This window comes from Helianthus annuus, chromosome 8 (genome assembly GCF_002127325.2).
Source record: "Helianthus annuus cultivar XRQ/B chromosome 8, HanXRQr2.0-SUNRISE, whole genome shotgun sequence".
Classification (NCBI taxonomy): Eukaryota; Viridiplantae; Streptophyta; class Magnoliopsida; order Asterales; family Asteraceae; genus Helianthus; species Helianthus annuus.
The window spans coordinates 20,509,931-20,654,109 of NC_035440.2; the positions used below are offsets into that span (position 1 = coordinate 20,509,931).

Consider the following 144,179-nt stretch of genomic DNA (forward strand, 5'->3'; position numbering starts at 1 on the left):
GGATATACATGGCATCGAGAGTCCCAGAACTCTTTAAAAAAAAAAAAAAAAATAGCGGTGATGAATCGAGTCGACATAATACGGGGCGACCTTCGAAAAGGAAAAGTAGCGGGAACCAAATCAACATTTGTTATAAATGTGGGATGTCAAATCATTGGTCCTGCACATGTCACACCCTTAAACACCTCATTGAGGCATCTCAACATATAATGAAAGAAAAAAAGGAAAGAATGCTGAAACTAATTTGATTGAGGATAATGTACCTTTTATGTTTTACTTTTCATTTGAAACTCTTGCAATGTTTCATTTTACTTCTTTGAATTAACATTTGTTTATTTTTATTTCCTGAAGAAATATGTATACTAGCTCTAGTAGAGCTTTTATTGGTGATGAATGTCTGGTAGACAGCGGTAGTACTAACACTATTCTCAAAGATATGAAATTTTTCTTTGAGTTGTCTCCGGCAGAGACACCGATTAGTACTATATCTGGTGTCAGTAACCTTATCGAAGGCTCCGGCAGAGCACACATAATATTATCTTCGGGTACCCAACTAACTATTGATAATGCATTATATTCAAGTAAATCCAGAAGAAATTTACTTAGCTTTAAAGATATTCGAAAAAACGGTTACCACCTAAAAACAATATCTGAACAAAATATTGAATATCTTCAAATTACTTCAAACAAAAATGGCAAAGAAACAATTGTTGAACAATTAGAAGCCTTATCCTCTGGATTATATTGTACTAATATCAATCCTATCGAATCATACATGGTGAGTAACCAAAAGCTGTTAGATAAAGACACATTCAATATATGGCATGACCGTCTAGGTCACCCTGGTAGCATAATGATGAGACGAATAATCAAAAGTGCAACCGGGCACCCTCTCAAAAACTTAAAAGTTTTGCTACCACAAGACTTATCATGTGTAGCATGCTCTCTGGGCAAACTTATAATTCGGCCCTCACAAACTAAATTGATACATGAAACCCCATCATTTTTGGACAGAATCCAAGGGGATATTTGTGGGCCCATTCATCCTCCGTGTGGACCATTCCGCTATTTCTTGGTCTTAATTGACGCATCCTCAAGGTGGTCACACGTGAGCCTTTTAGCTACTCGAAATGTAGCATTTGCCCGACTTTTAGCTCAAATCATACAATTGAGAGCCAATTTCCCCGATAATCAAATTAAAAACATCCGAATGGATAATGCGGGAGAGTTTACATCTCAAGCTTTTAATGACTATTGTATGTCAATTGGGATCAATGTTGAACATTCAGTACCTCATGTTCACACACAAAACGGTTTAGCTGAATCTCTGATTAAACGATTACAAATAATCGCTAGACCACTCTTAATGAGATGTAAATTACCATCTTCTGCATGGGGTCATGCTATTTTGCATGCCGCTGCACTAATTAGATTGAGACCAACTGCTGATCATGAATACTCCCCATTGCAACAGGTCTCCGGACGAGAACCAAATTTGTCCCATCTTAGAATTTTTGGTTGTGCGGTATATGTACCAATACCGCCACCACAACGTACTACAATGGGACCCCAAAGAAGACTGGGTATTTATATTGGCTTTAACTCTCCGTCCATAATTAAATATTTAGAACCAATGACGGGAGACATGTTTACAGCACGGTATGCTGACTGTCATTTTGATGAAACAATGTTCCCAGTCTTAGGGGGAGATAAGGACAAAGAAAGACTGGTAACACAAGAAATAATGTGGAATGCATCATCGCTATCAAATCTCGACCCCCGAAGTGGTCAATGTGAATATGAAGTCCAAAAGATTATACATTTGCAAAGAATAGCGAATGAATTATCAGATGCATTCACAGACACGAATAGAGTGACAAAGTCACATGTACCAGCATCAAATGCACCTGCTCGAATTGAAGTAATCCCAGAAGCGATTACTATACAACGAAAGCGTGGGAGACCAATCGGTTCCAAAGACAAAAACCCACGGAAACGAAAAGAGCAAAGTAACGCAGTTGGTGAAAACTCACAAAAGAGTATAAGTGAAACCCCGGTAGACGTAAATGTCCCAGAAGAGACAACTATGAATCCAGAGGAAAATGAAGTTTCAGAAGAAACACCGGTACCGAACGAAAATGAGATCTCTATCAATTATGTACAAGATAGTACAATGTGGAACCGGAATAAAACACGTGTTGATGATATATTCGCATATGCTATAGCAACGGATGTAATCAATGAAAATGATTACGTACCAAAAACTTTAGAAGAGTGCATGCACAGAAATGATTGGCCAAGATGGCAAGAAGCCATAAATGCCGAATTAAATTCGCTCGAAAAGCGACATGTTTTCGGACCTGTAGTCCGAACGCCCATAGACGTCAAACCAGTAGGTTATAAATGGGTGTTTGCAATAAAGAGAAATGAAAAGAATGAGATTGTACGATATAAGGCTCGACTTGTAGCACAAGGGTTTTCCCAAATCCCAGGAGTTGATTATGAGGAAACGTATTCCCCTGTAGTGGATGCGATAACCCTTAGGTTCCTAATCGGCCTCACAATCTCTGAAGGACTTCATATGAGACTAATGGATGTCGTCACCGCATACTTATACGGGACACTTGAAAATGACATCTACATGAAAATCCCAAAAGGATTAAAATTGCCTGAAGCATTAAAATCAACACCTCGAGATATGTGTTCTATAAAGCTCCAAAGATCTTTATATGGTCTCAAACAATCTGGTCGTATGTGGTACAATCGACTTAGTGAATATCTCGGAAAAGAAGGATACAAGTCTGATGTAATCAGTCCATGTGTTTTTATAAAAAGATCACTCTCAAATTTCACTATAATAGCAGTCTATGTTGATGATATCAACATCATCGGATCTCCTGAAGAGATAGAGAAAGCTGCTCAATTGTTAAAGAAGGAATTTGAGATGAAAGATCTTGGTATGACAAAATTATGTATCGGACTACAATTTGAATATCTGTGCAATGGCACATTTGTCCATCAATCAAACTACATCCAGAAGATGTTAATACGTTTCAATATGGACAAAGCACATCCGTTTAGCGTACCTATGGTTGTCCGACCGCTAGATCCACACAAGGATCCTTATCGCCCTCAAGAAGAAGGTGAAGAAGTACTTGGTCCAGAAGTACCGTACTTAAGCGCGATCGGTGCCCTTATGTATCTCGCAAATAACACAAGACCTGACATTGCATTTGCAGTACATGTACTAGCGAGATACAGTTCGAATCCAACACGTAGACACTGGAATGGTGTAAAACATATATTCCGGTATATTTGCGGGACACAAGACTTAGGTCTTTTCTATCAGAAAGATCAAAAGTCCCAGCTTATTGGGTATGCTGATGCCGGATATCTATCAGATCCTCACAAAGCAAAATCTCAGACAGGTTACGTATTCACATACGGTGGCACAGCAATTTCTTGGAAGTCAACTAAGCAAACACTTACAGCAACATCATCAAATCATGCCGAATTAATAGCACTATATGATGCTGGTCGAGAATGCGTGTGGTTGAGATCAATGATTAATCACATAAAAGAAGCATGCGGATTAGAACAGATCAAGAAGGAGCCGACAATTATTTATGAAGACAATGCTGCTTGCATAGCTCAGATCAGAGAAGGTTATATCAAGGGTGATCGAACAAAGCACATCTCACCAAAGTTCTTCTCAACATATGACTTGCAGAAAGAAGGGGAAATCGATGTTCGTCAGATCAAGTCAAGTGAAAATCTAGCAGATCTGTTCACGAAATCTTTACCTAGAAGCAGTTTCGAGCAGCTATCACACAAGATCGGTCTCCGTAGATTGAAAGATGTTTGTTGAATTCAGGGGGAGAATTATACACGCTGTACTCTTTTTCCCTTAACTAAGTTTTGTCCCACTGGGTTTTCTTAGTAAGGTTTTTAATGAGGCAGCATAGCTGATCCAGTAGTATCAGTTTATTTATTCAGGTCCTGAAGTACCTATTTAACATCATCCTGAAGTATGTCATTAAATTGTGTATAATTCTAAATGTCTGAGGGGGAGTGTTATAAACCAGACATTTTAGGCCCAACCCATTACTTATGGGCTTTAGGGTTTATGGTTTTATTTATATATATATTGTATTGTTGAAGAGAATGAATGAGTAGAATTCAGTTTTATCCCTAATTCTCTCTGGTTTTTATCAAGATGTTATATCATGTATCTTGTGTTTGGTTTATTAAGGAAATCTTTAATCGTTTTAAAAGTATACAACAAATAAATTTATATAAAAGAGAAAATCACCTAAATAGTTATTAAATTTAAGATTTGAAAAAACAGACATTTATGATTACAGCCAATTACTTTCCGTCAAATAAGTTTCATCGATTATGACAGATAAGGCTTAACTCACACATCTGGTGGCTTATCCTGTACTTTTGACAGCTAAGTTCGCACTTTTAGATGTCGGCTGCAATATAACCCATACTTTTGCTACTGGTTAAATTCAATGACTATTTAAAAATACAAATGATTTGTTGTACTATTTTTGATATTGTTTTTCTTTTTCCTTGGTACTTACCTTATTACCCCACCCAAAACCTTAAACATATTTAAACATTCGCCTATAAAAACTCAACCCACTATCAGATTTGTAAATCCCTAAACCCCAATAATTTTACTTTGTTCTTGCCGTTCTCGACTGTTGGTTGAAAGAAAGTGGGATAGATGGAAAGGGAGACAAGGTTCGGGGAATGTGATGGAATGTGTGGCTTCCAACAAAATAATTTATCCTCATTTGTTGTTTTGTTCCGAGACCACCCATTCCAATATCTTCCTCTAACTATCTCCCCATCCCTTCTTGTCCTTAAATGACTGGTGCTGGTTTGTTGAAGAAGAAAACAATGATCGATTTTATTTTATATATTTTATTTTTTAATAAATCATCACATATAGAACACGATGAGATTGAAAAAGTATTTAGTATTTGTTATGTTTTTTGTGTTTTTTGTGTTTTTTTATTTTAATTTTCTTTCAGTAGTGTTTAATTTTTTTTTCAGTTCCATGAAAGGTGGTTCTCAGTCGTTATCTCTGATCTGTTTAGATTCTGGCAGACATCTAGTTGAGCTCCGGTAGCTAGATATGATTATATGAACAATAATAGATTTTGCGCTGTGTAGGTCGTAAAACCGTGTTAGGTAGTAAGCAAAGAGCAAAGAACAAAGAACCACCAAAACCGGGAAAATCGTAAAAAAATGTGAATTTATACCGCCATGTTACATCAAATGTAGGCAAAGACAAAAGCTAACTTATGCCGTGAAATGACGTAAAACATAGACAAACTCGAATTGCATTTATAGCGAAAAACTTTAATTTAATGACAAAACTTACACAAGAAAAAAATTAAACAAAGAAATGGAAATCTGATAGGACTAATGATGTAAACCACATTAAAATAAATCACTACAAGAAAATAAAACAAAATAAAAAACAACCCTCCACCAGTCGATTCTCTGTGGTGTAAAAAGACTCAAAGAAAAGAAGTAAAAACTAAGGGATGCCATTATAGTAATTAAGTCATAAAGAACGCTTTATTTATGTACCGTAGATAAGAGATACATAAAATGTTATATATAGTATTATAGAGTTTGTGTACTTTTAATCTTTCTTTCAAAATATCCGGTCTTTTGATGTCTACTTATCATGCTTACCCTTTTATTATGTGACTAAAGTGTGATTTGGTATAAACTCGAAACTCTTTGAAGATTGTTAAAAAAATGGTTCAAAATCAGATTGTATAATTTTCGAGCCAATCCAAGCTGCTTAGTATAAATTTTGAGTTCGCACCAAGATGAGCTCGCTTGTTTGCGGCACCCACTAGCTACTTTTTTTGGTATACTAGTTTTATGCCCCGCCCATGTTGCGGGGCACTAAACCAAATATTTCTCATTTTCATAACATGGACGTATGTGTTTTGGTTACTTGTATGTACTATTTATAACACGATCTGAATAAAAATTATATTGAGTTAACCAATTAAAAAAAACACTACCATACTTTTACTAAAAAAAACTAAAACGATGGCCAGACTATAATTTTAAGTGTTATTGGATTGTAATAATCATAAGTTTCGCCTGTTGGCCAATAATAATCCCATCTTTTAAAATTCTCTCCAACGATCTCAACTTGTAAGAATTTGGCCCCTATGGATCCTTTTCTAACTACAGTGCACTTTAATCTATTAAGGAGGTTGTAGGTGTATGTGAATCTATTGAGGAGATCAAATTCTTATATGTTAGAAAAGGATCGATGGGAGCCAAATTCTTACAAGTTGAGATTGTTAGAGAGAATATCTAAAGTTGGGATTATTATCGGTCAACAGGTGAACCTTATAATTACTAAAATCCATAATCATCATCATGATCATCCTACTCAGTAAATCCCACCAATAGTAAAGTTAAGGTAGGGTAAGATGTAAACAACCTTACCTCTACCCCGTAGGAATAGAGAGGATGCTTCCAGTGAGACCCCCAACTCGATAGTAGTTTTGCATCAAGCCTTGGACCTAAGGCACATAACACTCAGCAAGGCCGATTAGTGCATGTACCCCCTTGTCTTTCAGCTATCAACGCCACTGCATGATTCATGATTGACGTGTTGCGAGCGTGTTATAATTTTTAGTATATTTTTAGCACTTTTTTACTCGTTGATCAAGCTTTAAATTTATAAAACATGATACAATACAATCACTCTCTACAACATGTTAGTGCAAATGCACCCATCGTTGGCGTAGTATAGTGATGGTAAGATTCCGATGTCGTCCAAGGACACAAGAGCTTTTAATACTGGAATATCGTCAACATCTAATCTAACCAAATTTTTGAGAAAAGATGTGATGTAGTGAGTAGTATGATAATGAAGATCAAACACGTTGATTCTGTGAATGCCCGTGTCGTTCTTCCCCAACCCCAAAATTCAACCCAAAGGGCTCGGAATTTGAAGTGAAAAACTGTTTTTCTCAAAATTCAATTCTGATCTTTCATTTCACTAGGGCAATACATAAATAGAGACAGAAATTCGAAACGGGCCTAAAAAGACAACGGGCCAAACACAAGCCCAAAAACAAAATGCCCAAAGTACTTGAAAAAACATAAAAATGGAAAAAACTAATAGAAATAAGCGTTTTTTCGGCACGGACGATGACCCAAACGCACTTTCAGTGAAGCCCCAAACGGACCTCCGTAGCCCAAGTTAGAGCCATTTCAGTGAAGCCCCTTTTGTGACGCGATCTTGGGCCTCCAAGTACCGGATGACCCGCTCTTCTACGCTTGGGCCCGCATCAAGATGTTAGTAAGTAAAAAATGAAATGAAAATAAAATATTAAAAGAAACAATAAACAAGACAGGATCATTTGGTTCTGACTCCTCTTTTACGTATCCTTTGATGATTTCCGCACTTTTGGCTTTTTAAGAGATTATATTAGTTGTTGTGGCATGTCCCTCTTTTGGAGGCAACACTACCATCAGCCATATTGGTCCGAGTCAACAGGGATACAGTCCCGCAAGGCCGGATTATTGAAAGATAATTAAGTAAGTTATTAATGCAAAATGTGGCATGTCCCTCTTTTGCAGTCAACACTACCCTAGGCCATATTAGTCTGAGTTAGCAGGGATACAGTCCCGCAAGGCTGGGTTAAAGTTTTAACAGTAGTTTATTTGTAAGGGATTCAAGCTGTTCTTACTTCTCTCGATTTGATGTTATCTGCCTAAAGAGAAGTCATAATAAGCTTGAATCAAGTACTCGCAGAATCTATACACTGAACGGGTCAAGAACTTTACCCAAACCACCATTCTAACCCTCTTCTAGGCAGTTAACGCGTTTTATATAGTCCGTAAAGACACGAATGAGTGAATCAACAAAACATGAAGAAGTGATAGAGTAAAGTTCACTTTCAATATAAAAAACTATTTCTTAAAGTCATTAATACATACCCAAATTAAAAGTAGCAAAACCTTGGAAATCAAAAGTAATACATAATGCAAAATTTCTTAAAAAACAATTTCTTAAAGTCTTCACCAAGTGATGTAAGAGATTAGCCAAGCATGGCCTTTGTTTAATAAGAATTCTTACGATCAATCTTGGATCTCAAGACTACTACACACACTCTAAAGATGGATAATGGAGGAATGTGATGGATGATGGTGTTGTAGTGGTGGTGGAATGGTGGCAGGTGAGAAAGAAGTGGCTTGCCAAGGGATGAGTTAGAAGTGAACCAAGCACCTTTATTTATAGCTGGAAACAGTCTCCTCACACGGCCCAGTGTCCTTCTTTCTCTGTCTTCATTAATTAACCAATGTCAATCCGTATGCACACACGAGCCCGTTTGTTAGTAGGCACGACCCCGTGGTCAGATTTGTGGGGTCCATTAGGAGATTCTGCATATCTAGGAGTTGACCATGGCCCTGTGTCCATGGGACATGACCCCGTGTCTCTTGTCTGCTTTGTTTGTCTTGTTCTGCATGGACTCTGGAGTGTAACACGGCCCCATGCCTTGTGGCATGGCCCCGTACTTGTCTTCTGGTTTGTTGTTTTGGTCTTGGGGTGTAGCTTGGAGGGTAGATATGGTGTGTCAACTCTTCTTTCTTGTATTTATGTTTGTTTTTACTGTTAATTTGTTCTTTTTATGCGTTTAAGCTCAATTAGTCCTGAAAATCAAAAGTATACAAAGAAACACATTTTTCCAACATTAATATATAATAGGGGTTGATTTTATGTTTTGTTTGATATAATTTATACAATGTATTTTGCGCATATCAATGATTAACCGTCCCCTGATTTTTAACGTTATCTTCACGAAATTAGTAAAATAATGTTAAAATTAGTGCACTTTCACTTTTGCCACCCGAGAGCCACATATATTATTAAAATCCAATAACCCTAATTTTAAACTAGGACAAAATTGTAATTTTTCAGGACAAATTAGCAAGTCGCAGGGAGCTGCCTGACACGAATAAAAATCACACCAAGTCAACATATTAAAACAAAACACTACCATAGTTTTGTAAAAAAAATGACATGACTATAATTTTACACTAGGAGCAAAATCGTAAATTGAGAGCAAATAAAAACAAAATCAATGGCAAAGCTGTAAATTTGAACTGAGGGCAAAAAAGTAATTTAGTAGGTAAAAAAACAAAAAAAGAAAACGATGGTAAATTTCATAATATAATATCTATATTTAAGAAATATATACATTTTTTTCATTGAAACCCATATGTGCAAGAAGTACAAAATCTTTAAAACTTTTAAAATATGCAAGCTAGCTTGAGATTTATCCGAGCCAAGTTTGAGCTCAAATTTCAGCTCGTTAAGAGTTTTCTTTCAAGCTAGCCTAGCAGACCCCTTTAACTTCAAGCCTGAACTCGAGTTAAATCTAGCATGGATAGTTAAGAAGCCCTAATTACATCACTTGATAATCTCCTCTCTCATTCATACATGATAATCTCTTGGGACCGGACCAGACTATCCCCGTTAATGTTTGATGAACAAATTGTGAAAAAGACATCTATTGATTGAAACATAGCTATACTTAAGGACAATGCTAATAATAAGTTGCCAAAAACACTAAATGCTTCCAATCAAAGCACCCGAGTAACTTCATAGCCCGTTTTCTTCTGCCGGAAAATCAAACCTAAATTCTGGTAGCAGATTGACCTCCTCACCATGATGTTGAGCATAATCGGTCACTATATCCGAAAACTTTACATTCTTTTGTTGACCACAACGTAAATTAAAGAATTCTTCGATTCAACCTGCCATCTAGAAGTTTATACATTAGTAAAATATTAGAGGTGACAATATCGAACCGTTTACTATGTTTTATCTGGCTGTTAGAGAGAATATTTAAAGTTGGGATTATTATCGGTCAACAGGTGAACCTTATAATTATTAAAATCCATCGTCATCATCATGATCATCCTACTCAGTAAATCCCACCAATAGTAAAGTTAAGGTAGGGTAAGATGTAAACAACCTTACCTCTACCCTGTAGGAATAGAGAGGTTGCTTCTAGTGAGACCCCCAACTCGATAGTAGTTTTGCATCAAGCCTTGGACATAAGGCACATAACACTCAGCAAAGGCCGATTAGTGCATGTACCCCCTTGTCTTTCAGTTATCAACGCCACTGCATGATTCATGATTGACGTGTTGCGAGCGTGTTATAATTTTTAGTATATTTTTAGCACTTTTTTACTCGTTGATCAAGCTTTAAATTTATAAAACATGATACAATACAATCACTCTCTACAATATGTTAGTGCAAATGCACCCATCGTTGGCGTAGTATAGTGATGGTAAGATTCCGATGTTGTCCAAGGACACAAGAGCTTTTAATACTGGAATACCGTCAACATCTAATCTAACCAAATTTTTGAGAAAAGATGTTAGTAAGTAAAAAATGAAATGAAAATAAAATATTAAAAGAAACAATAAACAAGACAGGATCATTTGGTTCCGACTCCTCTTTTACGTATCCTTTGATGATTTCCGCACTTTGGGCTTTTTAAGAGATTATATTAGTTGTTGTGGCATGTCCCTCTTTTGGAGGCAACACTACCATCAGCCATATTGGTCCGAGTCAGCAGGGATACAGTCCCGCAAGGCCGGATTATTGAAAGATAATTAAGTAAGTTATTAATGCAAAATGTGGCATGTCCCTCTTTTGCAGTCAACACTACCCTAGGCCATATTAGTCTAAGTCAGCAGGGATACAGTCCCGCAAGGCTGGGTTAAAGTTTTAACAGTAGTTTATTTGTAAGGGATTCAAGCTGTTCTTACTTCTCCCGATTTGATGTTATCTGCCTAAAGAGAAGTCATAATAAGCTTGAATCAAGTACTCGCAGAATCTATACACTGAACGGGTCAAGAACTTTACCCAAACCACCATTCTAACCCTCTTCTAGGCAGTTAACGCGTTTTATATAGTCCGTAAAGACACGAATGAGTGAATCAACAAAACATGAAGAAGTGATAGAGTAAAGTTCACTTTCAATATAAAAAACTATTTCTTAAAGTCATTAATACATACCCAAATTAAAAGTAGCAAAACCTTGGAAATCAAAAGTAATACATAATGCAAAATTTCTTAAAAAACTATTTCTTAAAGTCTTCACCAAGTGATGTAAGAGATTAGCCAAGCATGGCCTTTGTTTAATAAGAATTCTTACGATCAATCTTGGATCTCAAGACTACTACACACACTCTAAAGGTGGATAATGGAGGAATGTGATGGATGATGGTGTTGTAGTGGTGGTGGAATGGTGGCAGGTGAGAAAGAAGTGGTTTGCCAAGGGATGAGTTAGAAGTGAGCCAATCTCCTTTATTTATAGTTGGAAACAGTCTCCTCACACGGCCCAGTGTCCTTCTTTCTCTGTCTTCATTAATTAACCAATGTCAGTCCGTATTTACACACGAGCCCATTTGTTAGTAGGCACGACCCCGTGGTCAGATTTGTGGGGTCCATTAGGAGATTCTGCATATCTAGGAGTTGACCATGGCCCCGTGTCCATGGGACACGACCCCGTGTCTCTTGTCTGCTTTGTTTGTCTTGTTCTGCATGGACTCTGGAGTGTAACACGGCCCCATGCCTTGTGGCATGGCCCCGTACTTGTCTTCTGGTTTGTTGTTTTGGTCTTGGGGTGTAGCTTGGAGGGTAGACATGGTGTGTCAACTCTTCTTTCTTGTATTTATGTTTGTTTTTACTGTTAATTTGTTCTTTTTATGCGTTTAAACTCAATTAGTCCTGAAAATCAAAAGTACACAAATAAACACATTTTTTCCAACATTAGTATATAATAGTGGTTGATTTTATGTTTTGTTTGATATAATTTATACAATGTATTTTGCGCATATCAATGATTAATCGTCCCCTGATTTTTAACGTTATCTTCACGAAATTAGTAAAATAATGTTAAAATTAGCGCACTTTCACTTTTGCCACCCGAGAGCCACATATATTATTAAAATCCAATAACCCTAATTTTAAATTAGGACAAAAATGTAATTTTTCAGGACAAATTAGCAAGTCGCAGGGAGCTGCCTGACACGAATAAAAATCACACCAAGTCAACATATTAAAACAAAACACTACCATAGTTTTGTAAAAAAAAATGACATGACTATAATTTTACACTAGGAGCAAAATCGTAAATTGAGAGCAAATAAAAACAAAATCAATGGCAAAGCTGTAAATTTGAACTGAGGGCAAAAAAGTAATTTAGCAGGTAAAAAAACAAAAAAAGAAAACGATGGTAAATTTCATAATATAATATCTATGTTTAAAATATATACATTTTTTTCATTGAAACCCATATGTGCAAGAAGTACAAAATCTTTAAAACTTTTAAAATATGCAAGCTAGCTTGAGATTTATCCGAGCCAAGTTTGAGCTCAAATTTCAGCTCGTTAAGAGTTTTCTTTCAAGCTAGCCTAGCAGACCCCTTTAACTTCAAGCCTGAACTCGAGTTAAATCTAGCATGGATAGTTAAGAAGCCCTAATTACATCACTTGATAATCTCCTCTCTCATTCATACATGATAATCTCTTGGGACCGGACCAGACTATCCCCGTTAATGTTTGATGAACAAATTGTGAAAAAGACATCTATTGATTGAAACATAGCTATACTTAAGGACAATGCTAATAATAAGTTGCCAAAAACACTAAATGCTTCCAATCAAAGCACCCGAGTAACTTCATAGCCCGTTTTCTTCTGCCGGAAAATCAAACCTAAATTCTGGTAGCAGATTGACCTCCTCACCATGATGTTGAGCATAATCGGTCACTATATCCGAAAACTTTACATTCTTTTGTTGACCACAACGTAAATTAAAGAATTCTTCGATTCAACCTGCCATCTAGAAGTTTATACATTAGTAAAAATAGGGTCAAGTTATTCTACAAAGGCTTCTAATTGTAAGAAGTGTAAGAAGGATTTATAGAGTGACAAGTGTCCAATAACCTAAAACTAAACCCACTACATCACCACCAAAAACCTAAACACCCACCCCCACCCCACCCCACCCCCACCCAAAAACCTAACCCCCCCCCCCCCCAACCCAAAAACCTAACCCCCCCACCCCCCAAAAACCTAAAAAAAACCTAACCCCCACCCCCCCCCCCCCCCCACATAGAAACTGTTCCAGTCATCGATGACTGACTAAAACACAAAGTCCAACATATATTCGATGCAGATTATTTTAGAGCTTAAGTTTATGTTTTTATAATGTTCCAAGAAATGTGCATAGTTTTTACAGCAATGTGTTGATTTCTACGTACAAATGCACTTTAAAGGGTAAAAAAAACTAAACCCACTACATCACCACCAAAAACCTAAACACCCACCCCCACCCAAAAACCTAACCCCCCCCCCCACCCCCCAAAAACCTAAAAAAACCTAACCCCCCCCCCCCCCCCACCCCACCCCCCAAAAACCTAACCCCCCCCACCCCACCCCCCAAAAACCTAAAAAAACCTAACCCCCCCCCCCCCCACCCCCAAAAACCTAAAAAAAACCTAACCCCCCCCCCCACCCCACAAAAACCTAAAAAAACCTAACCCCCCCCCCCCACCCACCCACCCCCCAAAAACCTAAAAAAAATCTTAAAAAAACTAAACACCCACCCCCCACCCCTCACCCCCTCGGCAAAAAAAAAAAAAAAAAAATTAGGGTGGGTGATGTGTGTGGGGGTGGGGGGGGGGGGGGTTAGGTTTTTGGTGGTGGTGGATGTTTAAGGTTTTTTTTTTTTTTTTTTTTGTGGTGGGGTTTTTTTTTTGTGTAGTGGGTTTTTTTAGGTTATTGGACACTTGTCACTCTATAAATCCTTCTTACACTTCTTACAATTAGGATCCTTTTGTATTTGATCCTAATCCAGTAAAAATATTAGAGGTGACAATATCGAACCGTTTACTATGTTTTATCTACTAAAGGGTCAAGGGGTTCCTAAAAAAAATCTTAAAAAAACTAAACACCCACCCCTAGGGCTGTAAACGAACCGAACGTTCAGCGAACAGTTCGTGAACCGTTCGGCGGGAAGTTCGTTTATGTTCGTTCGTTTAATAAACGAACGAACATGAACAAGAAATTCCGTTCGATTAGTTAAATGAACAAACATGAACAAAGGTCTCGTTCGTTCAGTTGTGTTCGTGAACGTTCGGTAAGATGTTCGTGAACATTCGGTAATTAAAGATTTTTATACTTTCATATATTTTATCTATACTTTTTTATACTATTAAACTTTTATTTATATCATTACCCTAACAATTAAACTAGGAAACCCTCTTTCACCTTGTTTATGCACCATTTCCCTTTCTTTTCTCATTATTTACATCGACGAATATGATCTACCTCCGTTCCACAATAAGGGATTCAAGTTCTAGAGCTACTCTCTGGGCCATCCACCTTTATCCTTCACCGCGTTCGACAAATTTATTTGTGTTCGCTTGTGTTCATGAACCGTTCGTGAACACGCTCATTTCCTTAATGAACGAACACGAACATAAAATCTCGTTCGGTAAGTGTTCATGAACCGTTCGTGAACACATTTATTTCTTTAACGAACGAACACGAACAAGGCCTCGTTCGTGTTCGTTCGGTTCGTTTACAGCCCTACCCACCCCCCACCCCTCACCCCCTCGGCAAAAAAAAAAAAAAAAAAAAAAAAAAAAAATTAGGGTGGGTGATGTGTGTGTGTGTGTGTGTGTGGGGGGGGGGGGTTTAGGTTTTTGGTGGTGGTGGATGTTTATGTTTTTTTTTTTTTTTTTGTAGTGGGGTTTTTTTTTTGTGTAGTGGGTTTTTTTAGGTTATTGGACACTTGTCACTCTATAAATCCTTCTTACACTTCTTACAATTAGGATCCTTTTGTATTTGATCCTAATCCAGTAAAAATATTAGAGGTGACAATATCGAACCATTTACTATGTTTTATCTACTAAAGGGTCAAGGGGTGGGTTATCATACAATAGCACCAAATTCGAAATTACGCACGTTACAAAAAATCAAAACCCGCACGCCACCAAACATGAAAATTACGCATGTTAAACTCAAAATTACGCACATTATTTTGGTGGTTGCGTACTGTCGCAAGTTAAGGGACTTTTGTATTTTAAACTTTCTCAATGGGTCAAATGGGTAAATATAAAATTAAGCTAAAAAAGAAACGAGTCAAGTTTGGTCAAACAGACCGAAAGCCAATCAAAGTGTACTTTTAAAGCATAAAACATCCTAAAACCATTTTATTCAAAAATAGATTATCACTAAAATAAGGAGTACTCCACCAGTGTGTAACTTACTTTTACGGTTTTACCTTTTATCTCAATGTATGTAAGAAATTTTTTGTAAAACTTAGAATACATTACTAAAAAAATACCTTAATAAGCCGCTTCGCAATTGTAACTCAAAAGGGTGCCTCGAAAGATTCATCCCACACGTCTGCACTACCATTAGAGGCATCATCAGCATCTTCTTCCATTGACAGCCGAATATACTCCCGATGTGCAAACCGATCCCACTCTGTTAATGTTGGATTCTCACGTTCCTGTATCATGAAATTGTTTATATATATTTTGCCAACGTATATAAATTTGTAAAAAGTTATCCGACAACTGGTGATTGTATATGTACCTGACGTATGAGAAACGGATCACGAGTTTCAAAGGCCATGAATTTATTAAGGTTAAAAAGGATATTGAAAACACTTCCGGAAAGTTTGCTTCCTTTCAAATCACGGAGGGTAAAATATCCCTCATCCTGCAGGTAATAAAATGTGAAAAAATATATTGATATAGAGAATAAAAGAAATAAAGACATTATTAATGTAAAAAGAGGGTGTCTCAACCAGTGGCGGACCCAGGAATTTTTCCATGGGGGTGCGAAACATTTTTAAAAATTTTAGGCCCCTAGGTATATAAGTAAAAAAATCGGTTCGTATCGGGTCGGGTCATGTAAAACAAAAGTAATTACGCCATAACGTCCCTACTCATGGTTCCTATCACAAACAAATTGATGCATAAGTTCATCGCTCCATAACATAATGTTTCAATTTTAATTTTCAACCCTAGAAATTGTGTGTAATCACCCTAAAAATCATCTAAACAACATAATCACCCTAAAAATCATCTAAACAACCATAAACAACGTCAAAACACATGAAATTTCAAACCTATTTAAGAATTTTGTTACCCTTTGGTGTCGGACGGCGGTGGTTCGCGGCTGCTGATGACGTGCTGTTGTGGTTGCTGTTGTGTTCGATGATCGCTGGTAGGAGACGACCAAAGAGAGGGAGGGCGGGAGGAATTCTGAGGGACTGTTGCGCTTATTTTAATTATTATAGTTTGAACTTAGGTTGAGCTTGGTTAATGGGCTAGTAATTAGTGGGCTAATTATGTTTAATGAAATAGTGGGTTAAGGTATTGGGTATTTGGGTTAAGTTGGGTAGTATAAGTTTATATAATTTAGGTAGTTTTTTTAGTTAGAGTTTACTAAAAAAATTTAAAATATAAATCGAAAACATTTTTTACCTAATGTGTGTGGACGAAAAATTCCAAGGGGTGCGGATGAAAAAATTCAAGGGGTGCGGACGAAAAAATCCAAGGGGTGCAGACGGGATTTTCAACGGAAAATAGCACTAAATTTTTTTTTTCCCGGGGGTGCGCCCACCCACCTTGGGCTACATGTAAGTCCGCCCCTGGTCTCAACCTCTATTTTTTATTGTTTTTATTTGCCAAATTTACAACAATGCCATCAAACCCATGGTTTTTCCTTTTTGTATATTCAACCCTTCAACTTTTAGCATTGCCACTTACACCCCATCAACTTTCTAAAAACTTTGTAAAATGTCATTTTGACCCTTTCGAGTTTTACGTGCTTCTTTTTATGTATGCGTGTCAAATATAATACGTTTTCGTGCTTATTTTTATGTACGTTTTTGGTTGGTCTACGATTTGTTCGGAAATGAGTCGGGTCAAATATGATACGTTTTCACTAGGCGGTATGAATTCGAGTTAGTGAAGTCACTTTATGTTTCGACTCCGCCGCAACGCGTGGAACCATTCTTTGAACTAAAAAAACACTATTTTCTTACCTACTTATTTTTAAGTACGTTTCATTAAAAATCCAAGTTGGTTTACGTTTCGACGTAAATTTTCTCGGTAATGAGTCAAGTCAACTATAATACGTTTTCGTGCTTATTTACATGTGCAATTTCAGTTCGTCTACATTTGGCGTAACTTTTGTTCGAAAATGAGTCGTGTCAAATATTTGACGGTATAAGTTCGAGTAACTTTAAGTTTCAACACCGCTGCAACGCGCGGCAGATCAAAATACTAGTTATCAATATATAATATAGTTAGGTTATAGTTATTACCTTTGGGCCAATCATGTCAACGATCTGACACAATATATCCTCAAAAAGTACGGGCTCTTGGGCCATGCATTCCATCCGATGCAATTGTTCTTCATAAAAGAATTGCATTTCGTTTCTAGTAATCACCCCATTCCCATCCAAGTCTACGCACTTGAACCTGATAAGACATTATAAAAAAGTAAAGTACACGTATGGTCCCCGTGGTTTACCAAAATTTTGGATTTAGTCCCTGGCTTTCCAAAAGTACATGGATGGTCCTTGTGGTTTGCACTTTGTAACGCATTTAGTCCCTAACTTGGACATGCTAAAACCTTTAGAATTGTAGGCTAGGGACTAAACGCGTTACAAAGTGCAAACCACAGGGACCATCCGTGTACTTTACTTTTATAAAAAAGTGATAAAAACGGGCAAAGGAAAGATTGATTAGAACTTCATGAAAGAAGACAACATTTAAGACAATTTCGAAGTTAAGTCAAAGAGAACACGAGAAGTCAAAACAACTATATCGAACTCCATGTTACGTCCATCATACCAGTATTCTAAACTCGGCTCGGATGATTTGTCCTCTTCAGACAAAATAAAATAAACAAAATCTTCATATCCCATTTTCCCATCAACATTACTGGTGAATTTTCTTGGTACCTAAGCTCAAAAAAAAAAAAAAAAAAAAACAAAGGTAATTATTCGACCATGTAAATGTTGAACAAACAGAAAACACTCAGTAAGAAAATAAAATGTTGGTGATATTACAAACCTGGGAAAATATTCGGTCAACGATTCTGTATGTGAGTGCATGGTTACCGTATCGTATAAGATTCTCTTTATCAATCAAGAAATCATGATCGGTGTCAAGCTCCCAAAACTTGCAGTAGATAACATAAAAATGCTCGTACGAGAAATACCTGCCATAAATTAAGTAATAATATATGCTTTAATAAACCGAGTGCATATCAATTCATACATTATATATACATTAATTCGCCCTCCCAAATTGTCAAAATATTACCTCAAAACTTTGTTTATGTCCTCTTCGTCATCTGCGTGTTGCATTGCAGCAATTAAATTTCCACGTTTTAGCTCTCTTAGGGTAAGACAAGAATCACCGGCTCTATTCATGTAGTAATATATTCTGTATATTACCGTTTCAGCTGACCACAAACATAACGTAAAATTTAAATCACGGAACTCCAATATTTGAAGAAAAGATTAAAGCAAGCAAACAACTGCGGATCAACATATATGTTGAAATATCTAAAAACAATGACATCACAATCATAAATAAAAAAACAATGGAACAATGCTAATTGCATAGTTGTTAAAGCCATCGCCTCTTGCGCCTAGGCCCATTTTTCAGGCGAGGCGAGGCAGTTGCGCTTTAAATCGAGGAATTTGCGCTTTAATTCTCGAGTTGATGGTTCAAGCACACATTCCGGCCAAATTCTCTAAATTCCGACAAGATTCTAGCCAGATTTCTACTTTTATCCAAGGAAAACTACTTGTCGACACTAATACACTAATATTTTAGAACTTTTGGTACTAAATAGATGATATAAAGTGTTATATAACAGATTTCGTTTATTTTATTTGAAGAATAGTATTCTTTTTCTAATACATAATGTATTTTTAATTTTTTTTTTCATTATGCGCTTTATTTTTCTCAGGTCCTCGCTTTTTTTGCGCTTTGCGCCTAAGCCCCAGGCGAGGCCTGTGCGCCTTGAGTGCGCCTAGCGCCTTTAATAACTATGGCTAATTGTATATAAAAAAGTGACTTACATGTTCAAACACAATCGCACTCAAATTAAAGCGAACGTATAAACAAATATAAGTCAGGATAAGAAAAACGAATGAATCAAACATACCATATCTCTCCTGAAATTCAGGTGTGCCCTGTAAGAACTCCAAACCAGGATGAGTTGCCAATAGTTCCCGGAGTATGGGTTTAAAATCCTCCTGTTGCAGAGATTAACGTAGAAAAATATCATATTTGATGGTACATCTAATATATGACCGTTATGATCAAAACAAAACAGTATTATGATAAATAGGAAAAATTACAAGTTTTGTCCTTTATCTTTATACCACTTTTCAGGCGGTGTCCTTTTTAACGGATGTTGACAGGCGGTGTCCTTTACTAGGTATTTTGTTGCAAGTTTAGTCCTTTACACCCAACCCAGTTAAAAAACCCTGTTAATTGTTGGGTGTAAAGGACTAAACTTGCAACAAAATACCTAGGTAAAGGACTAAACTTGCAACAAAATACCTAGTAAAGGACACCGCCTGTCAACAATTAACAGGGTTTTTTAACTGGGTTGGGTGTAAAGGACTAAATTTGCAACAAAATACCTAGTAAAGGACACCGCCTGTCAACATTCGTTAAAAAGGACACCGCCTGAAAAATGGTATAAAGATAAAGGACAAAACTTGTAATTTTTCCTGATAAATATAATAAAAGTACCTGAGTTAAATATCTCAAATCTGGCTGTTTTAATAGTGTAAATATCTGGGTAGCAGCGTCTTTAACCAACATGCTACCATTGATCCAGTAATCGACAAAAGTATCCCTATAAACAAAAAAAATTAGCCAATCTTTCAGACATAAGTTTCTCTAATAAAAACATAAGACTATACAAAAATACCTGGTCACAACGCCAGTGCCTGCAACGTCAATCTTTTTAAAAAGAACAGCCGAAAAGAAAGACGGTAGTTTGCAAATTTCCTTGGTAAGCGGTTTAAATTCTACAAATTTTAATAAATATAGCCTGGTCAAACTACAAATATTGACCGTTCACAATGTGGTAAATGTTGAAGAATTTATATCTCACCGTGCAATTGTAGGCCATCAGGATGACCATAGAAAAACTGATTACATCTAAACAAACATCGTTCTTTTAATTCGTTAGGGGGTGGGCGGCCATTTTGAAAGTAAAACTGCAACCATTGCACATTCAGTAATTACAAAAAATATAAAAAAAAAGAGTAAAATGCCATTCTCGTCCCTGAGGTTCGGCCAGTTTTGCTACTTTCGTCCAAATGTTTGTTTTTCCGCATCTGGATAGAAAAGGTTTGAAATCTTGTCATTTTCATCCGGCTCATTAACTCTATCCATTTTTCTCCATTAAGTCAGAGGTATTTCCGTCTTTTTTGCTAACTTAAGGGGCAATTCGGTCTTTTTCACTTTATGTAAAAAGACTGAATACCCCTGAAAAAGACCGAATTGCTCTTTAAGTTAGCAAAAAAGACAGAAATACCTCCGACTTAACGGAAAAAATGGATGGAGTTAATGAGCCGGATGAAAATGGCAAGATTTCAAACCCTTTGGATCCAGATGCGGAAAAAACAAACCTTTGGACAAAAGTCTCAAAACTGGCCAAACCTCGGGGACGAAAATGGCATTTTACTCAATTAAAATAATAACTCGATTCTTTTGATAGAGAAACAAAATCATTAATTTGACCTGAGGTATTAACTCTTTGACGGGCTCGCTTAGTACTTTTAATGGAGAACCTAATACAGATGGGCCCACCCTCGGTTTTGTGATTCGAGGAGAACCCGATGATGAACTTCTTGGTGAAAGTGGAGGTACTGAATTTCCGGAAGATGCTTTTGGGCTGGAAACTGATCCAGTTATATTTAACGGAACGCCCGTTTTAGCCTTGTTAAATAAAGATTTCACCTATATATATATACAAACATAAAATACCATGAACGATTTGATCTTGCTATTAATATCAGTGCTTTATTATAAAAGCATGTGAATAACCCAAAATTACCAGATTTAACCCTTTGAATCAATTTGAACAAAAAGCTATCTTATAAATGCTCTAATGGTCTTATCACATCAAGCCGAAAGATTTTTGCATTCTCACCAAATAAACTAACACTACGTTTAAGGCTGGCAAATCATGTCTTAACAGGTTTAACAGGTTTCTGACGGCGCACACAACATAAGTTTCAAACATGATTACGACTCGTTTAACTACTTTCTACCTCATGTTTATAAAACAGTTTTATGTTTTATGTACAAAGATGAATAAATGATAGATCCTAACATTGTAATTTTAATTATTTTAAAAATTAAAAAAGTCAAAGAGTGTATTTTTCAGTCAAACAGGTCTAATCGTGTCTTAACAGGTACCCAATTGCCAGCGGTTCATAATCAACATGATCAATCCAACTCAAAACACTAAAAAAGTCAATGGAAAGAACCCTTTTTTTTCTTGAAATGGTGTGTGCGTAATTGATAAAGTAACAATTCCCAAATATACTTAACCAAAGTGAATATTGGAATATAAACAAAAAGACCTCACTAATTGCGATTTTGATCATACGTAACGTTATGCAATACGCCAATAATACGTATATTACAAAGTAACAAATTCAACAATAAAAGGATTGTGCCTTTAGAATTGTGATTTCAAATTCAATCATACGCACATATTTAACAATAAAAAGATTGCAACTTTAGTGTAGCAAAACACGATATGTCCAAGTTGGATGTCCAAACTTCACATAGTACACTAATAGATTGCTAGAACATATGGTAAAGCTAGACCATGTTCATTCTTGAGACAATACTTTAACATAGGACCCACAAAAGGTACCTCTAACATTTCTTGGCAATCCCCCCACTTGTAGCCTAGTGGTAGGAGACTTGGGTTTTCCAATGGAGACTCAAGTTCAATTTCCACTTGGATCATATTGGGGTGGATATTGGGCAATGATGGTGTCAAACCCACGAGGGGGGTTTGATCCTGAGCCGCACCCCGGTTTTCATCCGGCTGTTACTTCAACGAGGCTTCTCGTGTTGAGGCAGTACGGTTTCGGGGAACGACGTAACCAAGTCTGACCAACCCAGCGCGGGCCCGGTTAAGACAACGTAGTCTGGGCAGATCTTGGCTAGGGCCGCCGTTTAGGCGGTGTGACATTGGGTCACTCAAAAAGAAAGTCACCATTCAAAAAAAAAAATTTCTAGGCAATCCCATATAACAAAAGGATATATCTATATATATATAGCAATAGTGAAGGTGAAATTGGCAAGTAAGATCCTCATCATTCCTCCATTAATAGCAAGTAAAAACAACAAAATTTTGTACTAACTTATAAACTGTCACTTTCCTACCAATTCCATATGTCTTCCTTTCAACATCCTATTATTCTACAATGTATCTGTGTTACTACTACAAATGTCAACAACATATAATTCTTTTACCAGACAAGGTAATAAATCTTGAAATCACTATCTTATTGTAGCTATTATACATAACACAGAAAGCAACATAATATAATAATAAAGTAAAAAATGAAAATAAAAGAAGATGGTTTTGGACAATATTACCAAAAGGGTGGTTTCAGGAAGTGAAAGCCATTGGTCGAACAGCTTGTGGGCAACATAAGGGTTGGACTTAATAGCCAAACAAGACACTTCATTCAGCTGTAACAATTCCGGGTCAAGAAAACCCGAATCCCCATTATAATCCAAATCCATCTTTCCCAAATCTTAATAAATGAAAACCAGCAACGATCAGTTAACCCTAAGACAACAAACAGAACAAACCCTCTTCACATCGAACGGATCCTAAAAATCTTGAATTGGGGTTGTTCTTGAATTGTGTTAGAAAGATCGGTGGGTTGAGTGAATCGTAGAATGATGCAAGATTCTTGTGGGTGTGTGAATGTTTATAAACTATATTTTATGGGTGTGTATAATTAGGCTTCTTGTGGGTGTGTGAATGTTTATAAAATATACTAGTTTAAGAACCCGCGAGGTTCGCGGGTGGACTAAAACACAAATGAATAAGTTTAATTTATTGAACTAATCGTTTGAATTAAATGACCGTTCAAGTAATAATAAATTAGTAAACTAAAATGAGACAAATAATTTAATCTCTAATAATTTTTTAATTTGTGAGGACAACATTTCAACTCGTAAAGATAAATGAGTCGAGGCGGTTATGCTCACTTTAGCCAGACATAGCTCGTCTCGTTTCCAGCCCTAACAATCCATGGGTGGCCTGTTAAATCAAGCAAACGTAAATTAGTAAAATAAATTAAATCATTTTTATAACTTTATTAGCAATTCTTGTGACCCAAAGTTGCTTACATAGAACGTCATGAGCAGTAAGCCTTTTCTTAGGATTTATATCAAGCATTTTTCTTATAAGATCTTTCGCACTGTCGGTTTCGCGGGTGGCTTAAAACAAATATATAACTTAAAATTGTTGAAATAATGGGTAAAATAATGTTGTTGATTCAAGTACAAAAATATTGACTAAAAAAGATTTAAGTACATAAGTACAATTTACGTTCCTATGTCTTGAGAAATAATATGTTTTTTTTATTTTTTGAAAAAGTAATGCAAATAAAGTGATATTACATAAAATAGTAACAAAGTTTTCTTTGTTAAAATGTGGATATATTGTGGGTGATAACCTCCTATCCATATATATGGATATATTGTGGGTGAAAACATACATTTTAATCATTCTACTTATGTTGGTTAAAATGTAAATTGTTTGTTTTCATATTGTGGGTGATAACCAAGTATCTTTTGTCTCTATAAAACGAATAATTATAAGATTTATAACGGAAGTCCATTTCGAACACAAGTTTTTATCCATACCCGTTATGTTTAGAACCCTTTTGACCTAAACCCACCCTACCATTTTTCAAAGCTTATATACCATAAACAATATCAAAATTTGATTAGCGTTAATAACATAAAGAGGCGTAATCAGTTCTATACAAATCATTTGTACATCCAGACTTACATCCTCATTTTCAAGGGCACATGCCCAAAACAAAACCCAGTGGCCCAAAAATACTCAGAAACATCAATCATGGATTCATGGTTCATCTTCATGAATCATGACCATGCCCACCATAATGCACAGTTCCATGTTACATAAGTTTTCACAATAACATCACAACAAAGTCATGGTACATATAAACTAAAAAACAAAATCCCCCACGCATCAATTGCTGACTTCTTCTCATCTAAAGTTATATCCTGGTACATATAAACCAATAATATATCGTCCATTTGCATAAGGTGGATATACTGCTTCTGGCCATTCCTGCAACATTAATGTGTAAAGAACCATTTCAAACCAGACAATACTATAACTAATTATATCATTTGCCATATAGTTATGATTAATTGTTATCGGACCTCAAAACCGACAGCCCATTTGCCACGTCTAAGAGGCCGGTGATAGAGATTAAGATTTCCCATGTAAAGGGATCGTTGTTGCGGGACCCTCTTTAGTTCTTTCAAGACGGTATCCACCCTTGTAAAAGTGTCATCATCACATATGAAGCACTCACAATTTGAACCTGCAATTGCAAGTGGCAAGACTGTAAATAAAATGATGGGTTATATGAATGTAATTGGTTGAATAAGCAATATTATGAAATTGGATTAACATAATGTACGATACGGGAAGGAGGTGACGTGGCGGCCTCCAACATTTATAGCACGTATGGTAAGCACAAATAATTTACCTTCCACAAAAGGAAATGGCCAAGTCATTTCGTGTTTCTGCGCCCGTGCTATAAACCTTTTGAACCATGATGATGTTCGTGACTCTTTTGAATCCACCACATCGTTACGCATCCATTTTTCGCATCTCGGAAATCCATCAACTGCAAAATATAGTACATCAAATACCAAGAAAAAATCAAGCTTTATATTCTCTTCCTATTTTAATAAGTTGATAATTATAGCAATATGCTTACCAAGCATGTCGTCATCGCCTTTTGATGGTAAACCATCACACCTTTGAGCCGCCCCCATTGCATTCTATAGCACGTATTGTGTTCAATAACCGGTTGATGGCTCCAATCACCTCTCAACCGAGGATTCAGAAGCAAAATTTTCGGCGGATCCTCCGCAACCACATATTTTAGCCCCTGCAACTCAACTTTAAACTGCGAAACCAAAACCATCGGATCACATCCCTTTATTCTCGCAAGCTGAGGAACATACTCTTTATGAGCATAATTAGGAGTTCCCACCACTGTTATAGATGACCCTGCTGATGTGCGTGAAGTGTGTTATATTTTTAGATGTTTATTTAAGCCCTTTTTACACTTTTAGCCAAGTTTTAAATTTATAAAACACGATATTTACTAACACTAAACACACATATGGGCAAGTGCACCCATCGTGGACGTAGTATAGTGTTGGTAAGATACCGAGGTCGTCCAAGGACACAAGAGCTTTTAATACCGGTTTATCCTCAACGTCTAACCAAATCAAAAAGTTAGAAAAATGTTTTAAACTAAAAAAAATAAAAACTAACTAAATGCTGAAAAATAAAATAAAATAAAAAACATATAGACAAGATGAATCACTTGGATCCGACACGTATATTAGTATAACCTTTGATTATTTTCGCACTTTTGCACTTGTTTAAGAGATTATCTTAGTTATTGTAGTAGGCCCCTTTTTCGGAGGTGACGTTACCCTCAACCCAGTAGTTTGAGTCAGCAAGGATACAATCCTAAAGGGTTGGATTATTGAAAGATAATGAATTAAGTTATTAATGCAAATTATGGTAGGCCCCGCTTTTGGCGGTGACGTTACCCTCGGCTAAGTAGTCTGAGTCAGCAAGGATACAGTCCTAAATAGCCGGGTTATAGTATTAATAGTAGTTAGCTTATGAGGGGGTCAAAGAGTTTGGATCCCCGCCATCCAATACCTATGGGCATTGAAGGAGATCCTACTAAATTTGACCCAGGTCCCAAGCAGGACCTCTAAACGCTGAACAAGGGCAAGACCTTTACCAAACCGTTCCCTTAACCCCCGACCAGGTAGCCAACATACCTCCATATAGACCGTGGAGATATGAATGGTGAAAATCTTTTATTTTATATAGACAGTAAAATAATGCCAAGACACCACGGACAAACGATAAGGAAAGATCACCTTCAACATAAGTAACTAGTTATTAAAGTCATTAATACAAAACCAAATAAAAAGTGCAAAAGATTAAAAATAAAAAGTATTATACTAAACACTTGTCTTCACCAAGTGATGTAAGAGACTTAGGCAAACATGGCCTTGATTGTCAAGAACTCTTACGATCAATCTTGGATCCCGAGACGACTCACACACTCTATGATGGACAATGGATGATGGTGGTGGATGATGGTGTTATGGTGGTGGTGGGTGGTGGATGAAGTGTGAGAGAGGTGGTGTGCCAAGGGATGAGAGAGAATGAAGCCAAGCTCCTCTATTTATAGGCTGAACAGAACGCTGGACACGGCCCCGTGTTCGCTGAACACGGCCCCGTGCCCGTCTGACATTCTCTCTCTTCATTAATTGTAATTGCGAATTACAATTAATGCGCCTGCTGTACTTTCAACACGCCCCCGTGTCCGCTGGGCACGGCCCCGTGGTGAGCAATGGAAGCTTCTACTGGTTTGTCTTTTCTGCTGCTTCCTGAGCACGCCCCCGTGTTCACTGGACACGGGGCGTGTTCAGGCTCTGTTTCTCTTCTCTTTGTCTTGGGAGGTGCCGTTGAGGGTCCGGGCAGTTCACTTTTGTTCCTTTTCTTGTATTTATGGTAGATTTAGTAGTCTTTTTGCTTCTTTTGTGATTTTGAGCTCATTTCATCCTGAAAATACAAAAAGGAAGACAAAAACACTCTTTTTCCAACATTAGTACTTAAAAAGGGTTAGTTTTATGCCTTAATTGATGTGTTTTATATGTTGCATTTTACACACATCAAATACCCCCACACTTGAACTTTTGCTTGTCCTCAAGCAAAACTCTTTTAATGTGGCTTACACTCCCAAATGGAATAGGTAGAAGAGAAGTTTTTCAACTTGTCCTAGAGTGTCGGGAATCCAAGGTTTGTATAGGTTCTATTTTTATTTTATTTACAATCTTATTCGTCATGGTTTATTTTGAACTTTTCATAAGATAAACTACTTAATTTGGCATAGCATGCCTTATTAAAATTCCATTTATATACAAGTTCACATACCTCACGGGAGATCACTCAATCACTCGGCCGAAGGTGGTATATTTAAGTGAATCGCTCGAGAGGCGGCACCGGAATTTTTTAGAGTTTTTTTTTTTTTTATGGAGATAAAGGAAGAGAAGAGCAGAGAAAGGGAGGGGTTTTTAGGTTCATTCATCCTTCTAAATTGGAAAGAAATTGAGAGAAAGGAAAGGAAAGGAAAGGAAGGGACAGAAGAAGAAAAAGGGAGGGATTCTCTTCTCTCCTTAAATGCAACTCAGGAACACATCATTAGGGGTCCATTTTTCTAGTCACATAGGGCTCCCGAATTCTAAGGACGGCCATGGCTTGATGCTAACCCTACAACACCTTTGAGTATTGAAGATCCAAAATCTAAGGCCGGAACCTGAGATCTAAGTTGGAATCCTAGTGGAGAATCGAGGATCTGAACCTGCAAAAGGACAAACCGTTAGGCTCGCCGCAGAGCTGGGAGGGCCCCTCTACGACCACCCTCCGGCGTGATGATAAGTATTTGATAGAGAGAGAAAGTAGGATGAAGATTCAGGAAATCGTACTTGGCTTGTACTTGAGGGGGTATTTATATTGGTCAACTGAGATGACGCCATTCGGCTAGACGCACTTATTGATGGTCCGTCCGTAGGAGTCTGAGGAACGGAGGTCTCCAGGACGTTCGTCCAGCTGTGATCCGGTCCGACCTTTGTCCTTTATGAGGAAGGTCCGTCTTCGGATATGTATCTTCAAGTCCCCCAGTTTATCAAGTCCAGGTATGGACTTGGTAAAATGTTGCATTGGGTTCTGGACGGACGACGTGTCGCATAAGTGCGGAGCTGACGTGGCGTTAGTGAGGTAAAAAGAACTTGTCAATTAGTCACCCACTGGTGACCGTATAGTTCCATGTCTCGGGAACCGTAAGCGGCGCACGACATGATGGCCTGATTGGACTAGTCAGTTGTCGCCGCCTTAACTTCTTCTATAAAAGGTATCTTCAAATTTTCATTTTTTACTTTTACTCCACAGATCTTCTCTCTCGTGCTACCCTCTTTGAATCGCCTTCCCTAATCTTCTTCTACAAAGGTGCGTCCTTTTTTACTGTCTAGATATGGCTCCGGGAAAAGATAATCTTTCCGAGAGCGTTAGCGTTCTGACCCAAAGACAGCTAGATAAGTTTGTCCGGGATTATCGTATCACTACCGATCTTCATCCGGTTCTTCCGGCTAAAGATAATACAATATATCCCTATCTTCCGGGGAAGTTTCCTTTGTATACTCGTGTTTGTAATTTCGCGAACTACAGGGTTCCCTTCACAAAATATTTAATCAAAGTCTTTCAGTTCTTTCGGGTTTATCTCTGTCAAGTGAACCCGTTCGGACTGAGTCGGGTCAATCACTTTGAAATATCATGTAGGGCTTTGAATTAGAAGCCAGACTTAAATGTTTTTAGATATTTCTGCAAATTTATCACCGCCGGTGACTGGTACACTTTTGCCCATCGGAAAGGTATCCCGAGCCCGGCCAGAGACGAGAAGTCCAACTTAAAGAATTGGAAGGATAATTTCTTCTGGTTGGACGACCGTTGTCTCCCGGCCGATATATCCTGGAGATTTAAAGATCAGTCCATGCGCTTCGACCTTGGCGAAGATTTCGTTTTTAATCAGCAATTAGCTCAAGGTTTGATAGATACCCGATCCCCTATCCGTCCCCTTCCTGAACATTTGTTATTGTTGGGACGGGTCTGTCATGTCTGGGGCCGAGGGGACAGAGAATGGCCGGTGATCCGTAAGAGCGGTGAAATTAAGTGAACCGGCCCTTTTCCACCCTATGTTTTTTAAGTTGCTAACTCTTTCTTTCTTGGTTTGTAGGAGATGAAATGTCGCTCAGGGACGCATTAAAGGTACCGAATTTTTCCACCCTGGATTTCGACTATGATGAACTTGTCGCAGACGAAGAGCCTTTTCTGAAGTAAATATCTTCAGTGGCATAGGAGTTCCGTCCTGCCGTTGACCCAAAATCCTCCGAGGCTCCTACTGCTGATCCGGAATCTAAAAAGGAAGCTGCTGGTTTGTCCGAGGCCCAGGTTAGGGCAGAGCTTTTGTCAGTGGAGGAAGATAGTGATCCGGAAGTTCGAGAATGGATCATGCCTTGTATATTCTTTCCTCGTCGGGTGGCTGCAAAAGGTAAGGGAAGTTTCCTCTTCTTCTAAAACCGAAGGGGTTTATTCGTAAAGCGGAAGATCGAGGTCCTCAAGTCAGATCTGCAATTTCCCTACCTATGCACCGAAGGCGGGGAAGAAGGCAAAGAAAGCACTTCCTACTCTAGGGACAATGTTTTAACCGATCTTACAGAACACTTATCAGGCGGTAAGTCGTCCAGGGAGGAGGCTGCTAAAGCCACGATCCGCTTCCTTCGGCCATATTCTCAAGTGGCTTTCTTCCGGTTGATGAAACCGAGGCGATGGAGACAGAAAGAACCAACGGTTGGAGTGAAGGTGTAGGGAAGGGTCCAGGGTGAGGCGAAGGTGGTGACTTTTCAGGTACGATTTTTGGTTCCTCTTTGGGGTCCGGACTGTTTCCTTGATGATGATGATGATGAGGACCAAGTGTCCTCTCTTTCTTCATCTTGGTTCGGACCCGAAGTGATGGCCTTCTTTCGATATGCAGATGTTTTTTCTGATGAGATAGAAGTGGATCCGGCCACGGCTGAAGAAAAGTTTATTCCCGATTGGGATATCAAGTATAAAGACTCAGTGATGGATGATCTCATGGCTAGGATGTTTTTGTTCAGAATCAACACTCCATTAGATCATTCTAGGAGCCGAAGGATGAAAAGTCAAGATCGGGGAGCTGCGGTGCTAGCCAACCAAGCCCAGTCAAACGTATATGTGGTTGAGCTGTACCGTAGGTGGGTGGAAGCGGAATCAGTTAACGAGAACTTGGAGAAGGAGATTATTTCTCTGAAACGTAAAATGCAAAGAACTCCAGACACCGAGAAAAAACTTGCCCAGCTTACCCAAGATCTGGCTACTCAGAAGGAGAGAGTGAAATCACTATCGGCTCTTAACAAATCTTCTCAAGCCGCGACTGCTTTTGCCTCTGAAGAGAGGGATAAAGCGTGCCGAGCTTGCTGATTTTGTGGCATCCTCAAAAGAAAATGACGAAGAGCATAAGGGGGTGCCGGCTAAGATTGAGGAGTCCTTGTCCCACGCTCGTGCGGCTTACGAGCGAATGTTGGAAGGTTTGGCTCCATTCCTTGTTTGTTTTGAGTTTTTTCCTTTGTATTTTTCTAACATGTCTCTTAGAGCGGGATGCTCATAAAACTATGTTTTAGACTGCTGAATTTTGAAGATAGAAAGGGTCAATGATATATATCCATACCTTGGTTTTATTCTAAAACTCTATATTCCCCGTTATGGAAACTCTCTAATCACTCACTCTCACTCTGTACTCTACAAATATTTCCCCAGCCCATTCTTTTCTTAAATCCACAAGCCTACTAATCAAACTACACAGCACCAGCACATTCACCACCGCCACCATTGTCTTCAGCAACTCTATCCAATCAAAACTCATTGGTCGGCTGGTCGCATCATTCTTGGCCACTTTACACGTTCCCACAGGCAGTTGTAAAGAGTCCACCTATGAGAATGGTGTAGACGATCAAGGTTGTTTCGCGGCTCATCTGATGTTGCCGCTGAATTTGGCCTTTGATTTCAAGTAAGACACGTCTTAGACCGCCACACTCAACTCCAAAGACGCACCATGCATTGTCGTCTAGTTCTATTGAGTTGACTCGCCGATCAAACTCATTGCTTTTGTCTTCTTCCCTAGTTTGTATCCATGTTTCTTTATCTTATTAGTGCATACTCACACACCTAACCTCTAGAAAAATGTAATTCACCTAAATTCGATAATTCACAAATGGTTGGATATCAGTGAATCCATTGAGATCACTTTCTTAATATATTTTGATGGTACTTCAAAAATTAAGTCGGGTTATTCAAAGGGAAATACAAGAACGAACATGTAACTTATGTTATGAAAACATGTGTACCTTAGGCCATAGGGTGTACTCTAACATTTAGAATGTTAACAATGACATGGCATGTTAACTAACATTGCAAACCACTCCCTCCCTTATGTTAAAGTGTATTAAATGAGTTACGTGTTAACATATTAACCCAATGTTAAGAGATTGAATTAATTATTATTATTTTCTTTTTAGACAAAAACTCAATGTTAAAGTGCATTAAATGAGTTATGTTAACATGTTAAACCATTTCCTTAGAGTGAGACAAAGTGAAATGAGTAAAAAAGTTGATGTGTCAGTTAGGTTAGGTGGAGTTAAGTTAGGTTAAAGTATACCCAAAGGCCTTAGTTAAACCAAAGACTATCCATTTATAATTCGGAACCATCACAACATTTCAGTCAATGGTAAGGCGGTTGTAACCATCAACAATTATTCAGTTACATTAGCTACAAAATCCTTTTGAAGAAACTTCCTTAGTAGTAATCATGTTATTACTAGCCACAATTAGTGCTTCAAGTTACTATTTAATTATAAGTGGTAACTTTCCATTAACTACGAAATTACTACCGATTAATAGTAACTTATCACTATCTCACTTGTCCGTATTGGACTAAGTTGTTGATACTAGTTATCATCACTCATCATTAATGGTCATTACATGCAACTTATTATTAATTTCCATGCAAGTTTTCATCAATAATGCAAATCCAAAGTAACTTCCAATGGTACTTCAATAAATTAAAAAATCTCCATTAGGAGCTCTCCTCTTGGACCACACATGGTTGTTTCCCTAGACCCCACTAGGGCACTACCCCCTTGGAACTCTCATGAGGGTTTGACCCCTAGAACCTTTGAGGTTTCTAGGTGCGTGAAATTAGTACAATCTTGAACGAGTGTCTATTTCACACCTCTTAACTCATATACATAATTTATCATAAATTTTCTTTGGTGTTAAGTAACTCTTAATTAATCATATAAAATGACTTTATGGCAGCAACAACAATTCAAACCGCAAAACCTATCAATCACATACATGAACTCAAGCAAAAGAGACAAGTGAATAAAAGATTTTGCTACAAGAATCTTGTGGATGATGCAAAGGCCTCATGGTGGTGCTTGAGTTTACTCCTTGAGCACGTGAACGATTAGGCTTACCACAAGGACAAGGATGAAGGGGAGATTGTCACACCCAACCAATGGCGGAAACATCGGAGTGAGATGAAAACTAGATTGCAAGAGACTTCATAACGCTATTTGTGTCAAGTATTTAATAATTACTTTTCACATTGGTTGAAGTAGAATATAACAAGTTTGAATAACAACAAGCATAAAAGAACTAAAATTTCATTTCATTAAATAACAGTTTAATACAAGATTTGGAAAAAAAAAATACAACAAGCTTGAAAATAAAATACGATACAACAAGTATTAAGGTTTAAATGTGTTTCTAGGCAGTCCTACTAGATTCCGTACATCATCAGAATCCTGCAACATGTATTAAAAGCATAGATCAATACAAAAAGTATATGTATAAAAGTTCATTTCAATCCAACGTGGCAATTTACATTCCAGTTAAATCTAGCATACATAAAATAACCTAAGCGTAACCAAACACCATGGATAAAACAAGTTGAAACTAACATGTATTAACAACCTAAGCAATACAATTAGCGTGATATACAAGGTTGGAAACTAACGTAACATAAACAACCTAAGCAATAACAATAACGTGCTCGATGGATTGAGTTGGTCGAATAATGGTTGAATTGTAATAAAGTGGATTTTGTTAGTTGATACATGATGCGTTCGGTGTGTATATATTTTAGATATATTTTTAAGCCCTTTTTACACTTTTAGCCAAGTTTTAAATTATAAAACACGATATTTACTAACACTAAAACACACATGATGGCAAGTGCACCCATCGTGGACGTAGTATAGTGTTGGTTAAGATACCGAGGTCGTCCAAGGACACAAGAGCTTTTAATACCGGTTTATCCTCAACGTCTAACCAAATCAAAAAGTAGAAAAATGTTTTAAAACTAAAAAAAAATAAAAACTAACTAAATGCTGAAAAATAAAATAAAATAAAAACATATAGACAAGATGAATCACTTGGATCCGACACGTATATTAGTATAACCTTTGATTATTTTCGCACTTTTGCACTTGTTTAAGAGATTATCTTAGTTATTGTAGTAGGCCCCTTTTTCGGAGGTGACGTTACCCTCAACCCAGTAGTTTGAGTCAGCAAGGATACAATCCTAAAGGGTTGGATTATTGAAAGATAATGAATTAAGTTATTAATGCAAATTATGGTAGGCCCCGCTTTTGGCGGTGACGTTACCCTCGGCTAAGTAGTCTGAGTCAGCAAGGATACAGTCCTAAATAGCCGGGTTATAGTATTAATAGTAGTTAGCTTATGAGGGGGTCAAAGAGTTTGGATCCCCGCCATCCAATACCTATGGGCATTGAAGGAGATCCTACTAAATTTGACCCAGGTCCCAAGCAGGACCTCTAAACGCTGAACAAGGGCAAGACCTTTACCAAACCGTTCCCTTAACCCCCGACCAGGTAGCCAACATACCTCCATATAGACCGTGGAGATATGAATGGTGAAAATCTTTTATTTTATATAGACAGTAAAATAATGCCAAGACACCACGGACAAACGATAAGGAAAGATCACCTTCAACATAAGTAACTAGTTATTAAAGTCATTAATACAAAACCAAATAAAAAGTGCAAAAGATTAAAATAAAAAGTATTATACTAAACACTTGTCTTCACCAAGTGATGTAAGAGACTTAGGCAAACATGGCCTTGATTGTCAAGAACTCTTACGATCAATCTTGGATCCCGAGACGACTCACACACTCTATGATGGACAATGGATGATGGTGGTGGATGATGGTGTTATGGTGGTGGTGGGTGGTGGATGAAGTGTGAGAGAGGTGGTGTGCCAAGGGATGAGAGAGAATGAAGCCAAGCTCCTCTATTTATAGGCTGAACAGAACGCTGGACACGGCCCCGTGTTCGCTGAACACGGCCCCGTGCCCGTCTGACATTCTCTCTCTTCATTAATTGTAATTGCGAATTACAATTAATGCGCCTGCTGTACTTTCAACACGCCCCCGTGTCCGCTGGGCACGGCCCCGTGGTGAGCAATGGAAGCTTCTACTGGTTTGTCTTTTCTGCTGCTTCCTGAGCACGCCCCCGTGTTCACTGGACACGGGGCGTGTTCAGGCTCTGTTTCTCTTCTCTTTGTCTTGGGAGGTGCCGTTGAGGGTCCGGGCAGTTCACTTTTGTTCCTTTTCTTGTATTTATGGTAGATTTAGTAGTCTTTTTGCTTCTTTTGTGATTTTGAGCTCATTTCATCCTGAAAATACAAAAAGGAAGACAAAAACACTCTTTTTCCAACATTAGTACTTAAAAAGGGTTAGTTTTATGCCTTAATTGATGTGTTTTATATGTTGCATTTTACACACATCAAATACCCCCACACTTGAACTTTTGCTTGTCCTCAAGCAAAACTCTTTTAATGTGGCTTACACTCCCAAATGGAATAGGTAGAAGAGAAGTTTTTTCAACTTGTCCTAGAGTGTCGGGAATCCAAGGTTTGTATAGGTTCTATTTTTATTTTATTTACAATCTTATTCGTCATGGTTTATTTTGAACTTTTCATAAGATAAACTACTTAATTTGGCATAGCATGCCTTATTAAAATTCCATTTATATACAAGTTCACATACCTCACGGGAGATCACTCAATCACTCGGCCGAAGGTGTATATTTAAGTGAATCGCTCGAGAGCGGCACGGATTTACATTTTCCATATGCTTGCCAAGCGATCAATCCTCCTCCTTTTTAACTTTTACCTTTGTAAATATCAAGAGGTCTTTTTGGGGTGAAGGCTTGGGTTTAAAGGTGGGTGGTTGGTTAGTGGTTAGTAAAAAAAAAAACGAAAATTGTAACAAGTGTCGGTTTTTCGTGAAATACCTTATTTTTGGTGACATTTATTTTTGAAGTATTTCTCCAAACAAGCTTTTTGTAGCTTATGTTTGTTTTTTACTTCAACTTTTTTTTTTTTTTTTTTTTTTTTTTTTTTTCGTCGTCACGTAAAGGGTATGTTTATGAAAAACCGAGTATGTTACTAAAATAAAGGTGAAAAAAATGAAAAAGGTTTTTGGTGGGTAGAAAATTGTTTTGGGGGTAATGAAATGAAAGGTTTAGGCTCAAAGGGGTTTTCTAGGGGGATTTTGGGTAAAAAAAAAAAAAAAAATGAAAAATAATGGTTTTGAAAGAAAAATAGTTAGTCCTAATGCCTCCATCATTTACTTACTTGGGTTTAAGTTGGTAAGGACCGGGAATGTATCGTCGTGGCAAGTTCTAGATTTGTAAAGACCGAGCGGCTATTCACACAAGAAACGAAAAATGAGCATTTAATCTAAATATGTGTATTTTTATGCTCAATAAAGGCTCAAAACTCACTTTTTGTGGGAATGGGTTTTTTAATGTGACCAAGCATATATAATCGAATTTTAGCTAGACTTGTTATACCTTTTCATAATTTTCTTATGTTAGTTCTTTTTATCACGACGCTATCGGTTGTAAGTTTGTAAAAATATAACCCTTTTATAACTTGTTATTCCCAACTTAAACTAAGACAAGTAAATAAAAAAATGAAAAAGTTTTTGAAAAATTTGGGGTGTTTAGCGGTTCCAATAGAGTTTTGTGTAAGGCTTGTTTTAGGATTTTGCAAAAATTTCAAGGTTTTAGCATCCCCCCCACACTTAAATTACACATTGTCCTCAATGTGTCCAAAAATAAAGTTTTTGGTTGATTAGAATATGTAAAAGTGTGTTTAAAAACAAAGATTTGTGTTACTGGCACTCTGGACACGGCCCCGTGTTCATTGAACACGGCCCCGTGTAGAACTGCCAGTAACGAAAAACTTACAGAGGGTGAACACGGGGGCGTGTTGGGTGAACACGGCCACGTGTTGGACAAAAATCTGCAGGTCAGTAGCCAAACAGCAGATCTGGGAGATGGACACGGGGGCGTGTCGGCTGAACACGTCCCCGTGTGGACAGTCTGTTAGCCAGAAAAATATGGTTTTCTCCCGGTTTCTTCCTCCTAGGGCTGCGAGTGCTAATGTTTAGCATTCTAACCCTTGCATTGCACCTGTTCAAGCATTCAATACCATCCAACCAAGCACCAAACATCCTAATCTTACCATAGTTAAACATTATCCAACACAAAGTAAAAACAAAGTAAAAATAAAAAGAAAAGAGTTAAGGAAAGTAAATTGTCTTGACAAATGGCACGCAGGCCATGAATTGTTCGATAGGAAGGGTAATCAAACCTGTGGGCTCATAACCAGCTAGCCCTTTGCTCCTCCCGGCCTCCTACTCCATATCTTCATCACTGTCTTCACCTCCGCCTCCCTGCCTCGCCATGTACTCCCGGATGCTACCGATGTCATCTTGTATGTCGTTGACGCTTCGTTCGATAGCTCCCATCCGGAGATGTGTGTTGTTGGCAAGGTTGTAGGTGTTCCGGGTGCACATGAGGTTTTCCTGCAAAAGATCATGCAAACTTTGGAAATTAGGAAAACCGCCTCCTTGAGAGGAGGATTGACCCTGATCGCCTTGGGGAGGGTATTGGTAATGTGGAGGTGGTGCGTGAAGAACTAGAGCCTCTTGCGGGTTCCATGCGTAGCCTTGCGTCCTCTGAAAGCTCACCGTCCCGTCCTCCGCTTCATAGAGCAAGTTCATGGCCCGGCAGATATGGTAATCAACCCGTCCCGACCATGGGCTCCTTTCGAAGGACTTCGGGATGTTCGCGAAGTGCTTGAAAAGACGGTACACCCATCCCCCGAAGAAGATTGGTGTAGGAGCAGTGGCAAGGCGGTTCAAGTGCATGTTCCGCAGTAGGAGGTAAGGAACATCGAGAGGCTTCCGGTTATGGATGCAGTGGAGGACAACCAAATCTCTAACCCCAACAACGCCACTACTGTCATGGCGTTGGTTCAACGAGTACGTGAGGAGCCTGTGGATGTAACGGTATAGCGGGTCCCTTAGTTTGGTACTCTTTGTGCTGCTGGAGTTATAGATCCCTTCACCGATTTGTGCCCATGCTGCTTGACGTTCACTTGCGTCCAGGTCTCGCAATCCCCCGGTATTCTCCTCGTTTCCCGCTTCTTCGTCTGTGTACAGCCCAATGATTGATCCGAACTGCGCCATGGATGTTCTATAGGTCACACCCCCACATCGAAACTCGACCGCCTCGTGATCAAACGGTTCGCGTCTCGAGTTGAAGATAAACGTGCTATAGAATTCCAATGTGCACTGATGGACCGACCGGAGTCGGGCAGTCAATGCAACGTGCAGTGGACCAGTCACTATGTTGTTGAAGCGGTCCAGTTGGTTTACCATTGTCAGCAGATCGGTGCATGCCCGCCTTGGATATTCTTCGGGCCTTGTTTGTAGGACCTCATAGCGAGCCCTGGCATCCAGTTCGTTGGCATTGAACCGTGTGAATTTGGACATCTGAAAAGAATACAACAAAAGTTAGTGCGAAACATGGAAATTCGGGTTGAAAACTGCAAACAGTGGGCTGGACACGGCCCCGTGTTCAGCGAACACGGCCCCGTGTTCAGGCGTCTGTAACACCTAATTTTCATTTTTTCGTCCCGGTTTCGAAAATCTGAAAATTTTTAGCCTAATAGCAGCGGTTTCCCCCGAAAATGAAACCCTAAGTGTCATTTTTCCAAAATCAAACCATTTACCCTTTCAATTTTGAGTTTTTCGGTTCAAGAACAAGGGTTTGTGTTTTTAGTTGGAAATCGGACAAATCTATCAACAATACATGGCTATTTACTTCCTATTACTCTACTCTAAACTACTACTAACAATTTTTATCAAAAATTTTGAGTTCGATCCGGATGAACATGAAGAACCCTAGATTTCCCCCAATTTTTGATGTTTTAACTACATGCAAGTAACTAATCTAACTACTAAGAAGGATAGAATCATACCTTGACGTTGTTAGGCTTGGTGGTAACGTTCGAAATTGGCAGAAAATCGCTCTAAACCAGAGAGTTCTCGGCGAAACGGGGCGTGTGGAATGGTGTAACTGATAGAACAAATGGGTTTTATCCCGACAGTTGCCTCGACACGGCCCCGTGTTCAGTGAACACGGCCCCGTGCCGGGTGAAATTTTAAAATTTTTTTTTTTTTTTTTTTTTTTTTTTACGTGCTTGTGTGCATGCCCCTTATCTCCGAATAATGGTTAGATGATTTTACCAGTTTCGAATGTATGCTTACCTGTAACATGTCGGGTATGAGTTTATTCGTTGACTGTTTGAAGTGCGATTTCCTCTTCCTCATCCTCAATGGATCCTCTGTAGAGTTTCAGCCGTTGGCCATTGACTTTAAATGGTGTTCCATTTCGAGTTTTAATTTCTACTGCACCGTGTGGAAAAACATGGGTGACTGAAAAAGGTCCCGACCACCTAGATTTTAACTTACCAGGAAACAATCGAAGTCGCGAATTGAACAGTAGAACTTGGTCTCCAACCCGAAATTCATTAGATTTAATATATTTATCATGCAAATTTTTCATTCTTTCTTTATAAATTTCGGAGTTAGAATATGCATAATTCCTAAGTTCTTCTAATTCATTTATTTGATAAAATCGATTCTTACCGGCAACTTCTAAATCTAAGTTTACGTTTTTTATTGCCCAGTAGGCTTTGTGAGCGATTTCTACTGGCAAGTGACAACTTTTTCCATAGACTAGTTTATATGGGGTTGTGCCTATAGTGGTTTTATAAGCGGTTCGAAAAGCCCATAAAGCGTCGTCTAGTTTGTCAGCCCATTCTTTTTTATTTATCCCTACGGTTTTCTCAAGTATTCGTTTTAAACCTCGATTAGTCACTTCGGCTTGCCCATTTGTTTGAGGATGATATGCTGTTGAGACCCGGTGATAGACCCCATATCTTGTTAAGATTTTTTCGAGTTGATGATTACAAAAATGGGTACCTCTATCACTTATTAATGCCTTTGGTGTGCCAAAACGAGAGAACAATTTTTTTAGGAATTTTACCACTACTCTTCCATCATTTATTGGAAGAGCTTCGGCCTCTGCCCATTTAGACAAGTAATCGACCGCCACAAGTATATATTTGTTTCCTTTTGAAGGTGGGAAAGGTCCCATGAAATCGAGTCCCCACACATCAAAGATTTCACAAACGAGAATGCCATTTTGAGGCATTTCGTTTTTGGAAGAAATATTACCCGATCTTTGGCAGGCATCACATGTCTTTACAAGGTTTTGTGCATCCTTGTAAATGGTTGGCCAGTAAAATCCAGAATCAAATACCTTTCTTGCGGTACTTGAGGCACCATGATGTCCTCCGTATGGACCTTCATGACAATGACGGAGTATTCTTTGTGCTTCATTACCATGGACACACCTTCGGACGAGTTGATCAGCACACATTTTGAAAAGATAGGGGTCTTCCCAAAAGTAATGCTTTACATCAGCAAAGAATTTCTTTCTTTGATGATGTGGCCATCCTTTGGTGACTATACCGCTGGCTAAGAAATTAGCGTAGTCGGCATACCATGGTTCTTGTCTGCTTTCCATCATTTCCAGGGACTCCGTGGGAAATTTTTCGTTGATTTGCTCGTCCCTGGTTGTCTCCAAAGCTGGGTCTTCTAAGCGTGAGAGGTGATCTGCAGCAGTGTTTTCTGCTCCTCTTTTGTCCTTGATTTCGATGTCGAATTCCTGGAGGAGTAGAATCCACCTTATCAAACGGGGTTTTGCGTCTTGCTTCTTGAAGAGGTACCTGATGGCTGCATGGTCTGTATAAACTATTGTTTTAGAAAGAACAAGATAAGAACGAAATTTATCAAAAGCAAATACCACCGCTAGTAACTCTTTTTCCGTAGTTGTATAATTTTCTTGTGCATCATTTAGAGTTTTACTAGCATAATAGATTGGGTGGAAATGTTTTTCTTTCCTTTGTCCCAAGACTGCTCCAACAGCAAAGTCGCTTGCATCGCACATGATTTCGAAAGGAAATTTCCAATCTGGCGCTATCATGATAGGTGCATTGACTAGCATTTCCTTGAGGGTCAGAAATGCTTGATTGCATTCCTTGTCAAAGATGAAGGGTGCATCTTTTTCAAGCAATTTTGTTAGAGGTCTTGAAATTTTCGAAAAGTCCTTGATAAATCTTCTATAGAATCCGGCATGCCCTAGGAAACTTCTGATTGCTCGCACGGAGGATGGAGGAGGTAATCGAGATATGGTCTCGATTTTTGCTCGATCAACTTCCATTCCTTCGCTTGAGATTTTATGTCCGAGTACTATTCCCTCTGTTACCATGAAATGGCATTTTTCCCAGTTAAGGGCGAGGTTAGTTTCCTCACATCGGGATAGCATTCGTTCAAGATTATCGAGGCATTGATCATATGAGTCTCCAAAGATGGAAAAGTCATCCATGAAGACTTCCATGGTTTTTTCAATCATATCATGGAAAATGGCGACCATACAACGTTGGAATGTTGCAGGCGCATTACATAGACCGAATGGCATGCGTCGATATGCAAAAGTTCCGTAGGGGCATGTGAAAGTTGTTTTCTCTTGGTCTTCTGGTGCTATCGGTATTTGAAAGTAACCTGAAAAACCATCTAAGAAACAATAAAATTTATGACCGGATAATCTTTCTAACATTTGATCAATGAAGGGCAAAGGAAAGTGGTCTTTCCTTGTTGCTTCATTCAGTCTCCTATAGTCTATACAGACTCTCCATCCTGTGACGGTTCTTGTGGGTATTAATTCATTTTTCTCGTTAGTTATTACCGTCATACCTCCTTTCTTTGGGACTACTTGGACGGGACTTACCCACGGGCTATCGGAGATAGGGTAGATTAGTCCGGCGTCAAGCAGTTTGATGACTTCATTTTTAACCACTTCTTGAACATTGGGGTTCACTCTTCGTTGTGGTTGAATCACCGTTTTGTAGTCATCATTCATTAAAATTTTGTGCGTGCACATGGAAGGACTTATTCCCTTAATATCTACAAGCTTCCAAGCGATCGCATTTTTGTGTTTTTTAAGTAGGTTAACTAATTTTTTCTTTTTCTAAGCTAGTTAATTTAGACGAAATAATTACAGGTAGACTACCATCTTTGCCTAGAAAAGCATATTCCAAACCTTTAGGGAGTTCTTTGAGCTCGATGGGTGGGTCTTTAGGAGACACCTTATTTTGTGGCTCATCTAGATCAAGAACTTTAAAAGTTTGTTCTATGGCTACCTCTTCGTCGACAAAGTGGTCTTCCTCGTGGTTTGTATCAGGTGGTTCAGCTTCATCTTCAATTAGGGGGTCATTGTTGCCAAAAGGATATTTCATTGAACGCTCAAGATCTATGCTCCTTTTGAATGCCCCTAATTGAAGAGTTAGACTGTTAAATTTCCGGTTTTTCAAAGCTTTGTGAGTTTGTACAAAAGGTTTTCCCAAGACTAGGGGGGCATCATCTAAGATGACGAAGTCGGTTGGGATTACCATTTGATTTGTTTGAACCAAAATATCTTCGACTACACCGATTGATTTTTTTACTTTTCGGTCGGATAGAAAAATGGGTATTTGAAGTGGAGTAAAATCACTAATACTTAACTTTTCAAAAATGTAGTTGGGCATTATGTTAACACAAAGATCTTTATCAATAGTGACATTACTAATAAACGAATTTTGAAAGAAACATGGAACCGGTGTGATGTTAATTTCAAAAGGATCTTCTTTTATTAGCGAGGTTTGATCATTAGTTAACTTAACACTTACCATTTCTTTGATTTTAGCACTAGTGTTTAACTCTTTTAAAAACTTAGCATGAGGGGTTATTAAACAATGGTTTTCGAAAGTAGGTGATAAGAGAATAATTTCCTCTAAATTAGACTCTTCTTGAATTTTAACGTTATCGGACTCACCATTTTCGTTGTTTAACTCATGTGTCTGTTTTTCACTTTCTTGTTCTTCCATTTTTACATTTTCAACTACCTCTACGTTATTATTACTTTTTAACTCTTCTCTCGCGCGGGATTCCTCTTCCTTTGCACGAGATTCTTTTATGCAACGTTCGATAGTTTTAATGTGTTCTAATATCCTGTTGGTCACTTCGGTGAGATTGAAAGAATTTGGATCCTCTAAGCTTGAATCCGGTTGTTCGATCCTTGGTTCCTCATAGTACTCATATGAAGTAGATGGTTCACACCATTGTTCTTCATTGTAAGTATATGATGGATAAGGGTCGAAACTTTGCTCTTCATAGTACTCATATGAGGTGGGTTGTTCACGCCATGGTTCCTCATAATAAGAGTATGAAGGTGGTGGCTCATATGTTGAATCTTCAAAGTATGAGTATGAAGGCTCATACCTTGGTTCATCAAAATACGAGTATGAGGGAGGAGGTTCATACCTTTGGTCTTCATAGGATGTGTATGAAGTTGATGGCTCGTACCTGGGCTCCTCATAATGGTTGTATGAATTGGATGGTTGATATGAAGTATTATATTGAACCGAGCGTGCATTACGACAATTAGTGCAATAATTACCTCTATAATCATCCTCATCATAGGTGTAGTTGTAATCTCTTGAGTATTGATCCATAGGAATCACTCAACAGACTACAACTGAGTCTCGGGACCAGAAAACAAAAATAAGACGGAAACAGAAGCTGGACACGGCCCCGTGTTGAGTGAACACGGCCCCGTGTTCAGGGACTGTATCTGGGCGTTTTAATTAAATTTACTGGTCACTTTGAACACGGGGGCGTGTTGAGTAAACACGGCCCCGTGGTCAGACTCTGTATCTGGGTATCTACTCTAAAATATGCAGCACGGGGGCGTGTTCAGCGAGCACGACCCCGTGTTCAGGCTACTGTAAATGCAAAAACTAAACTAAAATGCAGAAAAATGCGCGCGTTTTAAAAATGTTTTTTTTAAAAACTGATTAGGCCGTCGATTTTAAGCTTTCTTAAAATCCTTGTGTCCCCGGCAGCGGCGCCAAAAACTTGATGTGCGTGAAGTGTGTTATATTTTTAGATGTTTATTTAAGCCCTTTTTACACTTTTAGCCAAGTTTTAAATTTATAAAACACGATATTTACTAACACTAAACACACATATGGGCAAGTGCACCCATCGTGGACGTAGTATAGTGTTGGTAAGATACCGAGGTCGTCCAAGGACACAAGAGCTTTTAATACCGGTTTATCCTCAACGTCTAACCAAATCAAAAAGTTAGAAAAATGTTTTAAACTAAAAAAAATAAAAACTAACTAAATGCTGAAAAATAAAATAAAATAAAAAACAGATAGACAAGATGAATCACTTGGATCCGACACGTATATTAGTATAACCTTTGATTATTTTCGCACTTTTGCACTTGTTTAAGAGATTATCTTAGTTATTGTAGTAGGCCCCTTTTTCGGAGGTGACGTTACCCTCAACCCAGTAGTTTGAGTCAGCAAGGATACAATCCTAAAGGGTTGGATTATTGAAAGATAATGAATTAAGTTATTAATGCAAATTATGGTAGGCCCCGCTTTTGGCGGTGACGTTACCCTCGGCTAAGTAGTCTGAGTCAGCAAGGATACAGTCCTAAATAGCCGGGTTATAGTATTAATAGTAGTTAGCTTATGAGGGGGTCAAAGAGTTTGGATCCCCGCCATCCAATACCTATGGGCATTGAAGGAGATCCTACTAAATTTGACCCAGGTCCCAAGCAGGACCTCTAAACGCTGAACAAGGGCAAGACCTTTACCAAACCGTTCCCTTAACCCCCGACCAGGTAGCCAACATACCTCCATATAGACCGTGGAGATATGAATGGTGAAAATCTTTTATTTTATATAGACAGTAAAATAATGCCAAGACACCACGGACAAACGATAAGGAAAGATCACCTTCAACATAAGTAACTAGTTATTAAAGTCATTAATACAAAACCAAATAAAAAGTGCAAAAGATTAAAAATAAAAAGTATTATACTAAACACTTGTCTTCACCAAGTGATGTAAGAGACTTAGGCAAACATGGCCTTGATTGTCAAGAACTCTTACGATCAATCTTGGATCCCGAGACGACTCACACACTCTATGATGGACAATGGATGATGGTGGTGGATGATGGTGTTATGGTGGTGGTGGGTGGTGGATGAAGTGTGAGAGAGGTGGTGTGCCAAGGGATGAGAGAGAATGAAGCCAAGCTCCTCTATTTATAGGCTGAACAGAACGCTGGACACGGCCCCGTGTTCGCTGAACACGGCCCCGTGCCCGTCTGACATTCTCTCTCTTCATTAATTGTAATTGCGAATTACAATTAATGCGCCTGCTGTACTTTCAACACGCCCCCGTGTCCGCTGGGCACGGCCCCGTGGTGAGCAATGGAAGCTTCTACTGGTTTGTCTTTTCTGCTGCTTCCTGGGCACGCCCCCGTGTTCACTGGACACGGGGCGTGTTCAGGCTCTGTTTCTCTTCTCTTTGTCTTGGGAGGTGCCGTTGAGGGTCCGGGCAGTTCACTTTTGTTCCTTTTCTTGTATTTATGGTAGATTTAGTAGTTGTTTTGCTTCTTTTGTGATTTTGAGCTCATTTCATCCTGAAAATACAAAAAGGAAGACAAAAACACTCTTTTTCCAACATTAGTACTTAAAAAGGGTTAGTTTTATGCCTTAATTGATGTGTTTTATATGTTGCACTTGTTTAAGAGATTATCTGTGACAACTCGAACTTTAGACTTACTTTGATGTAACGTTTGTGCACGATATGTGATTTTATAAACCCGAATGATTAATTGATTTCATGATATATGTTATGTTATATGCATTATGTGTGTATGTATGTCGTATGTTTGTGAACCGGCCACACAAAGCCCTTTGGGCCACTCCTTGTTCTCGGGTCCATTAGACAACCGAGTGGGCTCGGCCCACTCCCCACTCGCAACACAAAACCGGAACAAGGGACTTGTTTTACCACTTTTGCAAATCACAAACACACACATAACCCTAGCTCCTCTATCTCGTCTCTCTCTCTCTCGGCTTGTTTAGGAACCGACGGCACAAGGCCATCCGATCACCCTCTTGTTCGGATCACATCTCGTTAATTGTAACCGGTTAGTATGTTTGTTTGAATTCATGTTCGATTATATGTGATGCCATGATTGCTATCATTCTGTTATACGATGTAACTAGGGTGTATGCTAGTAAAATTGATTGGTTGTTGATGTTGGATGCGAGTACTTATTATAGTGGTGTTTGTTAATCGACCGGACAGGTTATATAATCGGATTTGTTGTTGATATTGTTAATGATAATGTCTTGTTGATTGGCTTTGAAGTTATGCAATTCGGGTTTAGTGTTCATGAAATCGGATCATAATATGATTGAGTGTTATGATTATTGTTATTGTTCATAAGTGTGATTATTAGGGTTCATAAGAATTGATGATTTATTTTCCCTGTTTGATCGATGAATTCTTGAATGACAAACTGTTAGTTGATAATTGATTTTTGGAAACTGTCAACGATGATTGAATTGCCTAAATGAATTGCATGAAATCAGGAAAGTCGTTACACACGCGGTTGCGACTCGGCATCGCTTGTTGCGAGTCGGAACCCCACTCGAGACCAAACCGCACGAACCGCAACCACGGTTGCGAGTCAGATTGCGACTCGTAACCAGACGGGATGAACCGAGACCGCTTGTTACGACTCGAGACCCCCGTTACGACTCGAGATCCTCGTTGCGACTCGTAACCCCGTTGCGAGTCGAGACCACCGTTGCACATTCACTGTCTTGGGCCTTCACTGTCACGGGCCCAATCTATTGAGCCCAACGATTTGAATTGTGAACTGTTTATTAATGGACTTGTATGCGTTTGCCATTTGGGCCGATTGAGAATCTGGACTGTTTTGTTATTGGGCTGCTTATGTCATTGGGCCGGGTGTTGTTGGACTTAGACAATTGGATCACGCATGCTATGTCTTATCTGCTTACGTGCGCACATGTTTGCCATGACTATACGTGATTACTATATACGTGCTATATACGAACCTGACTCGTATAATAACCATGATAGGACGTGAGTGACCATTTACTTGCTACTTATATTCCTTGTGTATCTGCCGAGCAAACCAAGGTGAGTTCACACAGCCAAGGCATGGGATTCCCGGGTTGGGAATTGGGTTGGATATGATGAAATGGAATGATTACTCGTACTTACGCATATACCAGACTATAGACCATCGTCCTCAGGTTAGTCAGGACACGTTACGTAAAGCCTACGTAACCCAGTATACTTGCCATATGTCTCTCGGGTCGGGAGGACACGTTACGTAAAGCCTACGTAACCCAATACCATCTACTGGCTTCCAGGTCGGAAGGCCACGCTGCGTAAAGCCTACGTAGCCCCCACGCGTACCACTGTCCTCGGGGAAGGGCACGTCACGTAAAGCCTACGTGACCCTGTACGTTTTCCTGTTCTCGGTAAAGAAGAACACATGGTCGGAAGTTAGTCTAGTAAGTACCGTTAATGAGAAGCCCTCATTAGCCAGGATAACCATGGGAAGCCCCCACCAGTATTATGAACACTAGTATGGGAAGCCCCCACTAGCTATACTTATGCATGTTATGAACTTACTTCCTGTGAACTCGCTCAACTAGTTTGTTGATTATTTGCTGCATGCCTTGCAGGACCTTAGGTACATTATGGAGCTTGCACAGGGAGGAGCAGGTCGTTGTGGGATTTGGATTCATAAACATTACTCGAACTTATATTTATTTTGAGATTACATACTATGCTTCCGCTACTTGAACGATGTTGGTTTTTGAAGCATCAATCATGTCATGGTGATTTACATTATTTACTTTTATATTAAATGCTATGTTTGATATGATTGATGGCTTGATCCTGGTCAGTCACGCTCCCAAGCGGTGGTACTCCGCGGGTGGATTTTGGGGGTGTGACAGATTGGTATCAGAGCCATTGGTTATAGAGAACTTGGTTTTAATATGGGAAAATGTTTTTATTAAAACCGGACTATAACCAGAACAGTGCTCTCAACGATCCACAACGACGCTTCGCTCCACGTGCAAGACTCGACATTCTAGGTAATAAGGTTTATGTTTATTGCCTGTTTGCTAGAACTGTTTAGAACTTTGCTCGCATTACGCTTAGATACACATGCCTTGATTACATGAGAACACCTATATGCCTACGCTTTTCTGTCATCGCCCTACTCGCAAACCATTCTTACGTATGCTACTTGTTACTATGAAGATCATGTCTGGACGAATCAACATGACACAAGCCCAGCTAGAGGCTCTTGTTCAAGCTCAAGTTGCTGCGGCAGTTGCAGCAGCTCAAGCAGGTAGTATATCCTGCAGTATAGGCACACACTAGGATCTTTAGATCCTACATTAACTCTCGTATTTAACTCTCGTCCTATTCGTACACAATAGGTCAACACGCGCAGCAGCCTGTCTGCACGTTCAAGAACTTTATGGACTGTCGTCCAAACTCTTTCAGCGGCACAGAGGGGGCAGTGGGACTCCTCCATTGGTTTGAAAAGTTAGAATCGGTATTCGAAATGTGCGAGTGCCCTGAGGCTCGCAAGGTCAAGTTTGCCACCGGTACTTTGGAAGGGATAGCATTGACTTGGTGGAACGCCCAAGTCCAGATCTTAGGGTTGGCAGCTGCTAACGCCACCCCATGGAACGACTTTAAGGAACTCATCAAGCGTGAGTATTGCACGCGGGAAGATATTCACAAGCTGGAAGACGAGCTGTATAACTTGAAAATGGTTGGATCGGAAATCGAAGCGTATACCAAACGGTCGAACGAGCTGGCCGTTCTGTGTCCTACTATGGTGGACCCTCCATACAAGCGCATTGAGTTGTATCTCAAGGGATTGGCGCCAGAAATTCAGAGCCACGTGACGTCGGCTAATCTCGAAAACATCCAGGAAATCCAACGCCTAGCTCACCGTATCACTGATCAGGCAGTGGATCAGAATAGACTGCCCAAGCGTGTTAACGCTACTACTAATGTCACCACCTCAGTTACTCCTGCTACATCTGGTGACAGTAAAAGAAAATGGGATGGAGATTCTAGTAAAGGTTCAGCGATTGTTCAGCCACAAGCTCAGCAGCAGAAGATTGACCACTATCAGAGTCCCAGTCAGCAATCCTCTAGTGGTCACAGACAGAGGAGATATCAGGGTAGTCAACCCAGGTGCCACAACTGCAACAGGCATCACCACGGCCCATGTAACAAGGGTCGTTGTCAAAGGTGTCTTAAGATGGGTCATGAGGCCAAAGACTGTAGGAGTCCTCGTCCTGCGAATCAGAATCAGCAGCCTCAGCAACCAGCTCCACAGAACCAGCAGCAGCAGCAGCAGCCACAGCGTGGAAACCGGGGATGTTTCCAGTGTGGGGCTGAAGGTCACTTCAAACGCGATTGCCCTCAGTTGAACCAGAACCGCAACAACAACAACAACCAGGGCAATGGGCATAACAACGGGGGAAACAACAACAACAACGGCAATGAAGCTCGTGGTCGTGCTTTTGTGCTAGGTCGAGGCGACGCAGTGAACGATCCCAACGTTGTTATGGGTAAGTTTCTCCTTGACAATATTTACGTTACTGTTTTATTTGATTCGGGTGCGGATACAAGCTATATGTCTGTGAAAATGTGTCAACTGCTAAAACGTGCACCAACACTTTTACCCACCAAACATGTAGTAGAGTTAGCTAACGGTAAAAGTCTAGAAGCCACGCACGTAGTTCAAGGTTGTAATCTTATCTTAGCTGGTCAAGCCTTCTCTATTGATCTCATTCCCATAGTTTTGGGTAGTTTCGACGTCGTGATTGGGATGGATTGGTTGTCCCAACACCAGGCAGAAATCTTATGCAGCGAAAAGGTTATTCGCATTCCTCGTTCTGGTCAGGAATCTCTAGAAGTTCAAGGCGACAAGAGTGGTGCAGTGGTTGGCATCATCTCTTTCTTGAAGGCTCAGAAGTGCTTACGTAAAGGTCACACATCCATTCTGGCTCTCGTTACAGACGCATCAGCAAAGGAAAAGAAATTGGAGGATATTCCAATTGTACGTGATTACCCTCAGGTGTTTCCTGAAGACTTACCTGGCTTACCGCCTCATCGTCAGGTCGAATTTCAGATCGAGCTCGCTCCGGGAGCAGCACCCATAGCTCGCGCACCATATCGTCTAGCTCCATCGGAATTGGAGGAACTATCAAAGCAACTGCAAGAACTCTTGGAAAAGGGTTTCATACGACCAAGCTCTTCGCCTTGGGGAGCTCCAGTACTTTTTGTGAAAAAGAAAGACGGTACGTTCAGAATGTGTATAGACTACCGCGAACTCAACAAGGTGACGGTGAAGAACCGTTATCCTCTTCCGCGCATCGACGACTTATTCGACCAGCTGCAAGGGTCGTGCTACTATTCGAAGATAGATTTGAGGTCGGGGTACCATCAGTTGAGAGTCCGGGATGAGGACGTCTCCAAGACAGCCTTCAGAACTCGTTACGGTCACTACGAGTTCCTCGTCATGCCATTTGGGTTAACGAACGCGCCTGCTGTATTTATGGATCTTATGAACAGGGTGTGCAAACCCTATCTTGACAAGTTCGTCATAGTATTCATCGACGACATTCTGATTTACTCCAAGAGTCAGGAGGAACACGAGCAGCATCTTCGCCTTATTTTGGAACTCCTTCGGAAGGAGCAACTGTACGCCAAGTTTTCAAAATGCGACTTCTGGCTTCGTGAAGTCCATTTCTTAGGCCATGTGGTAAACAAGGATGGGATCCATGTTGATCCATCCAAGGTAGATTCGATCAGAAACTGGCCTGCACCGCGTACACCGACAGAGATACGCCAATTCTTGGGTCTGGCAGGTTACTACAGACGGTTTATCAAGGATTTCTCGAAGATTGCTCAGCCGCTTACGCTACTGACACAGAAGGGTGTTACCTATCGCTGGGGAGAGCCCCAGGAGACTGCTTTTCAGCACTTGAAGGATAGGCTTTGCAGCGCACCTATTCTTTCACTGCCAGAGGGCACAGAAGACTTCGTAGTATATTGTGATGCATCCATTCGGGGATTGGGATGTGTGTTAATGCAGCGCGACAAGGTTATTGCTTACGCCTCTCGTCAACTCAAGGTTCATGAACGAAACTACACGACGCACGATTTAGAGCTGGGAGCTGTGGTTTTCGCGCTTAAGATATGGCGACACTACCTGTACGGTACCAGGTGCACGATTTACACCGACCACAGGAGTCTCGAGCATATCCTTAAGCAGAAGGATTTGAATATGCGTCAACGACGATGGGTCGAGTTACTTAACGATTATGAATGCGCTATCAAGTATCATCCAGGCAAAGCCAATGTTGTGGCTGATGCCCTTAGTCGAAAGGACACTTTACCACGGCGCGTGCGAGCGCTACAGCTTACGATTCAGTCTAGTCTTCCTACACAGATACGAGCTGCTCAGACAGAAGCACTGAAGCCCGAAAACGTCAAGGCTGAAGCCTTACGCGGCTCACGACAACAGATGGAACAGAAGGCAGACGGCGCCTACTATGTAACGGGCCGGATTTGGGTCCCTCTTTATGGCGGTTTACGCGAACTTGTAATGGATGAAGCTCACAAGTCTCGCTATTCGGTACATCCAGGGTCGGATAAAATGTACCACGACATCAGCACTACTTATTGGTGGCCTAGTATGAAGGCCCACATCGCTACGTATGTTGGAAAATGCTTGACCTGTGCGAGGGTCAAGGTCGAATATCAGAAACCAGCTGGCCTACTTCAGCAGCCTAAGATACCTCAGTGGAAATGGGAAGAAATTTCCATGGATTTCGTTACAGGCCTACCTAGATCCCAGCGTGGGAACGATACGATATGGGTCATAGTTGATCGACTCACCAAGTCTGCACACTTCCTGCCGATTAAAGAAACGGACAAGTTCTCCACTCTCGCAGACGTCTATCTTAAAGAAGTTGTCTCGAGGCACGGGGTGCCCACATCTATCATTTCGGATCGCGATGCACGATTCACGTCAGAGCTTTGGCAAGCGATGCACAAATCTTTCGGCTCAAGGTTAGACATGAGCACAGCATATCATCCTCAGACGGATGGGCAGTCTGAGCGAACGATTCAAACCCTCGAAGACATGCTTAGGGCATGCGTAATCGATTTCGGCAACGGCTGGGAAAAGCATCTCCCTTTAGTGGAGTTCTCATACAATAACAGTTACCATACCAGCATTCAAGCCGCACCATTCGAGGCATTGTACGGACGTAAATGCCGGTCACCTCTCTGTTGGGCAGAGGTGGGGGATAGTCAGATCACGGGTCCAGAGATTGTAGTGGACGCCACAGAAAAGATTGCACAGATACGACAACGCATGGCGGCAGCACGCGATCGTCAGAAAGCCTACGCGGACAAGCGTAGAAAGCCATTGGAATTTGAGGTCGGGGACCGGGTTTTATTGAAAGTTTCACCCTGGAAGGGTGTGGTTCGTTTTGGCAAACGGGGTAAACTGAATCCGCGGTACGTCGGACCATTCGAAATTCTAGAAAAGATTGGCAAGGTAGCCTACAAGTTGAAACTACCAGCTGAACTCGGGGCAGTTCACAACGTCTTTCATGTATCGAACCTAAAGAAGTGCCTATCAGATGAAAATCTTATCGTTCCTTTTAAGGAACTCACTATCGACGAGCGGTTGCAGTTCGTTGAGGAACCAGTCGAAATCACGGACCGGGATGTGAAGGTCCTCAAACACAAGAGAATCCCTCTTGTCTGAGTTCGTTGGAACTCCAAACGTGGCCCAGAGTACACCTGGGAACGCGAAGACAGGATGACAGAAAAGTACCCCCAGTTATTCGGGAACAAGGCAACCACTACTGAGGCTGAAGCTACTACTTCGGAATTTCGGGACGAAATTCCAGATCAACGGGGGGAGGATGTGACACCCCAGGAAAATCGGTGAACAGTACAGTTTACCTAGCTTCCTCAGTGAGTGCATACCAAATTTCGGGACGAAATTTCCAATTAGTTGGGGATAATGTGACAACTCGAACTTTAGACTTACTTTGATGTAACGTTTGTGCACGATATGTGATTTTATAAACCCGAATGATTAATTGATTTCATGATATATGTTATGTTATATGCATTATGTGTGTATGTATGTCGTATGTTTGTGAACCGGCCACACAAAGCCCTTTGGGCCACTCCTTGTTCTCGGGTCCATTAGACAACCGAGTGGGCTCGGCCCACTCCCCACTCGCAACACAAAACCGGAACAAGGGACTTGTTTTACCACTTTTGCAAATCACAAACACACACATAACCCTAGCTCCTCTATCTCGTCTCTCTCTCTCTCGGCTTGTTTAGGAACCGACGGCACAAGGCCATCCGATCACCCTCTTGTTCGGATCACATCTCGTTAATTGTAACCGGTTAGTATGTTTGTTTGAATTCATGTTCGATTATATGTGATGCCATGATTGCTATCATTCTGTTATACGATGTAACTAGGGTGTATGCTAGTAAAATTGATTGGTTGTTGATGTTGGATGCGAGTACTTATTATAGTGGTGTTTGTTAATCGACCGGACAGGTTATATAATCGGATTTGTTGTTGATATTGTTAATGATAATGTCTTGTTGATTGGCTTTGAAGTTATGCAATTCGGGTTTAGTGTTCATGAAATCGGATCATAATATGATTGAGTGTTATGATTATTGTTATTGTTCATAAGTGTGATTATTAGGGTTCATAAGAATTGATGATTTATTTTCCCTGTTTGATCGATGAATTCTTGAATGACAAACTGTTAGTTGATAATTGATTTTTGGAAACTGTCAACGATGATTGAATTGCCTAAATGAATTGCATGAAATCAGGAAAGTCGTTACACACGCGGTTGCGACTCGGCATCGCTTGTTGCGAGTCGGAACCCCACTCGAGACCAAACCGCACGAACCGCAACCACGGTTGCGAGTCAGATTGCGACTCGTAACCAGACGGGATGAACCGAGACCGCTTGTTACGACTCGAGACCCCCGTTACGACTCGAGATCCTCGTTGCGACTCGTAACCCCGTTGCGAGTCGAGACCACCGTTGCACATTCACTGTCTTGGGCCTTCACTGTCACGGGCCCAATCTATTGAGCCCAACGATTTGAATTGTGAACTGTTTATTAATGGACTTGTATGCGTTTGCCATTTGGGCCGATTGAGAATCTGGACTGTTTTGTTATTGGGCTGCTTATGTCATTGGGCCGGGTGTTGTTGGACTTAGACAATTGGATCACGCATGCTATGTCTTATCTGCTTACGTGCGCACATGTTTGCCATGACTATACGTGATTACTATATACGTGCTATATACGAACCTGACTCGTATAATAACCATGATAGGACGTGAGTGACCATTTACTTGCTACTTATATTCCTTGTGTATCTGCCGAGCAAACCAAGGTGAGTTCACACAGCCAAGGCATGGGATTCCCGGGTTGGGAATTGGGTTGGATATGATGAAATGGAATGATTACTCGTACTTACGCATATACCAGACTATAGACCATCGTCCTCAGGTTAGTCAGGACACGTTACGTAAAGCCTACGTAACCCAGTATACTTGCCATATGTCTCTCGGGTCGGGAGGACACGTTACGTAAAGCCTACGTAACCCAATACCATCTACTGGCTTCCAGGTCGGAAGGCCACGCTGCGTAAAGCCTACGTAGCCCCCACGCGTACCACTGTCCTCGGGGAAGGGCACGTCACGTAAAGCCTACGTGACCCTGTACGTTTTCCTGTTCTCGGTAAAGAAGAACACATGGTCGGAAGTTAGTCTAGTAAGTACCGTTAATGAGAAGCCCTCATTAGCCAGGATAACCATGGGAAGCCCCCACCAGTATTATGAACACTAGTATGGGAAGCCCCCACTAGCTATACTTATGCATGTTATGAACTTACTTCCTGTGAACTCGCTCAACTAGTTTGTTGATTATTTGCTGCATGCCTTGCAGGACCTTAGGTACATTATGGAGCTTGCACAGGGAGGAGCAGGTCGTTGTGGGATTTGGATTCATAAACATTACTCGAACTTATATTTATTTTGAGATTACATACTATGCTTCCGCTACTTGAACGATGTTGGTTTTTGAAGCATCAATCATGTCATGGTGATTTACATTATTTACTTTTATATTAAATGCTATGTTTGATATGATTGATGGCTTGATCCTGGTCAGTCACGCTCCCAAACATGGCCTTGTTTGCCTAAGTCTCTTACATCACTTGGTGAAGACAAGTGTTTAGTATAATACTTTTTATTTTTAATCTTTTGCACTTTTTATTTGGTTTTGTATTAATGACTTTAATAACTAGTTACTTATGTTGAAGGTGATCTTTCCTTATCGTTTGTCCGTGGTGTCTTGGCATTATTTTACTGTCTATATAAAATAAAAGATTTTCACCATTCATATCTCCACGGTCTATATGGAGGTATGTTGGCTACCTGGTCGGGGGTTAAGGGAACGGTTTGGTAAAGGTCTTGCCCTTGTTCAGCGTTTAGAGGTCCTGCTTGGGACCTGGGTCAAATTTAGTAGGATCTCCTTCAATGCCCATAGGTATTGGATGGCGGGGATCCAAACTCTTTGACCCCCTCATAAGCTAACTACTATTAATACTATAACCCGGCTATTTAGGACTGTATCCCTGCTGACTCAGACTACTTAGCCGAGGGTAACGTCGCCGCCAAAAGCGGGGCCTACCATAATTTGCATTAATAACTTAATTCATTATCTTTCAATAATCCAACCCTTTAGGATTGTATCCTTGCTGACTCAAACTACTGGGTTGAGGGTAACGTCACCTCCGAAAAAGGGGCCTACTACAATAACTAAGATAATCTCTTAAACAAGTGCAAAAGTGCGAAAATAATCAAAGGTTATACTAATACACGTGTCGGATCCAAGTGATTCATCTTGTCTATCTGTTTTTTATTTTATTTTATTTTTCAGCATTTAGTTAGTTTTTATTTTTCTTAGTTTAAAACATTTTTCTAACTTTTTGATTTGGTTAGACGTTGAGGATAAACCGGTATTAAAAGCTCTTGTGTCCTTGGACGACCTCGGTATCTTACCAACACTATACTACGTCCACGATGGGTGCACTTGCCCATATGTGTGTTTAGTGTTAGTAAATATCGTGTTTTATAAATTTAAAACTTGGCTAAAAGTGTAAAAAGGGCTTAAATAAACATCTAAAATTATATACACACTGACACGCATCACGCACATCAACATACCGAAAAAAGAATACAATCCCATAGGTATTGGATGGCGGGGATCCAATACCTATGTGGGATTTTGATGTGTGTAAAATGCAACATATAAAACACATCAATTAAGGCATAAAACTAACCCTTTTTAAGTACTAATGTTGGAAAAAGAGTGTTTTTGTCTTCCTTTTGTATTTTCAGGATGAAATGAGCTCAAAATCACAAAAGAAGCAAAAAGACTACTAAATCTACCATAAATACAAGAAAAGGAACAAAAGTGAACTGCCCGGACCCTCAACGGCATCTCCCAAGACAAAGAGAAGAGAACAGAGCCTGAACACGCCCCGTGTCCAGTGAACACGGGGGCGTGCCCAGGAAGCAGCAGAAAAGACAAACCAGTAGAAGCTTCCATTGCTCACCACGGGGCCGTGCCCAGCGGACACGGGGGCGTGTTGAAAGTACAGCAGGCGCATTAATTGTAATTCGCAATTACAATTAATGAAGAGAGAGAATGTCAGACGGGCACGGGGCCGTGTTCAGCGAACACGGGGCCGTGTCCAGCGTTCTGTTCAGCCTATAAATAGAGGAGCTTGGTTTCATTCTCTCTCATCCCTTGGCACACCACCTCTCTCACACTTCATCCACCACCCACCACCACCATAACACCATCATCCACCACCATCATCCATTGTCCATCATAGAGTGTGTGAGTCGTCTCGGGATCCAAGATTGATCGTAAGAGTTCTTGACAATCAAGGCCATGTTTGCCTAAGTCTCTTACATCACTTGGTGAAGACAAGTGTTTAGTATAATACTTTTTATTTTTAATCTTTTGCACTTTTTATTTGGTTTTGTATTAATGACTTTAATAACTAGTTACTTATGTTGAAGGTGATCTTTCCTTATCGTTTGTCCGTGGTGTCTTGGCATTATTTTACTGTCTATATAAAATAAAAGATTTTCACCATTCATATCTCCACGGTCTATATGGAGGTATGTTGGCTACCTGGTCGGGGGTTAAGGGAACGGTTTGGTAAAGGTCTTGCCCTTGTTCAGCGTTTAGAGGTCCTGCTTGGGACCTGGGTCAAATTTAGTAGGATCTCCTTCAATACCCATAGGTATTGGATGGCGGGGATCCAAACTCTTTGACCCCCTCATAAGCTAACTACTATTAATACTATAACCCGGCTATTTAGGACTGTATCCCTGCTGACTCAGACTACTTAGCCGAGGGTAACGTCGCCGCCAAAAGCGGGGCCTACCATAATTTGCATTAATAACTTAATTCATTATCTTTCAATAATCCAACCCTTTAGGATTGTATCCTTGCTGACTCAAACTACTGGGTTGAGGGTAACGTCACCTCCGAAAAAGGGGCCTACTACAATAACTAAGATAATCTCTTAAACAAGTGCAAAAGTGCGAAAATAATCAAAGGTTATACTAATACACGTGTCGGATCCAAGTGATTCATCTTGTCTATCTGTTTTTTATTTTATTTTATTTTTCAGCATTTAGTTAGTTTTTATTTTTCTTAGTTTAAAACATTTTTCTAACTTTTTGATTTGGTTAGACGTTGAGGATAAACCGGTATTAAAAGCTCTTGTGTCCTTGGACGACCTCGGTATCTTACCAACACTATACTACGTCCACGATGGGTGCACTTGCCCATATGTGTGTTTAGTGTTAGTAAATATCGTGTTTTATAAATTTAAAACTTGGCTAAAAGTGTAAAAAGGGCTTAAATAAACATCTAAAAATATAACACACTTCACGCACATCAAGTTTTTGGCGCCGCTGCCGGGGACACAAGGATTTTAAGAAAGTTAGGAATCAACGGCCTAATCATCTTTTTATTTTTCTTTAATTTTTAGGATTTTTTTTTTTTTTTTTTTTTAGATTTTTCAGCTTCTGCAGAGCTCAGCACGGGGCCGTGCCTGGTCGGACACGGGCCGTGCTCGGCAACATTACTGGCAGTTTTTGTTTTTCAAGTTAACAGAAGGCTGACCACGGGGCCGTGTCGGTGCAACACGGGGCCGTGTCCAACTTCCAGTAACTGGGATCTGAAAAACAACCACTGTAACTCCGACCACGGGGCCGTGTTCGCTGGACACGGGGCCGTGGTGAACCTTCTGACCAACGTTCTTTTCTGTTTTTATTGCAGGACTTGGAACCCGACGCCAACCTCACGTAGTGTATGAGCTCCAGTTCCAATAAAGACATAAAGGAACCATTAGAAGAACCCGAACGCTTTCTCAGAAAAAGGTTAAAAGCCAAAAATCAAGAGAAGGTTTCGGGTGACCCACCCCCAATGGCGGACCAACGTACCCTCATGGATTACTTACGGCCCACCGTAGGTAATCTCGGCGCCGCTATCAATGCCCCGAATGTCGAAGCTAATAACTTCGAACTTCGACCGCACTTGATACAAATGCTCCAAAACTCCGCAACCTTTCACGGGCTCGCGGACGAGGATCCCCATCTACATATAACTAATTTCTTAGAAATATGTGATACATTTCGGATCAATGGAGCATCAAACGACGCCATCCGCCTTCGTATGTTTCCATTCTCACTAAAAGACCGAGCGAAAGCTTGGCTCAACACCCTCCCAGCTGGATCGGTAAACACCTGGGATGAACTAGCCCAAAAATTTCTATATAAGTATTTCCCTCCTTCTAAAACTGCTAAATTAATGGCTGAAATTAACACATACTCACAAGAAGACGGGGAATCCTTATATGAAACTTGGGAAAGGTTCAAGGAGCTACTACGCAAGTGTCCCCATCACGGTCTCGCGATATGGCAACAAGTATCCACTTTCTACAATGGATTGTTGCCACATACTAGACAGACACTTGATTCTAGCTCCGGGGGACTTTTAGGTAATCGACGCCCACACGAAATATATAATCAGATTGAGGAAATTGCTCAAACCAATTTTCAGTGGCACACCCCCCGGGGAAATAAAACTATTGCCCCGGGCGCCCATAAGGTAGACGAAAACACCTCTTTACAAGCCCAAATCGAGGCCCTTTCTTCAAAAATAAAAAAATTAGAAATGACAAAAACAGTCTCGGTCATGGCTTGTGAGGGGTGTGGTGGGTCACATGAAAATTGGAGTTGCATGAAAGAAACGGACGATCAACAAGAAATGGTAAACTACATTGATAATAGACCTAGGCCGTCGGGTCCTCCAACAGGGACCTACAACCAAGGATGGCGAAACCACCCAAACCTTGGTTGGAGGGAGCCCGGCAATAGTAGTAACCAACAACCACAACGAACAAACTTTCAGCAACCAAGAAATGAGTCACAAAATTTCACTCAACAACAAAGTGGGAGAGAAAGGCTCGAAGATACTATATCTCGCCTCGTCTCTGACACTGACAAGAAAAATTCGGAAAGATTCCTACAATTAGAATCAAACTTTAGGAATCAACAAGCTAGCATTCAAAACATAGAAAAACAAATAAATCAACTAGCTCAAAATTTTTCCGAAAGACCACAAGGCGCGTTACCCAGCAATACCGAAACCAACCCGAAGGCACAAGTTCACCTCATCACGCTACGAAACCGAACCGTAGGGCCTGCAGAAGTACCTCCAACCGCGGAAGAATCAACGCCAACACATCTGCAGGAGAAGGAACCTCCCCCATCAACAGAGCCTACCAAGGCTCCTCGAGTTCCGTACCCCGGTAGGTTAATTCGTCAAAAAACCAACGAGCAATTCGCAAAGTTCGAAAGTTTGCTAAAACAATTGCATGTCAATATTCCTTTTATCGAAGTCCTAACCCAAATGCCCAAATACTCTAAATTTATGAGGGACTTCCTTACACATAAAAAGAAAATTGAGAATTTGCAATTAGTTAATTTAGGCGAAGAATGCTCTGCCCTCGTACTCAATAAACTACCCCAAAAGAAGATCGATCCCGGAAGCTTCACGATTCCGTGCTCAATAGGGGAATCTCCCGTTCGCAATGCCTTGGCCGACTTAGGGGCAAGCATTAACCTCATGCCCTCTTCAATGTTTAAAAGGCTTGGCTTGGGAACCACAAGCCCCACAAAAATAAGCATACAACTCGCGGATCGATCGGTCAAGTTCCCGCAAGGTGTCATCGAGAATGTCTTGGTAAGGGTAAGCAGGTTTGTTTATCCTGTTGACTTTGTCATACTCGACATGGAGGAAGACAACGAGGTCCCTCTTATTCTAGGGAGGCCTTTCCTTGCCACCGCACAAGCAGTAGTGGACATGAATGAAGGGACACTAACGTTGAGGTACGGGGACGATGAGGTAAAGTTCGGAGTTGGGAAAAGAATAGAGGATGACGACCCGGTCCACTACATGAAGGTTATCGACTCAAGCTTGGATGCCGCTCTCCGACGGTGTAACTTGGGAGGCAAGGCACCCCAATCAAATGACGTGTGACCGGGAATTGGGTCTAGCCAAGGACCCTTATAAACGTGGCGCACCACGGAGGCATTCCGCGGACCTATCCTTAGTTTAAGTTTAATCTTTTAGTTTTTGCAGAATAAAACACACTCATGGTGGTAATGGATGAAAAAGGGAACGAGAAAAAATGGAACCATGCAGAAGAACAGAACAAACCGACAAAAATCTCCATAACAGAAGGCTCCACACGGGCCGTGCCCAACCAACACGGCCCCGTGCTGAGCCCCCTGCAGGAAATCACCCAGTTCAGGTAACTGGACACGGGCCGTGTTCAGCGAACACGCCCCCGTGTCCAGGCTTCTGTTTCAATTCTATAATTTTTGTTACTGGCACTTGACCACGGGGCCGTGCCCGGTCAACACGGGGCCGTGTCCAGAGTGCCAGTAACACAAATCTTTGTTTTTAAACACACTTTTACATATTCTAATCAACCAAAAACTTTATTTTTGGACACATTGAGGACAATGTGTAATTTAAGTGTGGGGGGGATGCTAAAACCTTGAAATTTTTGCAAAATCCTAAAACAAGCCTTACACAAAACTCTATTGGAACCGCTAAACACCCCAAATTTTTTCAAAAACTTTTTCATTTTTTTTTTTTTATTTACTTGTCTTAGTTTAAGTTGGGAATAACAAGTTATAAAAGGGTTATATTTTTACAAACTTACAACCGATAGCGTCGTGATAAAAAGAACTAACATAAGAAAATTATGAAAAGGTATAACAAGTCTAGCTAAAATTCGATTATATATGCTTGGTCACATTAAAAAACCCATTCCCACAAAAAGTGAGTTTTGAGCCTTTATTGAGCATAAAAATACACATATTTAGATTAAATGCTCATTTTTCGTTTCTTGTGTGAATAGCCGCTCGGTCTTTACAAATCTAGAACTTGCCACGACGATACATTCCCGGTCCTTACCAACTTAAACCCAAGTAAGTAAATGATGGAGGCATTAGGACTAACTATTTTTCTTTCAAAACCATTATTTTTCATTTTTTTTTTTACCCAAAATCCCCCTAGAAAACCCCTTTGAGCCTAAACCTTTCATTTCATTACCCCCAAAACAATTTTCTACCCACCAAAAAACCTTTTTCATTTTTTTCACCTTTATTTTAGTAACATACTCGGTTTTTCATAAACATACCCTTTACGTGACGACGAAAAAAAAAAAAAAAAAAAGTTGAAGTCAAAAACAAACATAAGCTACAAAAAGCTTGTTTGGAGAAATACTTCAAAAATAAATGTCACCAAAAATAAGGTATTTTACGAAAACCGACATTTGTTACGACTTTCGCTTTTTTTTACTAACCACTAACCAACCACCCACCTTTAAACCCAAGCCTTCACCCCAAAAGACCTCTTGATATTTACAAAGGTAAAAGTTAAAAAGGAGGAGGATTGATCGCTTGGCAAGCATATGGAAAATGTAAATCCGTGCCGCTCTCGAGCGATTCACTTAAATATACACCTTCGGCCGAGTGATTGAGTGATCTCCCGTGAGGTATGTGAACTTGTATATAAATGGAATTTTAATAAGGCATGCTATGCCAAATTAAGTGGTTTATTTTATGTAAAGTTCAAAATAAACCATGACGAATAAGATTGTAAATAAAATGAAAATAGAACCTATACAAACCTTGGATTCCCGACACTCTAGGACAAGTTGAAAAACTTCTCTTCTACCTATTCCATTTGGGAGTGTAAGCCACATTAAAAGAGTTTTGCTTGAGGACAAGCAAAAGTTCAAGTGTGGGGGTATTTGATGTGTGTAAAATGCAACATATAAAACACATCAATTAAGGCATAAAACTAACCCTTTTTAAGTACTAATGTTGGAAAAAGAGTGTTTTTGTCTTCCTTTTGTATTTTCAGGATGAAATGAGCTCAAAATCACAAAAGAAGCAAAAAGACTACTAAATCTACCATAAATACAAGAAAAGGAACAAAAGTGAACTGCCCGGACCCTCAACGGCATCTCCCAAGACAAAGAGAAGAGAACAGAGCCTGAACACGCCCCGTGTCCAGTGAACACGGGGGCGTGCCCAGGAAGCAGCAGAAAAGACAAACCAGTAGAAGCTTCCATTGCTCACCACGGGGCCGTGCCCAGCGGACACGGGGGCGTGTTGAAAGTACAGCAGGCGCATTAATTGTAATTCGCAATTACAATTAATGAAGAGAGAGAATGTCAGACGGGCACGGGGCCGTGTTCAGCGAACACGGGGCCGTGTCCAGCGTTCTGTTCAGCCTATAAATAGAGGAGCTTGGTTTCATTCTCTCTCATCCCTTGGCACACCACCTCTCTCACACTTCATCCACCACCCACCACCACCATAACACCATCATCCACCACCATCATCCATTGTCCATCATAGAGTGTGTGAGTCGTCTCGGGATCCAAGATTGATCGTAAGAGTTCTTGACAATCAAGGCCATGTTTGCCTAAGTCTCTTACATCACTTGGTGAAGACAAGTGTTTAGTATAATACTTTTTATTTTTAATCTTTTGCACTTTTTATTTGGTTTTGTATTAATGACTTTAATAACTAGTTACTTATGTTGAAGGTGATCTTTCCTTATCGTTTGTCCGTGGTGTCTTGGCATTATTTTACTGTCTATATAAAATAAAAGATTTTCACCATTCATATCTCCACGGTCTATATGGAGGTATGTTGGCTACCTGGTCGGGGGTTAAGGGAACGGTTTGGTAAAGGTCTTGCCCTTGTTCAGCGTTTAGAGGTCCTGCTTGGGACCTGGGTCAAATTTAGTAGGATCTCCTTCAATACCCATAGGTATTGGATGGCGGGGATCCAAACTCTTTGACCCCCTCATAAGCTAACTACTATTAATACTATAACCCGGCTATTTAGGACTGTATCCCTGCTGACTCAGACTACTTAGCCGAGGGTAACGTCGCCGCCAAAAGCGGGGCCTACCATAATTTGCATTAATAACTTAATTCATTATCTTTCAATAATCCAACCCTTTAGGATTGTATCCTTGCTGACTCAAACTACTGGGTTGAGGGTAACGTCACCTCCGAAAAAGGGGCCTACTACAATAACTAAGATAATCTCTTAAACAAGTGCAAAAGTGCGAAAATAATCAAAGGTTATACTAATACACGTGTCGGATCCAAGTGATTCATCTTGTCTATCTGTTTTTTATTTTATTTTATTTTTCAGCATTTAGTTAGTTTTTATTTTTCTTAGTTTAAAACATTTTTCTAACTTTTTGATTTGGTTAGACGTTGAGGATAAACCGGTATTAAAAGCTCTTGTGTCCTTGGACGACCTCGGTATCTTACCAACACTATACTACGTCCACGATGGGTGCACTTGCCCATATGTGTGTTTAGTGTTAGTAAATATCGTGTTTTATAAATTTAAAACTTGGCTAAAAGTGTAAAAAGGGCTTAAATAAACATCTAAAAATATAACACACTTCACGCACATCAATTAAGGCGCCAATACCTATGTGGGATACCACCTTGATGTGCGGGGATCAAAAACCTCAAAATAAAGGGATCAAAAACTTGATGTGAGTGAAGTGTGTTATATTTTTAGATGTTTATTTAAGCCCTTTTTACACTTTTAGCCAAGTTTTAAATTTATAAAACACGATATTTACTAACACTAAACACACATATGGGCAAGTGCACCCATCGTGGACGTAGTATAGTGTTGGTAAGATACCGAGGTCGTCCAAGGACACAAGAGCTTTTAATACCGGTTTATCCTCAACGTCTAACCAAATCAAAAAGTTAGAAAAATGTTTTAAACTAAGAAAAATAAAAACTAACTAAATGCTGAAAAAGAAAATAAAATAAAAACAGATAGACAAGATGAATCACTTGGATCCGACACGTGTATTAGTATAACCTTTGATTATTTCCGCACTTTTGCACTTGTTTAAGAGATTATCTTAGTTATTGTAGTAGGCCCCTTTTTCGGAGGTGACGTTACCCTCAACCCAGTAGTTTGAGTCAGCAAGGATACAATCCTAAAGGGTTGGATTATTGAAAGATAATGAATTAAGTTATTAATGCAAATTATGGTAGGCCCCGCTTTTGGCGGCGACGTTACCCTCGGCTAAGTAGTCTGAGTCAGCAGGGATACAGTCCTAAATAGCCGGGTTATAGTATTAATAGTAGTTAGCTTATGAGGGGGTCAAAGAGTTTGGATCCCCGCCATCCAATACCTATGGGTATTGAAGGAGATCCTACTAAATTTGACCCAGGTCCCAAGCAGGACCTCTAAACGCTGAACAAGGGCAAGACCTTTACCAAACCGTTCCCTTAACCCCCGACCAGGTAGCCAACATACCTCCATATAGACCGTGGAGATATGAATGGTGAAAATCTTTTATTTTATATAGACAGTAAAATAATGCCAAGACACCACGGACAAACGATAAGGAAAGATCACCTTCAACATAAGTAACTAGTTATTAAAGTCATTAATACAAAACCAAATAAAAAGTGCAAAAGATTAAAAATAAAAAGTATTATACTAAACACTTGTCTTCACCAAGTGATGTAAGAGACTTAGGCAAACATGGCCTTGATTGTCAAGAACTCTTACGATCAATCTTGGATCCCGAGACGACTCACACACTCTATGATGGACAATGGATGATGGTGGTGGATGATGGTGTTATGGTGGTGGTGGGTGGTGGATGAAGTGTGAGAGAGGTGGTGTGCCAAGGGATGAGAGAGAATGAAACCAAGCTCCTCTATTTATAGGCTGAACAGAACGCTGGACACGGCCCCGTGTTCGCTGAACACGGCCCCGTGCCCGTCTGACATTCTCTCTCTTCATTAATTGTAATTGCGAATTACAATTAATGCGCCTGCTGTACTTTCAACACGCCCCCGTGTCCGCTGGGCACGGCCCCGTGGTGAGCAATGGAAGCTTCTACTGGTTTGTCTTTTCTGCTGCTTCCTGGGCACGCCCCCGTGTTCACTGGACACGGGGCGTGTTCAGGCTCTGTTCTCTTCTCTTTGTCTTGGGAGATGCCGTTGAGGGTCCGGGCAGTTCACTTTTGTTCCTTTTCTTGTATTTATGGTAGATTTAGTAGTCTTTTTGCTTCTTTTGTGATTTTGAGCTCATTTCATCCTGAAAATACAAAAGGAAGACAAAAACACTCTTTTTCCAACATTAGTACTTAAAAAGGGTTAGTTTTATGCCTTAATTGATGTGTTTTATATGTTGCATTTTACACACATCAAATACCCCCACACTTGAACTTTTGCTTGTCCTCAAGCAAAACTCTTTTAATGTGGCTTACACTCCCAAATGGAATAGGTAGAAGAGAAGTTTTTCAACTTGTCCTAGAGTGTCGGGAATCCAAGGTTTGTATAGGTTCTATTTTCATTTTATTTACAATCTTATTCGTCATGGTTTATTTTGAACTTTTCATAAGATAAACTACTTAATTTGGCATAGCATGCCTTATTAAAATTCCATTTATATACAAGTTCACATACCTCACGGGAGATCACTCAATCACTCGGCCGAAGGTGTATATTTAAGTGAATCGCTCGAGAGCGGCACGGATTTACATTTTCCATATGCTTGCCAAGCGATCAATCCTCCTCCTTTTTAACTTTTACCTTTGTAAATATCAAGAGGTCTTTTTGGGGTGAAGGCTTGGGTTTAAAGGTGGGTGGTTGGTTAGTAAAAAAAAAGGCGAAAGTCGTAACAAATGTCGGTTTTCGTAAAATACCTTATTTTTGGTGACATTTATTTTTGAAGTATTTCTCAAACAAGCTTTTTGTAGCTTTATGTTTGTTTTTGACTTCATCATAAATTTTTTTTTTTTTTTTTTTTCGTCACGTAAAGGGTATGTTTATGAAAAACCGAGTATGTTACTAAAATAAAGGTGAAAAAAATGAAAAAGGTTTTTTTGGTGGGTAGAAAATTGTTTTGGGGGTAATGAAATGAAAGGTTTAGGCTCAAAGGGGTTTTCTAGGGGGATTTTGGGTAGGTAAAAAAAATGAAAAAATAATGGTTTTGAAAGAAAAATAGTTAGTCCTAATGCCTCCATCATTTACTTACTTGGGTTTAAGTTGGTAAGGACCGGGAATGTATCGTCGTGGCAAGTTCTAGATTTGTAAAGACCGAGCGGCTATTCACACAAGAAACGAAAAATGAGCATTTAATCTAAATATGTGTATTTTTATGCTCAATAAAGGCTCAAAACTCACTTTTTGTGGGAATGGGTTTTTTAATGTGACCAAGCATATATAATCGAATTTTAGCTAGACTTGTTATACCGTTTCATAATTTTCTTATGTTAGTTCTTTTTATCACGACGCTATCGGTTGTAAGTTTGTAAAAATATAACCCTTTTATAACTTGTTATTCCCAACTTAAACTAAGACAAGTAAATAAATAAAAAAAATGAAAAAGTTTTTGAAAAAATTTGGGGTGTTTAGCGGTTCCAATAGAGTTTTGTGTAAGGCTTGTTTTAGGATTTTGCAAAAATTTCAAGGTTTTAGCATCCCCCCCACACTTAAATTACACATTGTCCTCAATGTGTCCAAAAATAGAGTTTTTGGTTGATTAGAATATGTAAAAGTGTGTTTAAAAACAAAGATTTGTGTTACTGGCAATCTGGACACGGCCCCGTGTTCATTGAACACGGCCCCGTGGAGAACTGCCAGTAACGAAAAACTTACAGAGGTTGAACACGGGGGCGTGTTGGGTGAACACGGCCACGTGTTGGACAAAAATCTGCAGGTCAGTAGCCAAACAGCAGATCTGGGAGATGGCGGGGAAGTGTGTTAATTGGGGCTTAAATATAACACACTTCACGCTAAAAGTGTGAGTGAAGTGTGTTATATTTTGATGTGCGTTATAAACATGTGGTGTTAAATATAAGGCATAAGCCCACTTAAAATAACACACAAAATATGGAGGTGAAGTGTGTTATATTTAAGCCCCCCTCATAAGCTAACTAGGGTTATACTAACATGTGTTTTACAGACGGGTGCACACACATCATAAGCCCCCCTCAACACACTTCACGCACATCTAAGTAAATATCAGCCTGAACACTTTTAGCGAACACGGCCCCGTGTTCAGGCGTCTGAAGTGTGTTTAGTGTTAGTTCACATCGTGTTTTATAAATTTAAAACTTGGCTAAAAGTGTAAAAAGGGCTTAAATAAACATCTAAAAATATAACACACTTCACGCACATCAAGGTTTTAGCATCCCCCCCACACTTATATTTTTAGTATGTTGCATTTTATAGGTATTGGATGGCGGGGATCCAATACCTCCGAACATACTCTTTATGAGCATAATTAGGAGTTCCCACCACTGTTATAGATGACCCTGCAGCAAGACCACAGGGAAGAAACATGATCCGATCCCCTTTAGTTAGTTCTTCACCACTAACCATCGACTGATTGCCCGACCGTCTTCCACTGATCCGCCCAACAATTTCATAAGCATGACGTGCAAGCTTTTTGTCTGTCAAGAATTCAAAATGGAAGGTAAGAAATTGGTTCTATGAAACAATTTGTTAAATCATATAAATGTACCTATATTGGAATGTATACTGAGGAAATAACAGCAAGCTTCAATATGTCGACCATAGAATTTTCGGCTTGTTTAAGCAGCTGCATTATAACAAAGACTTGTCATTACAATGGAACTTTGAACAGTATTAAAAATTGTTAAGGCCAACAGAGACAAATACCTGTAAACGAAAACGTTTACTCCCAACGTTTTTTAGATCCTCTTTTATCACTTTTGCAGCTACTTTTTATCTCTGTTTTAGCACATTTTCAACCATGTTTTGAGCCTCTTTTTATTATATTTGCAGCTATTTTTTATCTACTGTTTAGCACATTTTCAGCTGTATTTGGGACTCTTTTATTGTCACATTTGTAGCTGAATTGTATCCCTCTTTTAACCACATATGCAGCTGCATTTTTATCTTTTAATAGTAAGAAGTATTAGTTTGACTTATTTTATGTGTACATATAAAAAAAGTAACTAACAACACCAAGCACACATAAGTCATGTTCTCATCAGTAAAGTCATACAAAAACTTATTTGAGTAATTTACCTTCTTCGTAGAAATACAACATATAGTACTTTCCCGGAATCAAGTCTAAGCTAGCGGAACTTAATCGGAACCCTAGAGTCAGACTAATACTTCTTACTTCATTACCATCTTTATTAGCCCGAGTGATATAATCAGAGCGTCACCAGTTTGGCCGGAGTACCAGACCATTGCTCTTACCGTGTTTTGCTAAATCAACTACCAAATACCAAAATCGAGCATCAGAATATGGTATAATTGTATAACAATAACATGGTTGAAGATAGTCGGACTTACCTTGTTGAAAATGATATGTTTCTCAACGACCTTCATCACCAGCCGTTTGATCTTTTCTACTGTCACATCAAGCGACGACAGCGACACCAGATCTTTAACTCAAAGGAAAAACCGAATTTGAGTTTATACATTTCTTTGCTGAAATCGACATTTATTCAACCAGTGTATGTATAAAATTATGATTTTTCTCACTTAGGTAAATATGTTTTGATTCATTTTTTATAGGTATTGAGATGTTATTGTACAAAGGATTTTATAGCAATTTTTAGAACCCGAGCAAAACCCGTTTTGACTGACCCGAATCTATTTTGACCTTAACATATATTGAGCAGAACACATTATCCCATTGCTGACACATTATCCACGGTACACCTATATTTTGAGAAAGAGCCATTTTAGCTGCCCATTGAGTGTAACGTTTGCCACCTTCACCATATGCAGCTTCGTAGTATCCGTACTCGTTTTCCACCTACAATAAGTCAAACAAAAAAAAGGTTACTTTCCGAATAAATAAGAATCCGTATAGCCGTATCATTGTATGGTGTCAAGAGTTTGAGATATTTGATCTTTACTTGCCTGAGCTAAGATAATGGGCCCACCCTGTGATGCGAAAAACTTATCTTTCTTCATCATATTCACAATTAGAGTTGTGAAGTTTTGCATGTAATGCTGCATTTTCCGCCAACAACACACGTTTATATACACAATATTGAGGAATCTTATGAAATTTAGAAGAAACATTAACCGATTTCTCACCTTGAAAGGTTCGTTGTCGGTTCTGAAGACAGTCCCAGGCACATAATGTAACCAAACAGGTATACCGCTGAATGTTTTAATGGTAAGTCATCAGGAATTTTTGAAAGAAATATTAGTTTTAATATTTAAAGCATAAAAAACTCAATATTGAAATTAAATTGAGAAACAATAGTCATGGCCTCATGGGCATACCCAAAGTTCCATTCTGCGGCAACGAATGGGCCGATCCGAAGAATCAAAAGCATACCGGCATCCTGAACTATCTTCACAAATTTGGGTAGATCGTACCTTCCACCAAAGTAGTACTAATAAAACAACATCAAGAAAACACACAAAAAAAGATTAATCAGTCAACATGAAGACAGTTGAAAGTAGCAATTTTGACTTTTTGTCAAAGTTGAAGAAAGCCTGAAATGCCACTCACATTGCCTGGTGATGGTTCATGTCCATTCCAAAATACGTACGTTTCAATCACGTCTACGCCTCCTTCTTTTGCAGTTTTTACCAATCCAGGCCACATCTAGTAACAACGGAAAGTTGTATAGTTATGTAAATATCTTATGGAATCATGTAAAGCTTCGCATTTTCAAGGAAAACTTAAATCTTGTTAAAGGAATCCGATTCGTATTAGCAGATTGAAATGAAGAACCATAAAAAAACTTGATCTTTCTGTAAATCTGATTCAAGAAAGCACATGAAATCGGGACAAAGACCGATTAGTGCATGTACCCTTTTGTCTTTTAGCTATCAACGCCATCACATGATTAACCGTCCTCAGCTTTTAACGTTATTTTCACGAAATTAGCAAAATAACGTTAAAATTAGTGCACTTTCACTTTTGCCCTCCAATGGCCCACACATATATACATTATATGCGCATACCGCAAGCGAGGCGTTCCCTTCCTAATAACTAAATATATTTATTAGGGAAAATCAATATAGTGCTAAAACAAATTCACCAACTGTATCCATTATCTAAAATCACATTCTATTATCCAAAAATTACATTATGTAGTCACAAATTCACAAACTTTATCCATTATTCCTAATGTATCATCAGAAAATATAGAAAGCAACCCACTACCAATTTTATAACTTATATTCGAATTACAAAGATCTAATAGAAAAAAAACTATATTGTTGACAGATCTAATAAAATTAAGAAAAAACTATCATGTTGAAAGATCTAATAAAATTAAGAAAAAACTATATTCTTGAAGTAATAATTCAAAGCACATTCAGAGCATATGGTTGAGATCTTACGGAGGGGGTGGTGGTCGAGCGACGGCTGTTGTTGCTGTGTGGGTGGAACCTATGGAGTCGAGACGATCGGAAATCACGGAGATCGGAAATCACGGCGAACCCCGTAATCACGGCGCAGCAACGATTGTCTGGTGTTGTTATTGCGATGACGGCGTTCGGAAATCACGGCAAACCCCCCAAATTTTGTGGCGGAGGAGCAGAAGAAGTGGCCTACGTATTTTTATAATCAAAACATTATATTCAAAAAATTTGAACTTGAAACCCTAAATCCAAACTGATAAGTAATCGAACAAAAATAATAATAAAGATGCACATACCTGATGTATAAGAAAATCGCCATCAATACGAAGTCGATGCAGAGGAAGATGATCAACTGATGGATCGTCGGTTTCGGTCCCTTAATCGCAATTTGAAAATTTGAGAGGCGTGAATTAGGGTTTCCTGAATGATGGAAGAAAAGGAAATTGGGAGGCGTGGATTATATTTATGGAAACTGCAATTAATGTGATTGATATAAGATGCTAAGAGAAAAGAGAACAGAAGAATAGACTTGGATTGCCGCTCAAATACAGTCTCTGTGAAGCATGAGAATGCCAGGTGGCACTAAGTGGTTTAAGAAGATGCCAAGTGGCATAAGTTTGTTTTGTTTTAATATAGATAATAGATTTTATACTAGGTTAGAACCCCGTGTATTACACGGGTTGAATAAATGTAATTTTATATATTAAATAATAAAAAGTTATATTTTTATGAACCCCGTATATTATACGGGTTAAATAAATTTAATATTATATATCAAATAATAAAAAAACTATATCTTTAAAAACCATGTGTATTACACAGATTAAATAAATGTAATTTTGTATTCTAAATACTAAAAACGTCGTATCTTTAAAAAACCCGTGTATAATCAGGTTGAATAAATCTACCAAATAATAAAAAATTACATCCTTAAGACCCCGTATATTACACTTGTTGAATAGTTCTAAAAAAGAGTTATATTTTTAAAAACCATGTGTATTACACAGATTAAATAAATGTAATTTCGTATATTAAATACTAAAACGTTGTATCTTTAAAAAAAACCCGTGTATAGTCGGGTTGAAAAATCTACCAAATAATAAAAAAAAATTATATCCTTAAAAAACCCCGTGTATTACACGTGTTGAATAAATCTAATTTTACATAGCAAATGATAAAATTTTATATTTTTAAAAACTTGGTGTATTACACGGGTTATATAAATGTAACTTTGTATAGTAAATGATAAAAAAATTATATTTTTAAAAACCCCGCGTTTTACACGAATTGAATAAATATAATTTTGTATACCAAATAATAAAAAAAAAGTTATACTTTTAATAAATTAGGATAACATTTAAAATTAATTTATTATTATACTAGGTTAGTTCCCCGTGTGTTACACGGGTTGTACAATTTAAACTATATAATATAGGTATTTCCTGTAAATGCAAAACAAAGACAGTAACATTTATATACCATATTGACATAAATGAGTTAATATAAATGTAACTCATCAACTCGTACATGTTAATTATTATGAGTCGCAATATTTAATAGATAACTAATAAAACAAAAGTGGTTAAACATGGAAAACTAACTTTAACTAATAAAAAAATAAATAAGAGTGATTATCTATAACTTATTGAAATTATAAATTTCGAATCATATGAATATGCCATCTTTCATAACTAACTTAAAAGGAAAGAAAATTAAATATACTTAAAATAAAATAATAAATCATCATCACCATTTTGCTCTCTATTTTTTATGCTTATCGCCACTAATAAACTCTCCAAATTAGAAGATTGATTTAAACAAGAAAACACAATTAGAGAGCGCTCAGGAAGTGTCATGTGTCCCCAAGAAGTTTATTTTATTATAGATAATAATAATAATAATAATAATAATAATAATAATAATAATAATAATAATAACAACAATAATAATACAATAATCTATACTATATAATAAAAGAAACCTATAAGAGGACACGTGTTGAATTACTATGCATTCTCATAATTGTTTTTCTGCCCCTTTTTTTCTCTAATTTAGTTGCTATCCTTTAGGTTTAAATATAATTTATATATTTCCTAACTGATAAGTGATAAACAATAATTATTATAGATAAGTTTTATTTTTATTTTACCTATTCTTTAGGTCTAATTATTATTTATATATTTTCTAACTGATAAGTGATAAGTCATAACTATAGATATTGTTTATATATTTTCTAACTAAATACATTTTATTATTATTATTACCTTCGTGGTAAATGTATTATTAGTAATATGTAGTTCTAAAATCAGGATGTTACACAAATGAAACTACATAAAAGATAACTGGCTTATAACCTAACGCTATCATGAAGTGTGATAAATGTGTTCTTAGAAAACCAAATTGCATAAAATACTTTTATTATTGTTGTTGTTAGTATTTCCAATATATAAATAAGCAACACATTTAGGCATCAAGAGTTGTACCTTGAGCTTTGCACATTTTTCAAAAAAAACTTGATTTTTTAGTTTTAACCCAAAAGTTTTTTACCTTTTCCAATTTTAACCCTACATAATTTGTTTTTTTAACTTTAACCCAAAACTAAACTTGATTTTTTACTTTTAACCCAAAGGTTTTTAGCTTTTGCAATTTTAACCTTACATAATTTGTTTTTTTAACTTTAACCCAAAACTTTTCATTATTTACAATTTAACTTCACAAGTTTTGTCACTTATACTTTTCATCTTTGGTAAATTTTCGTTTTATGTATAATTCTAAATTTTTCGACTTAATACAACGTAACGTACGAGTGTGGTTCAACTTTTTATGTTTTGTTTCAAATTTTGCAAGTTAACACGACGCAACTTGAATGTGTGGTTCAACGTTTTTTACCTCTATTTTTTCATGTTTGACAGATTCGTCGCAACACGCAGATCCTAGGTCGAGTCAGTGTTGGTGGTCGATAACGGTTTTGTGACATTAGTATTATCTGACACTGTTTTACGCCATGCCGCAACGCGGGGTGTGTTTTGGGGGTTTTCTAAAGAAAAAATGGTTATGCCTATGGCTGTCTTGACATTGGCTTTGGGGGTTTTCCAAAAAAAATTGATTTTTTTACTTTTCACCAAAAAATATTTCATAAATTACTTTTAACCCAAAACTATTTGTTTTTTTTACTTTTAACCCAAAACCTTTTATGTTTTGCAATCTATCATCGCAACTTTTTTTACTTTCAACTTTGGTCCTTTATAGTTTTCATTTTCCGCAAATTTTTCGTTTTATGCTTGGTTCTAAATTTTGTGACTTAACACATCGCAACGTGCTTCTTTTTTATGCTTGGTTCTAAATTTTTGTAACTTAACACATCGCAACGTGCTTCTTTGGTTTAACGTTTTTACGTTTCGTTCTAAATTTTGTGAGTTAACACGACGCAACGTGCATGTGTGGGTGAACGTTTTTACATCGTCTATTTTTTCCCGTTTGACAGGTTTAATATAACGTGTGGGTCCTAAATCGACTTAGTTGTAACTAAAGAATACCCGCCGCATTGCGGCGGGTCTCAATTCTAGTTATTATCATTTTGCATCATATGTTAACTATATTTATTTTTTTCAACCCGTGTAATACACGTGGTTGTAACCTAGTATATACAATATATATAGATAGATTCAAAACTCGTGTATTATACGAATTGAATAAATATAGTTAAAATAATATATGAATGAATTATTTTGTTAACCAATTAATAGTCAGGATTGTTTTCGTTAGTTAAAACAATATATGAATTAATTGTTTTGATTAACCAATTAAAAGTCATGATTGATTTTGTTAGTGAATCAGTTATCTTTTATTAGTTTTTTCTTATCTAATCCATGTACCTATTCTAATTTAAAGTTTTAAACTTGGTTATCTCTAAAATTTGTGTAATTTTTTTTAATTTTATTAACAATATCTATTCGTTTAGGCGGGAAAACATAATTGAGATCACCCCATAGAGCGACATGTGGCACCAAATGGTTTACTTTATTATATGTATAGATTTTATGGGTGTGTATAATTAGGCTAAATGGCTAATGGCAACCTGAAGTTGGGGTGAGGAAGAACGTATAGGAATTCTTTTGTTTTTACTTTTTAGTGTTTTTTAACCCAAAATTGGATTTTTATATTTTTATAATACTAACCTATTGAGCGGAACTAATCTTAAACAGATAGTATCAACTTTGAACGTATTTTTCTTTGATGATTTCATAGTGACTGAAAGTTAACGCCATTAGCTTTTTAATGACGTATTCTTGGTATGAGAACGCTAAAGGAAAATATGTTCAAAATTGAAAGTGTATGTAAACGTTTTCTTGGTTGAAATCTCTAGCCAATAGATCAAAGTTAAGATCTTTTTTTATAGTTGGTGATTACTACTACACAACTCCTTTTAAGATATTTTATTTTATAATATAGGTGATGTTTGTTTTAATACATAACACTTTACATTAATTAATTTTATAAAAGAGTAAATTAAAAGTTTTGTTACTTATGTTTACATCAAATTGCAGGCGTTGTTCTTTTGGCCAAAAGTTTACAGGCGATGTCCTTAGCCTTCCAAAATCTTGTACGTTTTGTCCTTTAGGCCAAATCTGATTAAAAATCTCAGTTAATTCTTGTCATGTGTAATGCACATGAGGGTACAATGGTCTTCCTTTTCACTCTTCAATTCATCTCTATCAAATATTCAGCCCTCGTATTCCTTTTCACTCTTCTTCTTCATCATTCTTTTATTACAACATAGGGATTCTAAGATCTGTTGGATCGATCGATTATAATTAATTAGTTAAACTCAAGGTGATGAAGAAGAAGATCTTAGAATCCCTACGTTGTGAGAAAATAATGATGAAGTAGAAGAGTGAAAAGGAATACAAGGGCTGGATTTTTTATCTATACTATATTATAATATATGAGGGAAGGATTCCTAAAAGTTAAGAACTTCTTCCCCCATTATTTATAAATAAACTCCTAGAATGAGGGTAAAATGGTCTTTTAAACCATAATTATTTTTTAGTCCCTCAATCTATTACATTTAAATCCTTGACATTTAACATAATTATGGATAATTAGTTACACCCCCCCTCTTTAATTCTTTAATGTATTCCTGCGATATCTTACAACCCGTAATGTTTTAAAAAAATCCGAAGGTACCATAACGATCGGCACATTTTTTTAAACATTTCGATAGTTGTCTTTTTTAGTTTCTCCGTGCGTTCATAAAGTACAAATAGTCGATGCGTAAATGTACAATTGATTAAAGCCAACATTTGTTTTCTACCCAAGCCAACTTTGACCATTACCTAGCTACCGTACATTAACATTTGTTTTTTACCCAAGTTTTTTTTATTTTGAACGGCATTAATAAACTAAAATATTCCCTAATTTTACTTGTACAGAGTCAGTTTGTTGTGGCATGTTATTTTAAAAACATACCACAACAAACTGAACATGATATGTGCATCTTATTTTAAAAACTTAAAACTCACAACAAACTTCCTAAATAAATGGATGACCAATCTAAAACTAAACCCTAATGGACTACTATAAATACATAGCAAACACTCACAATTCTACATTTCTATTGCTAAACAGATTTAAAATATGGAGCCAGTTCTGAATTCACTTGATGCGAAAAAAAACAAGCATGCGATATTGAAAAATCTAAGGTCGGTTCTATGATAAGTTTTGTTATATCGCAATAATGAATAATTGTTTTCTTTTAGTTACTTTTATGTGAATACTAACTTATTTGATTTTTCAGATTCAACACACCAATTTAAACACCCCAGTTGTCGAACAAGCTTTTGTTAGTTTTTAAGTAATATTTTCGCTTATAATCTTTCATATTAACAAGTTCGTTATATTATTATTTGGTGTTTTATTGTACGATGATGGTGATAATAGTGTTGAAATTATTTCTTATGGTGCAATGTTCAGTCCATACAAGTCTAAGCTTCAACGTCAATTTAGTGAAGAGGTAATTTTAAAATTTATTTAATCTTTTTTAAATTTTTTTATTCTATATTTGTTCTTTTTTTAAATTTATTTAATCATTTTTTAACTTTTTTATTAAATTTTTGTTTTTTAAGGATCGGAAGTATGAGAATCAAAAGAAAAGATCTAAGAGACTCTCTGAATGGAAATGGGTCGAGGTTATAAATTTAGATGATTCTGAGGACGATGAGAAAGAAGATGAATTAGATGATACTGCTGATTCGAGCACAAACAAGAAAAACGGATCAAAAAAGTAGAGATTTTAGATGAAATATATCAAGTGTTTTTATGTTTTTTTCATTTTCAGTTGTTTTTGTTTTGATATAAACTATCCCATGAATAATAAAGTTTATTTTATATTTGAAGTTTATGTTTTGTGTTATTTTATTGCACTTATAATTTACATCTCGATTGAACTAATATACTTTAGTACTTAATCATGTTCGTATTATATAATTTACATGTTCGTACTTGGTCATTTCCAAAGAGATAAATTCGATTACCAAGAATGGCCAAAACATGAAAACTACCTCTTGGTTTGGAGTAAATTCAAGATTGTATTTACAAAGCACACTAAACTTATTCAATTTAACAGTCATGTTTCACGAGGATTTCGTATATATCCATTAGTGCCTTCTATAAAAAAAACTGTTGGACGACACGAGATATGAAAAAATAATTATATAATATTATCGATTTTTCAAATAATTTGTATTTCTTAAATAAAAAGATAAAGTTAATAAAGATATAAACTTTTACATCCTATTTTTTTATAAAAATTGTTTTATAAAAATATGATTTTTTAAATATTTATAAAAATGAAATTTAACATTAGTTAAAGGTGTTTAAAACGTACCTACAAGTCACCTACTATTTTTTACTTTTTACTTTTTCAAAAACGAAAATTTTAAAATTAAAGTTTATTGGATGAGTATGATGTGGATATTTAAAAAAGTTATGGACTTTAAACAATAAAATTATAAATTTTATCATTTCACCAACAAAATAAACTTACTTTATAACGATAGCAACTTATTTTTTATTTTTTGTCATTTGTTTAGTATTTTTTTATTAACAAACGAATCTTTACATGTTTAAAACAGTTTTTCTATACTTTATTTATTATTAATTTTTATAACAAAACAAAACTTTGATATTTAGTAGATAGAAGATAAACTATGTCCCAAAATTTTAGGAATTATTTAATACTAATTTACGGATTAGTAGATGGATAGTAAACTATATCCCAAAATTTTAGGAATTATTTAATACTAATTTACGATATTTAGTAGATAAATAGTAAACTATGTCCCAAAATTTTAGGAATTATAAGTCAACTAATAAAAAAAATAATTATTGCAGTTATTCTTGGATATTAATCTAATAATTTGTATTTTTTAATTAAAAAGTAATAAAGTAATAAACTTTAAAGCTAAACTAAAAAACTGAACTTACTATGATATAAAGTTAATAAAAAAATAATTATTTTATAAACATTTTTATAACAAGTAATATAAATAAAATACTCCAGAAATTTACAATCTTTACTAGATAAATTCTAAACTGGGTTCCAAATTTTTAGGAATTATAAGTTCAACTATATTGTTATAGATAATATTAGTAAGTTCTAAAATAATTATTTATCAACTTGACTAGATACATAGTAGTAGATTGTGTTGCATATTTTTAGGGATTATTAGTTAAAAGTAGACTCATATAGATAAGATTAGTTAGCAACTAAAAATTTGAACTTAGTATGATATAAAGTTAATAAAGATATAAACTCTTATCATCCTATTTTTTATAAAAACAATTTATGAAATCTTATAAAAATATGAATTTTTTTATATTTGTAAAAACCCGAAATTTAACAATTTAAGTTAAAGCACTAAAACGTACTTACGAGTCAAATACTATTTTTTTATTTTTATAAAATCGAAAATTTTAAACTTAAAGTTTATTGGATGAGTACTATGTGGATATTTATAAAAAGTTATGAACTTTAAAGAATAAAATTATACTTTATAATTTAACCAATAAAATAAACAAACTTTACAATTATAACAACTTATCTTTTATTTTTTGTCTTTTGATTATTAATTTTTATACAAAAAAAAAACAATATTTTTTGTCTTTTGGTTATTATTTTTTATAAAAGAACAAAACTTTTACATATGTGTAAACTTATGACATATATCCACCACAAGAATGTTATCATAAATATTATACGAATAAGAAAACTACCAGAAACGAGTTTTGCAATGCAAAGTGTCGCCCCCGCCGCATCGCGCGGGCACCCTACTAGTAGAGATGAATTGAAGAGTGAAAAGGAAGACCATTGTACCCTCATGTGCATTGCACATGATAAGAATTAACTGAGATTTCTAACAAGGTTTGGCCTAAAGGACAAAACGTACAAGATTTTGGAAGGTTAAAGACACCGCCTGTAAATTTTTGGCAAAAAATATAGCGCCTGTAATTTGATGTAATCATAAAGGAAAAAACTTGTAATTTACTCTTTATTTTATATATAGACTTTAATCGATGACCCTTTTTTTTCTGAACAAGAAACTTGTGAAAGAGTAATTAGGCTCTTTTCTTAATTTGAGTGTTGATGTAAAAAAGCAAAGCTTCTGGGTTATAGGATTTTAATAATCCTAACTTTTACCTATTGGCTAGTATTGATCTCAACTTAAAAAATTCCCTCTGACATTTCTAACTTGTATGAATTTGGCCCCCCAACGATCCTTTTCTAACTGGGTTATAACCCAGTTAGTTTTTTTGTTGATGTAGCACAACCTAGTTATTGACTGATGTGGCACAAACCTTGTTATTAGGTTTTAATAATCCTAACTTTCACCACCACCACCACACCATCAGCTGCCACCACCACAACCACTGTGGTTGATGGTGGTGGTTGTGATGGTGGTTGTTATTGATGGTGGTGGTAAGTGATGGTGGCAACGACTAATGGTGGTGGTTGTTGATGGTGGTGGTGGTGGCGGCGGTTGTTGGTGGTGGAGGGTGATGGTGCTGGTGCTGGTGCTGGTGCTGGTGCTGGTGCTGGTGCTGGTGCTGAAGGTGGTGGTGATAGTGAAAGTTAGGATTATTAAAATCTAATAACTAGGTTTGTGTCAAATAAGCAGATACATCAGTCAATAACTAGGTTTGTGCTTTTTCAAAATTTTATTAAAAAAATAACTTTAATTATATTCTTGTTTATTTTATTGTATATAAATGAGTATAAATTTTTTAAATACAACTTAAGTTCATAAAGAAAACAAAGAGGCAAAAAGTATTGTAAATGAGTGACGCTACCATTTTAGGATTTTGAAAGTGTTTACCCACAAACCAAGGACTTAAGTTACAATACGTGGTCTTTGCCTCTTTGGCCTCCTTATCCATGTGTGTTACATGGGCATCGTTGACCTCCCATAGTCCCATTACATATGGTCTCTTATGTACGTGTTTAGGATTTTTTTTTGTAAAATAATTGATTGAAATCATGTCTAAGTAGGTTGGTTTGAGGATGTCTTGTTGTTCCATTGGTTTAAGATTGAGTTGATAGCACTTAGGATTGCCGTAGTCCTGTTGGGTTACGAAAGATTTGACTCGAGCAGAGGATTTGTGATCAAACGTGATTCTCTATAGAAAATTATCCAGAATATATAACAAAGGTACAATCGATAATCAATCCTAACTAATAGGAGATATATACGGCAATACAAATATTATACATAAATAATTTATATTGCTAACAGGCCCCCGCATTTGGAGCCATACTCGGACGAAGGCACAAACTGGAGCGAAATCCGTTGAAGGGATATTTGGGTAAGCCCTTGGTAAAAATGTTCGCGTACTGATAATCTGCAGGAACATGAAGGACACGGACTTCGTCCACGCGAACTTTATCTCAAACAAAATGAATATCCATTTCCACATGCTTGGTTCGTTGGTGCTGAACGAGATTCTGAGTTAAATAAACAGCGGAGACATTGTCGCAGTAGACGATGGTAGCTTGCGATGCTGAGACGCCAAGTTCAAGCAACAGGTTACGAATCCAAGATGTTTCAGCAACTGTGTTTGCCACCCCACGATATTCCGCTTCGGCACTTGATCTAGAAATCGTGGGTTGGCGTTTAGAGCTCCATGAAATTAGGGTTCCTCCCGTGTAAACACAATACCCTGAAGTGGAACGACGAGAGTCGGGACACCCGCCCCAGTCATCGTCCGAATAAGCGGTAAGGGACGTGGACTTGGAGGGGGAAAGGTGTAAAGCAAAGTCAATGGTACCTTTGACATACCAAAGTATGCGTTTAAGAAAGGAGAAATGTGGCTCACGTGGGCCATGCATGAACAAACTGTCACACCCCCAAAATACCACCTAGGGAATGTCCCTGTTAGGCGTGCAACGTACCAACAACGAGCCACTAATTACGTTGAACCGGTACAAGTTTCAGAATAAAATTCTCAATTATTAATAAAAATACCATCCACAAGTTTAAATGAAAACCAACATGTTCAGCGGAAGCAAATAGTAAAACCAAGTTAAATTGTTTCAAAACCAATGTATAGTATCAATAGTTTAAACACATAAATCCCTCCAGTCGACCCATGACCACTTTGGCTACTCCAGACAGCAAGTTCCCAAATCCAAGATATCTAACGACCTGCAAGCATGCAGACAAGTGTGTCAGACGACGCTGGTGAGTTCAAAGTTTTGTTACCGAGTTTAGTTACCAGATATGTGTATAAAATAGTTCAACGATTTGATTTGATGTTGTTATTACTCGATTACCGTATGTGGCGACTAGATATGAATGCCCAACCCCAATGCCTCCATTTAGGCATTGGTCATGATGTCAAGGTATCAAACAACCTTGAATAGATGTAAGGGGTCTTATATGTACACGATGTGAATGCCCAACCCCAATGCCTCTAACTAGGCATTGGTCATGAAGTCCAGGTAATTAGTTCACGCCCGTCCTTTCGGCCCGGTGTGAGGGTGCCAATCCTAATAGCGCTATCAACTAAATACCTCGTTGCTTCTTCAGCAACACGGTAGATGTATGGGGTCTTACATGATTTATACTGTGTTCAATAACCAACATCCCAAATAAACAGTTTACCCAGTTTTCCCTTCAGAAACGTTTACCAGATGTCCCAAACCACCGGGACGCATGCTTAGAAAAGTGCATGAACTCACCTTAGAGTGCTCGGTATGTTAATGTACTTCTAGTGTTTAATGAATGCTAGGTCCGTTACACGCGACCTAAGGTATAATGAATGTAAGTACGTATCGAGTTGGGTCATGCAATACCCTAAGTGTGGACACCCAAATAATTCAATATATGCAAACTGTCGAAATAATACACAAGAACCATATATCAAATATAGCCTTCTGAAAGGACTACAATTATAACATTCATGCATTAACTTAATATATATGTTAGATCAACACATTCTTCTATATATCAATTATCGGTTCCCTACTAAATTCGGATACTTTAAGTTTAATATTTCTTAACTTCAAACATGTAAAGTATAACAAGTACTGGCCTATTCAAATGTGAACTTCTGATGTTTACTTGAATTACATAACCTACTTACAACTCTATACATCAGATTCCCTATATCTATACAACATACATGTAGTTCCGGTCAATCAAGATTACATATTACACAGCCAATCAGTAATGATTACACATACAGTTTCTAGATCGGTTACCATTAAGCATGCCCTTAGATTTATTAGTTAGTTCATACAATAACTTCATTAAAACTCTAACATCATCATGTAATCATAAACCAAGGAATAAACATAGACATTCATGTATTACCATTTACTGTGCTAACAAGGCCCAAATATGCAATCAGGTCGGTCGGTTATGGGCTCCGTTCAGTTACGGTCCAGCAACAGGGTGTGCAGCCCATTGATGATACCAAGCCCGACACACCTGCTGTGCAACCCAGTCAGGTACCGGCCCAATGTTTTGCATCCAGTCCCAAACCCAACATGTATTACTCGTGGACCTGTAAACCCCATACGGTCCAGTTATCCAACCTACAATCCTCTCAAATGGTGCCAGCGATGATACCCAAAGAAAATAAACTATTGACTACAATTTGCTAGTGGGCAAGTTGAATTTTATAAGCACATAGTGGCCGACAATTATTACATGCACACAATTATCACTGGAAGTTAATGGGCTGCCATTTCATTTAGTAACGCATGCAATGTAATTATACAATTCACAATCCTCGAATATAATTGGGCCGCACAACTGAAATAGACTGACACTAATCAAATATATTCACATGATCTACTGTGTATCAAATGACTTTGTGTAAATGGAACTTTGAATTTTGCCAAGAGACGAAGGAGATTGATTAATATGCAACCCTAATTCATTATTCATTTAATTAAGTTTAACATCATCAATTGAACCATAGTTCCTCATACTTGACTTATCACTACATCATATACAATACATACAATCATCTGAACAACTAACAATGAAGACATACATTAACCCAGGAAATCACACCTTGATTACATGCACCTATCGACACCAATCAACACAAACTAAAAGCAAGGAGAACACTCATCGGATGCATATTCATAACAACATCATATAGCGTATTCATATAGACATATAAGTGAAACAGGGATAAAACACTAACCTGAAGAACGAACAAGACGATCTAGAAGGTTAACACGCAAGGAGGGGGGTCGCCAGTCGCAGATCAGGGAAAAAGGATAGGGTTTGTTGTCGTGATAATGTGATATGTACATAGAGGTTACGTAACATCTTAATCAAATGCTAAATAAGCTTAAGTGGGCCGGCAGTCCAGAGTATATAATGGGCCGAGATCCAGATGATAGGTGATTCAAGTTATGAATGTTGTGATCCAATGAAGTGTGGTTATGTGGCCCAAATGTACACAGCCCAACTTGTTTAGTTTTCTAAATCAGTTGCACAACACGCACACTAAGCATACGTAATCATGTAAGGTTAATTAGTTAAACGTACGTAATCACCTATAAATAATCAGTTAAACATACAAAATCATGTAATCGTTTAGTGGTGCACGATATAGGCAGATAAACATAGAAGCATACGCTAAAAGTTGTGGGATTTCAAGCAATGTTAGCCTTAATTATCCGGGTTGTCACACAAACAAACATGTTTGACCGCATAGGTGAGGTCGGGCTGGGCAATGGTGAGGTACTGTAATGCCCCTGCTAGATCGCGATACAAGGTACCATCTGAGACAGGAGGCCCACCTTCGGTGCAAAGCTTGGAGCCGATTTCAACTAGAGTAGTGGAGGGCTTGCAGTCAGACATGGAGGCTCTCTGGAGAATGTCAGCAGCATATGATGTCTAAGATAAGAACATCCCGTCTTTACGACGTTGCACTTTGATGCCGAGAAAATGATGAAGTTGTCCAAGATCGGTCATGGCAAACTCTTTGGAGAAACATGTATAAAGTGTTGTAGCATAGTCGTGGAGGAGGCAGTAAGGATGATGTCGTCCACATATAACAATAAATAGGCCAAATGAGTGCCAGACCGGTATACAAAGAGCGAAGTATCGCATATGCTGCTCCGGAATCCACACGAACTGATGAAAGATGCAAACCTGTGATACCAGGCTCGAGGGGCCTGCTTGAGGCCATAAAGGGACTTCTTTAGCCGACAGACAATCCGAGGCTTGCCAGAGTCCACGAACCCAGGGGATTGATGCATAAAAACCGTCTCATTGAGATATCCATGAAGAAACGCGTTTTTCACATCAAGTTGGTGAAACGGCCAAGATCGGGACACCGCAAGACTAAGAATAGTCCGAATAGTGGTTGGTTTAACAACGAGACTGAATGTATCATCACAGTCAATACCTACCGTTTGACTCTTGCCATTAACTACCAAACGAGCTTTGTAACTCTCGAGAGTGCCATCCGAGTGGAATTTGTTCTTAAATAACCACATGCATCGGATAATCGGTGCATCAAGGGGTCTGGGTACCAATTCCCACGTATTATTATCCAATAGTGCTTTGTATTCATCGTCTTCAGTAGGAGGAGTGCTACCGTCAATGTGGTTCATAACCCAATAGGCGGTAGCATGGAGATGAAAAGGCTAACCCACGACGAGTAAAAGACCTTTTCTCCGTCGAGGGTACGAATTTTATGCTGAATGTTGTTGACGGAGTACACCGGGTGCAGTTGGGTTTGAGATCCGGAGGAACCGATCTTCGAGGTTTCTTTGTCAGTCATCGAGATGAATGAAAAGAAAAGGAGCATCGATGGTTCGAAAATAGAAAAGATAAGATGTCCGACAAGGTGAAGCCCGAAGGCGGTCGACGGCGAGTTGACCGAAGTCGAGACAGCGGTGTTCGACGAGAATTTAAGGTCCAGAGCGTCTGCGTTCTGATACCATGTGATCAAACGTGATTCTCTATAGAAAATTATCCAGAATATATAACAAAGGTACAATCGATAATCAAGCCTAACTAAGAGGAGATATATACGGCAATACAAATATTATACATAAGTAATTTATATTGCTAACAAGGATTATTCCTTTAGTCCGATGATTATTCCTCTAGGCAGAGGATTATTCCTCTAGGAAGAGAATTGGTCCTTTTGTCTGTCTGATGAAGATATATTATTATTATATTTAGTAACCTAATTGTACCATATAAATACTTCTTCTTTCTTGTATTGTAAACTTTTGAGCACCTAATACAAAAGGAAGAACTAGTTGTGGAGAGTGGATGTAGGTCAGATTAGACTGAACTACTATAAATCTTGTGTTCTAGTTCTTGTTCTTGTTCTTGTTCTTGTGATTTAGAGCGTGAGAGTGTGTGAGCTTGCTGTGTTTGTTCTAGTGTTCGTGTGATATCTATTCTAACCTAACAACTGGTATCTCAGACTCTTGATCGATTCACACGAACTAGGTAAGAGGTGAAGAAGAAGAACACTTACCTGTCGAAGAAGAAATCGTGGTCTCGGATTTCAGTCACAGTCGCCGACATCGCGACTAGGGTTTCTAAACTAGCCGTCGCTAGCACAGCCGCCGCTGTCAGCAAGCATCGCTAGGGCTCCGATTGAAGACTTTTGCTGCAGATTGCGACTAGGGTTTTGATAACCTAGTAGCTGTCGCCGCCTACGATTCCAAAATCAGAGATCCTTGTTGCTAGAGATCACATCTAGGGTTCCAAAATCGAAGATTATGGCTTCGATTTTGTACTTTGGTAACTAAATTTTGTGAAATTGTGGGAGCAGGGTAGCGCAGGAAGAAGAAGAAGAGCACGGACCGTGTTTTTTTTTCTCTTTTCTTTTAAGGGAAAATCAAGTTTCCCTTATTTGTAAAAGACACCCCTCAACCTTACAAAAGACTTTATCAGTCATTTTTATTTTGCTCATCGCCATTTAAAGCTTGAAACGGATAAGTGTTTGTTTTCGTTTATTGCTTCCACTAATATAATTATCCTTTAGCGGTACAAACTCGTTTAGTTTGTAGCAGTTGATAATTATTTGTTAAAATGGCAGAAGATGGGAAAACTCATATCGAAAAGTTTGACGGGAAGAAGTTTGGTTGGTGGAAGATGCAGATTGAAGCACTACTTTGTTAGAAAGACTTAGATTTAGTGCTCAAGGATGAAAAGCCAGAAAAAATGCCACAAGCAGATTGGGATAGGATGGATAAGAAAGCTAGAGCAGTGATAACGCTTTCTCTATTGGAGAATGTAGCATTCAATATCCAGAAGGAGACCTCAGCTAGAGGAATGATGGCAGCATTATCGAACATGTATGAGAAGCCTTCCGCAACGAACAAGGTTTATCTTATTCGAGAGCTTGTGAATACTAGGATGAGGGAAGGTGATTCAGTCACAGCGCACATCGATAACTTAAACTCGATATTGTCTGGTTTGGTGTATGTGAATATCAAGTTTGATGATGAGGTCCGAGCCCTATTGTTATTGTCCTCATTACCCGATAGTTGGTCCGGAACCGTAACTGCTGTTACGAGCTCTTCAGATACGAGTAAGTTCACGTTTGTGAAGATGTGGGATCTTATTCTAGGCGAAGATGTCAGAAGAATAAATTCTGGTGGATCATCGGGTGAATTAATGCATGTTGGCAGAGGAAGGAAGAATAACAGAAATAGTGGCAGTAAGAACAGAAAGAGGAGTCAGTTTAGGGATCGAAATGATGTAACCTGTTGGAACTATAAAGAGGTTGGATATTTCAGGAATCAATGTCCAAACGACAAGAAAGAAGTTAGCGCTGCAGTAAACCACACAGATGATGAAGTTTTGATCTGTAATGTGGAGAGCAATGTGGATTCCTGGGTTATGGATTAGGGTGCTTCATTTCACACTACCCACAACAGTGAAGCACTGCGGAATCTTAAAATTGGGGATTTTGGTAAGGTACAACTTGCAAATGATGAAGTCTTAGATGTGACAGGCATGGGTGATATTGACTTAGTTACTTTAGTCAGGTCTACTTGGACTTTGAGAGACGTGAGAGTTATTCCAGGCTTGAAGAAAATGCTTATTTCAGCTGGGCAGTTGGATGATCAGGGTCACGAGGTTAAGTTCGGTAGTGGACAGTGGAAGGTAATTAAGGGAAATTTAGTAGTTGCACATGGCAAGAAGAGAGGCTCATTGTACATGGTCAGTGTACCGCCTGAGGGAGAGGTTATCCCACTTCAGAAGAAGACCAAGATCTGGTTCACAGAATCTCAAGGGCAGAAGAAGGTTTGTTTTACAGGAGATAAACCCAGAGTCAAATGTCAGATTCAGGTTGAACATGCTAAGAAAGGTTCAGAAAAACCAATCAAGGGTTTTCGTGGCAGTGGGAGCACGAGTAGTGCTTCAATCAGAGCTCCCAGACGACAGTAGGTTAAGAGAACTCGTATTCTAGCGGTGAAAGTCTCTCCTGTGAATTACCTGCTTATGATGGAGAGTGTTAGATCTCAGATTTTCTCAGGGTCTGACAATTTGTTTAAGTGGGAGCCAGAAGGGACAGATAACGAGTCACGAGTAGTGACTAATGAGTTGAAGCTCAATGGGAGCTTCAACGAGCCTTCAGGTTAATTGATGAGAAGGTCGCCCACAACTAGTGAAGATGAAGTGTTTATAGAGGTACTTATGAAGATGAAGTTTTAAGGAGAACAGTTTGAAGCCGTTAAAGCCTCCAAGTGGGAGATTGTTGGGTTATGGAGGATTTAACTCGAGCAGAGAATTATTCCTTTAGTCTGATGATTATTCCTCTAGGCAAAGGATTATTCCTCTAGGATGAGAATTGGTCCTTTGTCTGTCTGATGAAGATATATTATTACTATATTTAGTAACTTAATTGTACCTTATAAATACTTCTTCTTTCTTGTACTATAAATTTTGAGCACCTAATACAAAAGGAAGAACTAGTTGTGGAGATTGGATGTAGGTCAGATTAGACCGAACCACTATAAATCTTGTGTTCTTGTTCTTGTGATTTAGAGCATAAGAGTGTGTGGGTTTGCTGTGTTTGTTCTAGTGTTCGTGTGATATCTATTCTGAACTAACAAGTCCTACACTATACAATTTAACATATACATTGCTTTTATCACAAACACAATAAATTTGAAAACGATTCTCAATATACATTGCTTTTGTCCATTTTGCCTTTGACACATTTGGCTCCCTAGCGTCAGAAGCTATCCAATTCCTGACCAGGGTCTAACGGGTCATCCACAACAATTGCTCAGCCTCAGAGGGACGGGGTTTTGTCTTTGGTAGATTTGGGTTTGCAATTCAGAAAGGGGTGGCGGGGCAGCTTATTGCCCGTCTACCTTCTGTTTTAATGTAACTTGACAAGTATGATTGAGATATCTTGGTTATGAACCAAAAAAAAAAATTATAACAATATATATGACAACCAACCAAATTTTACTTTTAAAGTGAACATGTGAACTTAGATAACCGTGATAACATTAATTCTACATTCACATGTTCTAGTTTTGAATGGATTTATAGACAAAATACCAATGAAGTAACATGTACGATACTTAGATGCTCTTATAATGGAGGAGCATATGATCTACAATCTAAATGTACCATATGCGCCTATCATTTGGTATTAGGTTCGTCTTTTATGTCGTGCATGTGAAGCATGTTAGCTTTAATCAACTGGTAAAGCATGTTAGCTTTAATCAAATGGTAGGGGAGTTCGTTTATATGGTTTGGTACAAAGCCAATCCATTTAGATGAAACAAAATTATTTTTCAATCACATACCATGGAATTGAGCCATCCAAATTATCTAAAAACGAACCGATCCAACCAAGTTACGATATGGTTATTTTCTTGTTGTTACTTGGATATACTTTCTAACAAAATATACAACAATAGTAGTATGTGTTATTGTGTCTACGACTGAAGAAAGTATGAAAGCTTGTAGGTAAAAAATGAAGAAAAAAATGTACTATTTGGTTTGTTTGGACTATTTGAATCATTTGATACAACTGAACTCAAAATATGTTCTAACGTGTAAAATATGTATTTTCTTGTAAAATATGTTCTAGTGTGTAAGTGTTTGTATACCCACACATTCTTCGGTTTTGAATGTTAATCACGATACTGGTTATTTTTTGAGTGTCTCATCTCTATTTGACCATAACAGAACAATTTTACACACATATAATTATATGGTTTTATACTTGTGTATCTCGTGTATTGTTTTTCTAATATTGGAGATATGGTTTTCTTGATTTTGATTAGTCATGCTTCGAGAGTATATTGGGGTCTTCCCGAAACCAAATTAATACAAACACAAGTTTGCAATTTGTAAAAAAGAAAAGAAGATAAAAGAACCAAAATAATTGAATTAAAGATTTAGAGAAGTCACATGCGCTAGATGAGTAAGAACGTTAGCATCTTCTATTTATTATGTGAGCGATTTCTCTATATTGTAATTTATGATTTATGATGAGAGAGAAAATATTATTGTTTATCAGTAAATTTGGTAAGACACTATTTACCTACTACGATTTTTTAATATTTTTTGAAACTGCTTGTGAATTGTCGCACCCTAACCGATGACGGAAACATCGAGGCGAGACATAATAGATTGCTCAAAGACAATATAACGCTAAAATTGTGACAATATATTAAAATTCAAAATTTCATTTCATTCATCGAAACACGTTACATTGTTCAAAGAAACAAGTCTAACAAGTGGGAATTTCATACTAAGCAACAAAATACATAAATAAAGTTTGGTGACTTTCTAACCTACCCGAAGTAGATTTCTTAAAGAATCATCATTAAATATTTCCTGCAATATGTATAAAAATATCCGTCAATAAAAGTAATGTCAGTGAGCATACTAGTTTGTCTACATAGCATAAGTATGAATAAAGTCTCAAATCCACATGTTAATTGTATACTAAGTCATATAATCATACTAGCATGCATAAGCTAAACATCAATCCATTAACCTTATGAGTTCACTAATGCACAAATCATCACATGGATGATTCGGATGGGCATGAATACAATATGAAGAACATAATTAAATCATCTATAGTAACCAATTGAGTTCAACTAGACGAGTGTTTCCAAACATGGTTATGATTGGAGACTTGGTGTAGTTTGCTCACTTTGTTTGCTTTGAAGTTACTTGGTGACTTAGAATGCATGAAATGTAAACTAATACGACTAAGATTTCTAGAAAAAAAAAAAACTTCAATCCAAACCTATCCAACATAGGGATTTGTTGGCAACTTGAAGATGTTCCAAAGATAAAGCAAGATAAATATATTTGAAAGTTATAACAAAACTCAAGAAAAATCCTAACTTTGGACCTCAAAATGGTGATGTACCATCTTTTTTTACCTTGGTAAACATATGGTAACACTCTTAAAGGTTATCCAAGGAAGGAAAAACAAGAAGAAAAGTTGCATAAACAAGCTCAAAACTCACTGTTTTGAGCTTGGATGAATCTGCCTAAACTTGCAAAATGTGAAGGTTAGAGAGTGTTTTAGAGGAGATTTAGGAGTGTGTAAAGTGAAATGGAGTGTTAGGGATGATGTATTTATAAGGGAAGAAGTGGGTTAGGTTAAATTTAATGTTTAAGGTGGTTGGAGGTTGAAAAAGTGGGGGGGGGGAAGCATTAAACCCGTAGTTGGGCGATTCTGGCTAAAAGCAGGGCTCTGTCGCGCCATGCGATAAGGAACTAGTTCTCCTTCGTGTGGCGGGAAGGAGGCCTTCTTCCAAAATTTTACAAAAAGTGCAGTTTGACCCCCTGAGGTTGATTTTATTGTTATTTCATGCTGAAAACTCATAATTAAGCATGTTTTTAGGTATTTAAGTCTATGCAAGCATGTATAATGATTAAACACGTACAAAATTACATTCAGAAGAAATATTATCTCTATGTATGGCTCCGTTTTCTATCAAAACGCGTATTCGTGAATGTTTACGTATTATGCAAGTATGATTAAACGAAATGATATAAATTGTAGTTTCCAATATGAGCCATTCTTGAATTACAAAGGATTGAAGATAGAATAAGAATTAAAAATAAAATGGAAAAGGCTTGAAAAATATGTAACGTTACAGTCTCCCCTACTTGAGGAAATTTCGTCTCGAAATTTATTTAAGAGTTGGCTTCTAGGGAAGAGGTAGAACAGTGGTATTCTAGTGGTTGGATACAAGTGGTAACTAATTATATTATTTACCAATGGGGAGGTGGTCTATTGGCAAAGGCAAAGCCTTTAAAACACGTAGGTTGGAAATGGGAAGGTCTTGGGTTCAAGTCCCACAGACGACAGGGGATTAAAGAAATTAGCCGTTCAAAAATAAAACTAGTTATATTATTTAACTAGGGAGGGGATTGTCGTCTAGTTACTATAAGGTATTACGTGCAAGCGTATAAATTGAAAGCAAGTTAAATGTGACATACAAAATTGGCTAACAAATGTGATGGCTAAATTGATGATTCATTAAGGTGTGGATAAATTAAATCATTGGGTTGGCTAACTATGGTGCAAATAAATAGATGGGTTTGTAAAATTAATCTGTTTGTTTAAAAATAGATTGAGGCCTTATCCATAAGTAAGTGGTAAAAGGTTGTAAAATGGACAGGTGCACGTTTAGGCGGTGGTAATGTGATCAAATTTAAAAATAGGCGGCCAAAAGGAGTGTTTTGGTAAACTGCCTTGAGGAGTAATTAAATGGGAAATTTCTAGGTGGATAAGGACGTAATCCTATAAAATGAGTTGACAAAAACCATAGCTGTGAGAAAAGATTTTATCGGTTTAGAATGATTTGGTAAAATTACAATTGTAAAAAGAGGTTTTATATGTTTAAATTGACAGGGTAAATAAAAACAAAAATCGTAAGAATTTTTTTATTTAGAATGAGGTGACAAAAATTGTAGTTGTAGGGAAATATTTTATCCGGTAAATAGGTTAAATAAACATAATTAATAGGATCCGAATATACATGGTTGGAACTGGCCATACCCAAGGGGCAACACGCTTTGGTTCAAAACCGTGAAACCAGTCATTGGTTTGGCTTCACGGTCGTTTTTTTAGCTTTCGATTGACCAGTTTCAAAACTTTCAAACCGTTGGTTTGCGGTTTAGACCCAAAACCGACCGTATAAAACAAGACTGACCTGTAAAATTTACTTATGTATTAATTTTTAAATATTTTATATTACATATCTTTATTATTTAAATTTTATAGTTTGTACTATATTTACTAAAAATAGCACTGGGCCTAATATTGAAATACAAAATTACAAATGCTACCACAGAATCCAAGCCCCTCCATTCCACCAAATCGAGCTTGACTTCCCACGTTCTACATGTTAAAGTTTTATGAGTTTGCTTTTTTTTTTTTCATGTGTTCAAGTTTACGAATACTTAATAAGGTTATTTTACAGGTAAATTAAAAATGGAAATCATAGATGTTTTGAATCATATGAAAAGATGTGTTAAAAGAAGTATTGTGTTTTGGATAGTTTCTTTTAGTTTTATTTTGTGTACTTTAAATAAGGGACCGATATAGCTAAAACCATGAAATCAAACTGGAACCAAACTGTTTGTAATGGTTCGGTATTAGTTTTCAACGATTTAGTTTTGAAAGAGCGTCAAGCGAGCGGCGAATGATTTGAACGACCCTATACGCGACAGGGCATGGATATATTGCGAGGCTCCCATGTTCACAGAAGAAAGACTTAAATGCAGTTGGAAGTCTTTCCTGTTAACGAAATAAACCATTGCGTTTTAGTGAATGCCGTGCTACACGGCAACATGTTCCATTGCCCGTCGCGTGACGGGACGGGCCTAAAGGTCGAGAAAAAACGTTTTGGGCCTAGGATCGTTTTGTTCTAACCCTAGTATGAACCTTAAACATAATAAACGACACTTTGGACGAACTTGAGGCCGCATAGGGCAGATTCAACAAGGCACAAGGCCAGAGATCAAGGTTTCACGCTATACGAACAAGAATCCTCGGGTGTTCATCATTCGGTTCTTTGTTTTCTTGATTCTTTTGATTTCAATCATGTTTGTTGAACTTCATACAATACTTGTTTGTTGTTTAAAGATGATTCTTGGCTAGATTTCATAGAACTGCCTGGGTTATGATGAATATGCATGTTTGACATTTAATCTATCGCTTTTGGAACTTGTTTGTTGATTATTAACTTTGAAGTAAATACTTTTTTATTCTGATCTTATGTATACGCATATTTAGATTTATTCATTGCATGATTATCAAACTCCACATGTGCTTTGTTGAATGTCGTTCAATTATAGGTGCATGCTAGATCGTTTACTGTGTCTTCTTGATTGCTAAGTGGTTTGCTAGACGTAGTAACCCATATGAGTGATAATTGTGAATTCAGTAGGTCTAGGTATTCAACCAATCTCGATATCCATGAGGTGAGAGTTGTCGGTTTGTCTTGAGTGTTAGGTTTCAAGGAGTAAAGCCTTTGTGAGAAGATTTCCCTAGTTTGCCTGCCATTTCTTGCCTATCGAGTCTCATCAGGATTTCAATGGTTACCCCGTGCACTTCTAGTGTATTGAGACTTTCGCACTGTGAGGTAGATTGTCTAGTGGATACTTTATTATTAGAGTTGGAAACACGTAAGGGAATCCACATAACCGGTAGTCTTAACAGATCTTAGAAATCTTTTAGGTAAATCCTTGAGAAGGGTCGAGGGTCCTTAGACCATCCTTTGAGTTTAGCACATTCAGATCCCGGCTCTACGATAGTTCCACTACCGATAGAAAACTTGTCATTCATGTGTAGGATTCTAACCTAGGTAGTGCTTTTACCCTGATCTCGTCTACAGTCATAGTTTGTGTCTTGGTTCACATTTTAATCATTTAATTGATTGCATTAGGATTGTTAGAAACCCCCTCAAAACAAATAAAAACAATTAAATCAGTAGTGTAGATAAGTAATTGAGTCTAGTTCACGTTTTCAACAGGAGTCTCGTGGGTTAGATATCCGGACTTACTTTAGCTTTACTAGGTCGATAGATTCACTTGTCTGTCAGTAGTTTAGTTTTTAGAGAGACTAGAGTATTACTTAGTGTCTAATTTAGGGTCAATTTAGTTAAACTACTTTAAACACATCAATATAACATTCACAACATATAATAATATAATAACTTATTATTACATTTAGTTATATTCTGTCCGATAAATTAATAAATATTAATTTATTTTTATAGTTAATGTTATTATACTTTTAAGTTAAACAAAAGTCCCCAAATGTTAGGGTTAATGTTATAGTTTTATTTATGTGCCGATGGTTTAGTATATTTTTGTATTTTATATCTTTTCAGGGTAATCTTGTCATTTGGAGTTTCTCATTTTCGTGTGGTTATTCAAGGATCAAAATATGCAAACAGTGAGTAGATCTTCCTAATTCCCCTTTTTATAATTAATTGTTTTGGGGTGTATCATGTGTCGCTTGTTTTGCTATTTCACTTTATTTCACATATCAAATGCATGCAAACTCAATGTGTAATTGTTGTTTATTTGTTTACATTTTTGTGTCACAAATCATCACGCACGTGGATCCACTCGCTGATTGGTTCCCCATTATCATGGGTTGTAGCTTGGTATAGCCACCATCATTAGATTCGCTCTTCAAGCCTTGAGTCTCGCATTTATCACATTTACCGCATTGGTTGTATTTAATTATTGGTTGTGGTTGTTTATTTATTTTGATCATCTTATTTCACTTGAATTGCATGTTAAACATTTATAGATAATTCAACTAATAAATTATTTCAATTAAACGTAGATTTACTCACCAAGCGAGTCCTTGTGGGCCCGTGATACCATATTTTGTTTGTGACCTAGTGAGTCGTTAACAAGATCTATTAGTATTACATAAACTGTGTGTACAATTTTCATAAAATGTTTCATTGGAAAACCGATTTACATTTAAATCTATAAACCTGTGAACTCGCCAACATTATATTGGTGTTTTCAAGCATGTCTTTCAAGCATTTAATTCTAGTGGAAGGTCTACAATTGAGTTTGCTTGCATGCATGCATGCATGCATGCTAGGATATCAAGCTCTTGGAAGAGTCTTATTTTTTAGCCATATAGTGTAGGCTTGTATTTGAATCATAGTGATTGAAATTGTAAAACAATTTATAAATCAATTGATATATTTTTTTTGAACGGCAAATTTCTTTTTATTCCTGTCGTATGTGGGATTTGAACCCAAGACCTCCTCCTCCCAAAGTGTTTAAAGGCTTTACCTTTGTCAATGGACCACCACCCCATTGGTAAATCAATTGGTATTTATATCATGTAAGTGTTTGCTTAATTATATGCTCCAAGAACCTTTTTCGTTACACCCACAAGTTTCCACTTTACCGGGGTGTGACAATATGAATTGAACTTTCAATTTGCCTTGAGCCATATTTTCTGTAAGAAAGTGAAAATCCACTTCTACATGCTTCGTTCAAGCATGAAACTCGGGAATGGCAGAGAGATATGTAGCACCTAGGTTATCAAACCAAAGTGTAGGAGTGGATTTGCTTCAGGAGAGTTTCCAACCAAGTCAGTTCAACAACGGTGTTAGCAAGAGCTTTGTACTATGAAAATTCGAATTGTTTAATGATAACTTAGAAGATTTTAGCATTTGACAAGATGAACGTAAAGAAAAATCTAATTTCGCTGGTAAGGAACAATTTGAAACAATAAGATGAAAGACACGAGCATGTGGATGACTAAGGCGATGATTCCAAATAGTTGAGGACGCTTTGGTTGCGGTGAGGGAAATTCGTGGAAAGGACTTCAACTGGGGAAGCAGTAAATAGTATAATCCACGATCAATTAGGCCCGTGAGTAGGGTAGCTTATCTAGACTTGTCATTCACAACAAAGAAAGAGGAATGAAATTCAAAAAAGTAAAAAAACGTTATTGTCGGTGCAAAAATTGTTGAACAGATAATACATTCTTGTAGAATTCGGGAAAGTGTAGGATGTTTGCAGGACTAAATGTTTTGTGTTAGAGAAGATATTTTTGAGGAACCAATATGAAGAACGGGAAGAGAATTATCATCACTGACATGGAGAGACATTACCATAGTATGCTTTAGAGTTGTCCAAGCTTGTTAACTCTCGGGTGACATGACTGTTTGATACTGTGTCAGGAAACAAGGTGGTGCCGGATTAAGAAATGTTATTTGAAAAATTTGCATAATTGGCTCACTACTAGAAAATGGTCACTTTGCTACGACAATTTGCAACGCAAAAAATGCGTCACAATTTCCAACACATTTGCAACGCAATTTCAACGGAAGAAAATATTTGCAACACAATAGCTACACAAACCAAAAAGAAGTCTAATTTTGTCACAAATCTGACGGAAATATATAGTTAAAACAATTAACTTAATTGATTTACTACTACTACTACTAAATCTTATTGGTGCCACCCTTAATGACACGTCAGATCCCTATGCAATGTGGTTCCGAAAAGCGGTTTAGGTAGGTAATCTACAAGATTGTTTTTCTTTTCTTTTTCTTTTTTTTTTGATTTGCCATTTAAAATTGATGTCTTAAGTTGTCAAATTGTTTTTGTTCATTAGGTTTGTCTCCATATCAGAACACAGAAACTGTAGGAACCGTTCGCGTAATTTAAATATAATAAACAAATTTAATTTTACTGATTATCATACAAAAATTAAGAAAGCAAAAATACAATACGATTACAACTGAAATAAAAGAAATACAAGAACTAAGATGAAGAAGAAGGCTGAGCCACGTGTACACACGCTTCCCTTAAAACAAATTTCGAGTCTCCCAGGAGTACTCGTTTTGTTTACCAGAGTACAACAGCCGGAGCAGCGTACTGCCGGAGATGGCCTACAACCCGAAGGCTACCTTGAAGAGAGCAGGAGAAGATCTGAATTCTGTATAGAGAAAGATTAAATTGCTGTTGTGTTGCTGGTTTTCGTGGTGTATCTTCTGCAGAGACCTAAAGCGGTATTTATACAGCTCCAGATTCGAAACCGTCAAAAAGAAATTAAAGGAGAGGTTTAAATTGCATTAAACATCTTCAATGTAATTTAATACGTCATTTAATTATCAGTCAAAGACCGTTAACTCGTCAGTTTCGAAGCTGAACTGTAACTGCACTGTTATTCAATGCTGGAAGCTTCTGCGCGCGCGCAAGACACACTGGTGCGCGCGCGCTGGTCTGCACGCTCATGCGTGGTGCGACCTCTTGGCTCACTGCCATGCGCGCGTGTGCCACGTCACCTGTGAACCTATACGAGCACGCCACACAGTCGCGCCGTATTGGCTCACTCTGGTGCGCCGCGCACATCACATCAGGCCCCATGCACCATGCGCAACCACGCGCCTTCATGCCATGTGTACTCGCGCGTGGACTGCCACGTCACGTGCCTCGAACTACTTCAACCACTTGGTCCTTGCAGCCTCTGTGATCCACCACGCGCACGTGGTCAAAAATACAAAGGCAGCTCTCAAGCGGCGATGCGAAGTGCAAAGTGCGCCATCAAAGCGCCACATTGCGCCTCATCGCCCCCTCCGCGCGCGTGTGTGCGAGAGCTAGTTAGGGTGCTCCGCACCCTTCGCGAGGACACTTAGTGTGCGCTTCCATGAAACAATAAGGATGGAGAGTTCCCACTTAAATACCCATTTAAGTTCCATCTCTCCTCCGATGTGGGACAAGGTGCTACTTTCCCTTTTGCTTCAGCATTCAATGTTTCAAACACCCAACTTTGAGCATCGATATCTCATTCATCTTAGCTCCGTTTTGGACGTGGTTTAGTTCGTTGCGAAGCTCTTACAACATAGAACACAAACCCACAAATAAATATATAAAACCCGCTCATTTTATTATATTTATTTCTAGTCCAAAATAGGAAAAAATCATTTTCCTATATTTGTGAAAAATGCTATTTTCACCTATTTTTCCAACAGAAACTTCCTGTTAGCTCTTCCAGGTAGCATTTTTTTTTAAGTTCAACTAGTGGCATGAATGTATTCATGGTTTCTTAAGTTCAGTCTCAGCTCGATTATTATATATTAGTTAATATATTAAATAAAAATAATATAAATAACACTCGTTTAGGCTTACGAGCTCGATAAGTGACATGTTGCGCAGACAGTCTCTTCGTTCTGAGTACATCAAGATGTTTGTTCTTGATGAGGCTGATGAAATGCTTTCAATGGGGTTCAAGGATTAGGTATGTATGGTCAAATTACATTTTACTAGGAGTAATAAGTGTCAAACAAGTGGTTTTTCTTGTTCCAGATCTATGATATCTTCCGTTGTTGCCATCAAAGGTTCATGTTAGCATGTTCTCTGCAACAAACCGGTTAAGATTCTTGTGAAGCGTGATGAACTCACTTTGGAAGGTATCAAACAACTCTATATGAGAAAGAAGACCGGAAGCTTGAAACACTCTGTAACCTTTACGAGCATGTTAGTTTTGTGGTTTAAAAACATTAGAACTGGTGTTATGTATTATTTTCGATGTATAGTGAATTTAAAGCTGGTTTTTTCATCTTTTCTATATATTTTTTCTAATGATTTTTCATGCAACTTTCAGCCAAAAAAAAAACATTTATATAGAATTAAATTTTCCTTTTTTTTATTTTTTTCAATAAATATTTTGTTACAAATGCATTGCAAATTCTTTAAGAAATGGCGTAGAAAATGCGTTACAAATAAATTTCCAACGCCATATTTCCGTTGCAAATACGTCACAAATCTTATACAAGAGTAATTAAGGAATTGTAGGAAATGCGTTACAAATTTCCAACACAAAATTTCCGTTGCAAATAAGTTGAAATTTGTGTAGTAAATGCGTTGCAAAAAGTTTTCCACGGGGCTTTTTCTAGGGGTGAGCAAGTTTAGGTCCGGACTGAAAATAACCGAGAACCGAACCGAAAATATACCCAACCCGACCTGAACCCAAGTACCTAGGTACTTAGATCGGTTCCAATTTTTCTTATAAAATAGGGTCGGGTCGGGTCGGTTCTCGGTTCTTTTCATGGTGAAACCCGACTTGTACCTATGAATCGGAACCGACCCTATATTTAGGGTAGTGAATCGGTTCTGTATTTTATGTTTGATCGGTTCTCGGGTCGGGTCGGGTAATGGTCGGGTCGGGTCGGGTTTTTCCTTTTGCTCACCCTTAGCTTTTTCCAACATTAGGTTTTTGTGACAAATGCGTTACAAATTCAGATTTGCAACGCATTTGTGACCGAAAAACATGTTGAAAAGTTCCGGTGGCTTGAGATGGTGCACAGGCTGTAGAGGAGCCGAGCTGCTAGGGCATTGAAAGGGGATGTGCTTGACCATAAACAGTATTTTGCGATGACACCCAAGTAAAATGTTGTGTTCTGTTTTGACCACTGACGCCACATAAATTTTCCTTGTTCCTGTTTTGATTACCACGTGAATTTCCACGGAAGTTGCCATGGTGATTTCCACGGTTGGTTGGAGGTCGATTAGGATAAAAAAACCCCGTGGTTTAGGGTTTTGAGAGGCAAGCGGATGAATTTGATACCCGAGTTGTGTTGCTAATTGTTGTAGATTCTGTAGTTGTGATTGCATATTGGCTTCAAAATAGAATCTGAAGTGGATGTATTAAAAGCCTGAGGAACTGTACGAGTAGAACGGTTGATCATGAAATCATGGTCACTTAGGAGGTCAAACAATTCATTACAGGTGACTGATAACGAGCAAGAAGATTTGACTTCAGCCCATTGTATTCTTCTAGAAGACTGAAGATGGCAAGCAAGCATGACTATGTCTTTATCTTTCATTGGTTCGCCAATATTTGCTAAGGAACTGGCGTATTCCTGAGCTCGATTATAGGAGATTGGCGATTCATCTCCTTTCATCTCAATCTTCAAGAGTCGAGTTTTAAAAGTGTATTCTCGTGAGGAAATGTTTGGTAGACATGCTCTTTCAAAAGCAAGCCATAGATATCTGGAGGTCATACCTTGAACGTGTTGAAAAGATGCTTCCGATATGGTGGAAATGATTATCATCCATAGTTACGCATCATTGGAGATCCAATGAAGATAGCTAGGGTTATCGACAAAGGCCGTTTCTAGGGTGGCAACAGCTTTCGAAAGAGAACATTTAATGGTACCATCTACATAGCCAAAAAGATTATTGGTTATCAAGAAAGGTTGAAGCATTGCCTTCCAATACCCATAGTTGGTAGGTGACATCAAGTGAAGGCAAATTTATGAGAATTATGGACAGTTTTCATGGCCATGGTTGGTTGGGGCAATCAGTTGTTAATCAGAAAGTAAAAAGATGGGTTAGTTTGTTGATTGTGATCGAAAAAAAGGGAATCGGCTGCACTGAAAGTTGGTGGTAGCTAGGGTTCTATTGAAGGTGGTGGCAATTTGTCTCTTGGTACCAAGTTAAACCGTAGAATATGATGTTATTGATTGTTAAAAGATGGATTACAATATACCCTATATATAGAGTTATATATTACACTTAGCTACCATTCAAATATATAACATTCTGTCTAATATTTGTGATAGAAATCGGGTCACAAATGCATCACAAAATTGGTGATGGAACAGACGTTGCAAGATGAGCTAAAGGAAAGTCGCTAATTTGCTACAGATCATGTCTACTCCGTCGAAAATGCTCCTTCTTTAGTAGTAATTAAACCACTTTAATTAACACAAGCAGTTCATATAAGCAACGTAGATATCTACCTGTACAACATGCTACAAAACTACAAAACATAGAGAAAATGCGAGCAAATGCAGCTATTTTTCTCTGAGGTTAGTGAACCACATTTCTTCAGAGCAAAGGTTTTTCTTACACCGTCCACCAGAAATGAGGTTGATATTCACCTGAATGACACGATCAGGTCAAGAACCAATTCCGTTAAGAGAAAATGTCAGATCAGTGGTTCTCGATACGTGGAAGCAGAAAGCTAAATCCTGAGTTTTCACGAATTAAAGGTGGCGGCTCGATGTCTGAGATTTCTATTTGATCCATTGATTTTGATATATCATCAACCGAAAATGGAATGCTGCAAAATAAAAAAGTTGAACAAAACATCAAACAACTTAACTCCCATTAATATAGATCTTGTAAAAAACTGAGCATAATTACTAACGGCTAATACATAGCAGAACGCAACTAACCTGGAATCATCATCCAACAGGAAGGAATTGCTCATGACATTTTTTTCTTCGGTCATCAACACCTTCATGCCGGATATAACCTGATTGTGATGACATTTAAGGCACATATAATAACCTTATTATTTCAAAGAAACCAATATAACCTTTTTAAGAAAAGCAAATTGGAAAATAATAATCCCATCTTTCTGAAATTGGCCGATAATAATCCCAAGTCAGTTGTTAGCCAATAATAATCCGACCTCGTCCAATTTTTTTGTAAAATAGTCCGCCGTTAAAATAGCTTAACGGAGTTAAGTTTTTTTTCCGAATTACAAACCGATGTTTTAGGGCTTTTGATCAGAACGAGGATACGAGTCGATTGATGTAAAACTTACCTCAAAATACTGCCCCCAACCCACGAAAACGGTGCTTCAATTCGGGTGTTTAACTTCCAATTAACAAAATTCAAGCCATTTCGAACACAATTTCGAGGTAAGTTTTACATCAATCGACTCGTATCCTCGTTCTGATCAAAAGCCCTAAAACATCGGTTTGTAATTCGGAAAAAAACTTAACTCCGTTAAGCTTATTTTAACGGCAGTCTATTTTACAAAAAAATTGGACGAGGTCGGATTATTATTGGCTAATAACTAAATTGGGATTATTATCAGCCAATTTTAGAAAGATGGGATTATTATTTTTCAATTTGCCTTTAAGAACTTAAATGATCCATCAATAGACTGTGAAACTATATTGGGAAAAAAAATCTTACGTCCGCGGAGACACTTTGTGTACCATACTTATCATCCCAATACATCGTACTGATCCGATACAACTGTTGCAGACTAAGAACCTGTAGAACAACACTGAATTATGTGACGATAGAAGAAATTACATTGTGTTGTATACTAACAAAAGATATCACTCACTGGACAGAGATCATGACTTATTTCATCCAATGTTTTCTTGGATTTTTGATGCATAACCTGAATGGGATTACAGATTCTTTAAAAAGAACTTTTTATATATTTAAGTCTTTAATGAATGTGATGAATAAAGATACATTACCAGAAATCCAATAGCCTGTCTTATATGCTTCAGTTCATCCCAAGCTGAACCTGCATACTGCAGTTCTTCTGTTTAGAAAATTATAAAGAAAAAAAAATGTAAGATCACTCGAAAATACCTCATCAGTTGCATTGTAACACCAATGTTCTATTTCAGCCAATCCAGCTTTCACATACTCACCATTACTAATCGAACAGCATTCACGCCTCAAAAGTAAGCTGCATCGTGAAGTATAGTTAATAAATAAATAAATAAATAAATAAGATGTTGTATGCCTGTATGTGCATATTGGCATAGAGGAATACCTGTTAAATAGCTGAACGTTAACAAATGAGAATATTTGTGTGTAAACTTTACGCACTAAAAATGGCGGTACCTAATAATATTTTTTAGTTAGTAGAAAAATAAAGAATGATGAACAAAAAACCTAACAGAAATACAAGTTCACTAACATGATTTGTTTTTAAAATGTTTAGGAAACTTCCAAAACTCTTAACAATTCCTTGCCAGTGAGCAATAAGGGTTTGCTGAGCTGTACTAGAAACTGAACGTGATGATCCCTTCACTAGGCTCGCTCTGGAAATTCTTGGTGCCTTTAATTCAACATACCAAATAGTAAACTTTAACTTCCAACCGAAAAAACGGTTAAATAGTATTATATTTTACCTGAATGCACATCCCTAGCAATGGAGATATTTCTGTTTTCAAATTATCCCGGATCATTCCGTATATTTTTTCAACATATGCTGTAAGCTGCTGCTTAAAAAGCAAAGCTGGATACTTGGCTTCCACTTTGCTAAACCCGTCAACTCCATGACTCGGGCTTCCATTTGCAAAGGGGAGATCGACCCCATGTGGAGTTCCACGAAAACTCTATGAAATCAATAAGAAAAACTTTTAAAACAATCGTGAAACTATGTAATTTAATTTCTAAATATTAGAATAAAATTACAGGTGTCATCCTCCCGAAAAGAGCAGCTGATGATCGACGGCGTAAGCCAATTAAACATGCGGCCGCACTTGCTTTCAACGTGTGTTGGAGTAAAAGCAAAAGAGTAGAAGCATTGGACAACCAGTAGGCCAATACATCGTTGTTATCCTGCTTTTTCTGTATATATATAAATTTTGAACAAGAGTTAGAACAAAACTACTGTTAAGAAAATATATATTTTAGCGTATGGAGAAATAATTCAAACCTCTATTGCATGTCCTATGGTTTGGATGATACGGTCAAAAACACTAGTCTTCTCAACTTCAAAAGATCTCCATTGCAGAAGGCATTTGTAAATAATACAAGCTGCTATAGGTCGGTTTCCCGCAAACCCAAGATGTTGTGTAATGCATCTGAGAAGCAATTCCTGATTTTCAAGTTGTTTTTCATTGAGGGATTTTTGTGGTTTGTCATCGATTTCTGCAAGATCACGTTGGACCAATGATGGGCTATATAGGTCCTAAAACAACGAAACATATAATTAAATAATGGAAATATGTCACCTATAATAACCAAGTTCCTTAACTGTAACACTAAAGTCACACAAACTTTTTTCTAACTACAAAACCATTCAAGTTTCAATATTATTCCACTGTTTTGGAAAATATAAAAACTTGGTTACTAGCAGACAAATAAAAGAAATAACTTAAAACAAACCACATTGATAAGAAAAATTACAATACCAGAGATGACTTTGTATCTACACTTAAAGTACCACTGTCATTCCTCTGCAAAAGTTACAGATCAAACAATTATAAGGCAACTTAGTGTTGTTATATGCTAATTTGTAAAATTTAATAGAAATTGAGAATATACCTGCATAATAGATCTGGAACGGCCCGAGAGAAACTTATTAGGTGCCATGGAGACCGCTTGATGACGGAAGACTTTGTTCTCTGATTCTAAGTTATTCAACTTCTCTTCCAGCCTAGGAAAATATAAACATGTAGTTTATAGAAACCGTATGTTAATCAGATAATTTTTTTAAAAAATAAACCTGCTCATAGATTCCTGTAATTGAACAACTTTCTTTTCCGTTTCTTCCAACTTTTTGCATCTTTCTTCACAATATTCTTTAATATCATCAGCGCGTTTCTTTTCTGACTGCCACATAGCCTGCAAGGGCAAAAAGGTAATACCAACAATTTGAATTTAATCTCATAAACATATGTTATTATTGATACTAAAAGATATACCTTAAAATCCCTAACTTGTTCATTTAAGGATTCAACTTTCTTAGTATCTTCAATAACAATCTCTTTTCCCTCAAAAGCCGCAGGTGCTTCGTCAATAACTTTTCTGGCTGCTTCTCTTTCTTTCACCGCCGTCATTGTATTTGCTTCATCAAGTTTTTTTAGCAAAGCTTCTATAGTATTCTGATATTTTATCGACTCTTGTGCTTTTGCTTCTTCCAAATCAGTCTGAGAGCGTAAGAATATGTATTATTGTATATCATAGCTTAAATATCTAGTGAATTTACATAATAAACAATACATATGACAATTATATTACCCTTAAACGTTTCTCCAGTTGTAAACGCCAGGTTAGTTCTTCCAATTGTTTTTCAAGCTTATCTTTTGCTTCTTTAAGTGCACCTGTTTCTAGTGCCTCCTGCAGAAAAAGTAAAACATGCATCTCAATATATGGCTAAATTCATACAAACATGAATATGTTATTCACTAATAAAATTAAAATATATATATATATATATATATATATATATATATATATATATATCAAAACTGACCATTTTAAGTTTTCTTAGCACTCTCCTTGCAATCCTTTCCCTCCACCTGCATTGTGTAACTATAGATGCCATCTTTAGCCCTTTATAATGTGCAGAATTTTTACGACAACGCCACCAAGTCTAACAAGAGGAAAACGCTTAGAAATATTCAAACCTGGATTTTTTTTTAATTATTTTAAAAAATTAACCTGAATTTTAATGGCAGCATTAGTTTCTTTTCGGTGTCTGAATCTTTTACGAGCCTCAAATGCACGAAAGCCTGTTTGGACTACAAGGACCGACGCCCGGAGTCGAGTATAGGCTGCCCAAGCATACCATTTACGCAAGTGTTTTCCGATTCTTATAGCAGCTGAAATCCTTTTAAGTTCTTCAAACTTTTTACAAGCAAGTCTACCTTCAAACATTAAAACAAGGGAATATGAATTTTTTCTAGTTAAGATATGATCAGGTTAAGAATACTCTAGAAGCCCACCTTTGCAAAAAGATTGTAAGAAAAGTGAAGCCTTTCGTAATGCAATAAACTGCTGGTGAGCAATATGAGTTCTTATGCGTCTTTGAATTATCGCTGCCGCATTGCCGAGTATCTCAGCTCTCCATGCGTCTAATTCTGCCATCTGTCCAGCTCTCAAGAATACCTTTGTTTTACCAATCTGTACAAAAAATGTATGCAGTTATAAAAACCGTATCCTTTATAAAATAAAAATAAAATTAAAAAAAACTCCGTAATTACCTGAAAGCCACTGAGCCCCACCTTTTCCAAGATCTTTGCACATACCACCTTTTCATCAAAGTTACTTAGGACACATTATATAAATTATATAAAGTTAGAATATATAAAATGAAATCGAATCGATAGAGATACTATGATCTGGAAATAATAATATCTACCTTCCTGCCAAGGCTTCGGGTGCGAGAATTCCAAATCTGTTTACAAATTCAAAGAAAGCACGGCGGGTAGGATAACCAGCACAACTAATTCTGATTGCCTCTAAAACACCCTAAGATTGCAAGAATTAGTTACATAAAATAGAATACAAAATAAACTACTTGCTTCACATACTCACACCACAACGCAATTGCTGCATGATGTTAACGTTTTCAAATATGGAAGGTTCCAGTTTATTGTTTGGCTTTACACATCTAACGTAATGAGGCTCTGTAGCATTTAGTGTTTCCATCAGTTGTTGCAATTGAAGCTGCAGCAGCATGCATTGTAGACATCAGTATACACATCGGCAAACAACATGATGATGATTTTAGTAACGCTACCTTAAAACGGGAACCGATTGAAGAAAATTTAGAAGATTTAGAGGACTCTTCAGCTACGGGAGGAAAAAGGCCGGCCACAAAAGAACATTTGGAAACACCCAACAAATCTTGGTGTTCAGGAACCACATAATCTTTATTTTTGTCAAGAAATTGTTCAGATTGATATTGCACCTAAAGAATAAAAAATATCTTAATTTTAAACAAATAATGTTACAGTTGTGAATATGGGCTTTAGATAAAGACTCAAACTATCTACACACTTGGTGTGTAGATAGCCACCACAAAAAGTGTTTTTTCGTCCTATATGCACACCCTGCAGTGTTGAGCTGTGTCCAAAGTGCGGCGTTTTGGTCCGGTCAACAGACCCGTCAGACACCCGTCAGTCTTTGTCTGGTTGACCGGACCAAAACGCCACGCTTTGGCCACAGCTCGACACTGCAGCGTGTGCATATAGGACAAAAAAACACTTTTTGGTGTGCATATAGGCACATTGGTGTGCCAATAGGTACATCCTTAGATAAAATGCATACCTCTCCAGCATAATGAGCAATTGTGAAATCTGTGCGTGACAACTTGGGCTTTATAAAACGCTTGTGATTTTTGAATATCTGATAAAGCTTGTTTGAGAACGTCTCGTGTGTTGACTTTGGAAACATGCTAAAAAACATAAGTTCGATTAAAAAAATGAAGATTCATATAACAAAAAAAGAAGTTAAGGAGCATGTTGTACCAGGCTTCATCAAGTAGAGCAATGATACCACCAGGTTTCTGCAATATATATGCAACATCAGATAATTGAACAGTTGAAATCGAGAATACAACAATACTAAAAATTTGACAAAGCAATACTAAAGAAGGATCAACAACATAACCTGATCGTTTGTAGCTATGAAGCGATTATACTTATACCTTTTCAATGAGATCTAAAACATCCTGGTTATCAACAAATTCAATGTAGCTCCAATTGATAGCCTCTTTTTCATATTCTTCCTGTTCCCCTTTAAAAACATGCTAAAGTTCACAAGTAACACTTCGTAAAGTCAGTTTTTAAGAACATCTCATGGTAACATGGTAACAACAATTAAATATATTCAACATCTACCTGGTTAAAGTGTTGCTGCAGTTTCTCATTTGTAAAATTTATGCAGAATTGCTCAAAGCTGCATGTTATGATAAAACTTAGATAAACACAAACGACAAAAACAAACGTTTCTCAGAAAGTAAACACACCTGTTGTTCTTAAAGCTCTCAAAACCATAGATGTCAAGGACACCAATTAGAGATTTTGAATCAGCATCTTGTCCAATTGATACGTTAATTTTATTAACCAACCTGAAGATAACGGAAAAGAAGATTTTAAGTTATCGAATACTAGAAGCTTATTAAATATGGTTTTCTCAATGTATTAATTTGTATAACTGTACCAATCAAATAATCTGGAATATATTGTTTTAGCCAAACCGTCCCTGCTGAATGCTGCACTAAGAGGATCAAGGCTTCTCTTAATAACTTCTTCAGGAGTTACCATCATTCGTTTGCATAATGCATCTTGCAAGCCAACAGGATCACACCTAACACAGCCTTGTAAACTTATAAACATATACAAATATAAAAACTTACTAGCTGTTCAGGGTTCAAAACAATCATACATAAGAAGTTCCGCTGCCATTTTAAGATGAAATTTAGCCTTGTCATCTTTTAGCACTGAAGAGTCAACCTCTTTTCCTTTAGCAAATTCAATATTTCCAAGATGAAGAATAGCGGCGGTAACTCTAAAAATTGCTTCCTTAGAAAAAATAAAAAAATAGGTATGAATTTATGATCTTACATGTTATGCATACAGACTATAAAGTAACGAAAAAATCACAGAGCATATACCTGTTCTTTTTTACTTATTCCAACAACATCCATGGCTCTCCTTGTGGCGAGATATTCACGTCCATCATTCACACCGACCAGCTCGAAACATTTTGATTGGTTAAGATAGTGAAATGACTGCGGGCTTCCCAGTTTATACTTCTCGACTTCCTAACACCAAATGCAAAGTTAGTAAAGCCTTGACTAGTGAAGTTGACCTTTCAAAGTAAAAACTTAGTACCTCTGGGGGTGCTGCACAAAGTAGGTAAAAACAGTGATAATTCCGTTCAGGGTCGTTTACTTGGCAAACACGAGATCTCTCTAGAAGGTAAGTCCTGATAGCTGCTCCCGATATTCTCCCATTCTTATCAAATTGTATCTCAACGAACTTCCCAAAACGACTAAGCATTATCACATAGAAATAAATTAAAAAAGCATAGATTCTTTCAATTGCATGAGAATAAGGTCAATAAGCTAGTCACCTAGAATTGTTATTTCTAACAGTTTTAGCATTGCCAAAAGCTTCAAGAACTGGATTTGACTGCAGTCAAAATGGTGACATGTTCGTAAGGATACATATGTCTAAGTGATACAAAATATAGAATAATTAAGAGGTTCTTTAAACATAGAACTATACGTCATGTATCATACTTCAAGAACTTGTTGTTCAACGGTACGGCCTTCAGTAGCTTTTCTGCCACCCAAATACGCAAGAAACCGCATAAGCATTTTGGTTGTTTCGGTTTTACCTGCACCACTTTCACCACTAACCAGAATCGAATTACTTTTTCCCTCATTGACCATGGCCCTGAACCAGTAAAAATGTAACAAAATGGTAAAAAAAAAAAAAAAAAAAACAATAAAAGATTGTTATTTACCAGTTACCATTACATTAGAATATTGAAAATAACCTGTAGGATGTATCCGCGATTGCAAATACATGGGGACTCAATTCACCAAATGGTGCTCCCTTGTATTGTTGCATCATATGAGCATCATATAAATGAGGTAACTTTTGGAACGGGTTGATTGCAATTAGAATGTTTCCAGTGTAAGTCTGTCATCGTAAAAAAAAAGAAAAAATATATAACTTGCAGGTTCGTTAGAGTCTAAAGTTCAGACTAAAATGTGATATTAAAACGTGGAAAACCAACATAAATTTCGTTAAGTTCATATCGGGATCTTAAGTTCTGCAAGACTCCTGGCTCATGCAAATAAGATAGCTTTGTCATGTCATCAACACCTCCAGCTGGAGCTTCGGTATCCTTTGGATATATTTTTGATATATTAGTAACCACCTGAAAAAAATAACTCATAATATGAATTTCAAGATACTACTTATATTTGGCAAACTGGATTTAAATAATCCAAACTATGATCCATTGGGCGATAACAATGGCACCCCTATTATATCACTTTCGTTGGCGAGGGCAATCCCACTCTAATGGAAAAGTAACTCCTCGTGCCCCTAATGAACAATCGACAGATTTTTATCCCAATCAGAATGTTTTGAAATGAGATAAACAAAAGTTAAGAGCAAACGGTTCCACTAGGATGCGATGACCCTTGGCAACGAAAGTGAAAGTCAGAAGTGTCATTGGTCACATTGTCATAGTTTGGATTGTGAAAACGCAATTTGCCTATTTGTTTAAATAAAACATTGATGACTAACGGCTTTCCCATCACTGGTCTTGATTTCAACTTCTTTTCCTTTAATGGTACTGACTTGCCCATCAACCCAAGCTTGGGCTGCATCTTCAACCCACACATGAGAGCCCACTACTATGTTCACCGCAGTGCTCTGTAGTGCATACAAGAATATCAAAAACCTACGCGTAATTTGCCTAAGATGATATGGATGTTGTATATATCTACATGTCCAACTTTAGTTGTACTTGCAATGCGCGAACAAGCACCTAATCTCTTATGCATATAATGTCAGTGTTCCCCATTGCAACCGATTAACAAACTAAATCATTATTAGATCACTACTATAATATCTACTATTGGAATGAACTCCCTCAGCTGCAGATGGATCATGTCAACTTTCCATAACAATTGAAATCAAAATGTATGAGCATTAATTGCCAAAGCTTCAGGATGTATTAAACGTAAACTAATTGCAAAAAAAAAATAATAATAATAAGAAATAAAACATAATTCACCAACCATGATGAAAGTTCAGAGAAACCCTAGCTTTTCGCGGGAAATGTATGTGAACTTCCTCTGGATCACTCATATATACCTAATGCTAATGTTGGAAACCCTGATCGATCTGAATCGCAAGAACTGAAAGTTTATGGACATATTTTGAATTAATTTACAGATTTTCAATGTTGTTGGATCTTCGCTAGGGTTTTTTTCGGTTTCTCGATCTCTCTTGTTGTTGGATTGGATTGGATTACCTGTTGTTGATTGTGGAAGTGACATTGGTTCCCTGTGAAACCGGATTGATTCTTTCTCTCTCTCTGGCGTAAATTTCTCGCAGATTCGTGGTTACGAAACACACAAATACGACCACTCTGTCTGTCTCGTGTGCTCTCTCATTTTCTGCATGGCCACTTTCAAACAAAGACTTGTTGGGTTTCTATGGGATTGAAATAGGACCTCGGGCCTGCCCGTTCTACTTGTCGGGTTAGGAAAAATTTTTTCTAACCCCTTAGAAATCATATATAACGAGTGATATTCCCCCGCGCTTTGCGGCGGGAATTCATTCAGTTCCTATTCGGTTCGTTACAATACTGGCACTCGTTGTAGTAAACGAAAGAGAAAACCTTACATCGATCGAAAACAATAAAAGCGAAATCGATACCGGTACCGATGTTCAATTGAAGTTGATATCGGTTTAGTTCGTTTGCGTCCTATGTATATTTTTTCACCATTGCCATACAAACTTTTTTGAAAACTTCTATTGTGCCGCTATCGTACCAAACCGAATCCAAACCAACTGAACAATATTTGTTTCCAATACTGATATTTATTTTTATTGTTTTGCTTTCAATAAGCTAAGATCATATCGCTACCATACCGTACCGAACCGAATAACATCAGTACCGTTATTTATTACTTTTTATGATTTCTTGTTTGATAATAGATATCGTAGTGAACCGAATTGAAACCGAACGAACAACATCAGTTCGGTACCTGTATTTATTTTTATTGTTTTTTTTCGATAAACTGGCGTACCGTCCCAAATCGAAATTGAATGAACAACATCAGTTCGGTAACAGTATTTATCTTTATTATTTTTTTCTTTCGATGAACTGATACTGAATAGATGGCGTACCATCCCAAACAACATTGGAACCGATACGTATATTCATTTTATCGTTTCCGTTTTCAAAAGATTTTCATTTTTACAACTCTGTCTGTGATGATAAATGAATATCGGTACCGGTATCGTGACAATCTGAATCGATTGATACCGTTCGAACAACACATGTTGATTTCAATACCGAGCACATAAAGCATACCGGTACTGTAACGAATCAAACCAATACCGATCCGACGCCTGCGGTAATGTACCATCACAATGCGCTGGCAAATAACTTGCAATCTTAAAAAATAAATAAACATAGATGTAGATTTACAATTTTACAAAAAGTTAACGAAAAATCAAGCTAACGATGGCTTACCGTCCCAAACAACATTAGAACTGATATCTGTATTCATTTTTATCGTGTTCGTTTTCAAAAGATTTTTATTTTTACAACTCTGTCTGTGACGATAAATGAATATAGGTATCAGGATCGTTACAATCTGAATTGATTGATACAGTTAGAACAACACATGTTGATTTCTATACCGAGTATATAAATCGTACCGGTACTGCAACAAATCAAACTGATACCGACCCAACGCTCGTAGTAACGTACCATCACAATGCACGGGCAAATAACTTGGAACCTTAAAAAATAAATAGGCATATATTAGATTTACAATTTTACAAAAAGTTAACAAATAATCAAATTGAATGCTAAATAAATAAAATACTACCATAAAAACAACTAAAGAATTATAAACTACTATTTTATTACTAAAGTAAATGAATAAGAAATAAAATATCACTAAAAATAAAAAATAAATACTTAAAAATTAACAAATCACTATTCATCAAGACTTTGTATTCATATAGATAACTAGTGATATTTCCCCGCGCTTCGCGGCAGGGATTAAGTCGGTATCAATTTGGTTCGTTAGAGTACATGCACTCGATATAATAATTAAAAGAGAAAGCACTACATCGATCGAAAACAAAAAAAAAACATATATATGTTGTTCAGTTAATATCTGTTCGGTTCGCTTGCATTTTATGTTTATTTTATTTCAACATTAGGATATTTTTTTTAACGGATATTTTGCCGCTATCGTACCAAGCCCAATCGAAACTAACTGAACAACATTTGTATCGGTACCAATATTTTTTTATTTTTAGTTTTTTTTGCTTTCAATAAACTGATACTGTATTGCTACCATATTGTACCGAACATCATCGGTACCGGTATACATTTCGTTTTATTGTTTCCTGTTTGATAACAGGTACTTTGATCGTATCTTAAAAGTTATATAAGAGAACAAAATATACTTAAATCAATTAAAGTAATAAGCCAATAAATTAATAAAACCTTAGAAAAAACAATATTAAAAAAAAAATCAAAAACAATTGTTCCCCTCTTTTCATTCAACATTACGATGTATATTTTTTAAACGGATATTGTGTCTTTATCAAACCAAATTCAATCAAAACTCATTGAATAACATCTGTTTCCGTATCAATATTTATTTTTAGTGTTTTTTGCTTTTGATTAATTAAGATCGTATCGCTACCATACCGTACTGAACAACATTAGTAACAGTATACGTTTATTTTTATGATTTCTTGTTTGATAACTGGTACTTTAATCGTATCTTAAAAGTTATATAAAAATATATGTTTAAATCAATTAAACTAATAAAACAATATAATAATAAAAACTAAGAAAAAACCAATATTAAAAAATCAGAAAACAAAGTTATATAAAAATATATGTTTAAATCAATTAAACTAATAAAACAATATAATAATAAAAACTAAGAAAAAACCAATATTAAAAAAATCAGAAAACACTGTTCATGGCATGTTTCTATTAATATGTATAATTTAAAGAGTAAACGGCCAAAATTTCCATGAAATTTGTTTATCTTTGTCAAACTTTTTGAATCTAGGCCGTTGTGGTTTCAATTTTGTTGTCATTTTCATTTAAAAGCAAAATCTAGTTAGATTTTTCAGTTAACATCTATTTTTTTTTTTTTTGTCTTTTCCCCCCTTTTAATGAAACGCAAAATTGTCATATTTTCTTAATTTTTTATAATAAAAAGTTAAAAGACCATTTTGCCCTTCATTAAAAGGGAGGAAAAGGACAAAAAACTGAATGTTAACTGAAAAATCTGATCAGATTTTGATTTTAGATGAAAATGACAACAAAATTGAAAGAACAGGGACCCAGATTCAAAAGGTTTGAGTTTTGGATTAAATTGGCAAAAGTAACCAAATCTAAGGGACCATTTTGGCACTTTACTCTATTCTAAAATTTATCTCTTGTTTTAAATGTTTGATAGGAAATTGGGAGTAAACTGCTAAAATGGTCCCTAAGGTTTGTTCACTTTTGCCACTTTAGGTCAAAACTCAAACCTTTTGAATCTGGGTCCCTGTTGTTTTAATTTTGTTGCCATTTTCATCCAAAAGCAAAATCTGGTCAGATTTTTCAGTTAACATCCACTTTTTTTTTAATCTTTTTTCTCCCTTTTAATAAATGGCAAAATAGTCAGGTATTTTTAATTTGTTATAATAAAATGTTAAAAGACCATTTTTCCCTTCATTAAAAGAGAGGAAAAAGATAGAAAAGTTGGATGTTAACTGAAAAATCTGACCAGATTTTGATTTTGGATGTAAATGGCAACAAAATTGAAACCATAGGGAACCAGATTCAAAAGGTTTGAGTTTTGGACTAATGTGGCAAAAGTGACCAAACCTCAGGGGCCATTTTAGCAGTTTACTCAAAAATTAGAGAAGCAATTTTGTGATCAAATCAGTTTGTGAGGTAGTAATGTTATGATAAAAAAAATTTACAGAAACAATTTTGTGATCAAATCAGTTTATGAGTTAGTGTGCTTTTCAAGATAACAATGGTAATCAGCTAAAATAGTAATGAAAATGTTGAAGATAATGCAAGACAATACACCGGGTGTTTACGAGGAAAGCCCTTGATCAACTGTGATCTCCGGCATAAAACCCCGGTAGCCGACTAAGGGTCATGTTGCCTCTGTTCTTTTTATTAAATTAGTAAAAACGAATACAGTGAGTTGAAATGGATTGAGAGCTAAGTGTTACAAGTATTGTGAGAGTTTATGTTCGTGCATTTCTATATGGTCCATTTAGCTTAGATACAATGGATAAGTAACAAACTATGAGATATCTTCGTGATAATAACGACTTCTTCTTGTAACCGTTGTAGACTCGTTCAACAATTTTTGCACGTGCTTAACAACGATAATTACGTCTTCCTTGGTTGTAACTTAGTCAATAATTAGTCCATGTGAATTGAAATAAAAAGTTGTAGTCGTTAGTCATAACAAATATCCAGGATACTAAGATTATCTAGGATTCAAGATCCCGGACACGTATGATATGTCACTATGACATCTCTAGCCAATATTCCATATTTATTAGGTGTAAAGATAGCAAAAAATGGTAAGCACATGCATTAATGTAATCTAATTATACTATACAAGTCTATACTCGAGATTTCCAATCGTAGCCATAGGTAAAATTATCTATCCACAACAATTGCCCTCAAAATTTTACAAGTGTCCCACTTGCAACAACTGTCAAATTTTTCATCATTACTGTCAGAACGGTAACTTGATTGGACATGCGACGCAACCCTTACTGCTATCTCGCCTTTATATTCATCATCATATTCGTGAATACATGTCATCTCTCATCTTCATTTGCGGAAATTACCTGGTAAATCCCCTCTACTCTCTCTACACTTTCTAAAAAATTTCTTTCAAAAAATGAGAAAAAGAAAGACTTGATCCCATAGTTCTATGACTAATTAGACGATCGAAGATTTCATTGATTAAGGACTTTTGAAATATCCCGAAGGCGAAATCTGCACTTTCAAAGATGAAGATATTAATCTTCCTAAAACCATAAACGCCTTTCCTGATTTTTGCTCTGAGACATGGATCTGTTTTCCATCATATATTTTCACCATAGGGTTGACATATCAATTTCTAGCCCTAATTTCTGAGTTTTTCAAGCTTACCGGCTTTTATCATATTCTCAAACCATGCCCATGGTTTGGCATATCCTGTATATGCTGGATAATCTAAACAATGCTCACTCTTTGTCCGTTGGAAATCTAGAATTAGCTAGGGTTAATTTACAACTTAAGGACTCATGTTTCTTCTTGTTTTCTCCTGCAAGTAAAGTATGACCAACCCCCTTATTGAAAAAGCCACCCAAAATGATCGTGAATGGAAGGGCCATTTTTTCTTTCTTAAGCGTGATACCATACCCAATGGAAATGGTTTTTCCCAATTATAGATAGAAAAGGGTAGGTTTCAAATTTTTTTTTTTTTTTTTTTTTTTGTAAAAACATTGGTTCTAAGTTGGAAAATTTTCTTTTTTTATGCAACTCCTAAATTCTTAGAGATTGTTCTTGCAAAAGAAGATACGGATAAAAAGATAAAGAAGTTTATGAAGATTCTAGTGGTTGAAAGATCCTTTAGTTTGGGCCCGGTTGTCAGCGGAGAAAGTTTCGATACTCAATTCTTAGAGTCCAGCATGTCTTCAAGTAAGAACTAATGAATATCTTATAAGTTTTCACTATCACATTCTCATTATATCATATTTTCTCATAAATCCCCGAATCAAGCCCCGGTTTGTGTTATCTGACATTGATGATTTCGTATTTGGTGTTATCCCGGTGAAGAAGGAAACCGCTATCCCTACTCCAACAAAGCTCGAATTCCAATACTCTGCTCCAAGGCATCAGCTAGCAAGAAAAGAAAGCCTAGTGAAATGATTGGCAAGCCTAGTGAAATGATTGGCGTTGAGCTTGTAGAAAATCTAAACTTTGAAGGGCTCGTGAAGAAAATCCCGACCATGGTTCAGTCGATAAGTGTACTTCAGGATCCTTGATAACATGTTGAGATTCTTAGAACTTATAGTTGTCCTTATTTCACAGGCCTAGGAAAACTAATGGCGAACGCTAAGGATGTTGAGACTAGGGCCGAAGAGGCAGAGTGGAAAGCTGGGGAAGCTCATAAGGTGATTGAAAGCATGAAGAAAGATGTTGCTGCTAGCACCAACGCTGCCGAGAAGAAATGTCCAAAAGATATCTTGCCTTGAGAAGGAGCTAGAAGAGATCAAAACCAAGTATGAGCTGGCAGCAAAAAGTAAGAGGTCTGCAGCCGTTAGCATGCTTCAATCCAAGATTAATATGGCTGAGCTGGCATCCATTGATTGTTTTGAAGTTTCAAACTGGGATCTGCAAGGCTGGCGTTCTTCCCTGGCCAAGCTTGGGGTTGAGGTGGTTAAGAAAAATGAGGTGCCGGAGGCAGTGAAGGAAGCTAAGGATGGTGGTGAAGCAGGTGACAAGGGGGAGAAACAGGACGATGAGGGATGTGATGAAAAGGCCTGAGCCCTAATGGTCGATGGTTAGTGATAATTGTTTGTGGTTGTGGTCCAAACAATTTATTTTTCATGTTTGTGGTTGTGATCTTTGAACAATTTTAGTTATCATGTTTAGACAATATCTAAATGATCGAGATAGAGGGATCATGTGTTTTCAGGATGAAGCCCTAATTAACTTTTAACTTAGTTTTCCACGTTTTGGTTGAAGCCATGGGTATCACATTTTGGATGAATATATATAAGTTTAACCCTTTAACTATTTGATTATCTGAGCAATCTTATTTATCTTATCGTATTTGAAAACTGACTTTAAAACATTCTTTCGGGATCTCGAAATATTCTGGGATCCCTAAAAAATCGGGTTTTGAAAATATTTCTTAATGTATGTCATAGATTCTATGTCCCTTTTTTGAAAATCACACCACAATCAATTCCTAAGATTTGTAGAATATCATAAATAACTAAACATGTCCGGATATAAGGTATACTCAAAATAGTTTTTAGATCACCTTCGTTGTCCCCTGAGCAAGGTAAGAAAATTACATGAATATCTCAACCTTTTTTTGTTGGATGTTCGTGCTCCAAGATCACAAGAGTTGTCCCCATGCTAGCAAGTCCAGTAATCTTTGAAAACGCTCGATTTATAACACTTTTGCAAAAAAAATTAAAAAATGTTATAAGTTTGTTATTACTTGGGCTATGCCAAATTGAGACATCACTTGGGTCGTGCAAAATTACTTTGGCAATGCCATTCACCATATGTGAGTTGTGCCATTCTTTTGTTAACTTCTTAGGATACCTCGGTATGACAAAACCTTTAAGATTAGCATGTCAATGTTCATTTCTTCGGACATGCCCGATGTATAACATGTCCATGATATTCCATTGATAATAACCCGTAGGTCCAAAATATAGCCAATAATAGTGAAATTGTCCACACTCGTTAAATAAATTGGTCCCACTATTTTGAACTACACGTGGATGTGCCTAGGTGTCACGGCCCCGACCCGGTTTGACCCGTTTCAGGAGCCGCGGGACAGAAATCCCGTGATATCTATTTAATTGATTTTAGCAGCGGAAGTTTATCATCAGGATCTTTTTAAAGCTAAAAACTTTTCCTGATTATTTTATTTCACAACTCGGGATATAAACCCGGTAATTTACAATAACATGATTTCACTGAGAAATCTTTATTTTTACAAAACATATTTCTTTATTTTATAATGAGCCACTTTCTTAAGCTTGAAATGCTCCTCGGCATTTTTCCTGAATTACAATAGATCACCTGAAACATGTTTGAAAAAGGTTTTGTCAGCGGGAAATACTGAGTGAATCATCCTATTTAAAATGACTCGTTTATTATAATTTACAGTATTAAGAGAGATTACAATGTTTCTGATATCTACCAACTACCCACAGTATTTGTCACTCGATCGGATCTGTGACTATGGTCATACCACTATTGGCTGCCCCAATAGTGACGAATATCACAAATTTTAGGTTCGCCCACCTAAAGTGATAAAACAGCAGTAATGTATACAAAACCCCACATACTGGCTGTAACTTGGTGATTACATAAACTTAATCACTGTAATTATAACTTTTGAAAACATGCTTTTGAAAATAATTTGATAAAAAGAGAATGACTCACATTGCAGATTTAACACGGACAGAATATGGATTAGCCTTGTTAACCTAATTTAAATAATAATGCACACAAAACCGGGTTAGTAATCAATACAGCATTTACGATAACTCACGAGATCAAATTCTCACAATGAACGACAAAGTGCTATACTTAAACATCCATCGAATTAACGACGAACGACAAAGTATAACCCTAATGTGGGGGGGGGCACTTAAACATCCATTGGATATATTGATCGGTCGGAAAATGAATCGTAATAGCGATCAAGTTATTACCCTGTTTTGTGGCAGCACTTCGTGAATTAGTGTGTGGTGTGGACTGTTGTTGCTATAACTCGACGTACACAGGGAATTTTTACGTCGTTTCAAAGACAGAAAGCAAGTGCCAATGTCTGCTATTTATACTGATTTTTGGACACGCTTACGGACCGTATGCCATTTCCCTTACGGTCCGTAAGGGAAGCAGTCTATTTATAGGGTAGCCAGGTTCGGGACTAGCTATGCTGACTTGACAGAAAATTTGAATTATAATTTGACAACGAGTTTTGTTGATAATCGTTAGCTAGGTTTTACCCCCCCCCCCCCTGAGTTTTAGGGGCCCTGATCCTGATTCCAATTGTTCTGGAAATTTTAGGGTTAATTCAGAATCACTTGGGTTTCTTAATTAGGGTTTCCTATTGGACAATTAAAGTAATAATTAGGACTTTTTTGATGAGAGTTGTTACATCCTCCCCACCTTAAGAAAAATCTCATCCTCGAGATTTACTGGAATAAATGAGGGTATTTCCGCTTCATTTCTGATTCTAACTCCCAAGTGTATTCTGGCCCTCTCTTTGAATCCCATTTGACTTTGACTAACACTAGTCGTTTGTGTTTGAGAAATTTGATTTTCTTGTCTTCTATTTGCAGTGGTTTCTCTACAAATTTCAGCTTTTCATTTACCTCTATATCTTGAAGAGGTACTACCAGGGATTCGTCTGATAAACATTTCTTGAGATTGAATACATGAAATACATCATGTACTCCAGCTAACTCTTCTGGTAGTTGTAACCGATAAGCAACTGGTCCTATACGTTGGATTACTGGAAATGGTCCTACGTATCTTGGACTTAGTTTTCCTTTCTTACCGAATCGTACTACTCCTTTCCAAGGAGTGTCACACCCCAATTTCCACGTGTATCACCGGTGGGCCCGGTGGGGGGTTACCGTGACGTAGTTGGCAACAATATAGTCAAACCACACAATTATATGAATGCACAGCGGAAGCATAAAGATAATATATTTCAACTTTAAGTGTAATATCAATGTATCACCATTGTTGAAATAATAATCCACAGGGGATCAAATAGAAATAACAAAAGTATTGTTCAACAGACTTCAGGCATCTTAAGCTTGCGAGACTTCTAATGATGCTAAGGAGAAATCCCAGCCAATTACGCCTAGTACCTGCATTTAGTCTTTTTGGGGAAAATACGTCAGTTTACACTGGTAAATACGTTCAACTGACACTTTTGTAAAAATGTTTAATAAAATTGGTTTAAATGCTCAAGGCACAAACTCTTTATAACTTGGGATAATATATAATTAAATCTTGTAAAGAATTACATGTTACTATGCGTTCGGTCGCCCGAGTCGTATCGGGTTAAAGTTTAATAGACACACCACATAGTATAAAACCGTGGCGGGTAACCAACGGCTACACTTTTATAATTATAGACATAATGCCGGGTGTACGCCTACACCGGGATGTCAAGGTCGTGGCCATTCGTAAATGCTGCCAAGGATATCCGGGACATGGTCATTAAGCCCCCAAAGGCGTTAAGCCAACAAAACAAGTTTTTAAACGGGTCACATTGATAATACCCAACTACAAATGAGTTGGGGTCAATTGCCCGACCAAGCGGTATTTTAGATACCGTAACCCAAGCCCGTATAACGGAAAATAAGTTAAAAGTATTTACCTTTGCAAGTATAATCCTTAATTGAATAAATCACAGATAGCTTTTACTGGTCTCCTATTCTGGAACGAAGGTTTTAAAATAACCTATTAGAATCCTAACGGGTCTTTATATTTGCCGTAGCTTAGACCGGTCAGTTTCAAAGTATAGTTACGGTTTAATCGCGTGAAAGGCGAAAACCGTGAATGGAGTGTGATTTTGACCCAACAAGTTTGAAGACTTGTTTTATATGGGTATAATAATCATACTCTGGATTTTGGGGTCCAAACAATATGGTTTGACCTGTTTCGGCTAATTTATGTAAACTAGTTACATAAGCCGAACCGTGCGCGCTAAAGGCGCAACGGGTAACCGTAGGAGTCCTACACTTGTTTCCTAAGTCAATATGTCTTAAAGAGGTTGTGGTATCAGTAGGATACCTTCCGTAATGCCCGTAACGAGTTTAAGTTCATATTATGCCCCGTAGGGGTATCTTGGTCTTTTTAAAGATTATAAAAGAGGTTTTAGAGTTCTACAGGAAATCTGAGTTTCCCGAACAGTTTATAAAGTCTAAAATACTTTATTTATTATTTAAAATCAGTAGCAACTGGAATCGGGTCAAAAGACCTTGTAGAACTCAAGTTATGGCCGAAAAGGGCATATTCGGTATTTACCGAACCGTTGCCATAACCGCAGGTTATGAGCAGGTTAAAAATAATTAAAAATCTTTAAAAATCCCAAAATATTATTTTACATCAGTGAGCAAAAGGTTTGGTGTCGAAATCCGGGTTTAGATAGGCGTTATGCTAATTGCGCTATTTAATTACTAAAGTTTCGCAATTTGCGCTATTTAGCATAACTCATATTCTGGACCTCGGATTGACGTGAAATTTTAGGGACATGCTTAGAAATCAGTAACCAAGGTTATGATCCATTCACGTGTCCGAAATTCTTGTTTTAATTTATAAAGGGCGATACGGTCAATCTTTTAAGCATTTAACGGAAATGTGTAAAAGACTCGGACAAACAACGAACCGGTCACAGAGGGTTATACCATCATGTAACCTGGTCCTAAGAGAGTCCTAAGGCATATCTAAATCAAACTTTAACGGGTCAGAACTGAAGTCAATGCAAAAGTCAAACTTTTGCGACTTTCGGCTCCGAACCGGGTCAAAACAGAAAATGGTCGGATCAAACCAGCTTAGACTAGTTTATATACTTATTATCATGTTTTATGAGTGTTCAAACAGGTTACATATCATCTACATTACAGATTATGCAAGAAATCGCAAAATGTCATTTCTGCTGACTTTTTCTAAGCACGTTTGACTCGATATTTGAACTAGTTAGAGTGGGAATCAGAGGGTGCCCTTTTAGGGGTTTAATGCCCACATGATTACCATCATATAACTATCTTTGATTCGACAAACCACTGGGCCATTCGTGATTTATCACAAAGTCAATCGTTAATTACGACGGATTGACTTTCAGGCTAAAACTATGGAAAAACGAAACCACAAAGGGTTAGGCAACTTACAGAAGCTTGGTGCACGACTAAGAATGATAGAGGAATGCTTGAGAGCTCCAAGAATGATCAGAAGGTAAGTTTTGAGGTGTGTTTTCACTTATGCACAATGTATGCCTTTTATAGTGAAAGAAGGGCCTCTAGATCATTACACATCAACCTACAATGGAGCATGGATGTTCAGCTGGTGGCCCTTGGTGCTAGGAGGCAAGTAGAGGGCGCCCATGCTTCATTTATTGTACTTTTGATCGTTCACAACTTCAAACAACAAGTCTGTCCAAAGTTTCTGCATCTGGGACATTCACGCGGCCCGCATTAGATTTCATGCAGCTTGTACGCGGGCCGCATGAATCTTCATGTCAGAAGCGTATTCACAGGTGGCTCGCGGCCCGCTTCAACTTGCTTGTTTCACTCAGGCGGGGCGCCTGAGGCCTGTTTTCAAAGATTTTTAAATCTTTTGTAATGATTAACCGAATCTTCGGTAATTAATAACCTGACCTTTCGGGTTCGAAGGGGTAACTTTGCGATTTGACCCTCGGTTAATTACAATTAAGGGCCTCGTGCCATTTACCCATACTGTTAAGTCCCCGGTTAGTTTAATTACTATCCGGAAAGCCTTAACTTTCATTGTTGACGCTTTTAACCCCTCTTGTACGAATTTGATCATAACTTTCTCGTTTTAAAACGGAACTTCGCGAAATTTATATAGTACATTCTAGTGAGCGTATTTTACTGTTACAAAGCCTCGGGTTCGTCAAAGGGTCACTCAGAGGTATAATTAAACATGTTGACACAGTTAACCCCTGCAGCTTGTAATCTCTCACTTTCTTCCGCGTTTCGCTTCCGTACGATCCATGATTTATTCGTTTGAAGGTACGAGCATCATTTAGGGCTACTATACAGTATATTTACCCTTTGTTGACATTTATAACCCTCGAATTTACATACTTTCAAGGTTTGTCAACTTTAGTCCTTTATTTATTATTTAATGCCACGTGTAAACTCATGACACGTGTTAACACATTATTGGACACAAAATTTCGAGGTGTTACATCCTCACCCCCTTAAAATAAATCTCGACCCGAGATTTACTCAAACAAATAAGGGTATTTTGCTTTCATCGTGGCTTCAACTTCCCACGTGAATTCGGGACCTCTACGGGCATCCCACTTGACCTTTACTATAGGTACATGCTTCCTTCGAAGCTTCTTTACCTGTCGATCTTCAATCGACAAAGGCTTCTCCACAAATTTCAAGCTCTCATCTATATGCACATCTGTGTGTGGGATCACTAATGATTCATCAGCGAAGCACTTCTTTAGATTGCAGATGTGGAACACATTGTGAATTCCATTGAGCTCTTCTGGTAAGTTTAACTTATAGGCAACTGACCCGACTCGTTCGATAACCTCGAAAGGTCCTATGTATCTCGGGCTTAGTTTGCCTTTCTTACCGAAACGCATCACCCCCTTCCAGGGTGATACTTTAAGTAGCACTTTTTCACCCACTTCGAAGTGAAAATCTTTACGCTTTGGATCTGCGTAACTCTTCTGCCTATCACGGGCAGCTTTGAGACGGTCTCGAATCTGGACAATCTTGTCCGTCGTCTCGAAAACTATCTCTGGTCCTGATAATTGGACATCTCCAACTTCCACCCAACAAACAGGCGATCTACACTTTCTACCCTATAATGCCTCGAAAGGCGCAGCCTTAATGCTGGTATGGTAGCTATTGTTGTAGGAGAATTCGATTAATGGTAGGTTCTTATCCCAACTACCACCTAAATCGATAGCACATGCACGTAGCATGTCTTCCAACGTTTGAATAGTACGCTCACTCTGACCGTCTGTCTGAGGATGGTAAGCCGTACTAAAATTCAAACGTGTGCCCAAAGATTGCTGGAAACTTTTCCAGAAATGCGACGTGTATCTAGTATCCCGATCAGAGATAATAGACACAGGTATGCCATGCAAGGCTACAATCTTATCAACGTATAACTGGGCTAACATGTCGGAGCTATAAGTCTCCTTGATGGGTAAGAAATGAGCTGACTTAGTCAGTCTATCGACTATAACCCATATTGTGTCATTTCCTTTCCTCGTCTTGGGTAACTTGGTGATAAAATCCATAGTTACACATTCCCACTTCCATTCGGGAAGTTCAGGCTGTGGTAGCAAGCCAGATGGCTTTTGATGCTCGGCCTTGACTTGCGCACAAGTTAAGCATTTTGCTACATAAGCGGCTACAGACCTTTTCAAGCCTATCCACCAATAATTTGCCTTTAGATCCGGATACATCTTATCAGCTCCCGGGTGAACAGAATACTTGGAACTATGGGCTTCCTGGAGGATAACATCGCGTAATCCTCCATAAATCGGAACCCATATTCGTCCATTCAATCGTAAAATTTCGTCCTTGCTAAGAGTTAACTGCTCCTCAGTTACTCCTAACTTTTCTTTAGGATAATTAGCTTCCAACACAGCTTCCCGCTGTGCAGCTAATATCCTTTCAATCAAATTATTCTTGACTTCAATGCTCTTGGCATTGATTCGGATGGGTTTCACCCTTTCCTTTCTACTCAGGGCATCAGCGACTACATTCGCTTTGCCGGGATGATATCTGATTTCACAATCATAATCATTTAAAGTCTCCATCCAACGGCGTTGCCTCATGTTTAGCTCCTTCTGATTAAACAGATGTTGAAGGCTCTTATGATCCGAATAGATAACAAACTTGATACCGTATAGATAATGCCTCCATAGTTTTAGTGCGAACACTACGGCACCCAGCTCCAAGTCATGGGTGGTGTAGTTCTTCTCGTGCACCTTTAACTGTCTTGAATCATAGGCAATAACTTTGCCCTTTTGCATGAGCACACACCCCATGCCAGTGTGTGATGCGTCGCAGTAAACTACGAACTCCTCGGTACTTTCCGGTAGTGTCAACACAGGGGTGTTGCTCAGCTTTTGCTTTAAAATATCAAAGGACTCTTGCTGCTTAGGGCCCCAAACAAACTTTTCCTTCTTCTTGGTCAAGGAAGTTAAGGGCGCAGCAATCCTTGAAAAATTTTCAATGAATCGTCTGTAGTATCCTGCTAATCCCAGGAAACTACGAATCTCAGTAGGCGTCTTCGGCTCTTGCCAATTCATGACAGCCTCTACTTTAGCGGGATCCACCTGGATACCACGCTCGCTGACAACGTGTCCTAGAAATTGGACTGCTCGTAGCCAGAATTCGCACTTGGAGAATTTGGCATAGAGTTTCTCATGATGTAGCAGTTTGAGAATACAGCGAAGGTGTTTCTCATGGTCAGCTCGGTTCTTCGAGTATATAAGAATATCGTCGATGAATACGATGACGAATTTATCTAAGTACGGCTTGCAGACTCGATTCATGAGATCCATGGACGCAGCCGGTGCATTTGTGAGCCCAAAAGGCATCACTAGGAACTCATAGTGACCGTATCGAGTCCTAAATGCGGTTTTATGCACGTCTTCATCTCTGACTTTCAGTTGATGGTAGCCTGACCTCAAATCGATCTTCGAAAAATAACTTGCCCCTTGTAACTGATCGAACAGATCGTCGATCCTCGGCAAGGGATATCTATTCTTTATCGTGACTTTATTAAGCTCGCGATAATCGATGCACAGACGCATCGATCCGTCCTTCTTCTTAACAAACAGGATAGGTGCTCCCCAGGGAGATGAACTAGGTTTGATGAAACCTTTAGCCAGTAATTCATCCAGCTAGGTCCTTAACTCCTTCATCTCGGTTGGTGCTAGCCTGTAAGGTGCTCTAGCAATAGGTGCTGCTCCAGGGATGATATCGATCCTGAATTCCACTTGTCTATCTGGTGGCAACCCAGGTAGACCTTCAGGGAAAACTTCTGGATACTCCGAAATGACGGGAATGTCTTCTATCTTCGGTTTAGGTTCTTCAATAATCACCTGTGCCATGTAGATGACACAACCTTTCTTTAGACATTTAGACGCCTTGAGCATAGTCACTTGCTCAGGCAATCCGTACTGGGTATCTCCCCGAATGGTAAGCGATTCACCAGCCGGAGTCTTTATCACAATCTGCTTTCTATTACAGACGATTTGGGCCTGGTTGTGAGATAACCAGTCCATACCCAATACTAGGTCAAAACCGGCCAATTTAAAGGGAAGTAGAGATAGAGGAAAAGAGTGGTTCTTAATGGATATCACACATCCATCTAACACAGTGGAGACGGTTTCTATGGTTCCATCTGCTAGCTCTACTTCGTAGTTCACGTTTAAGGTTTTGACAGGCATATTCAGCAATTTGCAAAATTTATGATCTACGAAAGACTTATCAGCGCCTGAATCAAAAAGTACTCTTGCAAAGATATCATTTACGAGAAAAGTACCTGTGATTACGTTGTCATCCAACACTGCTTCTTTCGCCTCCAGCCTGAAGACTCTAGCATTGTTCTTCTTGGCCTCTTCAGGCTTCTTGGCATATTTCGGGCAGTTTCTTTTAATGTGCCCCTTCTCGTTGCAGTTATAGCAGGTTGCATCTTTTATCTTCTTGCAGTCCACGGTCTTGTGGTCCTTGGACTTGCACAACCCGCAAGCATACGACCTCGACTGGGTCTGCGAGTTTGACTCGAGCCTACACTTTCCAAAGTGATGTCTCTTGCAAGTTTTGCACTTGGGCTTCTCACCAGTCTGTTGCCCATCTTTCCTTGACTCCGACCCCCTCTTGTTATCACCGTTTCCACGGTGTTTCTTGCTCGACCTCCGTGAAGTTTCATCTTCACGCTTTCTCTTTTCAGCTTCTTTGTTCCTTAGCGATCTTTGTCGGATCGCATCCAGAGTAAGGGACAAAGATATATCGGCTACAGATCGAAAGGTCGCTGGCCGAGAGGCCTTCACGCTTGCTTTTATTCGGGGGCTAACCCACCGATGAAACGAGCGATTCTCTTTGGCTCCGGGGTTACCAGATATGGAACCAACCGAGACATCGTGTTGAAGCTCGTTAAGTAAGCTTGGCAGTCAAGGTTTGTCATCACTAATGATAGAAAATCGGATTCTATCTTTTCCACCTCATGTTGAGGGCAGTAATTCTCCTTGATGAGAGAAACGAATTCCTCCCATGTCATGCTGTATAGAACAGCCTTTCCCGAGGCCTGAACCAACGACCTCCACCAAGCCAGGGCCTCGCCCTTGAATGATTGAGACACAAACTTTACCACGTCTCTTTCCGCACAGCCGCTGATGTCCACCACGGTGTCCATCTCGTCAAGCCATGTCATACAATCGACCGCTCCTTTCTCCCTGTTGAAGTCTCGGGGCTTGCATGATACAAAGTATTTGTAGGTGCAGCCTCTGGCGCGAGATGCGTCAGTATATATTCTTTCTTGACGGACACTGTTTTCATTTGACGAATGATTATCATCGTCCTTTTTAGGTTTGGACAGCGGTTTGCTGTGAGACTTTGAGTGTATTCTTAGCTTTGAGTGTGGTTTGGATATATTCGGCTCCGAGATTCGGTATATTCCTCATATTGTCGATCCAGAGCTGCCTTGACAGCATTATCGACAAGAGCTTTCAACTCTGCGCCCGTCAGATGAACTTGGGCGTTATCATATTCGTCTTCCTTCGAGTGGCTATTTTCTCCTCTAGGGTCAGCCATGGTAACTTGAATCTGTTACAGAAGATAACGAAATTTTTATTTAGGAGTTTATTTTGGAATTGTCTTTTATGGCAATTCATTAACCATGGTAACAGAGACCATATCTGGTTAATTTGTTACTCACTTTTACTTAGGATTTGAACATACTTATCCTAATTACAAATAATATTGCTATTGGCACAATGCCTAGTCACGAGGACGTTATTATAATATTAGCCGAGATTACAGAGAATCAAGGTATGAAGGTTTGAACCGTAGTCCTTTTACCCTTTCTGACAGGGAGTCATAGACCACCACTGTCTTTTGTCTTATTATGACAACAGTTATGGCCCATAGGCACTACATCACTAATGGATGCTTAAAAATTCGGCCCGGAGGCACTACATCGCTAATGGATGTTTAACAAGTTTGGCCCGTAGGCACTACATCGCTAATGGATGTTAAATAATTGATCATCTTTATTGACGATTTAACCCATGATTTATTATATCATTAATTTTGGGCTTTGGAATCCTTAGAAGGATTCTTATATAAGAATGACGCGTGCGATTTTTAGCGAATCACATCTGCCATGAACGTTAACATGATTACAGAGGTTAACTGGAATTCTGAATCTTTTAATCAGGTCTTACCATCTTGGCCGGGTCTAAAAGACACCTGGCTAGGTTTCACTCTTAAGATTCTTTATTTAGGCAGATTTAAATTTAAAAGGAATGATTTCGATTTATTTCATACTTAGTAATAACAAAATGAAATCTATAACTTAACATTCCATAAACTTCAATACGATTACATGCTGCCCTAAACGGGACTTTTAAACAAGTACATACCTTCATAGAGGTTAATAAAGAGACAAGTCCATGCAGGGACCAATACAAGATAGGTGTCCACGCAGGGATTAAAGGATAAGTCCACGTAGGGACTGAAATACGATAAACGTCCACGCAGGGACTTATTTAAAATAGACATTACATTAGAGCATATATATATAGACTAATGGTCACGTTTCTTCTTCTTGCCCTTCAACAGGTTTGCTAGACCCTTAAGGAATCCCCTGTTGTTCTTTCGTTCTTCCTCGAAATCCCGTTCCACACGACTTAACCGATGAAGGATTTCTTCTTGTTCAGGAGGAGAGAAACGTGGTTGTGGAGCCGGTTGCGGAACTGGAGGTCTAGGAGGTGCTGGATACCCATGAGCTGAGTAGTCCGGTACCCCTAGGTTTCCAAAAGCTCCGTCGGGATAGCGGGCATTATACCTAGCCGCTATCACATATGGGTCGTGCTCATAGTTGTAATTGTAATGCGTATGCGACGGCTGATCGAACGGGTTGTATGCCGTTGGACCCGTGTATGCAGGTATTGGGTGGTCATACCCAAATGGTGGCGAAGATGGTGCAATTGGTACGGAGTTCGCCTCCTGTACTGGACTTGAAGGTCCTTCTTCAGGTACTGACGGATAGTGACTAGCACTCGAGTGGCGAGGGGTGCTGAAATGGAATTCCCCTCCTCGGGTAGACATCCGTGCGCCTGATCTTCTACGCCTTGGCGGATCTGGAATTACTGGTTGAACCGGTGGCGGTGGTGGTGGCGTAACGGCCACAAACCGCGAATCCTCTGAAGGATCCTGTTGTTGCTGCTGCTCGTGTTGCGCTGTCTGATGGGAGGGTGTGAAGTACCACTCGTGCTGGTTGAACAACGCTTGATAACTATCTGGCCCTTGATAAGGTGTGCCATGAAAAGAAGATCCATCAGAGATCTCGATAGGATGTGTGGGCGTACCACGAGCAGGTTCTACGGGATCTGTGTCCTCATCCATATGGTCTTCTGAGAAGTGATCCTGTGGTCCTAACGGGACAAAGCCTGCAGGCTACTGAATGTAATCTGCTGGGTTAAACTGACCTCTGAAGTAAGGAGTGGGATCACCAAAAGTACGGTGCGATGCAGATCGCTGTAGAGGTAAAAAGGATGGTTGAGGGTTATCGGGATTATTTTCCGAGTCTGGGCCAAATGAATGGCGGTATGAGGGTGTTGAGCTATGCGAGGTCGAATGTCTCGCAGGTTCGAAAAGGTTTCTTCGTCTCTGTGGTTCTTCACTCCTCGTACTGGAAGGAGCTCGCGTGTTAGAAGGTCCAGCTTCGTGATCATGGTGAGTAATGATCGTTTTTCTGCCTCTTCCTCCTCTTCCTCGTCTGATTGCAGGTGGCATATTTCCTGCTTTTTAAAACTTTAAATAACAATAAAAATAAAAAGACAAACTGGAATAACAATTCGAATTTGTCCTATGTTCTTGTCTAGACTCAAGTATGTGCAATTGTGTAACTGAGATTAAACACAAGGCTAGTGTTTAATTCGCTCAGTGTTGGCTCTGATACCAACCTGTCACACCCCAATTTCCACGTGTATCACCGGTTGGCCCGGTGGGGGATTACCATGACGTAGTTGGCAACAATATAGTCAAACCACACAATTATATGAATGCACAGCGGAAGCATAAAGATAATATATTTCAACTTTAAGTGTAATATCATTGTATCACCATTGTTGAAATAATAATCCACAGGGGATCAAATAGAAATAACAAAAGTATTGTTCAACAGACTTCAGGCATCTTAAGCTTGCGAGACTTCTAATGATGCTAAGGAGAAATCCCAGCCAATTACGCCTAGTACCTGCATTTAGTCTTTTTGGGGAAAATACGTCAGTTTACACTGGTAAATACGTTCAACTGACACTTTTGTAAAAATGTTTAATAAAATTGGTTTAAATGCTCAAGGCACAAACTCTTTATAACTTGGGATAATTTATAATTAAATCTTGTAAAGAATTACATGTTACTATGCGTTCGGTCGCCCGAGTCGTATCGGGTTAAAGTTCAATAGACACACCACATAATATAAAACCGTGGCGGGTTAACCAACGGCTACACTTTTATAATTATAGACATAATGCCAGGTGTACGCCTACACCGGGATGTCAAGGTCGTGGCCATTCGTAAATGTTGCCAAGGATATCCGGGACATGGTCATTAAGCCCCCAAAGGCGTTAAGCCAACAAAACAAGTTTTTAAACGGGTCACATTGATAATACCCAACTACAAATGAGTTGGGGTCAATTGCCCGACCAAGCGGTATTTTAGATACCGTAACCCAAGCCCGTATAACGGAAAATAAGTTAAAAGTATTTACCTTTGCAAGTATAATCCTTAATTGAATAAATCACAGATAGCTTTTACTGGTCTCCTATTCTGGAACGAAGGTTTTAAAATAACCTATTAGAATCCTAACGGGTCTTTATATTTGCCGTAGCTTAGACCGGTCAGTTTCAAAGTATAGTTACGGTTTAATCGCGTGAAAGGCGAAAACCGTGAATGGAGTGTGATTTTGACCCAACAAGTTTGAAGACTTGTTTTATATTGGTATAATAATCATACTCTGGATTTTGGGGTCCAAACAATATGGTTTGACCCGTTTCGGCTAATTAATGTAAACTAGTTACATAAGCCGAACCGTGCGCGCTAAAGGCGCAACGGGTAACCGTAGGAGTCCTACACTTGTTTCCTAAGTCAATATGCCTTAAAGAGGTTGTGGTATCAGTAGGATACCTTCCGTAATGCCCGTAACGAGTTTAAGTTCATATTATGTCCCGTAGGGGTATCTTGGTCTTTTTAAAGATTATAAAAGAGGTTTTAGAGTTCTACAGGAAATCTGAGTTTCCCGAACAGTTTATAAAGTCTAAAATACTTTATTTATTATTTAAAATCAGTAGCAACTGGAATCGGGTCAAAAGACCTTGTAGAACTCAAGTTATGGCCGAAAAGGGCATATTCGGTATTTACCGAACCGTTGCCATAACCGCAGGTTATGAGCAGGTTAAAAATAATTAAAAATATTTAAAAATCCCAAAATATTATTTTACATCAGTGAGCAAAAGGTTTGGTGTCGAAATCCGGGTTTAGATAGGCGTTATGCTAATTGCGCTATTTAATTACTAAAGTTTCGCAATTTGCGCTATTTAGCATAACTCATATTCTGGACCTCGGATTGACGTGAAATTTTAGGGACATGCTTAGAAATCAGTAACCAAGGTTATGATCCATTCACGTGTCCGAAATTCTCGTTTTAATTTATAAAGGGCGTTACGGTCAATCTTTTAAGCATTTAACGGAAATGTGTAAAAGACTCGGACAAACAACGAACCGGTCACAGAGGGTTATACCATCATGTAACCTGGTCCTAAGAGAGTCCTAAGGCATATCTAAATCAAACTTTAACGGGTCAGAACTGAAGTCAATGCAAAAGTCAAACTTTTGCGACTTTCGGCTCCGAACCGGGTCAAAACAGAAAATGGTCGGATCAAACCAGCTTAGACTAGTTTATATACTTATTATCATGTTTTATGAGTGTTCAAACAGGTTACATATCATCTACATTACAGATTATGCAAGAAATCGCAAAATGTCATTTCTGTTGACTTTTTCTAAGCACGTTTGACTCGATATTTGAACTAGTTAGAGTGGGAATCAGAGGGTGCCCTTTTAGGGGTTTAATGCCCACATGATTACCATCATATAACTATCTTTGATTCGACAAACTACTAGACCATTCGTGATTTATCGCAAAGTCAATCGTTAATTACGACGGATTGACTTTCAGGCTAAAACTATGGGAAAACGAAACCACAAAGGGTTAGGCAACTTACAGAAGCTTGGTGCATGACTAAGAATGATAGAGGAATGCTTGAGAGCTCCAAGAATGATCAGAAGGTAAGTTTTGAGGTGTGTTTTCACTTATGTACAATGTATGCCTTTTATAGTGAAAGAAGGGCCTCTAGATCATTACACATCAACCTACAATGGAGCATGGATGTTCAGCAGGTGGCCCTTGGTGCTAGGAGGCAAGTAGAGGGCGCCCATGCTTCATTTATTGTACTTTTGATCGTTCACAACTTCAAACAACAAGTCTGTCCAAAGTTTCTGCGTCTGGGACATTCACGCGGCCCGCATTAGATTTCATGCAGCTTGTACGCGGGCCGCATGAATCTTCAGGTCAGACGCGTATTCACAGGTGGCTCGCGGCCCGCTTCAACTTGCTTGTTTCACTCAGGCGGGCCGCCCGAGGCCTGTTTTCAAAGATTTTTAAATCTTTTATAATGATTAACCGAATCTTCGGTAATTAATAACCTGACCTTTCGGGTTCGAAGGGGTAACTTTGCGATTTGGCCCTCGGTTAATTACAATTAAGGGCCTCGTGCCATTTACCCGTACTGTTAAGTCCCCGGTTAGTTTAATTACTATCCGGAAAGCCTTAACTTTCATTGTTGACGCTTTTAACCCCTCTTGTACGAATTTGATCATAACTTTCTCGTTTTAAAACGGAACTTCGCGAAATTTATATAGTACATTCTAGTGAGCGTATTTTACTGTTACAAAGCCTCGGGTTCGTCAAAGGGTCACTCTGAGTTATAATTAAACATGTTGACACAGTTAACCCCTGCAGCTTGTAATCTCTCACTTTCTTCCGCGTTTCGCTTCCGTACGATCCATGATTTATTCGTTTGAAGGTACGAGCATCATTTAGGGCTACTATACAGTATATTTACCCTTTGTTGACATTTATAACACTCGAATTTACATACTTTCAAGGTTTGTCAACTTTAGTCCTTTATTTATTATTTAATGCCACGTGTAAACTCATGACACGTGTTAACACATTATTGGACACAAAATTTCGAGGTGTTACAAGGAGAGACTTTCAAAAGTACTTTGTCTCCTATCTGGAATTCTAGTGGCTTGCGGCGATTGTCTGCATAGCTTTTCTGGCGATCTCGAGCCGTCTTCAGTCTTTCCTTGATTCGAGTTATCTTGTCTGTGGTTTCTTGTACAATCTCTGGACCTGATAATTGACTTTCTCCTGTTTCCGCCCAACAAACTGGAGTTCTGCACTTGCGTCCATACAGTGCTTCGAATGGAGCAGCTTCGATGCTTGAGTGATAACTATTATTATAGGAGAATTCAATTAAGGGTAAATGGTTATCCCAATTACCACCAAAATCAATTACACATGCTCGGAGCATGTCTTCTAGAGTTTGGATCGTCCTTTCACTTTGCCCGTCTGTTTGTGGATGATATGCAGTACTGAGGTTTAGTCGAGTTCCCATTGCTTCTTGGAAGCTTTTCCAAAAATGGGAAGTGAACCGACTATCTCTATCTGATACAATGGAGAGTGGAACTCCATGTAAAGATACGACCTTATCTACATACAACTTTGCCAATCTTTCCATGCTAAAGGTTTCTTTCATAGGTAGAAAATGAGCAGATTTGGTTAATCGATCCACAATTACCCAAATCGCATCATTACCTTTTCTGGTTTTGGGTAACTTAGTAACAAGATCCATTGTTATAAGTTCCCACTTCCATACTGGCATCTCTAATTGTTGTAGTAGACCTGAAGGTTTCTGATGTTCTGCCTTAACTTGTGAACAAGTAAGACATTTAGAAACATATCTAGCTATATCCTTTTTCATTCCAATCCACCAGAAATTCTTTCTTAAATCTTGGTACATCTTATTGTTTCCTGAGTGTATAGTATACCTAGATTTATGAGCTTCCTCTAAAATCTTAGATCTTAAATTTCCCTGCTTAGGTACCCAAATTCTACTTTTGTGGAATTTCCAAATTCCATCATTTCCTTGTTCCAATTCTTTTATGTAACCTTTCATTCCTTCACCATCATCTTTGATTGCTGTTTCCTGAATTTCCTTCAATTGTTCCATTAAATCTACTTGTAGATTTATTCTAAGAGCACGGACTCACTTTTGCTTCTCATGATACTTACGACTTAAGGCATCTGCGACTGTGTTTGCCTTTCCTTCGTGATATTGAATATCACAGTCGTAATCACTCAGGATTTCCATCCATCTTCTTTGCCTCATATTTAACTCTTTTTGCCCAAATATATACCTTAAAATTTTATGATCTGTATAAACAGTAAACTTACTTCCATACAAATAATGTCTCCATATCTTAAGGGCAAAATTATAGCTCCTAATTCTAAGTCATGAGTCGTATAATTTTCTTCGTGCTTTTTCAATTGTCTTGAAGCATATGCAATCACCTTTTTGCGTTGCATAAGCACACATCCATATCCTAGTTTTGAAGCATCACAATATACTTCAAAATCTTCAGTTCCTTCTGGTAAGGCTAAGATTGGAGCATTTGTTAATTTCTGCTTCAAGATTCTAAAGGCTTCTTCTTGTTTAAGTCCCCATTCAAACTTAATAGCTTTACAGGTTAGCTTAGTTAATGGTACAGCTATCTTGGAAAAATCCTTAATAAACCGTCTATAATACCCAGCTAAACCTATAAAACTTCTAATTTCCATTGCGGTTTGCGGAACCTTCCAATTGGTAATTGCTTCTATCTTAGCAGGATCTACGTGAATACCTTCATGGTTCACCACGTGTCCTAAGAATTGCACTTCTTGTAGCCAAAATTCACACTTCGAAAATTTGGCGTACAACTTTTCTTTTCTTAACAAAGTTAAGAGTGCATGCAAGTGCTGACAATGTTCGTCCTGACTTTTTTGAATAAATAAGTATATCGTCTATGAAAACAATTACAAATTTATCCAAATATGGTTTACAGATCCTGTTCATCATGTCCATGAATGCTGCAGGTGCATTAGTTAACCCGAAGGGCATGACTGTAAACTCATAATGTCCATACCTAGTTCTAAAAGCAGTTTTAGGTATGTCTTCTTCTTGAACCTTTAATTGATGATATCCGGAGCGCAAGTCTATCTTAGAAAAGTACCTAGCGCCTTGCAATTGATCGAAAAGATCATCAATCCTAGGTAATGGGTATCGATTCTTAATTGTAACCTTATTTAGCTCTCTATAATCGATACACATTCTCATTGATCCATCTTTCTTTTTCACAAACAACACTGGAGCTCCCCAAAGGGATGAGCTAGGTTGTATGAATCCTTTACTTAATAATTCATCTAATTGCTTCTTTAGTTCTAACATTTCGGTCGGAGCTAACCGATAAGGTGCCTTGGCTATCGGTGTAGTTCCTGGAATTAGATGAATCCTAAATTCTACTTGCCTATCTGGTGGTAATCCAGGTAAATCTTCTAGGAATATATCTGGGTATTCTAAGACTACAGGAATTTCCTTAAGTTCTTTACCCTTAGTATTAATGATTACTGAAATCATATATAATATTCCTTGTTTTCGTTCATAATTAGCAACTTTCATTACTGATATGAACTTCATGGGTTTACGCGGTTTATCTCCCGTAATCATGATTAATTCTCCAGTAGGTGCTTGAATTTCTATAGAGTTTTTATCACAAATGATTTGAGCATGGTTGGCTATTAACCAATCCATTCCTAACACAACATCAAATTCAGCTAATTTCATAGGTAATAGGTTTGCAGCAAATTTATGACCTGAAAGTTCTATTTCTACTTTTTGCAAAACCTGATTGATTTTTACTGAATTCCCATCTGCGGTTTCGAGTGTAAAAATCTGCCTAATGTATGTTAATGGTAACTTAAGAGCTTGACAGAATAAAGTTTTATAAAACTTTGATTTGCGCCCGAGTCAAATAATACTTTTGCGTATACGTTGTGAACTAGGAATGTACCAGCTATCACATCTGGAATGAGCTCTGCTTCTTGAGTGGTTAGCTGGAATGCTCTGACATTCTTCTTAGTAATTCCTTCGGTCGCCTTGGGTTTGTTGTCTACTGGTTTGACTAATTTAGGACATTCTGTTTTGAAATGTCCGGCTTCTCCACAATTGTAACAAATTATGGATTTCTTTCTGCAGTTTTCTTCACGATGTCCTATAGTTTTGAAAAAACAGCAAGTTATATTACATCTTCCGAAATGTTTCTTTTTGCAAGTTTTGCAGAATGGCAGAGTGGAAGATTGCCCTGCTCCTCTTCTCTTGAAATTACTACTATTACCCACCCGAAATCCTTGGGTAATTTTCTGAGCTAGTTCCTTTTTCCTGTCTTCATCTCTTGTGCGTACCAGTTCATCAGTTAGGGTGTTAGCTAATTCTACTGCATCGTCAATAGTGCGAGGTCTCGCAGCTTTAACGATATTGCGAATTTCGCTAATTAATCCCCAAATATAGCGAGAAATGAGTACCGGTTCTGGCGAAGCCAGTGTTGGTACCACTCTAGCATATTCAAAGAATGTCGAGGTATAACCGCGACAATCTACACCTATCATCCGATGATTTAGGAACTTATTTGCCATTTGTTCCTTTTCATACTCAGGACAGAATTTTCTTTCTACAAGATTCTTAAATTCTTCCCAAGTCATAGCATAAGCCCTATTTCTTCCTTTAGCTTGTAACACAGTGTTCCACCATTCGAGTGCTCCTTCCTTAAAAAGATTTGATGCGTACATGACCTGATCATCTTTGGCACACTTACTTATTGCAATTACTGCTTCGGTTTTCTCTAACCCACGCAGTGATGCAGTTGTCCCTTCATTGCCTGCAAATTCAGTGGGTTTACAAGCAAGGAATTCTTTGAAAGTGCAACCAGGTGTTGCAGCTTTCAGTTTCTTAGGGAGCGGCGTGTGTTGGGATTCATTATCATGATTAACATGATTATTGCCCACATTTACACTATTACTGAAGTTATCTTCAGAAATACGTTTACTAGGAACGATATGTTGCGGTTCGATTGGATTTTTCACAGCAGCAACGATTGTTGGAATAGCATTGGCTATCCCTTGACCAACAATATTTTCAATATCTTGCCTAGTCATATATTGATCCCCTGGATGTTGCTCCGACTGATTAACCTCATTTACCGGTTCATTACCAATGTTTGCTATCTGATAATATATATATAATTTTTATTAGTATCTGATAAATAGCAATTATACAAAAACAATCAGATAATTTACAATACACGTATAGTCAAAACTATCGATTTCTCGATTCCATTTTATATCTGTTATAGTATGCATCACTACACACTAATATCTTACAAAGTTTTATTCGTAGTTATTTACAAACTGATTTCACTATTACTTTTACTACACAACCACAATTTTACCATCCTACTATCTCTCGTCACTTGTCGTCCTAAAAACGAAGTTCCCTTTCATCATACTTCCAGGCAATTTGTCCCCCTATCTCCCTGATTCTATTTCCTGCATCCATCAATTCTTCACCAAAATGGCGAAGTTCAGCCATATTTTCGTTACTCATTGGTGGATTAGGTAGGGGTTCTGGATCGAATTGTGGAAGAAAGGAATAAGGATCGTTGACAATATTTTGAAATTGCCAATCATTCGTCCACCATTCGTCCATTCCTACAGGTTGGGAGTGAATTATTGGTTCTGGGATTGCTGGTTCAAAATTCATAGGGAGTTGATTTTCAATAGGATAGGTAAAAACATTAGTATTGACAGGCTGAATAGTCTCACAGCTTGCCAATAGAAAATCTATTTCCTCCTGAAAAGTTATTCCCTGGTTTTGGTTGGAGCTCTCTCCAATTTCCATCTGAGTTGGTCTAGAACCTTGTCCAACTTCCATTTCTATTTCTTTAGAATATTCCTCAAACTGCATTCCCATTTGCCTAGAATCTTCCTTGACTTCAGTTTCCATCTCCTGCTGTTTACAATTTTCCTTGGATACAGTTTCTTTTCCTTTTTCTAAATGATTGTTTATTTTAGGAAGTTTCGTAGCTGGCTTTTTCCTACGTATACGACTCCCCCATACATAATTCTTTCTTTTCTTTCGTTTTGGCTTTGTCAAAGGTGGAGCATTGAATTCTACAGGTTGTTCCACATCAGGAAAGTATCCAGTAATTTCTTTGGAAACTTCTATATTCACCGGGTAAAGATTGAGGTTCTGAAAGGCTTCAGATATCTCACTCATGCTGATGTAGCATATATGCAATGCATCAAATACTAAGTTAAAATCTTATTCATAAATAATCTTTTAAAATTTATTGCATACTTCATACTAATTTATTACAAAGATAACTGGGAAACACACTAAGTTTATTTATTTATTGCATAAGGTTTCTGATAAGGTGCTAAAATTTGAGTTAAAATATTAAAGATTTGCATTTTCTGCTACTGTGGCTAGCATATACAAATTTGCCCATTTCTCATCTAGCTTGTCTTCCCAAGGTGATTTATTGATTAATTCCTGGGTTTCCTTTTTAATCTTCTTTTCTCGGATTTGCTCTTTACTTTTCTTAATAATCATACTCCTTTTTCTAGGAGAAAGTGGTTTCTCATATTGTGCTTTTCGCACAAATATTCCTTCTTCAGGAATTGCAGGGAGTTTTGAAGATTTGGTTTGTAATGAACTTCCCTTTTCGTTAACTGACCTATCTAATTTAAGATAGATATTTGGCAGCTTTTGCTTACCCATACTGTAACTAACAAATAGTCAGTTTAATAAAACACATAATCACATAATAGTAATCAGGAAAAATTAAGTATTTCTAAATACTTAATTAGCTTAACTCAGTGGCTCTGATACCACCTTATTTCTGTCACGGCCCCGACCCGGTTTGACCCGTTTCAGGAGCCGCGGGACAGAAATCCCGTGATATCTATTTAATTGATTTTAGCAGCGGAAGTTTATCATCAGGATCTTTTTAAAGCTAAAAACTTTTCCCGATTATTTTATTTCACAACTCGAGATATAAACCCGGTAATTTACAATAACATGATTTCACTGAGAAATCTTTATTTTTACAAAACATATTTCTTTATTTTATAATGAGCCACTTTCTTATGCTTGAAATGCTCCCCAACATTTTTCCTGAATTACAATAGATCACCTGAAACATGTTTGAAAAAGGTTTTGTCAGCGGGAAATACTGAGTGAATCATCCTATTTAAAATGACTCGTTTATTATAATTTACAGTATTAAGAGAGATTACAATGTTTCTGATATCTACCAACTACCCACAGTATTTGTCACTCGACCGGATCTGTGACTATGGTCATACCACTATTGGCTGCCCCAATAGTGACGAATATCACAAATTTTAGGTTCGCCCACCTAAAGTGATAAAACAGCAGTAATGTTTACAAAACCCCACATACTGGCTGTAACTTGGTGATTACATAAACTTAATCACTGTAATTATAACTTTTGAAAACATGCTTTTGAAAATAATTGATAAAAAGAGAATGACTCACATTGCAGATTTAACACGGACAGAATATGGATTAGCCTTGTTAACCTAATTTAAATAATAATGCACACAAAACCGGGTTAGTAATCAATACAGCATTTACGATAACTCACGAGATCAAATTCTCACAATGAACGACAAAGTGCTATACTTAAACATCCATCGAATTAACGACGAACGACAAAGTATAACCCTAATGTGGGCGGCACTTAAACATCCATTGGATATATTGATCGGTCGGAAAATGAATCGTAATAGCGATCGAGTTATTACCCTGTTTTGTGGCAGCACTTCGTGAATTAGTGTGTGGTGTGGACTGTTGTTGCTATAACTCGATGTACACAGGGAATTTTTACGTCGTTTCAAAGACAGAAAGCAAGTGCCAATGTCTGCTATTTATACTGATTTTTGGACACGCTTACGAACCGTATGCCATTTCCCTTACGGTCCGTAAGGGAAGCAGTCTATTTATAGGGTAGCCAGGTTCGGGACTAGCTATGCTGACTTGACAGAAAATTTGAATTATAATTTGACAACGAGTTTTGTTGATAATCGTTAGCTAGGTTTTACCCCCCCCCCCTGAGTTTTAGGGGCCCTGATCCTGATTCCAATTGTTCTGGAAATTTTAGGGTTAATTCAGAATCACTTGGGTTTCTTAATTAGGGTTTCCTATTGGACAATTAAAGTAATAATTAGGACTTTTTGATGAGAGTTGTTACACTAGGCGGTGTGTTTAAACACACACTCATTTGAAAGGTGAAAACATTTAAACCTTTGAAGGGGTTTTATAAATACCTTAAACTTATAAGAGATAGCCAGTCTCCAACTTTGATCAAGATCTTTGAAGGTTTTATATGCAGAAAACGTAAACTTTGGTGAAGGTTTTAACTTACATGAAATATGTTTTGAGATGGATTGCATTCCAGGATCTTAGTAATACGTCACCTTACATTGTGGCCAACCAGTAAGCTCCATCGCTAGCTTCAGAATTAATGAGATACGAACCTTCCCATTTTGGTGCCAACTTATCATCAGTGTGATTGAAAGTGTTTTGAAATGCCTTTCTAAACACCAAATCTCTCACGTGAAATCTTCTAAGCTTAATGTTTTTTGTTATAGGATTTCGATATTCTCTGTTGATAGGCTGCAATTCTTAATTTGGCAAGATCTCAGATTTCATCCATCGTGTCGAGAACTTGAAAAAGTGCATCTTTTTTGCTTCATATGTGTGCAGTCTTGATCTAGCGGTAAGGACAACCATTTCCGTTGGGATCACTACTTCTGTTCCAAACACTAAAGAGAATGGAGTCCACCCCGTTGAATTCTTGGTCGTTGTCCCATCCGCCCATAGAACAAATGGAAGTTCTTCTGCCCAGTTTCCTCTCTTTGCACCAAAGCTCTTCTTTAGGTTATTGATTTTTATATTGCTGGAAGATTCTGCTTGTCCGTTAGCTTGAGGGTATACTGGAGTGGAACTGATCATCTTTATTCCCCAACTAGCACAAGAGTTTGTTGTTTTTTTACTGATGAATTGGATCCATTATCACAAATTATCCCTGCCGAGTACCTGAATCTCGTCAGGATATTGCGCTTCTTGAATGATATCACTTCCTTATCCCTGAATTGAACGAATGCACATGCTTCAATCCATTTAGAGAAGTAATTAGTCATTGCTAACATGAATACTTTTCCTCCTGGAGCCTTTGATAATTTACAAAGTACATCCATTCCCCATTTCATGAATGGCCAAGAGGAGGTAATTAGATATGTTGGTTCAGCTGGTTGAGGAATATTGTTGTGTATTTAGTAGGTGTCACATTTCTGTGCATAGACCATAACGTTTTTCCTCATTGTGGGCCAAGACAATACACTAGGTGTTTACGAGCAAAGCCCTTGATCAATTGTGATCTCCGGAATAAAACCTCGGGAGTCGACTAATTGTCATGTTGCCTCTACTCTTCTTATTAAATTAGTAAAAACGAATGGACCGAGAGCTAAGTGTTGCAAGTATTGCGAAAGTGTGTGTTCGTGCATTTCTATCTGATCTATTCAGCTTAAATACAATGGATAAGTAACATACTATGCAATATCTTTGGGATAATAACGACTTCTTCTTGTAACCGTTGTAGACTCGTTCAACAATTTTTGCACGTGCTTAACAACGATAATTATGTCTTCCTTAGTTGGAACTTAGTCAAATAATTAGTCTCTACAAATTGGAATAAAAATGTAGTTGTTAGTCATAAATAATATCCAGGATACCAAGATTATATAGGATTGAGGATCCCGGACACGTATGATATGTCACTATGACATCTCTAGCCAATATTCTATATTCATTAGTTGTAAAGACAAGCAAAAAATGGTTAGCACATGTATTAATGTCATCTAATTATAATACACACGTCTATACTCGAGACCTGCAATCATAGTCATAGGCACTCGCCAAATGGTGGAGGGAATAATGGCGCTCTCCTTTGGCGGCAGTAGGGTGATGTTGGAGTCTGGAGATATGAGTGGCTGATATGAAGGTGGGATGCCACTCCACACCATGGAGCCTTTTTAAAGTTCATTTATGAAACTCGTAATAGTGACTTGTATTTGAGAAACCAGATTTTGTTTTTAATTATTTATATACTTGAACTTTTCTTTGAAAATTTGATTCGTGTTTTTCATAAAACATGTCTTTCGATATTTTATAAAAAAAAAGAGTTAATATAACTACAAAGATTAAGATTAAAAAAAAAGTTAATATTAGTACTTATCTCGTCTAGTAAGCTAAGTACTTGAGAACCACATGCAACTTGTATCTTATCTAAGATCTTGACTTGGACGTTTAATCATTTATGATGCTTGATCTGAGCTTAAAGATAAGTTGGACAATATGTGAATTAACTTATGTTACGTTAAATGCTTAACAGCTTAAGTTGTATATTGAATAGCTTTTTACACTTTCACGGTTTTCACCTTCCTTTTTTTTATGTCTTATCATACTTTTTCCTCTTTTTTGTTTCTCGTCTTCTTTTATCTCGTCTTATTCTATTTTTCATGCAATAACATTGATTGTCATGGTACTTGACTACTACCTTCTTTGTGTTTAATAATGTCATGGCTGTCTTCCGCAATCAATATTGTCGTCGATCGTGGCTACTTGAATATGAATATATGACCGTGTATCTACTTTCGATCGACTATAGTTATACCAGAGATTACTTACATACATAATTATATGTGCCTGAATATATGACCGTGTATCTACATGAACAACATTCTATACATTATACACTAATTAACTATCATCTACCAACTTTCGATAAGGCAAGTTTCTGGTGTTAAAAATAAGAAAAATACGTAAAATTGTATATTTATTTAATATAATGATTACAATATAACTAAAATTAGATTCTCAACGTCTATTTTCATTGACCGAACATGTGTGTGTGTCGATTGTGATATAATAGGTAAGAAAACTAATATGCAACGGCAATATATAATATTTAGGGGATATGAGAATTATCAAGCATGCACTAGCAACAATTTATGTAGAACATGTTAATAAGCAAGCATTTGCGCCTTATTTTAAGTTAATAATCTCTAGAAGTTGTCCTGACCTTATTAATTTAGCAACCGGCTTAACAATTTTGTAGGTAATACATGTTTTACCAGAAGTGGCAAAAATACCCAAAGTAAGAACTCAGGGTATGTTTGGCAAAAGTAGCTGGTGGCTGGTGGCTGTTGGCTGTTAGCTGGAAGTTGGTGACTGGTGGCTGGTAGCTGTAGCTGGTGATTGTAGCTTTTTAGATATATTTAGGTGTTTGTCAGATTAGCTTAGCTAGAACTTTTAATAAAATATATAAAATGACCAAAATGGACATAACTAAAAAGTTCATTATGTTTAGAGGTTAAAATAATCATTTTTTTTCCTAAAAGCTTGTAGCTCCTTCTAAACGCTACTAGTAGGGGCGTTCAACCTAAACCTTCAAGCTCCTAACCTAAAAGTTTCAGACCCCTTCAACCAAACACGGCTTTTATTGAGTAGAAGCTTTTTCTTAAAAGCTTAAATCTATAAGCTCCTAAAAGTTTAAAATCTCCATACCAAACATACCCAAAGTAGGTGCTTATACCTGAACACTCTTTCTCAGGTAAATCCGTCAGAAAATATATTGATAGGATTCCTCTTCCATATGGTATTACGTCTATTAGACCATGTGTAGTGGGGCGTTTTTTTTTTTAAATTTTA

The 144,179-nt window shown here is 37.9% G+C and overlaps 4 protein-coding genes across 11 annotated transcripts; all 4 read right to left on the reverse strand.

The window, feature by feature from the left end:
• Positions 1 to 12,399: 12,399 nt before the first annotated feature.
• LOC110872307 (serine/threonine protein phosphatase 2A regulatory subunit B''beta) lies at positions 12,400 to 23,152 on the reverse strand. 2 transcript variants are annotated; one of them, XM_022121077.2, is made up of 13 exons: positions 22,765 to 23,152; positions 20,884 to 21,102; positions 20,252 to 20,357; positions 20,066 to 20,165; positions 19,885 to 19,990; positions 19,289 to 19,379; positions 18,436 to 18,577; positions 18,184 to 18,331; positions 17,962 to 18,071; positions 17,430 to 17,586; positions 15,689 to 15,814; positions 15,435 to 15,602; positions 12,400 to 12,923 (listed from the first exon to the last, which is right to left on the reverse strand). In XM_022121077.2, exons 1-12 carry the CDS (start codon positions 22,912 to 22,914, stop codon positions 15,462 to 15,464), a joined length of 1,596 nt encoding a protein of 531 aa, XP_021976769.1. In that variant the 5' UTR covers positions 22,915 to 23,152; the 3' UTR covers positions 12,400 to 12,923; positions 15,435 to 15,461. The 2 variants fall into 2 exon arrangements, with proteins under 2 accessions (XP_021976769.1, XP_021976770.1); XM_022121078.2 differs by having other exon boundaries at positions 12,565 to 12,916.
• A 1,095-nt stretch (positions 23,153 to 24,247) lies between these two features.
• Positions 24,248 to 67,762, reverse strand: LOC110869700 (hydroxyproline O-galactosyltransferase GALT2-like). Of its 4 annotated transcripts, none has more exons than XM_035976501.1 (5): positions 67,599 to 67,762; positions 25,164 to 25,355; positions 24,930 to 25,070; positions 24,598 to 24,761; positions 24,248 to 24,502 (listed from the first exon to the last, which is right to left on the reverse strand). In XM_035976501.1, exons 2-5 carry the CDS (start codon positions 25,219 to 25,221, stop codon positions 24,419 to 24,421), a joined length of 447 nt encoding a protein of 148 aa, XP_035832394.1. In that variant the 5' UTR covers positions 25,222 to 25,355; positions 67,599 to 67,762; the 3' UTR covers positions 24,248 to 24,418. The 4 variants fall into 4 exon arrangements, with proteins under 4 accessions (XP_035832394.1, XP_035832391.1, XP_035832393.1 ...); XM_035976498.1 differs by having other exon boundaries at positions 24,598 to 24,782; XM_035976500.1 differs by lacking the exon at positions 67,599 to 67,762 and adding an exon at positions 25,443 to 25,463 and having other exon boundaries at positions 24,598 to 24,782.
• A 62-nt stretch (positions 67,763 to 67,824) lies between these two features.
• Positions 67,825 to 71,177, reverse strand: LOC110869716 (beta-galactosidase 10). Of its 4 annotated transcripts, none has more exons than XM_035976503.1 (11): positions 70,964 to 71,177; positions 70,647 to 70,856; positions 69,808 to 69,903; positions 69,576 to 69,688; positions 69,384 to 69,450; positions 69,204 to 69,296; positions 68,925 to 69,096; positions 68,628 to 68,719; positions 68,355 to 68,549; positions 67,983 to 68,054; positions 67,825 to 67,902 (listed from the first exon to the last, which is right to left on the reverse strand). In XM_035976503.1, the coding sequence occupies exons 3-9, from the start codon at positions 69,901 to 69,903 to the stop codon at positions 68,541 to 68,543; spliced, it is 642 nt and encodes a 213-aa protein (XP_035832396.1). In that variant the 5' UTR covers positions 70,647 to 70,856; positions 70,964 to 71,177; the 3' UTR covers positions 67,825 to 67,902; positions 67,983 to 68,054; positions 68,355 to 68,540. The 4 variants fall into 4 exon arrangements, with proteins under 4 accessions (XP_035832396.1, XP_035832395.1, XP_021974637.2 ...); XM_035976502.1 differs by having other exon boundaries at positions 67,983 to 68,222; XM_022118945.2 differs by having other exon boundaries at positions 67,983 to 68,549.
• A 29,732-nt stretch (positions 71,178 to 100,909) lies between these two features.
• On the reverse strand, positions 100,910 to 110,839 carry LOC110872324 (myosin-11). Its single transcript, XM_022121106.2, has 38 exons — positions 110,472 to 110,839; positions 109,975 to 110,103; positions 109,457 to 109,600; positions 109,214 to 109,359; positions 108,954 to 109,110; positions 108,785 to 108,843; positions 108,544 to 108,703; positions 108,324 to 108,473; positions 108,095 to 108,231; positions 107,870 to 108,016; positions 107,676 to 107,777; positions 107,548 to 107,605; positions 107,355 to 107,456; positions 107,176 to 107,213; positions 106,976 to 107,102; positions 106,446 to 106,616; positions 106,241 to 106,372; positions 106,065 to 106,174; positions 105,907 to 105,970; positions 105,649 to 105,826; positions 105,365 to 105,570; positions 105,177 to 105,296; positions 104,942 to 105,040; positions 104,626 to 104,850; positions 104,427 to 104,545; positions 104,246 to 104,357; positions 104,113 to 104,157; positions 103,635 to 103,889; positions 103,391 to 103,546; positions 103,105 to 103,311; positions 102,891 to 103,031; positions 102,744 to 102,814; positions 102,557 to 102,656; positions 102,439 to 102,495; positions 102,300 to 102,356; positions 102,143 to 102,223; positions 101,392 to 101,471; positions 100,910 to 101,276 (listed from the first exon to the last, which is right to left on the reverse strand). Exons 1-38 carry the CDS (start codon positions 110,472 to 110,474, stop codon positions 101,147 to 101,149), a joined length of 4,575 nt encoding a protein of 1,524 aa, XP_021976798.2. The 5' UTR covers positions 110,475 to 110,839; the 3' UTR covers positions 100,910 to 101,146.
• Between the last annotated feature and the right edge of the window lie 33,340 nt (positions 110,840 to 144,179).

Bases quoted from the DNA above. Each gene is read 5' to 3' on its own strand.
- LOC110872307 (XM_022121077.2), bottom strand. From the start codon at position 22,914: ATGGATTTGGATTATAATGGGGATTCGGGTTTTCTTGACCCGGAATTG. The intron at 20,358-20,883 runs GTCAAATTAATG...CAATGGTTGCAG, and splicing joins TCAAAGAGTTAATACCTCAG to TTTTACTTTCAAAATGGCCG. The intron at 19,380-19,884 runs GTACTTTTATTA...TCTCTGCAACAG, and splicing joins ATTTGAGATATTTAACTCAG to GAGGATTTTAAACCCATACT.
- LOC110869700 (XM_035976498.1), bottom strand. From the start codon at position 25,221: ATGGGGGCGGCTCAAAGGTGTGATGGTTTACCATCAAAAGGCGATGAC. The intron at 25,071-25,163 runs GTAAGCATATTG...TATATTTTGCAG, and splicing joins AGGCGATGACGACATGCTTG to TTGATGGATTTCCGAGATGC. The intron at 24,783-24,929 runs GTAAATTATTTG...TTTTATTTACAG, and splicing joins GCCATTTCCTTTTGTGGAAG to TCTTGCCACTTGCAATTGCA.
- LOC110869716 (XM_035976503.1), bottom strand. From the start codon at position 69,903: ATGTGGCCTGGATTGGTAAAAACTGCAAAAGAAGGAGGCGTAGACGTG. The intron at 69,689-69,807 runs GTGAGTGGCATT...TTGTTTTATTAG, and splicing joins ATGAACCATCACCAGGCAAT to TACTACTTTGGTGGAAGGTA. The intron at 68,720-68,924 runs GTCAGTCAAAAC...TTTGAGTTAAAG, and splicing joins TAAGGTCAAAATAGATTCGG to ATCTGGTGTCGCTGTCGTCG.
- LOC110872324 (XM_022121106.2), bottom strand. The intron at 109,111-109,213 runs GTTATTTTCAAT...TTACTGGTTCAG, and splicing joins ATCGCGGATACATCCTACAG to GGCCATGGTCAATGAGGGAA. The intron at 105,041-105,176 runs GTCAGTTTTGAT...CTTTTTCTGCAG, and splicing joins TGCTAAGAAAACTTAAAATG to GAGGCACTAGAAACAGGTGC.